General features: G+C 44.7%; 1 protein-coding gene across 1 annotated transcript; it reads left to right on the top strand.

The window, feature by feature from the left end:
- Positions 1–55,873: 55,873 nt before the first annotated feature.
- On the top strand, positions 55,874–115,645 carry LOC130367797 (neuronal growth regulator 1-like). The gene is made up of 8 exons (XM_056570590.1): positions 55,874–56,065; positions 65,154–65,241; positions 84,582–84,866; positions 86,958–87,191; positions 103,881–104,138; positions 106,971–107,231; positions 107,363–107,623; positions 115,324–115,645. Exons 2-8 carry the CDS (start codon positions 65,181–65,183, stop codon positions 115,404–115,406), a joined length of 1,443 nt encoding a protein of 480 aa, XP_056426565.1. The 5' UTR covers positions 55,874–56,065; positions 65,154–65,180; the 3' UTR covers positions 115,407–115,645.
- Positions 115,646–117,650: the final 2,005 nt, after the last annotated feature.

Raw genomic sequence — 117,650 nt, 5'->3', positions numbered from 1 at the left:
AACAATGGACCCCCAACACATGTGACCCCATTTTGGAAACTACACCCCTCATGTAATGTAATAAGGGGTACAGTGAGAATTTATGCCCCACAGGTGTCTGACAGATTTTTGGAACAGTGGTCCGTAAAAATGAAAAATGAAATTTTTCATTTGCACAGCCCGCTGTTCCAAAGATCTGTCAAACGCCAGTGGGGTGTAAATACTCGCTGCACCCCTTATTAAATTCTGTGAGGGGTGTAGTTTCCAAAATGGGGTCACATGTGGGGGTCCACTGTTCTGGCACCACGGGGGGCTTTGTAAGCGCACATGGCCCCTGACTACCATTCCAAACGAATTCTCTTTCCAAAAGCTCAATGGCGCTCCTCCTTCTTCTGAGCATTGTATTTCACCAGCAGAGCATTTTACGTCCTAACATGGGGTATTTTCATACTCAGAAGAAATGGAGTTACAAATTTTGTACCCCTTGTAAAAATGTAAAATTTAGGGGGAAAACTGCATTTTAGTAAGAATTTTTTTTTTTCATTTACACATCCAACTTTAACGAAAAGTCGTCAAACACCTGTGGGGTGTTAAGGCTCAGCGGACCCCTTGTTACGTTCCTTGAGGGGTTTAGTTTCCAAAATAGTATGCCATGTGGGCATATTTTGCTGTTCTGGCACCACAGGGGCTTCCTAAATCCGACATGCCCCCAAAAAACCATTTCAGCAAAAGTTGGTTTCAAAAAGCCAAATGTGACTCCTTCTCTTCTGAGCATTGTAGTTTGCCCGCAAAGCATTTTACGTCCTAACATGGGGTATTTCCATACTCAGAAGAGATGGGATTACAAATTTGGGGGGGGCCTTTTCTCCCATTACCCTTTGTAAAAATGGTAAATTTGGGGGGGAAACTGCACTTTAGTGTGAAATTTTTTTTTCCATTTACACATCCGATTTTAACGAAAAGTTGTCAAACACCTGTGTGGTGTTAAGGCTAACTGGACCCCTTGTTACGTGCCTTGAGGGGTGTAGTTTCCAAAATGGTATGCCGTGTGGGGTTTTCTGCTGTTCTGGCACCATAGGGGCTTTCTAAATGTGACATGCCCCCCAAAAACCATTTCAGAAAAATTCACTCTCCAAAATCCCATTGTCGCTCCTTCCCTTCTGATCCCTCTACTGCGCCCGCCGAACACTTGACAAGGTATTTCCTTACTCGAGAGAAATTGGGTTACAAATTTTGGGGGCTTTTTCTCCTATTACCACTTGTAAAAATTCAAAAACTGGGTCTACAAGAACATGCGAGTGTAAAAAATGAAGATTTTGAATTTTCTCCTTCACTTTGCTGCTATTCCTGTGAAACACCTAAAGGGTAAACACACTTACTGAATGTAATTTTGAATACTTTGAGGGGTGCAGTTTTTACAATGGGGTCATTTGTGGGGTATTCCTAATATGAAGGCCCTTCAAATCCACTTCAAAACTGAACTGGTCCCTGAAAAATTCCAATTTTGAAAATTTTGTGAAAAATTTGAAAATTGCTGCTGAACTTTGAAGCCCTCTGGTGTCTTCCAAAAGTAAAAACATGTCAACTTTATGATGCCAACATAAAGTAGACATATTGTATATGTGAATCAATATATAATTTATTTGGAATATCCATTTTCCTTATAAGCAGAGAGCTTCAAAGTAAAAAAAAAATGCAAAATTTTCAATTTTTTCATCAAATTTTGGAATTTTTCACCAAGAAATGATACAAGTATCGACAAAATTTTACCACTAACATAAAGAATATGTCACAAAAAAACAGTCTCGGAATCAGAATGAAAGGTAAAAGCATCCCAGAGTTATTAATGCTTGAAGTGACAGTGGTCAGATGTTCAAAAAATGGCCGGGTCCTTAAGGTATATTTGGGCTGGGTCCTTAAGGGGTTAAATTGATAATGGGTCCAGCATGTCACCCAGTCAGAGGCTATATGCCCAGCAGAGGTGAGTGAAATGAGTGTTAAGCTCATAATGTGTGTAAGGGTCCCATCTGAAATGAGAAAAGAGCAAAAGAAGGAAAGACCGACGGAAAGGCGCCTAGTGTGATACCGTTGATGACAGGTGGGAGGGGTTAGTCGAAGAGTAGATGATGGGTGCTCACCTTGAGCGAGCAAAAAACTCGCATGTAGACCCACAGTGGGGTTAGTGGTATGGATAATAGTCCACCGGATACAGCTGCTAAGCCCAAGGTACAGGACAGGACTAGCCAGTCCTGGATAGATATGCAGTGGTAAGGAAGAAAAAAACCTTTTTCAAAGGGCGCTGCTGTTGTCCTGGTGAGATGAAGATGAAAAGTCCGAGGCAGAAGTATTTTGCAAGATATAGCTTCTTTATTGGTGTAGAATCATAGCAAGCAGGAATACAGGCTAGATAACGCGTTTCGGGGGACAGCGCCCCCTTCTTCAGATCACTGATCTGAAGAAGGGGGCGCTGTCCCCCGAAACGCGTTATCTAGCCTGTATTCCTGCTTGCTATGATTCTACACCAATAAAGAAGCTATATCTTGCAAAATACTTCTGCCTCGGACTTTTCATCTTCATCTCACCAGGACAACAGCAGCGCCCTTTGAAAAAGGTTTTTTTCTTCCTTACCACTGCCCATCTGAAATGAGGCCACCTCCGCGTAGTGGATGGGAGGACATGTTTTGATCAAAGAGCCTCCATTTTTTGACCAAGTGTGCTACTGCAATCTTCTTTTTGTATACAGAGTTCTTATAGTGTCCAATTTACTCTACACCACCAGGGTATAAACTATCTTTAAGTGGCTCATTGGGTATTACACTTGCAATTAGGAATTCCAAAATCCTCCTGGGCGGGCAACACTTGCAGAATGGCGCGGTTACTTGCTGGAAGATTTACTTTAGGCTTCCATTAGATCCATCTCACACTCCTTCTGTCTCGTTACCACACTGCAGCTCACACTGAGCTCTGCACACAGCTCTTGGACCAGGCGAAGACTAGACTTAATAACTAGTGTTGCTCGCGAATATTCGCAATTCGAATATTATTCGCGAATATCGCATATTCGCGAATTCGCGAATTTCGCGAATATAGCGCTATATATTCGTAATTACGAATATTCGTTTTTTTTTTTTTTTTTTTTTTTTTCTTCACAGTACACATCACAGTGATCACCCCTCTCTGCTTCCAGCTTGTGTGGTGTAAAGAAGGCTCTAATACTACTGTGTGAGACTGGCGAGCGAACATTCGCATATGCGCAAATTAGCATATGCGAATTTTCGTATATGCGAATTTTACCTTATGCTAATTTTGTATATGCTAATTTTCACATCTGTAAATTTTCGCATACGTAAATATTCGCATATGCGAAAATAAAACGAGGATATGACGAATATGCGAATATTCGCGAATATATGACGAATATTCGTCCATATATTCGCGAATATTCGCGAATTCGAATATGGCCTATGCCGCTCAACACTATTAATAACTCCCACCTACACTATATAAGGCCTAGCTAGTGGGGCCTCCACTTAGGCAATCAGGGTCACATGGGTACTCTGCATGACACCTCCTCACAAATCTCCGGTACATTTCTTAAAGGTACAGTGCAAAACATTACAAATTAACATGCAAAGATTATGATGAATATTAAAGCACCTAGCGCAGACACCTGAAGCAATGTTTACCTGACAGGAAGCACTTCAGTACTGGGATACCACAAACTCCCCCTCTTAAAAACAGCCTCCGTTGGTGCCCAGTCCTGGAGGGTGAATATTGCTGAAGGTACAAAGATAAAAAACATCAGTGCAAACAGTCCCTGAAACATTATCTAGACACAGTCCTTCTCAGGGGCAAAACAAAGTTCTCAGATGTAGTGCAAATTTGAAGACTGTGCAAATAGTTCCTGGGGTAAGAAAGTACTAAAGTTCCTTCCTGAAGATATAACACTGTGTGGTTGGTGCATTTGATGTTGACCACTCGCTTGTTGTTGAAGTGCCACAGATTTAGATTTTTACCTGAGATTAGCATTTACTACTACAGTCCTAATAAACATACACTAAAGACATACCAACATAAGACGGACACACATGTTACCATTCTAACATAAACCCCTAACATAAACAGTATATATATGAGTCTGCATGTATGGACTATTAATCTTATAGACATACCAACTAGCAACAACAGTCCTAACCTGAGACAATTTTATAATATAGACGATTATACACCATATTAATAATTCACTAGACATTATACATTTCTGACTACTGTACCAGACTGACTAGGTTATACATTTTCTTACTACTAGGCAATACTGGCTTAAAGGGGTACTCCGGTGAAAACCTTTTTTCTTTTAAATCAACTGGTGGCAGAAAGTTAACATATTTGTAAATTACTTCTATTAAAAATTCTTAATCCTTCCAGTACTTATTAGCTGCTGAATGCTACAGAGAGAATTCCTTTCTTTTTGGAACACTGATGACATCACGAGCACAGTGCTCTCGGCTGACATCTCTGTCCCTTTTAGCAACCATGCATAGCAGATGTATGCTAAGGGCAGCATGGTGGCTCAGTGGTTAGCACTGCTGCCTTGCAGTTCTGGGGACTTGGGTTCAAATCCCACCAAGGACAACAATAAATAAAGCATTATTATTATTATAATAACGTCAGCAGAGAGATCTGTGGTCGTGATGTCATCAGAGAGCATTCCAAAAAGAAAAGAATTTCCTCTGTATATTCAGCAGCTAATAAGTACAGGAAGGATTAAAATTTCTTAATAGAAGTAATTTACAAATAAGTTTAACTTTCTGCCACCAGTTGATTTAAAAGAAAAAGGGTTTTCACCGGAGTACCCCTTTAAATCACATTACTGAAAATATTGTTACATTATTGACTGAATAACAAGACTATCTAGTTTACATTTCTTTCATCACTAGGAACATTTTTGTACTCCGGTGGAAAACCATTCTTTTTTTTAAAATGAACTGGTGCCAAAAAGTTAAACAGATTTGTAAATTAGAATAAATGTATATATATATATATATATATATATATATATATATATATATATATATATAGATATATATAGATATATAGATACTAGTCCTCAAGAGCACTGGGGATGTACAGAATAGTATAAAGAAAATAGAATATAAAGAGTAAAAGTAAAAATACTGGATCTCAAAAGGTTATTTATTGTTAATAGTATATAATATAGTATATAGATAACCAATCACTCTGCAGGGCCCTTGCAGGAATGTATTGGTAATTGATCAATAAATGCAGATAAAAAATTAAAAAATATATGAAAATGCACCAATAATTCTTACATTTGACTAGGCCTGATTGGGTGAGGGCATCACCTTTAACCTCGAACACTCGCTCCTCTTGTATCTTTAAGTGAGGTACACATCCTATCATTTATAGATTTGTAAATTACTTCTATTACAAAATCTTAATCCTTTTAGTACTTTTTAGCAGCTGTATGCTACAGAGAAAATTCTTTACTTTTTGAAATTTTTTTTTTTTGTCTTGTCCACAATGCTCTCTGCTGGCACCTCTGTCCGTGTCAGGAACTGTCCAGAGAAGCATAGGTTTGCTATAGGGATTTTCTCCTGCTCTGGACAGTTCCATATACGGGCATCAGGTGTCGGCAGAGAGCACTGTGGACAACACAAAAAAGAAATTCAAAAAAATAAAGATTTTCCTCTGTAGCAAACAGCTGCTAAAAAGTACTGAAAGGATTAAGATTTTTTAATAGAAGTCATTTACAAATTTTTTTAACTTTTTGGCACCAGTTGATTTAAAAAAAAAAAAAGTTTACCACCGGAGTACTCCTTTAGTGTCCTTCACAAGCTGGCTAGGGGTACACAAACCGGAAATGAAGCAAAAGGCTCATAAGCCAAAAACTGGAACAATAACTGTTGGCAGGCTTTATTATGGCCTACATAATTTTTTTTCGGGATGGCTTTTAGTAGGGTGGAGGCTGCGGATTCCACCTATGATGGTGGCCTCTCTCGCTAGGCTGAGCTAGGTGTCTCCGCGCTCTGGCTTGTGAACCACACCACATTTAGGATTCCATAACCAGCGGTCAAAAAGGGGTGGATGATACTTTGGATTGTCCTTCCCACCCACCTCAATGTTGTCCAATTAACCTGTTCTCTACTGATGAGGATCTGCACAGGTTGTCTTAGTGTGGTGCAATACTTATACAGTGGTCCCTCAAGTTACAATATTCATTGGTTCCGGGACGACCATTGTATGTTGAAACCATTGTATGTTGAGACCAGAACTCTATGGAAACCTGGTAATTGGTTCTAAAGGCACCAAAATGTCATCCAAAAATAGGAAAAAGTGAGGATTAAAGAAAAATAAGTAGATAACTAATAAATATATAGCAAGTCCGTACATATAAAAGTAAGAAAGAGCTACTGGGAGCTGTAAATCACTGTCTATGTCAGTGTTTCCCAAGCAGGGAGCCTCCAGCTGTTGCAAAACTACAACTCCCAGCATGCCCGGACAGCCAAAGGCTGTCCGGGCATGCTGGGAGTTGTAGTTTTGCAACAGCTGGGGGCACCCTGCTTGGGAAGCACTGGTCTATGTAGAGGACAGGAGCTTCTTCGGGTTCCTGTACAGTACACGCAATGGGGGACATGTATCAATAATGGTGTAGCAATGTGTGATTTTATGTATGTTTTTTTTTTTTTTGTGTCAAATGGAGCATATTTGCGCCAAAATTATCAATTGTCGTAGGCAATTTTGTAATTTTGGCACAAATTGTAGCCCTACAAAAGGCGCAGACCCCAGAATTCCAGGCAGTAAATGTGACTTTGGGACATTCTATTGTTGTAGCTATTTTCTCTGTCACTTTATTCATGGTGTAGATTTGCGCCTAAATGAAGGTATTTGCGCCTAAACTTGCGCCAAATCGAAAAGTCGCCATTCATGAATTCCAGACCAAAGAATGATTGCAACTGAAATCACGACTAACAAAAGTGAAATCAGTGATTTTGTTCTAAACCATTTGGCGCAATTGTTTGTCGCAAAAAAAATGACATAAAGGAAAAATTGCGACAAATCACAGACAAAAAAACAGGGTAAAAAGCTTCATACATACCCCCCCCCCCCCCCCCAATGTCCTTAAAAAGTAATATGGAGCCACCCTCACCTGGTGTCCAAAGGAGCCGCTAATCCTGGCCCAAAGAGTAGTACAGAACATGTAATACCTCCCTGTACTGTAGGGGGGTGCTACGAGACAACAGTCAGTGCATACACTTCAGTAATACAGGAGTTTTACCAGTGAATTCCCATTCTGATTGGTCAGTTCATTGACAGGTATCACAGATCTGGACTGTCCATATTGTATGTTGAGTCTGGTTTCAACTTACAATGGTCCAGAAAAGACCATTGTATGTTGAAACTATTGTATGTTGAGGCCATTGTAAGTTGAGGGATCACTGTACTTTCTTTACACGATGCCCGAAGGAAACTTTCGGTGACATCCAGCACTAACTTCGACTGTAGGTCACTGAAGAGATAAGTGTATGGAGAGGAACCTTTGTTTACATTATTAATTTTAACCCTTAAACTCTCGTTTTACCTCAGTTTATCCAATAATTTTAGTGCAATGCACATAAAAAGTCTCAAAGTCTTCCTTTAGTTTGCAGAAATATTTCTTACAGCCACACAACATCATCTTAGGGATGGAACACAGGTATTGGGACACTACAAATACAGAATCGGTAATATGACCCCAACTATGACATATTATTTATCCTGGGGACTTTATGTGAGGCAATATGACCTTTGGGCCCCCAAACTATCCAAATGCCCCCACACAGCAGAATTTTGTCTATTAGGTGGTTAGTTCTCAGCTTGACATTTCATGTATAGGACTGCTAAAGAGATTTAGGTGACTCAGTCCCTTTTTTTCTTTTTAGTGCCCAGATTAGCCACGCTGAATTTCCTAGGCGTGGCCGACCAAATAGCGGCTTCTGTAGCTCCTTATTATGGGAGTTTTGGAAAATGTGACAGAAACCTTTATACAATCTTCATTTAGTGACAGACTATAGAAAAGCTTAGGCTTAATACAGAACATGGCTGTCTATCTTTATATCTGTCTGACACTAAGCACGAGAGGGAAGTGTGTACCCCTGAAGAACACAGCAGTGATGTGGCTAGAACATCGCAAATCAGAGATTGTAATAGGGCTCCCCTTTAGGTCACAAGCGGTAATGTTGATTATACGGTATATCACTTAGGGGAAATGCTGTCGCCATGTTTAACACAGTAGTGACACAGTTAGCACATCACCCGCTGTAGTCAGGAGGGGCAGAACAAAGTAGAGGCCATTTTGGACCTACTGTGTGACAGGCCATATGGCAAGCATGTACCCCCCTACTCTAAATCCATGCTGCTCTGATAGCAGACTGAACATGGACAACACCTGGCACCCTCTAAGAGAAAAAGACCAGCTACAGGATTGGATTCAGTCCACGAGCCGGAGGAGAGTCTCTCTCATGCATTTGCCAGGCAGTGGTCCTAAGTAGTGTTGCTCGCGAATATTCGCAATGCAAATTTTATTCGCGAATATCGCATATTCGCGAATTCGCAAATATTCTCGAATATAGCACTATATATTCCTAATTACGAATATTCGTTTTTATTTTATTTTTCAGTACACATCACAGTGATCATCCCTCTCTGCTTCCAGCTTGTGTGGTGTAAAGAAGGCTGTAATACTACTGTGTGAGACTGGCGTGCGCATTTTCGCATATGCGAAAATTTGCATATGCTAATTTTCGGATATGCGAATTTTCGCACATGCTAATTTGTATATGGTAATTTTCGCATATGCGAAAATAAAACACGGATATTACGAATATGCGAATTTAGCGAATATATGACGAATATTCGTCTATATATTCGCAAATATTCGCGAATTCGAATATGACCTATGCCGCTCAACACTAGTCCTAAGCTAGGGATGGAACATTGCTATAGTTACCTTAGGTTTCCATAGAGTTAGGGTCTCTACATACAATGATTTCAACATATAATGGTCACCCTGGAACCAATTCATATTGTAACTTGGGGGACCACTTTATATATGTAATGTATATATTTAGTGCCAATGTAAATATTAGTGCTGTGATGTCCTGTTCCATATGCTATGCACAACAAGTTGTGGAAACAAGTTGGATAAATGGAGTCAGATTTATGTCCAAGCTTAACTGTGTAATGCCCACGGGTGTGGTCCCACTGTGCCAAAAGCGCCAGCCGGCCAGGCAGGCAGAATGGGGCAAAGTGACACTCAAAGATAGCGTTAGACACAGCAAAGCTGATTAAGGTGTTTATTAACAGGGCAGGTACACTAGACAGGCAGGGTACAGAGACCTAGCAGTGCAGGATGAACAACCAGAATGCAACCTTGCTGAGGCGTCAGGCAACAGGTGAGGGACGTTTATATAGGGAGTGCCAGGCAGGAATAGGAGGAGGATCCATTAGGGAGTGCAAGCTGGCTTTATAAAACACAGCCACTGCTCGTATGTAGCCCCTAGGGGTCAGAGCAGAAACTACAGCAACAGACACACCAGAGCAGGAAGACTAGAAAATACAGCAGAAACATGGCACAGTTGTCGGATGCTTTTAAGAACCAGAACACATGGTAGTGGTTGCCACGCTGGTGGTTGCCAACAAGCAGCATTACATTCAGCAGAGCAGCAGAGCACTGATAACACTGATCAATGCTATGCTATGGCATATCATTGAACAGTGTATGCAATCAAAATATTGCATGGTATAGCTGTGGTACCACAGGTGGTATAGGTAAATACCTTATCACTTTGTGACATCAGGTTATCCTATACATGGTCCGAGGTTGGAGACAGCTTCTCCTGGGCCAGACAGGGGGAGTAAAGGAACACACCGACATCAGGTTATGGATAAATGTCTTTACTGAGCAGGGTGCAGATGGTATTACACAGACAGTATGGTACAGAGTGGAGAGTATGCCCCTTGGGAGCCCTGTTGCCTTGCTGGGACTTGTGGTGCTTTCATCCAATAGATTAATACTGATTTGAGAGGCTTGAAGATTGATCCTGGTAAATAGGGTTCTGTCAAGATCTTGTAGCTTCCTCTACCAGGGCATGAACTTCCACCGTGTGGGGGATCCTTGCAGGATGACCGGATAAGGAGATTTTTTTGTACTCACCGTAAAATCTCTTTCTTGTAGCTTTCATTGGGGGACACAGATACTGTTGGGTATATGCTCTTGCCACTAGGAGATGCTGAAAAGTCGGCTCCTCCCTGGCAGGATATACCTGCCCACCTGCAGTGAGTTAATCAGCTTCGTCACAAAGCAGTAGGAGAAGCCAACAAAGAAATCTGTCCGAAGGACCCTAGAAAGGAATCCAGGGGAAAAAAAAACAATAACCAGAAAAGAGTATGAAGAAATGGGTGGGTGCTGTGTCCACCAATGAAAGCTACGAGAAAGAGATTTTACGGTGAGTCGCTCTTCATTGGGGGACACAGATACTGTTGGGACGTACAAAAGCAGTCCCCGGGGTGGGAAAGAACAACCACCAGAGGAAGGGAGTCAGTCCGGAAACTGAACCCACTCATCAGTAAGACCCACGGACGAGTTCCTGGGCCAAGAGGCAACCAAGGCCCGGAAGCCGAGCATCCGGAAGATCCCACCGTCCATGAAGACGGACAAAGACATCAAAGGAAGGAACCATCCACTGTAGAGACTCTGTACCAAAAGGCCTAAGACAAAAAAGATAATTTCGGAGGCCTAATGGCTCGTAACCATCCTGGAAAGAGGTAGGAAACCAATGCCACCGAACAGACAGAGGGCTAGCCAGGATGGGAAAAAAGGAAAAGTGAACAACAAAAGAACCCCATCCGGAGAACCAACCAATTCAAGAGAAAAATGTTGAGAAAATGGCAGGTAGAGCCTCGCACGCCTGAGCAGAAGGCAAGCACAGTCAAGGTGGAGACCAGAAGAGAGATGGATACCATCTCCTGGAGAGGCATGGTGCATACGACTGATGAACTGAAGTAAAAAATGACAGACTCCAAACTACTGTCCCAGGGGCACGTCGCGAGTACCCGGGAGGAAGAGAAGACTCGGAGAGAATGACACAAAGCCTGAGCAGCTGTACAGAACGTGACGTGGAAACCACGTCCACACACAAGCTGAAATTGGCCCGACTGGCGTAATCCGGCTGAGCGAAACGCTCTCCATCCCAGGAGTACATGGACCCTGAAGTAGAAGGAAAGTAAAAAAAACAGCCAAACAAGGAGCAGAATGCCCTGACAAGGAGTATCCTTGAATGAAAAGGAAAAAACAGCCTTGGAACCCGGCGGACCGAATGGACTAGAGTACTCCAAAACCACACCTCATCAGGACAGGAACGGAGAGGGAGACGAAGGGAACCCAACTGGGACTCCCAGGTTCTGGGCACAAGAAGTTCACCCAGAAGACTTTTGCGGCAGTGTAGCACACAAACATTGTCAATAAAAGGATGAGCACACATACCTCCAGGGAGACTGTGCCAAGGGAAGAGTAGAGCCATGGCAGGACCCAAACAGCAGATGGTGGACAGACCGGCTGACGCTGAGTCATACAGCATTGCATAAACTCTACCAGCAGTGGAAAGTGCCCTGGCTGCATGAGCAATAACTAACCAAGATACGGGGGAGTGTCCCTGCAAAAAGCTGGCAGTGAGCACAGACGCATAGCCAGCAAAGCACCTCTCCGAAAGCTCACAGAAAAAAAAGGACCCAGCCAAGTACCCCACCACGTAGGGAGGTAGACCTATTGGAGGGGGAGCAAAATAAGGGCCCAGCCAGGTACCCCACCATGTAGGGGAAGGGGGGGACCTATTGGAGGGGGAGAACAAGGGACAAACGAGGTAAAAAACTCAGGGACGGACCATGCCGAGGCCCCTGACAGCTGTACCCCCTGGAGAAGGGAGTTTGCAAGGTACACCGGGTACCTTAGAAGCATGGAAACACTGCCTTGCGACAATGGGATAAAAGACTGGGAGAACATAGCAATCCCAGGAGCCTGTGACTACGAATGCCCGGAATAAACACACGCATCAACATACCACTCAGGGTGGTGCACCCCATTGGGGCGAAAATCTGAACCCTTTGAAAAAGGGCCAGATGATGTGGCAATTGAACCATACTGGCCATTGTCTAAGGCCGTAGAGCAGACAACTGAGGCACCCTGAAAAGGAACCCAGGAAGGATACCTGGGGCGCTCAACCGCAGCAAACCTGTGAAAACAAAAATCACAGGAAGGCCCGAGGCCCAGGGAGGTGGGCCCTATACGTACAGAGTGTCCGTAGCATATGTAGGGAGACAGAGGTGGCCACGAAAGTAGAGGGGTACCCAGACCACCGCCCCGAAAACAAAAAAAGAAAACAAAAAACTGCAGACATAGTAAACGTCCAGCAGTAGGGAAAACCGGGGTAGCACCTAACAGGTGTGCCATAACCACAAAACCATGTCCTGAGCAGATCAACGCCCTTTGAAAGGGGAGAAAAGATTACTGCCGTTTCTGCCGAGGACTATTGAACCTGCAGGAAACACCGACACATCATCTTCCAAAGGTGCTACGCACCAGGCCTGCTGTCACAGAAACAAGAAAAGAAGGGTGTAAGTGGAGCAGTAACCATACCGACACAGCTCCACATACTGTATAAGGTCCAACGAACCACAAAGTCACTTTGGGAGCAAGTGGAGCTGAAACCCTGCAGACACAGCCCAACCTACGGGTATAAGGTCCAACGAACCACAAAGGCACATTTGGTGCAAGGGGAGCAGGAACCATGCAGACACAGCCCGACCTACTGGTATAAGGTCCAACGAACCACAAAGGCACATTGGGTGTAAGTGGAGCAGGAACCATGCAGACACTGTCAGACCTACTGGTATGAGGTCAAAGGAATCAGTGAGTCACTTTTGCAGGACCACTCAATGAAAGTGGGTCATCAGACTTTAGCCACGGGAGCAGAAGGTGACCTGGAGGATCAGAAAACCACGCAGACACCGTCTGGCTAAATGGCATAGGGACCATGGGACACACACTAAAAACGAGTTACCAGCCTACAGCCGTGAGAGCAGCCATCATGCGATGAGGCACCTGGTAGAGTAGGGAACCCTGCCAACCACCATGTGGCGCAATGTATACGGCCCATTGAAAACCTGGGGCCACTCACATGGAACCTTATCTTAGTGGAGCGTTACCTGAACTTCCGCCATGGAGCGGGAATGTATGGTAGGTGACACAATAGAGAAGTATACCACGTAGACAACCGTCTGGCTGACTGCTACAGAAAGTGGGACACCAAAGTGGGGACGACCTAAAGGGTGACCTGGTGGTGCAGGAGACCTGCAGACCAAAGTAAGGCTGACTGGCATACAGTCTCTCATACCTGCGGGGACACTCATCCCGATGCCGCACACTTGCAGCGAGGTACGGGAAACCCCATCCATGCACGCAGCAGTCATGTGATGGGAGACCAATGGCGACGGAAACCGCGCAGACAGCCTGGCTAATTGAGAGGTACACCTCTAGGCACTGGCCGATGGCAATAAGGGGACAACAGCACATATAGGTAATCACCGTGCCCCTTTGACGTATGTGGGAGGGCGGGGAGGCCTAAGAGCCGTGGCTAGTATCCCCGTCGTCCTGGGAGATCGGGGGGAGGCTGAGGAGCCGTGGATTGTATCCCCCGTCATATAGGGTCCACTGGACACAGCGGTCACTTCTGCAGACACCTCTCACTAGTAGTGGGGCACTGGAACTCCAGCCGTGGATGCGGCAGCCACATGATGAGACTGGTAGCGGAGTAACCATGCAGACTACTGTCTGACTCACTGGTATAGGGTCCATTGAACAAACTGGGTCACTCCATCGGTCACCTCGCATGAATAGTGGGGTACCGGAACCCCAGCTGCGGACATGGTAGACATGTTAGTGGCGGCCGTAAGCCGAGCGACAGCCTGGCACATTGTATAGAGGCCAAAGCATCCGTCGGAACACACCTCTGGAATCTCGCACCAGCTGTGGAATACTGGGAAATAGCCAACAGGCACGGCCATATGGATGTGTGACTGGAGTAAGAGGAACCAAGGTTTCCTTATACTGAAAGGGCACATGGCTGACCGCAAGGCACCGGCATGGCGCGGTCTCTCAGCCGTCACTAATGTACATAGGCACCAGCTAGGGCACTCCTCGGTGGTTTACTTCTGGGGGGAGGTATTGTCACAGAATGTATCCCCAGGACCCCATGTGGGATGTCCGAGCCCTGATTAAGGCCAAACGCCAATAAGCAGCGGGATGGCTCCAGATGTAATCAAAATCTGTCACTCTGCAAGGTGACGGAAGGCAACATCAAATTAACCCCTGAACCCCATCAGACAACCCCCTGGGTTGGTCAGGGGGCCGAGAGAAGAGGTGACTACATGGAGATGCAGGTTTAGGAAATTGCCACTAGATGGAGCTCACTGGTATGCCAAAAACCAGGAACCGGCAATAATAAATGTCTGAGCCATAGCCTTAGCTAAGGTTCAGAGGTAGGGGCTGAAATGGGGGGGAAAAAAGGGCACTTCTTATAATTATTTATATAAATGCCCACATAATGATGCCAGACTGGCCAGGTCACTTATAGGAGGAACATCAAAAGGGCAGGGGCTAAGGCCCCCTTTCTAGTCAACCTGTGGACGTCCATTTCCAAATACTCAATGACACATCTCCTGATGTCCAACCTATTGAAATCCTGTTCTTTCTGTTTGGAAGGATTATTGCAAAAGAAGATTTAAGAACATTACCAGAGTTGTCCCTAAGTCACCCCTGTGTGGTCTTAGCTTGGTGCTTAGGGTTATTGTTTTCTTTGAAGATTAACCTTTGGCCCAGTCTGAGGTCCAGTGATATTGATCTTCTGAAACTTTCTCCCATCTGCTTCCAGGATCTATGGAGCTGAGCCAGAGTAACCATTGAGTTTTTGGTTACTTCTCTTATCCAGACCCTTCTCCCCTGTTTACTTATTTTGGTGGGATGACAGCTCTAGGAATATTCCTGGTTGTTCAAAACTTCCATTTAAGAATTATGGAGGCCACTGTGCTCTTGGGAACTTTAAGAGCAGGAGACTTGTTTTCATTCCCTTCTTCAGATCACGTCGGGGGTTTGGAGCAGACTTGTGTGCCTGCGCGGTGCACGCCGGTTTCCACGCCGCTGGCCCTGGGCTGATTTTGTCTACCCATCTAGTGTCCAAATTATTGATTATCTGGCATTGGATCATAGTTGAAAATAGTCCCAATGGTAGAATAGCAGCTTGTTGGCCATTGATATCATCAACAACATTGTTTACCAGTGGGGGCTTCACCATGTACAAAAAATACAACCAGAAGGTGGTAGGAATGAAAGACTCATACAGGGGGAATGGATAGGGAACCATTATGGAAGGTATAGGTATAACTTACTGCCAACAGTTGATTAGAAAATATACTTTAACCTCTGGATGTCGCATTTAAATCCCATGTTAACAGCCAGTAGAATTGGTAGAATACTCTGACATTGACATTCAGACAGAGTTGTTGTGGTTTTTGTGCAAATTAAACTCTTGCAAGAAGTGAAACTAACAATTTCTGAGAAATAATGAACGTTAATGTGGGAATTTTTCTGTGAGGGTAAAAAATTTACTTAACCCCCTATCGTGTGGATAGGGGATAAGTAGCTGATCGGACAGGACCCCGGCGCTCTCAGTGAGGAGTGCGTGTCATCTACAGGTAGACGGCACGTGCTCCATTCAGCTCTATTATAGCGTTGATGATGCCTCAGTGCTGTACTCGATTGCAATACTCACTAGGTAGCACTGTATGCTAGAAAAGCCTTTGGATACAACAGTTTTTAGGTCAGTGTTGACTTTGCACCATTCTCAACAGCCAAATACAGGATGTGTTCACACATAGTATTTTGGTCCAGGGCTGCACAGTAGCTACTCAGTCATCATCCCCTGGGGCAATTTCCTACTGACTATGTCTTGGCCAATGGTGTTATGTGTGCAATGGAGACCAAGACACCTGCATGTGGGTCACGATACACATTGATGACGTATGCACAGAAAATACTGTGCATGCGCCAACAATGCCTATTGCAATGCATGTGTGGGAAGGCTGACAAAACTGCCAAAAAACTATTGACAAAACAATGACCCTTAAACTGCCAACACAGTCTAGCAGAGGGGTAATTCACATGACAAATGCACTTCATAGGGGTTGTCCCACCGTCCGGCTTTTTCCGCTCTGGCCTGTTTGCAGGAGACAGAGGTGGATGGGAAAGCCGGAAGCAGCAGAATCAGGGAAGTTATGTAATTTGTCTTAATCCCATTGGCTTTAATAAGGGTTGTGTAAATGGCGTAGTCCTGTGGGCTAGTCTGTTTTTTGTAACTTCTGAACTTATGTAAACAACATGGCTCGTGGGACTAAACCGCCTCCTTCATTAAACCACAAGACATCTGTCACGATTCGGCAGGCTGGAGGTGGATCCTCTGTGTCAGAGAGGGATTGGCGTGGACCGTGTCGGTGGACCGGTTCTAAGTTGCTACTGGTTTTCACCAGAGCCCGCCGCAAAGCAGGATGGTCTTGCAGCGGCGGTAGCAACCAGGTCGTATCCACCGGCAACGGCTCAACCTCTCTGACTGCTGAGATAGGCATGGTACAAGGGATAAGGCAAGAGCAAGGTCAGAAGGTCAGGGCAGGCAGCAAGGATCGTAGTCAGGGGCAACGGCAGGAGGTCTGGGACACAGGCTAGGAACACACAAGGAAACGCTTTCACTGGCACAAGGGCAACAAGATCCGGCAAGGAAGTGCAGGGGAAGTGAGGTATAAGTAGGGAGTGCACAGGTGAAGATACTGATTAGGCCTGCTGCGCCAATCAGTGGCGCAGTGGCCCTTTAAATCGCAGAGACCCGGCGCGCGTGCGCCCTAAGGAGCGGGGCCGTGCACGCCGGGACAACACAGACGGGGAACGGGTCAGGTACGGGAGCCGAGATGAGCATCGCGAGCGGGCGCGTCCCGCATCGCGAATCGCATCCCGGCTGGGAGCAATATCGCAGCGCACCCGGTCAGCAGGTCTGACCGGGGCGCTGTGAATAAGAGAACGTTGCGAGCGCTCCGGGGAGGAGCGGGGACCCGGAGCGCTCGGCGTAACAACATCTTGTACTGGGACACTGCAGTTCCTTCTCCATCATTACCAAGATGAAGCCACAGGACTACCATAACAGTGACAGCCGTATGTGACAGCAAAAATATCATGTGAACCTAATCTCATAAAGAAGGACTTTTCTTTCTTTCTTGCTGCACAACACAGTCCATATATTGGGTTAAAGTGTTGTTAAAGGTGTACCCCAGAATACGTCTTGTTTTATTTTATTTTTAACAAATTTACCATTTTGTCAGGTATAGAAAAAAAATAATTCTACTTACCTCCCAACGCTCCATCGGTGTTGTGGTCCCGCTGCAGTCCCCAATGCGCTCTTTTTCCGGGTTCCCTGTAGTCAATATGTATTGCTGTGGCTCAGCAATTGATGTCCCTCCTCGGTCAGTGATTGGTTGAGCAGCAATCTGACGTACTGTTTCCCGGCACCAGTAAGAAGACCAGAGCTGAAGCCTTATACGTCGGATTGCCGCCCAGCAGTCACTGGCCAAGGCGGGACATCACTGACGTGTGGATCACAGAGAACCCGGAAAAGGAGCGCACCAGGGACAGCAGCAGGACAACAGAGGGAGCGGCGGGAGGTAAGTTGATTTTTTATACCTGACAGAATGGTAAATTTGTTGAAAAAAATAAATAAAACTCCCGTCCCAGATTACTCCTTTAAGGGACAGTCAGGGAGTACTGTTAATAACAATCCCATACTCTACAGAAACAACAGTTCTTTAGAACAGTTCCCGATGCAGAAACTATAAGAGAATTGTCACACGGCTGTCTGTCCCCGTTTTTTTTATCCCCATTTCGGTTCGGTTCTTGCAGGCTGTAAACAGATTAAAACATTTTTTTTTAAATCCCATTCATGTCAATGGGATTTTTTACAATCCGTTTACATCTGTTTGTACCCGTCTGCACTCATTTCAGTTTTTTTGACAGCAGAAAAAACGGCACATGCAGCATTTTTTCTTCCGTCAGAAAAAACGGAAGAAAAAACAGATATAGTAAATTTAACATTGAAGTCTATGGAAAACGGATGAGCCTTTAATGTCATCCGTTGGCATCCGTCTTTTCAATCCGTATTTTTATCCGTTTTTATTCTTGAGCATGCTCAGAACAACAAAAAATTCTTGGTTTATTGACTGAACAATAATGGATACAAATGGATAACATCCGTTTGCATTCGTTATTGTCCATTTTTTTTTAAGTCCGCTTTTATTTTTGACGGGAGAAGAACGGGACGGATCTAGACGGAGTAACCATTTCTACCTTCTAAACTCACATGGATACAGAGTTTTAGGGAAATTAATTCACAGTTCCTCCTAAGAGCGAAGTGACTAGTAAACATTGTTTTATTTTTAATTTTATTTTTATTTTTTTAAGTTGCCACATAGTGTAGGGGACCTCTGTCAGCACTACAAGTCTCATCATTACCTGTCAGCACTACAAGTCTCATCATTACCTGTCAGCACTACAAGTCTCATCATTACCTGTCAGCACTACAAGTCTCATCATTACCTGTCAGCACTACAAGTCTCATCATTACCTGTCAGCACTACAAGTCTCATCATTACCTGTCAGCACTACAAGTATCATCATTACCTGTCAGCACTACAAGTCCCATCATTACCTGTCAGCACTACAAGTCTCATCATTACCTGTCAGCACTACAAGTCTCATCATTACCTGTCAGCACTACAAGTCTCATCATTACCTGTCAGCACTACAAGTCTCATCATTACCTGTCAGCACTACAAGTCTCATCATTACCTGTCAGCACTACAAGTCTCATCATTACCTGTCAGCACTACAAGTCCCATCATTACCTGTCAGCACTACAAGTCTCATCATTACCTGTCAGAACTACAAGTCTCATCATTACCTGTCAGCACTACAAGTCCCATCATTACCTGTCAGCACTACAAGTCTCATCATTACCTGTCAGCACTACAAGTCTCATCATTACCTGTCAGAACTACTAGTCTCATCATTACCTGTCAGCACTACAAGTCCCATCATTACCTGTCAGCACTACAAGTCTCATCATTACCTGTCAGAACTACAAGTCTCATCATTACCTGTCAGCACTACAAGTCTCATCATTACCTGTCAGCACTACAAGTCTCATCATTACCTGTCAGCACTACAAGTCTCATCATTACCTGTCAGAACTACTAGTCTCATCATTACCTGTCAGCACTACAAGTCCCATCATTACCTGTCAGCACTACAAGTCTCATCATTACCTGTCAGAACTACAAGTCTCATCATTACCTGTCAGCACTACAAGTCTCATCATTACCTGTCAGCACTACAAGTCTCATCATTACCTGTCAGAACTACTAGTCTCATCAATACCTGTCAGCACTACAAGTCTCATCAATACCTGTCAGCACTACAAGTCTCATCATTACCTGTCAGAACTACTAGTCTCATCATTACCTGTCAGCACTACTAGTCTCATCATTACCTGTCAGCACTACAAGTCTCATCATTACCTGTCAGCACTACAAGTCTCATCATTACCTGTCAGCACTACAAGTCTCACCATTACCTGTCAGAACTACAAGTCTCACCATTACCTGTCAGAACTACAAGTCTCATCAATACCTGTCAGCACTACAAGTCTCATCAATACCTGTCAGCACTACAAGTCTCATCAATACCTGTCAGCACTACAAGTCTCATCAATACCTGTCAGCACTACAAGTCTCATCAATACTTGTCAGCACTACAAGTCTCATCATTACCTGTCAGAACTACTAGTCTCATCATTACCTGTCAGCACTACAAGTCTCATCATTACCTGTCAGCACTACAAGTCTCATCATTACCTGTCAGCACTACAAGTCTCACCATTACCTGTCAGCACTACAAGTCTCATCATTACCTGTCAGAACTACAAGTCTCATTAATACCTGTCAGCACTACAAGTCTCATCATTACCTGTCAGCACTACAAGTCTCATCATTACCTGTCAGCACTACAAGTCTCATCATTACCTGTCAGCACTACAAGTCTCAGCATTACCAGTCAGTACTACAAGTCTCATCATTACCAGTCAGTACTACAAGTATCAGCATTACCTGTCAGCACTACAAGTCTCATCATTACCTGTCAGCACTACAAGTCTCATCATTACCTGTCAGCACTACAAGTCTCACCATTACCTGTCAGCACTACAAGTCTCACCATTACCTGTCAGCACTACAAGTCTCATCATTACCTGTCAGCACTACAAGTCTCATCATTACCTGTCAGCACTACAAGTCCCATCATTACCTGTCAGCACTACAAGTCTCATCATTACCTGTCAGCACTACAAGTCTCATCATTACCTGTCAGCACTACAAGTCTCATCATTACCTGTCAGCACTACAAGTCTCACCATTACCTGTCAGCACTACAAGTCTCATCATTACCTGTCAGCACTACAAGTCTCATCATTACCTGTCAGCACTACAAGTCTCATCATTACCTGTCAGCACTACAAGTCTCATCATTACCTGTCAGTACTACAAGTCTCATCATTACCTGTCAGCACTACAAGTCTCATCATTACCTGTCAGCACTACAAGTCTCATTATTACCTGTCAGTACTACAAGCCTCATCATTACCTGTCAGTACTACATGTCTCATCATTACCTGTCAGCACTACAAGTCTCATCATTACCTGTCAGAACTACAAGTCTCATCATTACCTGTCAGCACTACAAGTCTCATCATTATCTGTCAGCACTACAAGTCCCATCATTACCTGTCAGCACTACAAGTCTCACCATTACCTGTCAGCACTACATGTCTCATCATTACCTGTCAGCACTACAAGTCTCATCATTACCTGTCAGAACTACAAGTCTCATCATTACCTGTCAGCACTACAAGTCTCATCATTATCTGTCAGCACTACAAGTCTCATCATTACCTGTCAGCACTACAAGTCTCATCATTATCTGTCAGCACTACAAGTCTCATCATTACCTGTCAGCACTACAAGTCTCATCATTATCTATCAGCACTACAAGTATCAGCATTACCTGTCAATCAGTACTACAAGTCTCAGCATTCCCTGTCAGCCAGCACAACAAGTAAAATTAAGCAGATGACTAAAATACGACTAGAACTAAATATGAAGTTTTGTAAAAATGACTATGACTAAAACTAAAATGAAATTGTCCGACCAAAATGAACACTGCTGCTGTATGATGACCTTCACGGGTTAGTTCACAATGGTGTAAGGTGAAAATGTAGACATAAAGGGGTACTCCGTCCCTAGACATCTTATAGGGGATAAGATGTCTGATCGTGGAGGTCCCGCAGCTGGGATCCCCCCTCGATCTCTGTGCCGCATCCAGTGTTTGTTTAGAATGCTGGGTGCTGGCGGCGGGGGTCGTGACATCACAGCCATGCCCCCTCAATGCAAGTCTATGGGAGGGGGCGTGGCAGTCGCCACGCCCCCTCCCATAGACTTGCATTGAGGCGGCGTGGTCGTGACATCACAACCCCCGCTGCCCGCTACTAGCATTTGGAACAAAATGTTCCAAACGACGGTGCAGCGGAGTACACCTTTAACTTTACTCATACTTTGGGCGTTATCTAGGACACAACCCTTGAAAAGGCGCATCCATGGAAGTCCTTCTGACATGGCAGACAGGCAGCACAGACCCAAAATAGATCAGTGTAAGACAGAGAGGCTCTAGCTCAACTTCTTCTCTCTTGTAGAGATAACTTTCTCCCTCTTGGAGACTGAAAACGTAAGACAATACCCTCCGTGTGAACTTGAAAAAGGTACAGGAATAGAAAGTCTTTGCTGACTAGAGAGGTGACATATAATCTATATATTTAGTTCCAACAGATTTAGGTCCTCCCATTCTTCTAGAAAAGGAAGATTGGACTAGGGACTTGGTTGTTATTGGTTAGGAGATGAAATGTGACCAAATTACCATTCAGCCGTGTACATTAGATTACTTCACATATATCCAGTATTGTGAACCTCCCAATACATTTTCATATATTCAGGGGCAACACATTAAAGCTTTGTTGTGTAATATTATAAGATCACAATGTATCTAGATAACACTGGGCTTCACGCCATATACTCACAAATTCTAACAACTCTCCTTGAACTTATATTAACAAAGACTGACATACAATAAATCATAGCTGCAGGAAACTGGTGGGGTTCCTCTTGCAATATATGAGGGAAAAGTGACTCATTGTGTGATGGAATGTAGTATAACAGTATTTTAGGCAGCACCGTGAACTAACAAATAGGTTTTATATATACATATATATATATATATATATATATATATATATATATATATATATATATGTATATATTGTCAAAGTTTTTTGACCAATAGTGCTGCTGCAACCATTTAGTTGTAAACCTTCTACGAAATCAAATTGTCCAGCACTTGTGGTGCCTGTTAGTTAATGGATGATAACATGATAAAATCACAATGATCTTCTCTATATTAGTGGTTTCTAAACTTTTCCAGCCCAGGAATAAGACCTTATTGGGGAGCCAACACTTGTCCCATACACAGTACCAGCCAAAGGACTTTCATACAAGGGCCATTCACAGGACTCCCATATATGTTTCAGTCACAGGACTCCCATATATGTTTCAGTCACAGGACTCCCATAACAGTGTCAGCCCCTAAACTTCTATAACAGAGCCAACCACAGGGCTCCTATAACAGTGCCAGCAACAGGACTCCTGCTACTCTACCAGCCACAGGACTCCCATAATATTGCCAGCCAAGGGACTCCCATAATATTGTCAGCCACAGGTCTTCCGCTACTCTACCAGCCACAGGACTCCCATAATATTGCCAGCCAAGGGACTCCCATAATATTGTCAGCCACAGGTCTCCCGCTACTCTACCAGCCACAGGACTCCCATAATATTGCCAGCCAAGGGACTCCCATAATATTGTCAGCCACAGGTCTCCCGCTACTCTACCAGCCACAGGACTCCCATAATATTGCCAGCCAAGGGACTCCCATAATATTGTCAGCCACAGGTCTTCCGCTACTCTACCAGCCACAGGACTCCCATAATATTGCCAGCCAAGGGACTCCCATAATATTGTCAGCCACAGGTCTCCCGCTACTCTACCAGCCACAGGACTCCCATAATATTGCCAGCCAAGGGACTCCCATAATATTGTCAGCCACAGGTCTCCCGCTACTCTACCAGCCACAGGACTCCCATAATATTGCCAGCCAAGGGACTCCCATAATATTGTCAGCCACAGGTCTCCCGCTACTCTACCAGCCACAGGACTCCCATAATATTGCCAGCCAAGGGACTCCCATAATATTGTCAGCCACAGGTCTTCCGCTACTCTACCAGCCACAGGACTCCCATAATATTGCCAGCCAAGGGACTCCCATAATATTGCCAGCCACAGGTCTCCCATAACAGTGCAAAGCACAGGACTCCCATAACATTGTCAGCCAGAGGACCCCAATAACAGTTCCAGTCACAGAAGTCCCATAAGAGTGCCAGCCACAAGACTCCCATAACAGTATAAACCACAGAACTCCCATATCAGTGCTAGCCAAATGACCCCATATCAGTGTCAGCCAAATGACCCCATAACAGTGCTAGCCACAGGACTCCCAAAACCTTTGTCAGCCACAGAACCACCATAACATGTTTCCTTTAGAAAGAAAGTACTTAGGGGGAGATTTATCAAAACCTGTCCAGAGGAAAAGTTGCCCAGTTGCCCATAGCAACCAATCAGATCGCTTCTTTCCTTTTTAACAAGGCCTCTGCAAAATGAAAGAAGCGATCTGATTGGTTTCTATGGGCAACTGGGCAACTTTTCCTCTTGACAGGTTTTGATAAATCTCCCCCTTAGTCTTTAAAGGGGTATTCCAGGAAAAAAAAAATTTTATACATCAACTGGCTCCAGAAAGTTAAACAGATTTTTAATGACTTCTATTGAAAAATCTTAATCCTTCTAATAATTATCAGCTGCTGAAGTTGAGTTGTTCTTTTCTGTCTGACAACAGTGCTGTCTGCTGAAATCTCTGCTTGTCTCTGGAACTGCACATTGTAGAATAGGTTTGCTATGGGGATTTGCTTCTTCTCTGGACAGTTCCCGAGACAGGTGTCATCAGAGAGCACTTAGACAGAAAAGAACAACTCAACTTCAGCAGCTCATTAGTACTGAAAGGATTAAGATTATTTCATAGAAGTAATTTACTCATTTGTTTAACTTTCTGGAGCCAGTTGATATATATATATATATATATATATATATATATATATATATATATAAATGTTTTTTTCCTGGATAATCCTTTTAAGACAAAATGAGTATGAGAGATAAGTATATGCAGAGAATCCAAGAGCCCGTAAACACTTATCTTAAATATGTTGTCATGTCCTGGTATAAGTATGAACATAAGTCTACACTTAACCACAGGAAGCAGGTACTTATATAGTGAATCTGTATGCAGGAAATTACTTCGTATCTATAGGGCCAGTGTGTGTGCAGGTTACTATAAACACTGACAAAAGAGCAACTCTCCCGAGGGCCCCATTGGGTTGTAAATAACCTGCTGTACGTGCGTGGTCTGCACTGTGGTAAAGCTAAGACAGATCGGTAAGATAGAAAATTGGGTTTTGTACTTCTGTTAAAAATGTATTGTACAACTTACATACAATATTCAGATTATTCTTTTGTATTATGATTAGAGATGAGCGAACTTACAGTAAATTCGATTCGTCACGAACTTCTCGGCTCGGCAGTTGATGACTTTTCCTGCGTAAATTAGTTCAGCCTTCAGGTGCTCCGGTGGGCTGGAAAAGGTGGATACAGTCCTAGGAAAGAGTCTCCTAGGACTGTACCCACCTTTTCCAGCCCACCGGAGCACCTGAAGGCTGAACTAATTTATGCAGGAAAAGGCATCAACTGCCGAGCCGAGAAGTTCGTGACGAATCGAATTTACTGTAAGTTCGCTCATCTCTAATTATGATATAAAGGGGTTACTACATCAGCCCTGTAAAGGCATATTGAAATCAAAGGGGATGTCTATTAGAGGACCACCTTCAATTATCCAAAATATAAAGTCCTTGTAATGGGAAATATGTGATTATTACAAGGATCCCCCCGGATCAGGAAAGGCTTCTGATACTGATCCTGCAGAGATCAGCTCATCCCATGTGGGAATTTGTCACATAGAACATGGAGTCTGAATTGCTGGTATCATGTTCTAGAGGAAAAAAATCGGAGCAGATTGATATATAGGGCAAACGTGAAGGGGCATAGCCACTACCCCAGTAAGGGGCCAAAGCTCCCAGAGGGGTCCAGGCCCCCACTGCACCCACCTGCACCCGCCCAAGCATAAAAGCAGTAGATTGCAGCTCAAACAGTGGTCTCCTGTTTCTGTATGTACAGTGTACAAATAGTGGCCATCTGGGTTCATAACCACAAATAGCGAACTTACTGGGTTCATAACCTACATGGGGGTACTACCTACCTGGGGGGCAGTAACTACCACTAGGGGGTACAACCTGTCTGGGAGCACTACCTACCTTGTGCCACTTCCAACTGGGTGCATTATCTTTATGAGGGCACTAGCTACCTGGGGGGTACTACCTACCCGGGGGCATTGCCTACCTGGGTGCATTTCCTACTGGAAGCATCACCTACTACCTACCTAATGAGGGAACTACTTACTGTGGGCATTAGGATAAAAATAATGGGTAATTTTTACTGAAAAGTGTGTTGCATAGAAACGGAAGCCCCCAGAAGTTACAAAATAGTTTTTTGTGAATTTTTATTTTCGATTTCGCCCCACAAATAATTTTTCATTGTTAAAGGAGAACTCCGGAAAATAAAAATTGTCGCCCATAGTGCAGTAAAAAAATAAAGATGTACATACCTTCCTCCGCTCCCCCGGGGCCTTCAGTAACCGGCTCCAGCCTCCGCTGTGATCCACTTCCTGGTTGCTGGTGGTCGGAGAATCTTACTGCGCCTATCGCCAGCCGAGTCGAACTTCGCTGCGGCTGGTGATTGGCTGAGCGCAGTATGATTCATCCGAACACCGGCAACCAGGAAGTGGATCGCGGCGGAGACCGGAGGCCCCGGGGGAGCGGAGGAAGGTATGTACATCTTTATTTTTTTACTGCCAGCACTGTGGGCAAACATTTTTATATTCCGGAGTTCTCCTTTAATGTTTCACTTAGATTTAGTGGTAAAATGAGTGATGTCATTACAAAGTATAACAAAGTACAATTGGTGGTGGAAAGAAAAGCCCTAAAATGGGTCTTTAAGTGAAAAATTCAAAGTCTTATGTCTTTTAGAAGTGAAAAATCGCTGCGTCTTTAAAGGGGTACTCCGACCCTGAGACATCTTATCCCCTATCCAAAGGATAGGAGATAAGATGTCTCGCCGCGGGGGTCCCGCCGCTGGGGACCCCCGCAATCTTTTATTCACCACCCACCTGTTTGAGATGCACGCCGCAGTGCCAACTCACAAACAGCCGGGTGGCGACCACCGGGCCGGAGTATCGTGACGGCTCCCGTCCCCCCACCCCACCCCGTCCCCGCTATGCAAGTCTATGGGAAGGGATACTTAGCTGGCAAATTGTCAAGTTCGTGATGCCAGGAGGGTTGTGATTGAAGTGCATGATAGATGATGAGGGTTGTAGTGACACGCGGCAGGAGTGGCGCAACCCTTAGTTAGATGAATATTCCCACTAACCACTACTTCAAGAAATCTGAAATCCGTGTCAAGGCCCTGGGAAATGAATACCTCAAAAACCAGGATTTATGGGTACCAACTTGTTGTTTACTTGTGAGACAGATCCAATACAGAAGAAACACACTTGTACTCATATAGGCTTGGGATACCGTCCTTGACATACACTTTCAGAAGCTCAGAAATAACTGAGTAATTTAACCCCTTCAGGACCACGGGTTTTCTAATTTTTATCCTTTAGTTTTTTCCTCCTCACCTTCTAAAAATCATAGCATTTTCCGCATTTTCAATTTTCCACCAAAAGACCCATATGAGGGGTTGTTTTTTGCGCTACCAATTTTAATTTGTAATACCATCAATGATTTCCCTACAAAATCTACAGCGAAACCAGAAAAAAAATATTTGTGGGGCAAAATTGAAGAAAAAAAATACCATTTTGTAATTTTTGGGGGCTTCGATTCTACTCAGTGCACTTTTCGGTAAAAATGACACATTATCTTTATTCTGTAGGTCCATATGGTTACAAGGATACCTAATTTATGTAGGTTTTATTTTATTTTACTGCTTCAAAAAATATATAACTACATGCACCAAAATTTGTATCTTTAAAATTGTCATATTCTGACCCCTATAACTTTTTTATTTTTCCACAAATGGGGATGTATGAGAGCTAATTTTTTGCGCCGTGATTTGCAGTTTTTATAGGCACCTTTTTGTTTTCATGGGACTTTTTGATCTCTTTTTATAAATTTTTTGGGGGTATACAAAGTGACCAAAAATATGCAATATTATAGTTCGGACATTTACACACGCGGCAATACCACATATGTTTATGTTTATTTTTGTTTACATATATTTTTTATTTATTTTTATTGGGAAAAGGGGGGTGATACAAATTTTTATTAGGGAAGGGGTTAATTCACATCATTTTATAGTCCCCAGAGGAGACTATTACATGCAATCTTCTAATTGCATACATACATATTGGGAAAAGGGGGGTGATACAAATTTTTATTAGGGAAGGGGTTAATTCACATCATTTTATAGTCCCCAGAGGACAAGGCTGGAGCATCCTAGCAACAATCTGACGGTGAGGAGGCAGGTAGGGGTCCTCCCGCCATCCTCTCAGGTGATCTGGATATCACAATTTCCCCGCGGTGGTCCTGATCAGCTCCACTGAGCTGCCGGGATAAATTTTTTTCAATTTTAGATTGGTATTTAAGGGGTTAATGCCAGACATCACCGTGATCAGTGATGTCAGGTATTATCTCCCTATGACACGGGGTCAGCCCATGACCCTGCATCATAGAAGGGAAGCGGGACGAGGGCATGTATGCCCTTGGTCCTAGAGGGGTTAAGACTTGGTAGAATGGGACTTGTTCTCTATCCACTTAAAGGGGTATTCCGCCCCTAGACATTTTATCCCCTATCCAAAGGATAGGGGATAAGATGTCAGATCGCCGCGGTCCCTCTCTGAGTAATGACGGGCGATACAGGGGACGGAGCCGCGTGACGTCATGGCGCCGCCCCTCGTGACATCACGGCCCGTCCCCTTAATGCAAGTCTATGGGAGGGGGCGTGACGACAGCCACGCCCCCTCCCATAGACTTGTATTGAAAGGGGCGGGCCGTGATATCACGAGGGGCGGAGCCATGACGTAACGATGCTCCGGCCCCTGTACCGCCCATCATTACGTGCAGAGCGAACTCGCTCTGTGCTGTAATGATAGCGCGGTGCTGCAGCGGGGATCCCAGGGGTCCCCAGCAGCGGGACCGCAGCGATCTGACATCTTATCCCCTATGCTTTGGATAGGGGATAAAATGTCTAGGGGCGGAATACCCCTTTAAGAGGCTTACCACTGGGGCTAACTAGGAGTTACCTCTGTGGTGTAGCCTGGCTTCTTCTCCACTGCACTATAGGATGAGACTTGAGAAGGATTGAAGACTTGACTTGTGACTGAAGAATAGGGACTTTACTAGACTTGTGACTGAAGAATAGGGACTTTACTAGACTTGTGACTGAAGAATAGGGACTTTACTAGACTTGTGACTGTAGAACTGTACTAGACTCACATCCCCCTTGTAACACATGCTGACGCAGAGGCTTGCAGGGTTTCTGCTCTGGATTGTTTCTCACGGTACTCAGGGTACAATATACTTCTGCACTAGCTATTGTCCAATATATGGGGGATTTTCATGGGGGGGAGGCAGTGATACAATATAAAAAATATCACCTCCTTCATTCACATTTTCTTCGGAGACACCACTGTCTTTCAGGGTATCCAGAAGGCGGCTTTCATGTGTCTTTTATTACTCAGAAGAGGCTTCTTTCTGGCCACTCTTCCATAAATCCCAGATTGGTGGTATGCTGCATTGAGGGTTGACCTTCTGGAACTTTTTACCATCTGCACACAGCTTCTTTGTGCAGAGTAACCATGGGTATGGTGTCCATTTTAGGACATCGTCAGCCGTAACTCCGTCCCACATCAGTCAAAACAACGTCCCGCCTCCTCCCTCGGACCAATCTCAGTCAGGCGTCAGCCGCAACTCCCTCCTCCATCATCCAAAACTCCCTCATCCGAAACTTTGTCATCCCTCAGACGAAAAACCTTCCTGCCGTGTAGCAGAGCCGAGTCATTGTCAGCTCTCTGCTATACAGGTTCTGTTGTACATGCTATTCAGTGTTGGCTCTGCTATACAGGTTCTGTTGTACATGTAGTGTCTGTAGTACACGTGCAAGTTGCAAGTTCAGTTTTGACTCTGCTATACATGCTGTGCAGCGTCGGTTCTTCTATGCTGCAGGAAGTTGCCTCTGAGGGAGAATCATCTGAGGAATGACGGTGTTTGGGAGGAGGGAGTTGTGGCTGACGACTGACGGAGGACTGGCCCGAGGGAGGAGGCGGGATGCTGTTTCGCCTGATGGGGGACAGATGTGCGGCTGACGACTAACTATGTCCTAAAATGGAGGCCGTACATGAGGTCACTTGGCCTTGGTCACTTTCCTTACCAAGCCCATTCTCCGCCAATTACTAAGTTTGGTGAGCTGGCAGCTCTAGGAAGAGTCTTGGTTGTTCCAATTGTTCCAACCTTCTTCCTGTTAAGAATTCTGGTGGCCACTGGGCAACTTTCACTGCTGCAGAATTAATTTTTGTTCCCTTGTCCATATCTGTGCTTCCACACAATCCTCTCTCTGAGCTCTACAAGCAGTTATTTCTCTTGTGGTGTCCCGGTACAGAACAAGGTTCTGTACAGTCCTTAAGTGCCCTCAGGCAGAGTCCCCCAGGTCCACAGGGCTCTCCTGCAGGGTCCCCCTAAGTCATTATGTATAGTAATATACAATAATTATGGTATTATTATTGTATATTACTCATGTACCTGTGTTATAAGTATTGTACAATGAATGTAAACTGTATTTAAAGGTTATTAGTAGAGATGAGCGAATCGAACTTGACGAACCTGAATTCGTTACGAATTTCATGAAAAATTCGATTTGCAACGAATACGAATATCGCCGCGATTCTATCGCACGAATCGCTTCATTAAACTCTATTTTACAGAGTTCCAGGCTATTGTAGAGCTAAGATGGATGGATGGATCCACATGTGAGTACATGGGGCAGGGGATTGTGGGAGGGCGGGAAACAGCGGCGGGAATGAAGATAGGCGGGCTGACCCTGAACCACATGTGAGATGCAGCCTATCAGTGTTCACTGACCCCTGTGATGTCACAGCCCCTATATAATCGACGGCCATCTTGCCTCTCTTAATTTCATCTATGCAGTCAGATGGAGAGGACGGGACTGCGTGTGTGTGAATAGCTCATACCACAGCGTTACACTGCAACTGCTAGTCACATCAGCATTAGGGAAAGGCAGGAGTGCAGAGTGCTGTGCTGTTACACTGAGAAGGATCATTGATTGCTAAACCTCCTATTCACGTTATTGAGCATTGCAGCAGAGAGGGGCAGATAGCTGTCAGCTGCCTCATACAGATCTCCAAGCTGCCTGAACTTTCTGAAGCATCTTATCTCCTCATTTTTCAGCTCTATTGAGTTTTTTTTTTCTCCACAAATCTTCTGCTGCTCAGAATTGTGTGATAGAGTGCAATTTAGGGTTTAATCCCTGGATTTTTTTTTTTTGGTGGTGCTGCACTGTTGGGTCCTGCTGCTGTTCAGAGATAAGTCATATTAGTGTGGACTTTAGTGTCTTTTTACCATTTTTCACCTGTTACTCTGTCTCTGTGCTAAATTCAGTGTTATACCACACGTTATACACCTGCCGGTGTATTAAAGAAAAAAAAGGTTTTCCTGAGTAAAAATACGCTTAACAGTGGCCTTATCATTGCAAAGGGCCTAAATATAAGCAAATAGTGTACTACATACTACCTTTTTTCTGTCTCTGTGCTAAATTAAGTGTTATACCACACGTTATACACCTGCCGGTGTATTAAAGAAAAAAATAGTTTTTCCTGCGTACAAATACGCTTAACAGTGGCCTTATCATTGCAAAGGGCATACATACAACCAAGAAGTGTACTATTTAGTACCTGTATTTCTGTCTCGGTGCTAAATTCAGTGCTATTCCACACATTAGTATACACTGGCTGGTGTATACAACAAAAAAAGCATTTTTTCTGCGTAGAAATACGCATACCAGTGCGCTCATCATTGCAAAGGGCATACATACAACAAAGGAGTGTACTATTTAGTAACTGTTATTTTGTCTAGGTCATATATACTTTGAAAGGACAGCCGTAAGTAATCGCCTGCTGCTGTTCTATACCCTCATAAATGCACTAAGTATGTCAGGCAGGGAAGTGCCAGGACGTGCACAGAGAAGGGGCAGAGGCCTACATAAGTCAGGCAGAGTTGGCAGCAAACTTGGGGCGAGTGGCAGCAGGAGTTGCAGCAATAGGCCTGAGCTCCCGTTAACACCCAGCGGTCGTGTCGTTGACCCATCTCTCCTCGTCAATTGGTTTGCACACTCATCCCCATCATCACAAGCGACATCTGACAACCCCAGTCAAGAGTCGGTGGGTTCCTCAGACACAACCCTCAGTTGGCATGGCCCGGGAGCAGTCCCCGTAATCCCATTGCCTTTGTCCTATGCTGTTCCCTCTCCCAAAGAAGTATCTCATGCTTTGGGTTCAGCTCCACTATTTAGCGAGGACGATGTAATAGAGGTCAGTCAACATCTAATGGGCAGCCAAGAATGTGAGGAGACATGCGTCCCTTGCTCCGCAAGGCGGGCAAGTAGTGATGCGGAGAGTGACGTGGGAGGCAATGTTTCAATTGTTCAGGGTCCTGAGGCAGACACTGTTGTGGAACACGAGGAGGACATCAGTGACGTGCACACATCTTTTGATGATGATGAAGCCGATCGCAATTGGGAGCCGTGTGCAGAAGCCGGGGCTTCATCATCATCAGGAGAAGAGATTTGCTCTTTGTCTATGAGGCAGCAAGGCGGTAGCACGGTTGGCAATCAGTGTAGTGGTGGCAGTAGTGGAAATTCAGGAGCCAAACGTGCCAGGGGGAGACCACCTGCTTCGCAGCAAGCTACCATTCAGGGAGGTAGTGGAACATGGGTTCCTGGAGACGGCGCCAATAGCACTGAAATAGTGCGAACTGCGAGTGGGAAAATCAGCTACTCTGCGGTGTGGTTGTTCTTCATAAAGAATCCGGAGAACCTTAGCGTAGTCACATGCAAAATCTGTGGGCAGAAAGTGAAGCGTGGCCAGGGTTCCAATCTCGGCCCTGGTCAACACATGATTCGCCACCATAAAGCGGCCTGGGATAACCGTGGCTCCGAGGTAGTGGTCAAGCCTGCCGCATAACCCAGTGGCCATCCGCTCCCTCCGTCATCCAGCCAAGGCTCCACCACCTCAGCCGTAGGGAGCATTGTGTCAAACCCTCCTTCTTGCACTCCTGCTTCCTCCGCTCGTAGTCAGCCATTCCGCCAACAATCGATCGGCGAAGCCATGTCCAAGAGACAACAGTATGCGCCCACTCATCCAATGGCGCAGAAGTTGAATGTGCTCCTGTCCAAGTTGCTGGTGTTGCAGTCCCTTCCTTTCCAACTGGTGGACTCTGCAGCTTTCAGGGAATTGATGGCTTGTGCCGAGCCAAGGTGGAGAGTCCCAAGCCGTCATTTCTTTGCGAAGAAGGCAGTACCAGCCCTGCATAAGTTTGTACAAGAGAAGGTGGGCCAGTCCTTGAGCCTGTCGGTGTGTTCAAAAGTGCACGGCAGCGCTGACGTGTGGAGCTGTAACTACGGGCAGGGATAATACATGTCTTTTACGGCCCACTGGGTAAATGTTGTTCCTGCACAGCCACAACAGCAACTTGGACAGGTCACACCGCTTCCTCCTCCATGCTCTCGCTCCCCTGTGTCCTCGGCCTCCACTGCACATCCAAATCTCGGTGGCCCTTCATCGTACCACGTGTGTAGGGCACAGCGGTGTCAAGCCGTCCTTCACATGGTTTGCCTTGGCGAACGGAGTCACACAGGGGAGGAACTGCTGAAGTTCATTAGGGAAGAAATCCGAGTATGGCTTACTCCACAAAATCTGGAAACCGACAATGGGAAGAACATTGTGGCCGCGCTGCGACAAGGAAGTGTGAACCATTCGCCCTGCATGGCACACATGTTGAATCTGGTTGTCAAGAAGTTCATCAAGTCTTCACCCCATTTGCAAGACGTCTTGACAATGGCATGGAAACTGTGCATGCATTTCAGCCACTCGTACACCGCCAAGCACACTTTGCTTGAGCTGCAGCGTCAGAACGGTATCCCACAACATAGTCTCATTTATGACATTGCCACAGGTTGGAATTCCACCCTCCATATGTTGGACAGACTATACGAACAAAGAAAAGCCATCACGGATTTTTTCATGATACAAGCAGATAGGAGTACTCCCCTGTGTAACTTCAATGTGAACGAATGGCAGCTCATACGTGACACCTGCCGTTTGCTGAGGCCCTTTGAGGAAGCCACATTTTTTTTAGTCGCTCGGATTACGCCATGAATGACGTAATTCCACTCCTACATTTACTCCAAAAAACTATTGAAAACATTGCTGTTCACAGCAATGGAGATGTTGCGCCTACATCAGAAGGCTACATGAGTCCTGTGGGGGATGATCTCGAGGAGGATGACGAGGGCCAGAGCGGAGCACAGTTTACGGTGGATGAGATGGCCGGTGTTTCTGGTCATTGGACAGTAGAGGAGGAGCAGGAGCAGCCAGAGGAGCTGAAGGGTTATTACGAGGGAGGCGAGACAGAGGACCCAGACACACCGTGGCAGTATGCAGTGGAGATGGAGGCAGGTAGTCCCAGCGAGTCACTGTCACAAATGGCACGATGCATGCTGAGTTGCTTGCGTAGTGACCCCCGAATTGTCAAAATTCGTCAGCGCTTCTGGATCTCCACCTTATTAGACCCTTGCTACCGGCCCAGAATGGTGGCCTTTTTTACACCCACTGAGAGGGAGGACAAACTGACCTACTTCTGGGAGCTTCTACGTAGTCGGTTGGCCGATGCCTATCGGCCACATGGTCCATCCACTCGCAGGTCTGACTCGGGGGGCCCCTCTGCGCTCACCTTCCACTGCCACGGCTGCTGGGGAGGGGAGGGGTGGCAGGAGCAGTACCGGCTCAATCAGCAGCAGCCTGAGTCTACAGTCGGTGATGAGTAGCTTCCTTCAGCAGCATAGTAAAGCTACTCATCAGCAGCAGGTGGACATGGAGCAGGACCTGAACCAGCAGGTGATGGCTTACCTCGACATGACCCTGCCAACAACCGTTGAAGATCCGCTGGACTTCTGGGCAGCCAAACTCGATTTATGGCCACAACTAGCGGAGTTTGCCCTGGAAAAGCTGTCCTGCCCAGCCAGTAGTGTGCCATCAGAGCGGGTGTTTAGTGCGGCCGGGGCCATAGTCACCCCAAGGCGAACTCGTCTGTCCACTAAAAATGTGGAGAGACTGACGTTTGTCAAGATGAATCAGGGATGGATCAGCCAGGATTTCCAGCCACCAATGACAGATGGGTCTGAGTAGATTGACCATGCTCCTACAACAAAATTTTCTCCATTGTGGTTGGTTATGAAACCCTCTGGGGCAGACCTGTGGATTGTACGGCCCGCTTGACACATACGGCCCTTTGATTGGCTCTGACCGGCCAGCACTGATTGGGGGACAGCTATGCTGCCTAATCTGTGGGACATCTATGCTGCCTAATCTGGGGGACAAGTATGCTCCTAATCTGGGGGACATCTATGCTGCCTAATCTGGGTGACATCTATGCTGCCTACTCTGGGGGACAACTATGCTCCTAATCTGGGTGACATCTATGCTGCCTAATCTGGGGGACAAGTATGCTCCTAATCTGGGGGACATCTATGCTGCCTACTCTGGGGGACATCTATGCTGCCTAATCTGGGGGACATCTATGCTGCCTAATCTGGGGGACAACTATGCTCCTAATATGGGGAAAACTGAAGCTTTTGGCCTTGGGCCTATAATTTTTTGAAGTTTTGCAGTAGCTAAATACATGCTTAATGCAAATGTCAACATTGATCTTTAAATGTAAGGGGTTATGAAACCCTCTTGGGTACTGCGAATGACTGCTCCAGACTCATTATGTGTCTTTCACAAACTACTTGCCTCCCTAGTGCCTCAGGCCTTGGGCCTATAATTTTTTGAAGTTTAGCAGTAGCTAAATACATGCTTAATGCAAATGTAAACATTGATCTTTAAATGTAAGGGGTTATGAAAACCTCTTGGGTACTGCAAATGCATGCTCCAGGCTCATTCTGTGTCTTTCAGGAACTACTTGCCTCCCTGGTGCCTCTGGCCTTGGGCCTTACATTTTTGGATGTTTAGCAGTAGCTAAATTCATGCCTAATTCAAATTTCAACAATGATCGTTAAATTCTCTGCGCTCTGCCAGGGCCTTCTCCTACCCTGCCTGGGCCGATCCCAGGATTTCACTAACCAACTCACTAACTAATCCAATCGCTTATAGCGACGGGCGGTGTGTACAAAGGGCAGGGACTTAATAAATGCCAGCTTATGACCCTCACTTACTGGTAATTTCTCGTTTTAAGATTAAATAATTGCAATCACAGATCCCTATCACAAACTGGTTTCAGCGTGCAACACGCACCAGTCATTGAAAGATAGAGAGACGCTAATCCGTTCAGTGGAGCGCTAGTGCGGCCCAGGACATCTGAGGCCATAACACACCTGTTATTGCTCGATCTCACAATTGATCGGGCAAGGTAAGGGGTTATTAAAGCCTCTTGGGTACTGCTGAGGCCTACTCCTGACTGCTCCTGGTGCAATGTATGGGGTAATTAAACACTCTTGGGTAGTGTTATTGTTAAATTTACTGGTAATTTTATCAGTAATAAAATAGAATTTTGCAGAATGCTAACCGTTACAGAACGGAACGCTTGTTGCGTGTGATTTTTTAATGAAAAAAAAAATTAGATGGAGAGGGATTAACTCTGCTTAATCATTTTTGGCAAATAGAATCCTTTTGCCATCTGATTTTTTGGAGACAGATGCACTTACACACATGTAATCATTTTTTTACCAAATTTCAAACATTGTGTGGTTTATTACTTAATATCTTTGGGTGGTCCACCATCCTGCATTATAGAGTCTTCTGAACTGCTGTATATTAGCTTGTTTAAAAAAAAAAAAAAAAGGTATTTTGTCCGACAATTTCGATAAAATTTTGCGTTTTTTTGGGGTGGATTGTGAAGCCCGGGTGACGGGTGTGTAGTGTGTACTCGTGCATCAGTCAACTCCAGTCTGTGTCCGTTAAGCAATATATGGGTTACTGATGCAGCAGAGGTGGGGCCTTGGTCTTGGAATTTCAATTATTTAAAAAAATTTGAACATAATGTGTGGTTTATTATATTATAGTATTATAGAAGAATGTCTTTGGGTGGTCCACCGTCCTGCATTATAGAGTCTTCTGAACTGCTGTATATGCGCTTGTTTTAACAAAAAGGTATTTTGTCGGACAATTTCAAAAAAAAATTGCGGTTTTTTTGGGTGGATTGTGAAGCCCGGGTGACGGGTGTGTAGTGTGTACTCGTGCATCAGTCAACTCCAGTCTGTGTCCGTTAGGCAATATATGGGTTACTGATGCAGCAGAGGTGGGGCCTTGGTCTTGGAATTTCAATTATTGAAAAAAATTTGAACATATTGTGTGGTTTATTATATTATAGAAGGAGGTCTTTGGGTGGTCCACCGTCCTGCCTTATAGAGTGGATTGTGAAGCCCGGGTGTGTACTCGTGCATCAGCCAACTCCAGGCTGTCTTTCAGGCAATCTATGGGTTACAGATGCAGCTGAGGTGGGGCCTGGGTCTAGGAATTTCAATTATTTTTTTATAGTTCAACAATTGTGTGGTTCATTATTTTTGAGAAGAAAGTCTTTGGGTGGTCCACCGTCCTGCCTTATAGTCTTCTGAAATGTTGGATATGCGCTTGTGCTTACACAAAGTAGTAAATTAAAAAAAAAATGTATACAATTTTATTGATTTTGGGTCGGATTGTGAAGCCCTGTGTGTACCGGTGCATCAACCAACTCCAGGCTGTGTCCTTCAGGCAATAAATGGGTTCCTCATGCCGCAAAGGTGGGGCCTGGGTCAGGGAATTAAACATTTTTGGATTGCGGGTGCTACAAAAAAAGATGGACACACCCTAATCCGTTCAGTGGAGCGCGCCTGCGGCCCCGGACATCTGAGGGCATAACACACCTGTTATTGCTCGATCTCAGGAGAAGGGGGTTCATCATCGGGAGAAGAGAGTTGCAGGTTGCCCTTGAGTCAGCAAGGCGGTAGCACGGTTGGCAGTCAGCGTGGTGTGGCAGTAGTGGAAATTCTGGAGCCAAACGTGCTCGGGGGAGACCACCTACTTCGCGGCAGCTTACCTTTCCGGGAGTTAGCGGGTTACCAGCACCGGTCGATGAAAGAAAGAGACACGCTAATCCGTTCAGTGGAGCGCGCCTGCGGCCCGGGAAATCAGAGGGCATAACACATCTAGTATTGCTCGATCTCGCAATTCATCGTGCAAAGGTAGGGGGTTATTAAAGCATCTTGGGTACTGCTGAGGCCTACTCTTGACTGCTCCTGGTGCAATGTATGGGGTAATTAAACACTCTTGGGTAGTATTTATTTTTTTTTTTACTGATAATTTTATCAGTAATAAAATTGAATTTTCCAGAATGCTAATTATTACACAACGGAACGCTTGTTGCGTGTGATTTTTTAATGAAAATTAAAAAAAAATTAAAAAAAATACGGACAGGGATTAACTCTGCTTCATCATTTTGGGCGAAAAAAGTCCTTTGGTGATCTGATCTTTTGGAGACAGATGCGCTTACACACATATTGAATTAGTTTTTGTAAAAAAAAAATTCGAACATTGTGTGGTTTATTATTTTTGAGAAGAATGTCTTTGGGTGGTCCACCGTCCTGCATTATAGAGTCTTATGAACTGTTGGATATGCGCTTGTTCTTACACAAAGGTATTTCTTTAAAAAATTTCAAAAATGTTGTTGTTTTTTGGAGGGGATTGTGAAGCCCGGGTGTGTACTCTTGCATCAGTCAACTCCAGGCTGTGTCCTTCAGGCAATATATGGGTTCCTGATGTCGCAGAGGTGGGGCCTGGGTCTGGAAATTTCAAATTTTTGGATAGCGGGTGCTACCAATGAGAAATCTTGACAAAAATTTCATATATTGTGTTGTTTTTTTTGGGGGGGGGGGGATTGTGAAGCCCTGGTGTGTACTCTTGCATCAGCCAACTTCAGGCTGTGTCATGCAGGCAATATATGGGTTACTGATGCCGCAGGTGTGGGGCCTGGTTCTGGAAATTTCAAATTTTTGGATAGCGAGTGCTACCAATGAGAAATCTTTGACAAAAATTTCTCATTGTGTTGATTTTGGAGGGGGGATGGTGAAGCCTTGGTGTGTACTGGTGCATCAGCCAACTCCAGGCTGTGTCCTTCAGGCAATATATGGGTTACTGATGCGCCTGGGTCTGGAAATTTCAAATTTTTGGATAGCGGGTGTTACCAATGAGAAATCTTTGTCAAAAATGTCATATATTGTGTTGTTTTTTTGGAGGGGGATTGTGAAGCCCTGGTGTGTAGTGTACTAGTGCATCAGCCAACTCCACGCTGTGCCATTCAGCCACTAAATGGTCTCCTCTTGCTGCCAACATGTCCACGCTATGTCATTCAGTCACTATATTGTCTCCTGACACTGATGCCACCACCAGGCTCTGTCATTGTGCTGCTGTGCGGCAGTGATTCTAAGAGCGATGCCGGTAATCTGCATGCTATTCTGAATAACAGTATTATTTCACAACCTCAGCACACTCCATATGCGTTTTAGGACACAGCAAAGTGTTCTATACCCCTATAGAGGCTGTAGGTAGGCTAGAAATAGCCTTTTTTAACATTGATTCGCCGCAAATAAATTCGGATCGAAGCGAACTTTTCGGGAAAATTCGGCAAATCGGCCAAATCGAATTTTTGAAAAGTTCGCTCATCTCTAGTTATTAGGATATTTACCCTGTATAGGACCTTCCTAAGGTCATGTGATATGTCATATGATGTGTGATCACATGATATACCCAGAGTTCCATGGGCACAGGTAACCACAGGCAACCAACTACCAATGGGCTTTAGTCCAGCCCCCTGATATATATGGGGCTGTAGTCTCTATTCTCACTCTCTTGATTCCTGGACCTAAAAGCAAGCACAAGTCCTGTACAAGTCAAGTCCAGCATATCTAGGCCAAAGCCTATAAACCTGCAGCCACATCAAATCTGTGAGTAGAAGTCAAGTCTCTACTGTCCCTACCAAAGTGATAACAGTAGTACAGTGTCCTGCATCATTATTACTTCAACTACAAGTCCAAGCAAGCCTGAGAGGTTCCCTGTGTCCCGGTCACCTCTGTGGAAGTTGGCTAATCGTAAAGACTGATTTATTCCTTCTCCATCAGTAAAGTTCCAGTTGCATCAAAACCCTGCTTTGGACTCTCATTTACCATATGCCGTTTTTGGTGCATTACACCAAACAATCATATCCTGGCGTCACGAACAGGGGATAACAACATCTTGCCCCAGGTGTAACACCGCTACACCCCGTGGTCCCGCTATAACACAAGTGGCTCACCACATTAAACTTTGGCGTCCAAAAACAGGATACAGGTGTGTGCCTTTAACAATTCAACCACCAGGCCACCGGCAACAGGAAACGGGTGTATACCATTGCCACTAAAGGCCATTAGTCCTCCCCCTATTCAGAACTGTGATTATAGAATTGTCCGGAGCTGTTGCAAGCTGCGACAGGAATTGCGCCCACAAGTGTACGGGACATTGTTGTGAAATTGTGCTTTGCTAGGGCACTGCAAAAAGTAAGGGGGGAGGTGAAGAATACTTGCATTGCTGTTAACGAGGTACCTGCAAGGGTTAAATGTCAGCCTCGGGTCTTCCCGTGCGCGCGAGTGGTCGCAGCTCCGCCCTGCTGGTCCTCCACAGTCACGCCTCCTTGGCCATCTGGAAGGAACAAAAAGTTTCTCCTGTGTTGCGGTGGGGAAGGATTTCTTAGCTGGACCCAAACGGAAGTTCCCCGGGCACAGCCGGACGAAAAGTTCCAGCAGCTGCGCCAGCGTCACTACACCAGTTTACCGCTGCGCAGACTCTGCAGAAGTCAGCAGGAGGTTCCCGGAGAGAGCCCTAGCCGGATTATCGGGGTGGGCGGCAATATAAGCCCTACCCCGATAATAAGACCTAGACCAGTGGTCTCCAACCTGCGGACCTCCAGATGTTGCAAATGTTTGCAACATCTGGAGGTCCACAGGTTGAAGACCACTGACCTAGACAATGCCCGGGCTGCAAATATTAAAAAGCAATCTTTAACTTACCTTCGTCCTCCGTTCCCACGTTGCTAAGAAACCAGCCTCGCTGTCCGGCCAGCTTCTTACATGACAGTCGGCTCAGCCTATCATCGGCCGAGGCGGGACATCGCTGCGGCCGGTGATAGGCTGAAGGCTCTGAGATGTCACAACACCAGGAAGCAGCAAGAACAGCGGAGGGACCATGAGGCCGGTGCCTTAGCAATGGGGGAACGGAGGACGAAGGTAAGTTAAAGATTGCTTTTTAATATTTGCAGCCCGGCCACAGGAATAGATACAGCGCAACGGCTGATAATTATTTGGCAGGGGGGAGAGAAGCTGCGCTCGCGGGTGACAAATGATCAGTACCCCGATGTGGGGATTGTGGGGTGCAGCGCTGGGCTGATAAACCGGCAGGGGTGGGGGTGGTTAGGGACGTTGGGGGGCATTTACACCCCCCATTATGCGAGCTGCGCATATCACATGATGATAATGGGGGGGGGGTAAATATCGTGGAACCGCCATGTTGTTCAATGTGCATACCATAGATAAACAAGCCCTACCCTGAAAATTAGCCCTAGTGTGTTTTTTGGGGCTAAAATTTATATAAGACCCGGTCCTATTTTCGGAGAAACACGGTACCTCAGGGAACCCCAGAAATAGGTTACCCAAGCTGCTGCAGCACATCACCAGAGTTCTTAACCCCTTAAGGACCGGGGGTTTTTCCGTTTTTGCATTTTCGTTTTTTGCTCCTTGCCTTTAAAAAATCATAACTCTTTCAATTTTGCACCTAAAAATCCATATGATGGCTTATTTTTTGCGCCACCAATTCTAATTTGTAATGACGTCAGTCATTTTGCCCAAAAAATCGACGGTGAAACGGGAAAAAAAATCATTGTGCGACAAAATTGAAAAAAAAATGCAGTTTTGTAACTTTTGGGGACTTCCGTTTCTACGTAGTACATTTTTCGGTAAAAATGACACCTTATCTTTATTCTGTAGGTCCATACGATTAAAATGATACCCTACTTATATAGATTTGATTTTTTCGGACTTCTGGAAAAAATCATAACTACATGCAGGAAAATTAATACGTTTAAAATTGTCATTTTCTGACCCCTATAACTTTTTTATTTTTCCGTGTATGGGGCGGTATGAGGGCTCATTTTTTGCGCCGTGATCTGAAGTTTTTAAAGGTACAATTTTTGCATTGATAGGACTTATTGATCGCTTTTTATTCATTTTTAAATGATATAAAAAGTGACCAAAAATGCACTATTTTGGACTTTGGAATTTTTTTGCGCGCACGCCATTGACCGAGCGGTTTAATTAATGATATATTTTTATAATTCGGACATTTCCGCACGCGGTGATACCATATATGTTCATTTTTCTTTTTATTTACACTGTGTTTTTTTTTTATTGGAAAAGGGGGGTGATTCAAACTTTTAATAGGGGAGGAGTTAAATGATCTTTATTCACTTTTTTTTTTCACTTTTTTTTTGCAGTGTTATAGGTCCCATAGGGACCTATAACACTGCACACACTGATCTTCTATGTTGATCACTGGTTTCTCATAAGAAACCAGTGATCAACGATTCTGCCGCATGCCTGCTCAGGCCTGGATCTCAGGCACTGAGCAGTCATTCGGCGATCGGACAGCGAGGAGGCAGGTAGGGGCCCTCCCGCTGTCCTGTCAGCTGTTCGGGATGCCGCGATTAGCCGCGGCTATCCAGAACAGCCCGACTGAGCTAGCCGGCCACTTTCGGTTTCACTTTTAGCCGCGCGGCTCAGCTCTGAGCGCGCGGCTAAAGGGTTAATAGCGCGCGGTGCCGCGATCGGCACTGCGCGCTATTAGAGGTGGGTCCCGGCTTCACTATGACGCCGGGCCCGCCGTGATATGACGCGGGGTTACTGTGTAATCCCGCGTTATATCAGGAGAGCAGGTCCAAGGGCGTACCTGTACGCCCTTGGTCCTTAAGGGGTTAAAGGGCCAGTGTACCCTAATCACAGTGACAACACACTAAAACCAGTCTGCAGGTCAGCGCTCTCAAAATCTTTTAAAGGGCCAGCGCACCCCAAATTTCTTAAAGTGACAGCGCTCTTAATCAAGCCTGCAAGATGTCAGCACCCAGTTCTCCTGGACCACCGGACGAATGTGCTTCTGGGACTCCAGCAGTTTGGTCAACACCAGCTACCAGGAAGGTTTTACCCTCTCCACCTCCAGTTCAGCGCAACAGTTTAGGACCACCTGTAGCCGCACCAGTCTTCTTAGGAACCCCGTTCTTCCCACCTACAATGGGGATCCCTTCACGTTGCGAGATTTCAAAGAGAAGATACAGAGCATTTTTGTTTTCTATTCTTTTCCCCCTAATCTGCAGGTGCAGTTGCTTACTGGACAGCTACAAGGACCAGCACTCAAAGAAGTCAGCACCTGTCCTGCCTCCGAGAAGGCAACGGTAGAGCAGATCTTTGAGGGGCTGTATCAAATGTTCTCAAATCTCATACTCCATCAGAGGTACGCCTCCACCTATACGAGAGATGACAGAAACCAGGTGAGACCCTCCGAGCTTATGCTGTAGCCTTCCAAAATGCCCTAGAAACTGTCCAGAGACTAGATTGCATGACTCCCGAGCAGGGCAACAAGGTACTAATAGACAGATTTATCGATGGGGCTCACAACAAATGGGACAAAGCCCAGCTTAGAATGTTAGCAGTACAGAATCCTAGCTTGTCATTTCCTGCTTTTAAAAGGCTAGCCATCCAAGTTATTGAGTCTGGGGCCGAGGCCGAGGAAGTTGGCGCCTCCCTCTCCGAGACACTAGGAGCATCTGCTAGGTCAGTGCCAATATCACCACTGGCTCCTGTACCAGTATCACATGCCCACCAACCCATATGGCCTCAGAACTGCAAAGTGTTAGACAGGACATTGATCAATTGACCTAGGCCATCAAAAAACTCGCTAGCCGGACCAATCCGCCTAGCCGGGAAGAACCTCTACCTAGAAAACCTGCCCCTGCTCCCCGTCCTGTTAATTCACAAAATTTCCCCTCCAACAGACCTCCAGGGACTCTTCAGTAACCATTGTAATAAAAATGCACATTGGAGAACACTATGTTGGGCTTTAAATGGGAATCCCCTAAGGTCGAGGACCGGCCCTCAGGAGAATTGTCACCAGGTTCAGCATGTTCCAAGTCAGGACTTTCCTTTTACCTCACCCCATGCCCCTATGTAAAGGTTGTTGTAGAAGGGGTACAGTTAGAGGCCCTAATTGAAACAGGTTCTCAGGTGTCCACATACCTAAAGATGTCTTCTATAAATATTGGAGTGCTGATTTGTTATGGGACCCTGACGATGTCAACTTTAAAGTAATGGCAGGGAATGGGAAACCAGTATCCAGACATGGATACTGGGAGCCAACCATTCAAGTGGGAGAGTATGTACTCGGAGGACAGGGAGTAATTGTGACCAATGTAGGCGATAAGGGGGCGGCAGAGTTTATATTGGGCATCAACATTATGAGACACTGTTTTGACAAAATAGTAGGTTCTTTGCATGCTTGTCTCCCTTACATGTCACCTTCAGGCCGGCGGGCTGCACAATACACCTTCAAAATTCTTCAAGCAGAGCAAAAGTTTGTCAACCGTCAGAAAGAAATTTGCCGAGTAAGGATTCAGGACATCCGGTCAGTAGTCTTGCAGCCTCATACAGAAACCATCATCTAATGCCGTGCCCGACCTAGAATCAAGAACCAAGATTACCAAGCATTGCTGCAGCCGATATAGCTGGAAGATTATCCTTTAGTCCGGGCGGCAAGAAGTCTGGTCACTGTCTCCGATGGGAAAATCCCAGTCCGTTTAGTCAACCTATCTGACGCTGCCACCGTACTGCCGAAGTATACTCCAGTTGCTCAATAATATCAAATTGGGTCGAAGGACATCATCACCCGGACACAGGTGGCCCGGCAACGAACAGCCCAGGCAGCTCCCGGGTCTTGCACCAGTCATCCTGAACCTTGGTGGACCTAGCTCCAAGTTGGGGACGAAAGCACCTCAAGAGAACAGGTTAGTGGAGTCATTAAAGTGGCCAAACAGTTCCAGGAAGTCTTCAGCAAGCATCCCACTGACTTTGGCCAGACTACTATGATACAACACCGGATCTTAACAGGTGACAGTCCACCAATCAAGAAGAGACACTGCCCGGTAGCACCAGGTATGTACTAGACTGTCAAGAAAATGTTGACTGAAGTGAAGGATGCTGACATCATCCAAGAGAGTCAGAGTCCCTGGGCCGCTCCTCTGGTCTCTGTTAAGAAGGATGGGACTATGCGTTTCTGCGTGGACCATCGGAAGTTGAATAACGTGAGGCATAAAGATGCCTACCCTCTACCCCGGATCGAAGAGTCCTTAACTGTGTTAGGATCAGCCACATATTCCTCCACTTTTGATTTGACCAGTGGATTTTGGCAAGTGGAGATGGCTGAAGAGGACCTGGAGAAGATGGCTTTTGTGACTCTGATGGGGTTGTTTGAATTCAAGAGTATGCCTTTTGGGCTATGTAATGCCCCTGCTTCTTTCCAATGCTTGATGGAGCGATGCCTGGGACATCTCAACTTCCAAAGCGTCCTGTTATATCTGGATGACGTCATTGTATATTCCAAGACTTATCAGGAGCATCTTGACCACTTGACAGATGTATTTCAAGTCTTGATCCCTCATGGACTGAAGATAAAACCCTGTAAATGTCATCTGTTGAAACCTCAGGTCCACTACCTAAGTCATGTCATCAGCTCAGAAGGAGTGTTGTCAAAGATTGGCCTACCCCGTGCACGGTGAAGGACATTAGGAGCTTCCTGGGATTTGCTGGCTACTACCGCCGCTTCATTCCCCACTTCGCACAGATTGCTGGACCCCTTACAGCTTTCCTACAGGGTACTGCGAAGGAGAATTATAATGGAAGACCTATCAAGTGGGCCGAAGAGCAAGAAACAGCATTCCAAGCTCTTAAATATTTGTTGACCGAACCACCTATCCTGGCGTATCCCGATTATGGTCAACCCTTCTGACTATTTACCAATGCCAGTTTTGAGGGCCTGGGTGCTGTCCTGTCCCAGGTTCAAGAAGGTAAAGAGAGAGCGATAGCCTATGCCAGCAGACATCTGTGAGGGGCGGAGAAGAACGACTCCAATTAAAGTTTCTTCAAATTGGAGCTCCTCGTCTTGGTTTGGGCAGTGACCAAAAATTCAAGGACTATCTGGCAGTTAAGTCTTTTACCATCTACACGAACAACAATCCGTTGACCCATCTAAATACTGCCAAATTGGTAGACATTGAACAGCATTGGGCCTCAAGGGTTAGCCAACTATGACTTCAACATTAAATATCGAAGTGGCAAGTGCAATGTGAATGCAGATGTGCTGTCTCGAATGAACCTCCGCAAAGAACCACCTGTCGAGGACTCGTGGGAAGACATGGAGATGCCCCCATTTTACCAGAGGTTCGTGAGTCAGAGTGTCTTGACTACGCGAGATGACAGGAAACCCAGGTCCGACAGGGTTAAGGAAGACCTCTATATGTGGAAGACTCTGCAGGATGAAAGTCGAGTCACGGGGGATCTGTTGGACTACCTGTTAACTCCTTGTGGACGGAGGGTGTACCTATATGCCCTCAGCCCACTCCCTGTCTATAACGTGGGGCCACGCCGTGACCCTGCGTCATAGGAGATCGGGCCTGGCCTCTAATAACGGCTGGGACCTGTGGCTAATAGGGTGCAGCATTGATCGTGGTGCCGCGTGCTATTAACCCTTTAGATGCGGCATTCAAAGTTGAGCGCCGCATCTAAAGTGAAAGTAAAGGACTGCCGGTTAGCTCAGGGTGCTGTTCGGGAAGTCCGCGGTGAAATCTCGGCATCCCAAACAGCTGTAAAGACATCAGGAGGGTCCCTACCTTCCTCCATGCTGTCTGATCCCTGAATGACTGCTAAGTGCCTGAAATCCAGGCATGAGCAGTCAAGCGGCAGATCATGGCGCAAAAAATGAGCCCTCATACTGCCCCATACGCGGAAAAGTAAAAAAGTTATAGGGGACAGAAGATGACAATTTTAAACGTATACATTTTCCTGCATGTAGTTATGATTTTTTCCAGAATTACGACAAAATCAAACCTATATAAGTAGGGTATCATTTTAATTGTATGGACCTACAGAATAAAGATAAGGTGTTATTTTTACTGAAAATTGTACTGCGTAGAAATGGATGCCCCCAAAACTTACAAAATAGCATTTTTTCGAAAATTTTGTTGCAGAATGATTTTTTTTGCCGTTTCAACATAGATTTTTGGGTAAAATGAGAGATGTCATTACAAAGTAGAATTGGTGGTGCAAAAAATAAGCCATCATATGGATTTTTAGCTGCAAAATTGAAAGGGTTATGATTTTTTAAATGTAAGGAGGAAAAAACAAAAGTGTGGAAAACCCTCGGTCCCCAAGGGGTTAATGAAGAAGGTACAAACCTGTCTACGCCGGGCTCAGTGCTACTACGAGTTGAAGAGGTTGTGGTGACAGAGGATACAACAGTTCGTACACAAGGGACTGTTGTACAGGAATTCTTTGGATCCAGTCTCTGGTGAGCAACTTCATCAGATTCTGATTCCCCGAAGAGACGCCGCAATGGTGCTCAACGCCTACCATGATTAGTCAGGACACTTTAGAATCCACAAGACCAAGTCCACTGTCAGACAAAGGTTTTATTGGATTGGGATGCGGAGTGACATCAAAAAATTTCGATGTCAGTTCTGCGATAGTCATTCATAGTCAGACACATCATAGTACTAATCAAATGTCATAGTACTCATGAAGTGTGATGTCATAGTTATAATAGAATGTCAGATATTTTTGTTATATACATAGTCACTAATTGTGCATAGTCCATAGTCATACCTACTAAAAAGAAAAAAGGTTATGTCATCAGCATAAGTCATGTTGTTATAGTCATAGGTATATTCATAAGATAATGAATCCTTATCTCAGGCAAGTCCTAGAGTTATTCTGTTCTTCAGATTTGCAGAGCATGTATGGACATTATATACAGAGACTTTTATCATCAGTTTCTATATTCATTTCATCAGCCTGGAATTGGACATTGTATGTACAGTGGGGATCAAAAGTTTGGGCACCCCAGGTAAAAATTTGTATTAATGTGCATAAAGAATCCAAGGAAAGATGGAAAAAATCTCCAAAGGGCATCAAATTACAGTTTAGACATTCTTATAATATGTCAACAAAAGTTAGAGACCTGCCAGTGTCATGGATTGTTCTCAATCATCATCTGGGAAGACCAGGTGATGTCAATCTCAAAGGTTTTAAGTGCCCAGACTCAACAATCAGCACCATGGGTTCTTCTAAGCAGTTGTCTAGAAATCTGAAACTGAAAATAGTTGACGCTCACAAACCTTCAGAAGGCTATAAGAAGATAGCAAAACGTTTCCAGATGTCAACATCCTCTGTTCGGAATGTAATTAAGAAATGGAAGTCATCAGGAACAGTGGAAGTTAAAGCAAGATCTGGAATACCAAGAAAAATATCAGACAGAACAGCTCGCAGGATTGTGAGAAAAACAATTCAAAACCCACGTTTGACTGCACAATCCCTCCAGAAAGATCTGGCAGACACTGGAGTTGTGGTACACTATTCCACTATAAAGAGATACTTGTACAAATATGGTCTTCATGGAAGAGTCATCAGAAAATCAGCTTTGGGGTTATATTGCAGCCAATGGCACAGGGAACATTTCACGAGTAGAAGGGAAAATTGATTCAATAAAATTTCAGCAAATTTTGGATGCTAACTTGATGCCATCTGTGAAAAAACTGAAGTTAAAGAGAGGATGGCTTCTACAAATGGATAATGATCCTAAACACACCTCGAAATCCACAGGGGATTACATCAAGAGGCGTAAACTGAAGGTTTTGCCATGGCCTTCACAATCTCCTTGTTACGCCGAGCGCTCCGGTTCCCCGCTCCTCCCCGGAGCGCTCGCAACTTCCTCGCATTTGCAGCGCCCCGGTCAGACCTGCTGACCTGGTGCGCTGCAATGTCTCTCTCAGCCGGGATGCGATTCGCGATGCGGGAGGCGCCCGCTCGCGATGCGCATCCCGGCTCCCGTACCTGACTCGCTCCCCGTCGGTCTTGTCCCGGCGCGCGCGGCCCCGCTCCTTAGGGCGCGCGCTCGCCGGGTCTCTGCAATTTAAAGGGCCACTGCGCCACTGATTGGCGCAGCAGGCTTAATTAGTGTGTTCACCTGTGCACTCCCTATTTATACATCACTTCCCCTGCACTCCCTTGCCGGATCTTGTTGCCATTGTGCCAGTGAAAGCGTTTCCTTGTGTGTTCCTAGCCTGTGTTCCAGACCTCCTGCCGTTGCCCCTGACTACGATCCTTGCTGCCTGCCCTGACCTTCTGCTACGTCCGACCTTGCTCTTGTCTACTCCCTTGTACCGCGCCTATCTTCAGCAGTCAGAGAGGTTGAGCCGTTGCTGGTGGATACGACCTGGTTGCTACCGCCGCAGCAAGACCATCCTGCTTTGCGGCAGGCTCTGGTGAATACCAGTAGCAACTTAGAACCGGTCCACCAACACGGTCCACGCCAATCCCTCTCTGGCACAGAGGATCCACCTCCAGCCAGCCGAATCGTGACAGTAGATCCGGCCATGGATCCCGCTGAAGTCCCACTGCCAGTTGTCGCCGACCTCACCACGGTGGTCGCCCAGCAGTCGCAACAGATAGCGCAACAAGGCCACCAGCTGTCTCAACTGACCGTGATGCTACAGCAGCTATTACCACAACTCCAGCAACAATCTCCTCCGCCAGCTCCTGCACCTCCTCCGCAGCGAGTGGCCGCTTCCGGCCTACGATTATCCTTGCCGGATAAATTTGATGGGGACTCTAAGTTTTGCCGTGGCTTTCTTTCACAATGTTCCCTGCACTTGGAGATGATGTCGGACCAGTTTCCTACTGAAAGGTCTAAGGTGGCTTTCGTAGTCAGCCTTCTGTCTGGGAAAGCTCTGTCATGGGCCACACCGCTCTGGGACCGCAATGACCCTGTCACTGCCTCTGTACACTCCTTCTTCACGGAGATTCGAAGTGTCTTTGAGGAACCTGCCCGAGCCTCTTCTGCTGAGACTGCCCTGCTGAACCTTTGCCAACTGAGGCGCCATCCAATTCCGTACTCTTGCCTCCGAATTATCCTGGAATAATGAGGCCCTCTGCGCGACCTTTAAAAAAGGCCTATCCAGCAACATTAAAGACGTGCTGGCCGCACGAGAAATTCCTGCTAACCTGCATGAACTTATTCATCTGGCCACCCGCATTGACATGCGTTTTTCCGAAAGGCGTCAGGAGCTCCGCCAGGATATGGACTTTGTTCGCACGAGGCGGTTTCTCTCCCCGGCTCCTCTCTCCTCTGGTCCTCTGCAATCCGTTCCTGTGCCTCTCGCCGTGGAGGCTATGCAAGTTGACCGGTCTCGCTTGACACCTCAAGAGAGGACACGACGCCGCATGGAGGATCTGTGCCTGTACTGTGCCAGTACCGAACACTTCTTGAAGGATTGTCCTATCCGTCCTCCCCGCCTGGAAAGACGTACGCTGACTCCGCACAAAGGTGAGACAGTTTTTGATGTCAACTCTGCTTCTCCACGCCTTACTGTGCCTGTGCGGATATCTTCCTCTACCTTCTCCTTCTCTGCTATGGCCTTCTTGGATTCCGGATCTGCAGGAAATTTTATTTTGGCCTCTCTCATCAACATGTTCAACATCCCGGTGACCAGTCTCGCCAGACCCCTCTACATCAATTCTGTTAACAATGAAAGATTGGACTGTACCGTGCGTTACCGCACGGAACCTCTCCTAATGTGCATCGGACCTCATCACGAAAAAATTGAATTTTTGGTCCTCTCCAACTGCACTTCTGAAATTCTTCTTGGATTACCATGGCTTCAACGCCATTCCCCAACCCTTGATTGGTCCACAGGAGAAATCAAGAACTGGGGTACTTCTTGTCTCAAGGACTGTCTTAAACCGGTTCCCAGTACTCCCTGCCGTGACCCTGTGGTTCCCCCTGTATCCGGTCTTCCTAAGGCTTATATGGACTATGCTGACGTCTTTTGCAAGAAGCAAGCTGAGACTTTACCCCCTCACAGGCCTTATGACTGTCCTATTGACCTCCTCCCGGGTACTACTCCACCCCGGGGCAGAATCTATCCTCTGTCTGCTCCAGAGACTCTTGCCATGTCAGAGTACATCCAGGAAAATTTAAAAAAGGGGTTTATCCGCAAATCCTCCTCTCCTGCCGGAGCTGGATTTTTTTTTGTGTCCAAAAAAGATGGCTCCCTACGCCCTTGCATTGACTACCGCGGACTTAATAAAATCACGGTAAAAAAACGCTACCCCTTACCTCTTATCTCAGAACTCTTTGATCGCCTACAAGGTGCCCACATCTTTACCAAACTGGACTTAAGGGGGGCTTATAATCTCATCCGCATCAGGGAGGGGGACGAATGGAAGACTGCATTTAACACCAGAGATGGACACTTTGAGTATCTGGTCATGCCCTTTGGCCTGTGCAACGCCCCTGCCGTCTTCCAAGACTTTGTTAATGAAATATTTCGTGATCTCTTATATTCCTGTGTTGTGGTTTATCTGGACGATATTCTGATTTTTTCTGCCAACTTAGAAGAACACCGCCAGCATGTCCGCATGGTTCTTCAGAGACTTCGGGACAATCAACTTTATGCCAAAATGGAGAAATGTCTCTTTGAATGTCAATCTCTTCCTTTCCTAGGATACTTGGTCTCTGGCCAGGGACTACAAATGGACCCAGATAAACTCTCTGCCGTCTTAGATTGGCCACGCCCCTCCGGACTCCATGCTATCCAACGTTTTTTGGGGTTTGCCAATTATTACAGACAATTTATTCCACACTTTTCCACTATTGTGGCTCCTATCGTGGCTTTAACCAAGAAAAATGCCAATCCCAAGTCCTGGTCTCCACAAGCGGAAGACGCATTTAAACATCTCAAGTCTGCCTTTTCTTCTGCTCCCGTGCTCTCCAGACCTGACCCATCTAAACCCTTCCTATTGGAGGTAGATGCCTCCTCAGTGGGAGCTGGAGCTGTCCTTCTACAAAAAAATTCTTCCGGGCATGCTGTTACTTGTGGGTTTTTTTCTAGGACCTTCTCTCCAGCGGAGAGAAATTACTCCATTGGTGATCGAGAACTACTGGCCATTAAATTGGCGCTTGAGGAATGGAGGCATCTGCTGGAGGGATCAAAATTTCCAGTTATCATTTACACTGATCACAAGAATCTCTCCTATCTCCAGTCTGCCCAACGACTGAACCCTCGCCAGGCCAGGTGGTCGTTGTTCTTTGCCCGTTTTAACTTTGAAATTCATTTTCGCCCTGCTGACAAGAACATTAGGGCCGATGCCCTCTCTCTTTCTTCTGATGCCTCTGAAGTAGAGGTCTCTCCGCAACACATCATTCCTCCGGACTGTCTGATCTCCACTTCTCCAGCCTCCATCAGGCAAACTCCTCCAGGGAAGACCTTCGTTTCTCCACGCCAGCGTCTCGGGATTCTCAAATGGGGACACTCCTCCCATCTCGCAGGCCATGCGGGCATCAAAAAATCCTTGCAACTCATCTCTCGTTTTTATTGGTGGCCGACTCTGGAGACGGATGTTGTTGATTTTGTGCGGGCCTGTACTGTCTGTGCCCGGGATAAGACTCCTTGCCAGAAGCCTGCTGGCCTCCTTCATCCTCTGCCCGTTCCCGAACAGCCTTGGTCACAGATTGGTATGGACTTTATTACAGACTTGCCCTCATCCCGTGGCAACACAGTTGTTTGGGTGGTCGTTGATCGATTTTCCAAGATGGCACATTTTATTCCTCTTCCTGGTCTTCCTTCAGCGCCTCAGTTGGCAAAGCAATTTTTTGTACACATTTTTCGCCTTCATGGATTGCCCACGCATATCGTCTCGGATAGAGGCGTCCAATTCGTGTCTAAATTCTGGAGGGCCCTCTGTAAACAGCTCAAGATTAAATTAAACTTCTCTTCTTCTTATCATCCCCAATCCAATGGGCAAGTAGAAAGAATTAATCAGGTCCTGGGTGACTATTTACGGCATTTTGTTTCCTCCCGCCAGGATGACTGGGCAGATCTTCTACCATGGGCCGAATTCTCTTACAACTTCAGAGTCTCCGAATCTTCTGCTAAGTCCCCATTTTTCGTGGTGTACGGCCGTCACCCTCTTCCCCCCCTCCCTACTCCCTTGCCCTCTGGTTTGCCCGCTGTGGATGAAGTGACTCGTGATCTTTCCACCATATGGAAAGAGACCCAAAATTCTCTTTTACAGGCTTCATCCCGGATGAAAAGATTTGCCGATAAGAAAAGAAGAACTCCCCCCATTTTTGCTCCCGGAGACAAGGTATGGCTCTCTGCTAAATATGTCCCCTTTCGTGTCCCCAGTTACAAACTGGGACCACGCTATCTTGGTCCTTTCAAAGTCTTGTGCCAGATCAACCCTGTCTCTTACAAACTCCTTCTTCCTCCTTCTCTTCGTATTCCCAATGCCTTCCATGTCTCTCTCCTTAAACCACTCATCATTAACCGCTTCTCTCCCAAACTTGTTTCTCCCTCTCCTGTATCCGGTTCTTCTGACGTCTTCTCCGTGAAGGAGATTCTGGCCTCCAAGACAGTCAGAGGAAAAAAAATTTTTTGGGTAGATTGGGAAGGCTGTGATCCAGAAGAGAGATCCTGGGAACCTGAGGACAACATCCTAGACAAAAGTCTTATTCTCAGGTTCTCAGGCTCCAAGAAGAGGGGGAGACCCAAGGAGTACTGTTACGCCGAGCGCTCCGGGTCCCCGCTCCTCCCCGGAGCGCTCGCAACTTCCTCGCATTTGCAGCGCCCCGGTCAGACCTGCTGACCGGGTGCGCTGCAATGTCTCTCTCAGCCGGGATGCGATTCGCGATGCGGGAGGCGCCCGCTCGCGATGCGCATCCCGGCTCCCGTACCTGACTCGCTCCCCGTCGGTCTTGTCCCGGCGCGCGCGGCCCCGCTCCTTAGGGCGCGTGCGCGCCGGGTCTCTGCAATTTAAAGGGCCACTGCGCCACTGATTGGCGCAGCAGGCTTAATTAGTGTGTTCACCTGTGCACTCCCTATTTATACATCACTTCCCCTGCACTCCCTTGCCGGATCTTGTTGCCATTGTGCCAGTGAAAGCGTTTCCTTGTGTGTTCCTAGCCTGTGTTCCAGACCTCCTGCCGTTGCCCCTGACTACGATCCTTGCTGCCTGCCCTGACCTTCTGCTACGTCCGACCTTGCTCTTGTCTACTCCCTTGTACCGCGCCTATCTTCAGCAGTCAGAGAGGTTGAGCCGTTGCTGGTGGATACGACCTGGTTGCTACCGCCGCTGCAAGACCATCCTGCTTTGCGGCGGGCTCTGGTGAATACCAGTAGCAACTTAGAACCGGTCCACCAACACGGTCCATGGCAATCCCTCTCTGGCACAGAGGATCCACCTCCAGCCAGCCGAATCGTGACACTCCTGACCTCAACATAATTGAAAATCTATGGATAGACCTTAAAAGAGCAGTGCGTGACAGACAGCCAAGAAATCTCAAAGAACTGGAAGACTTTTGTAAAGAAGAATGGGCAAAGATACCTCAAACAAGAATTGAAAGACTCTGGGCTGACTACAAAAACCATTTACAAGTTGTGATACTTGCCAAAGGGGGCAGTACAATCTATTAAATCTGCAGGGTGCCCAAACTTTTGCAGATGCCATTTTATAGTTTTCTGTTATTTTGAAAGTGTAAATGATGGAAATAAAATCTAACTTTTGTTGACATATTATAAGAATGTCTAATCTGTAATTTGATGCCTTTTTGGAGATTTTTTCCATCTTTCCTTGGCTTCTTTATGCACATTCATACAAATTTTTACCTGGGGTGCCCAAACTTTTGATCCCCACTGTAATGCTTCAGGACAGCATACGGCCCAGTGGCCATTTCGCTCTTCTCCCTAAGGGGACAGACGTCAAGGGTGACTTATATTAGGTAAGGGGGTTTGTGGTGTCCCGTTACAGAACACGTTTCTATACAGTCCTTAAGTCTCCTCAGGCAGAGTCCCTCAGGTCCACAAGGCTCTCCTGCAGGGTCCCCCTAAGTCATTAAGGTATTATTAATGTATATTACTCATGTACCTGTGTTCAAAGTATTGTACAGTAAATGTAAACTGTATATAAAGGTTATTAGGATATTTACCCTGTATAAGACCTTCCTAAGGTCATGTGATATGTGATGTGATGTGTGATCACATGATATACCCAGAGTTCCATGGGCACAGGTATCCACAGGCAACCCCGGAAGAGAGCACTGTGGTCAGACTGGAAAGAACTACACAACTTCCTGTGGAGCATACAGGAGCGCTGATAAGTACTGATATGATTAATATATCTTTAGAAATAATTTACAAATCCCTTGGACTGTGGTAGTGGGCAAGAAAAACACTCTTTGCTCTCTGAACTTTCCGCATTGTTATCCTGTATTATTCACTTTTTTGATTCAATAAAGAGTTTAATACATCCATGTCTGTCTCTTGTCACCTGTCCATTTGTACCTTCCACCAATATTATCGTTCAGTGGGTGTCCTTGTGATAGCCTGGGGGAGTAGGGCATATGGGATGTAGCTGTGCGGTAACTAAAGGGTGCTTGTTTAACCCTTTCTATTCGTGATGCCAGGGTGGCGATGGCTGTCCGGGCGTGCTGGGAGTTGTAGTTTTACAACAGCTGGAGGCACCCTGGTTGGGAAACACTGGACAATAAAGTAATAACAGAGTCTTTGCAGGGAATAAATGGCTTCCTGTTTTTCGCATTTTTTGCTAATAAGCAGTTTAATGGAAACCACGAAGGCTGAGACCTTATATTGGGAAGAACTCCGGCGCCTCCTCTGCATAGAGTCTGATACGACTCTATGACCTGAAGAGTAGAGAGAGATGTCTGTAAATAAGAGGTTCTCATAGGGAGCGAAGGGATATTGAATAAATCCTGCTGGGAACTTGGCCGATGTTTATACTTTTCCCAGCATCCCAAGTATTCCCAACCTGATCTGCTGGGGAGGATTTCATAAGACGGAAGAAAACTACAGCATGAAGAAGATATTCTGGAACAAGGTAAAGGATTCTGTTCTATCGCTATACAACATACTATACACCTAACTATACACCTAACTATACACCTATAGCTATGCAGTACACCTAACTATACACCTAACTATACACCTAACTATACACCTAACTATACACCTAACTATACACCTAACTATACACCTAACTATACAACTATCGCTATACAACATACTATACACCTATAGCTATGCAGTACACCTAACTATACACCTAACTATACACCAAACTATACACCTAACTATACACCTATAGCTATACACCTAACTATACACCTAACTATACACCTAACTATACACCTAACTATACACCTAACTATACACCTAACTATACACCTAACTATACACCTATAGCTATACACCTAACTATACACCTAACTATACACCTAACTATACACCTAACTATACACCTAACTATACACCTATAGCTATACACCTAACTATACACCTAACTATACACCTATAGCTATACACCTAACTATACACCTAACTATACACCTATAGCTATACACCTAACTATACACCTAACTATACACCTAACTATACACCTAACTATACACCTAACTATACACCTAACTTTACACCTATAGCTATACACCTAACTATACACCTAACACTATACACCTAACACTATACACCTAACTATACCCCTAACTATACACCTATAGCTATACACCTAACTATACACCTAACTACACACCTATAACTATACACCTAACTATACACCTAACTATACACCTATAGCTATACACCTAACTATACACCTAACTATACACCTAACTATACACCTAACTATACACCTATAGCTATACACCTAACTATACACCTAACTATACACCTAACTATACACCTAACTATACACCTAACTTTACACCTATAGCTATACACCTAACTATACACCTAACACTATACACCTAACACTATACACCTAACTATACCCCTAACTATACACCTATAGCTATACACCTAACTATACACCTAACTACACACCTATAACTATACACCTAACTATACACCTAACTATACACCTATAGCTATACACCAAACTATACACCTATCACTATACACCTATAGCTATACACCTAACTATACACCAAACTATACACCTATAGCTATACACCTAACTATACACCAAACTATACACCTAACTATACACCTAACTATACACCTAACTATACACCTATAGCTATTCAGTACACCTAACTATACACCTAACTATACACCTAACTATACACCTAACTATACACCTAACTATACACCTAACTATACACCTAACTATACACCTAACTATACACCTATAGCTATACACCTAACTATACACCTAACTATACACCTAACTATACACCTAACTATACACCGAACTATACACCTAACTATACACCTAACACTATACACCTAACTATACACCTATAGCTATACACCTAACTATACACCTAACTATACATCTATAGCTATACACCAAACTATACACCTAAAGCTATACACCTAACTATACACCTAACTATACACCTAACTATACACCTAACTATACACCTAACTATACACCTATAGCTATTCAGTACATCTAACTATACACCTAACTATACACCTATAGCTATACACCTAACGATACACCTATAGCTATACACCTAACTATACACCTAACTATACACCCATAACTATACACCTAACTATACACCTATAGCTATACACCTAACTATAAACCTATAGCTATACACCTAACTCTACACCTAACTCTACACCTATCTATACACCTATAACTATACACCTATAGCTATACACCTAACTATACACCTAACTATACACCTATAACTATACACCTAACTATACACCTATAGCTATACACCTAACTATACACCAAACTATACACCTAACTATACACCTAACTATACACCTAACTATACACCTAACTATACACCTAACTATACACCTAACTATACACCTATAGCTATACACCTAACTATACACCTAACTATACACCTAACTATACACCTAACTATACACCGAACTATACACCTAACTATACACCTAACACTATACACCTAACTATACACCTATAGCTATACACCAAACTATACACCTAAAGCTATACACCTAACTATACACCTAACTATACACCTAACTATACACCTAACTATACACCTAACTATACACCTATAGCTATTCAGTACATCTAACTATACACCTAACTATACACCTAACTATACACCTAACTATACACCTAACTATACACCTAACTATACACCTAACTATACACCTAACTATACACCTATAGCTATACACCTAACTATACACCTAACTATACACCTAACTATACACCTAACTATACACCGAACTATACACCTAACTATACACCTAACACTATACACCTAACTATACACCTATAGCTATACACCAAACTATACACCTAAAGCTATACACCTAACTATACACCTAACTATACACCTAACTATACACCTAACTATACACCTAACTATACACCTATAGCTATTCAGTACATCTAACTATACACCTAACTATACACCTATAGCTATACACCTAACGATACACCTATAGCTATACACCTAACTATACACCTAACTATACACCCATAACTATACACCTAACTATACACCTATAGCTATACACCTAACTATAAACCTATAGCTATACACCTAACTCTACACCTAACTCTACACCTATCTATACACCTATAACTATACACCTATAGCTATACACCTAACTATACACCTAACTATACACCTATAACTATACACCTAACTATACACCTATAGCTATACACCTAACTATACACCTATCTATACACCTATAGCTATACACCTAACTATACACCTATCTATACACCTAACTATACACCTATCTATACACCTATAGCTATACACCTAACTATACACCTATAGCTATACACCTTACTATACACCTAACTATACACCTATAGCTATACACCTATAACTATACACCTAACTATACACCTAACTATACACCTAACTATACACCTATAACTATACACCTAACTATACACCTATAACTATACACCTAACTATACACCTAACTACACACCTATAACTATACACCTATCTATACACCTAACTATACACCTAACTATACACCTATAGCTATACACCTAACTATACACCTATAGCTATACACCTAACTATACACCTATAGCTATACACCTAACTATACACCTATAACTATACACCTAACTATACACCTAACTATACACCTATCTATACACCTATAGCTATACACCTAACTATACACCTATAGCTATACACCTAACTATACACCTATAGCTATACACCTTACTATACACCTAACTATACACCTATAGCTATACACCTAACGATACATCTATAACTATACACCTAACTATACACCTAACTATACACCTATAACTATACACCTAACTATACACCTAACTATACACCTATAACTATACACCTAACTATACACCTATAACTATACACCTAACTATACACCTAACTACACACCTATAACTATACACCTATCTATACACCTAACTATACACCTAACTATACACCTATAGCTATACACCTAACTATACACCTATAGCTATACACCTAACTATACACCTATAGCTATACACCTAACTATACACCTATAGCTATACACCTAACTATACACCTATAACTATACACCTAACTATACACCTATAACTACACACCTATAACTATACACCTAACTATACACCTATCTATACACCTAACTATACACCTAACTATACACCTATAAATATACATCTAACTATACACCTATAGATATACATCTAACTATACACCTATAACTATACACCTAACTATACACCTAACTATACACCTAACTATACACCTATATATACACCTAACTATACACCTAACTTTACACCTATAGCTATACACCTAACTATACACCTAACACTATACACCTAACACTATACACCTAACACTATACACCTAACTATACCCCTAACTATACACCTATAGCTATACACCTAACTATACACCTAACTACACACCTATAACTATACACCTAACTATACACCTAACTATACACCTATAGCTATGCAGTACACCTAACTATACACCTAACTATACACCTAACTATACACCTATAACTATACACCTAACTATACACCTATAGCTATACACCTAACTATACACCAAACTATACACCTATAGCTATACACCTAACTATACACCTAACTATACACCAAACTATACACCTAACTATACACCTATAGCTATTCAGTACACCTAACTATACACCTAACTATACACCTAACTATACACCTAACTATACACCGAACTATACACCGAACTATACACCTAACTATACACCTAACACTATACACCTAACTATACACCTATAGCTATACACCTAACTATACACCTAACTATACATCTATAGCTATACACCAAACTATACACCTATAGCTATACACCTAACTATACACCTAACTATACACCTAACTATACACCTAACTATACACCTAACTATACACCTATAGCTATACACCTAACTATACACCTATAGCTATTCAGTACATCTAACTATACACCTAACTATACACCTATAGCTATACACCTAACGATACACCTATAGCTATACACCTAACTATACACCTAACTATACACCCATAACTATACACCTAACTATACACCTATAGCTATACACCTAACTCTACACCTAACTCTACACCTATCTATACACCTATAGCTATACACCTATAGCTATACACCTAACTATACACCTAACTATACACCTATAACTATACACCTATAACTATACACCTAACTATACACCTATAGCTATACACCTAACTATACACCTAACTATACACCTATAACTATACACCTAACTATACACCTATAGCTATACACCTATCTATACACCTATCTATACACCTATAGCTATACACCTAACTATACACCTATCTATACACCTATAGCTATACACCTAACTATACACCTATAGCTATACACCTAACTATACACCTAACTATACACCTATAACTATACACCTAACTATACACCTAACTATACACCTATAGCTATACACCTAACTATACACCTAACTATACACCTATAGCTATATACCTAACTATACACCTATAGCTATACACCTATCTATACACCTATAGCTATACACCTAACTATACACCTAACTATACACCTATAGCTATACACCTAACTATACACCTATAACTATACACCTAACTATACACCTAACTATACACCTAACTACACACCTATAACTATACACCTATCTATACACCTAACTATACACCTAACTATACACCTATAGCTATACACCTATAGCTATACACCTAACTATACACCTATAGCTATACACCTAACTATACACCTATAACTATACACCTAACTATACACCTAACTACACACCTATAACTATACACCTAACTATACACCTATCTATACACCTATAACTATACACCTAACTATACACCTATAACTATACACCTAACTATACACCTAACTACACACCTATAACTATACACCTATCTATACACCAATAAATATACATCTAACTATACACCTATAGATATACATCTAACTATACACCTATAACTATACACCTAACTATACACCTAACTATACACCTAACTATACACCTATAACTATACACCTAACTATACACCTATAACTATACACCTAACTATACACCTAACTATACACCTATAACTATACACCTAACTATACACCTATAAATGTACATCTAACTATACACCTAACTATACACCTAACTATACACCTATAAATATACATCTAACTATACACCTAACTATACACCTAGCTACACACCTAACTATACACCTATAACTATACAACTAACTATACATCTATAGCTATACACCTACAGCTATACACCTAACTATACACCTACAGCTATACACCTATAAATATACATCTAACTATACACCTAACTATACACCTATAACTATACACCTAACTATACACCTATAAATATACATCTAACTATACACCTAACTATACACCTATAACTATACACCTAACTATACACCTATAACTATACACCTAACGATACATCTAACTATACACCTATAACTATACACCTATAACTATACAACTAACTTCCCATATATCTCCTCCTATTACTCCATATAACCTCTCCTATATCTCCTCCTATTACTCCATATAACCTCATTATATCTCCTCCTATTACTCCATATAACCTCTCCTATATCTCCTCCTATTACTCCATATAACCCCCCTATATCTCCTCTTATTACTCCATATAACCTCCCTATATCTCCTATTACTCCATGTAACCTCCCCTGTATCTCCTCCTATTACTCCATATAACCTCCCTATATCTCGTCCTATTACTCCATATAACCTCCCTATATCTCCTCTTATTACTCCATATAACCTCCCCTATATCTCCTATTACTCCATATAACCTCTCCCTATATCTCCTCCTATTACTCCATATAACCTCCCTATATCTCCTCCTATTACTCCATATAACCTCCCTATATCTCCTCCTATTACTCCATATAACCTCTCCTATATCTCCTCCTATTACTCCATATAACCTCCCTATATCTCGTCCTATTACTCCATATAACCTCCCTATATCTCCTCCTTTTATTCCATATAACCTCCCTATATCTCCTCCTATTACTCCATATAACCTCCCTATATCTCCTCCTATTACTCCATATAACCTCCCTATATCTCCTCCTACTACTCCATATAACCTCCCTATATCTCCTCCTATTACTCCATATAACCTCCCTATATCTCATCCTATTACTCCATATAACCTCCCTATATCTCCTCCTATTACTCCATATAACCTCCCTATATCTCCTCCTACTACTCTATATAACCTCCCTATATCTCCTCCTACTACTCCATATAACCTCCTATATCTCCTCCTATTACTCCATATAACCTCTCCTATATCTCGTCCTATTACTCCATATAACCTCTCCTATATCTCCTCCTATTACTCCATATAACCTCTCCTATATATCCTCCTATTACTCCATATAACCTCCCTATATCTCCTCCTATTACTCCATATAACCTCCCTATATCTCCTCCTATTACTCCATATAACCTCCCTATATCTCCTCCTATTACTCCATATAACCTTTCCTATATCTCCTCCAATTACTCCATATAACCTCCCCTATATCTCCTCCTATTACTCCATATAACCTCACTATATCTCCTCCTATTACTCCATATAACCTCCCTATATATCCTCCTATTCCTCCATATAACCTCCTTATATCTCCTCCTATTACTCCATATAACCTCCCTACATCTCCTCCTATTCCTCCATATAACCTCTCCTATATCTCCTCCCATTACTCCATATAACCTCTCCTATATCTCCTCCTATTACTCCATATAACCTCCCCTATATCTCCTCCTATTACTCCATATAACCTCCCTATATCTCCTCCTATTACTCCATATAACCTCCCTATATCTCCTCCTATTACTCCATATAACCTCTCCTATATCTCCTCCTATTACTGCATATAACCTCTACTATATCTCCTCCTATTACTCCATATAACCTCTCCTATATCTCCTCCTATTACTCCATATAACCTCCCTATATCTCCTCCTATTACTTTATATAACCTCCCTATATCTCCTCCTATTACTCCATATAACCTCCCTATATCTCCTCCTATTACTCCATATAACCTCCCTATATCTCCTCCTATTACTCCATATAACCCCCCTATATCTCCTCCTATTACTCCATATAACCTACCTATATCTCCTCCTATTACTCCATATAACCTACCTATATCTCCTCCTATTACTCCATATAACCTACCTATATCTTCTCCTATTACTCTGGCAATGGGATTCCGCTGCACAGTTCACACTGCAGAGTTTTCAAGGCGGACCTTCTGCCCGGAAAATCCCCTCATCAAATCTCTGCTCTGCAGACATTGCCGTCTATGGGGACGGCAATGTCTGCATGGTTCTAGCACCGATTGATTCAGTTGCCACTGGCCAGCGCTGCCCACACTTGGAATCTCCGGCCAGAGGTTTTGCCGTGTGAACCCTGCCTTATCCTTCACTCCTCTATTTCCTCTACTCCCTCTGCCCTTTCTTCTCACTGTCCCACAGACCATAGGGAATTAGAAAAGCTCGGAGGGGCATCCCTATCTGCATAGTTGCAGTATACGCAAAGACAAATTATTTTTCTAACCTCAAAAGACAATTGCAAAAATCCTTAAAGGGGAACTCCGCCCCTAGACATCTTATCCCCTATCCAAAGGATAGGGGATAAGATGTCTGATCGCGGGGGTCCCACCCCTGGGGAATCCCGCCATCTCAACTGCGGCACCCCAGACATTCGGTGCACAGAGCGAACTTCGCTCCGCGCAGGAGGACTGGCGATGCGGGGCGGAGGCTCGTGACGTCATGGCCACGCCCAGCTCATGACATCACGACCACGCCCCCTCAATGCATGTTTATGGGAGGGGGCGTGACTGTCGTCACGCCCCCTCCCATAGACTTGCATTGAGGGGGCGTGGCCGTGATGTCACGAGCCTCCGGTGCTCCGGCACTGCACTCAACACTAAACGAATGCCGGGTGCAGCAGGGAGATCTCGGGAGGGGGGGGGATAAGATGGGGATAAGATGTCTAGAGGCGGAGTACCCCTTTGATTTTCATGGCAGATAAACTACAGCAAGACAATTGTCACTGCAGAACTGTATACCCCCTTCAATTTCTCTTTTATATTCAGACTCCTGAATCCCCGTAACTATTAAGTTTCCATTTCTTAAGATTTCTAACCTGCAAGGTTTTGCTCTTCCTCTTATCATACCGAACCCTCCAACCCCCCCCCCAACCCCCCCCCCCCCCCCCATACGTCACATTTCTGTATATTAGTAGATGTTTATCACATTACGTTCAGCTATAAAACATTCTCAGGCAAAAAAACAAATCACACCAGTGCATCTCTCACCAGCCGACTTCCTTCCATCTATTGTTATGCCTCAGCTTGTGATAAGTTAGAACATTGCCGAAAATTCTCTTTCTAAACCCTTCAGCCGCAGTGAGTCTCACACCGCTCCCCAATGAAGCTCCATCTACTCTTCTCAGTCCTCATAGTGGTCTTCAATACCGAGAAAGGATCGGGTAAGTTTACCCTTTGGTACAACTTTGTTTTCGCAATATTTTGGCACTTTATGCATCACGTATGAATAAAAAAGTGAATTATGTGGGAGTCCACAATGCTGAGATATGGGGTGTTGTTTGATAGGGTGCTCGTGCTGGAAAGTTAGAGGGTACCTATGAGGTTTTTCTTATCTTTAGGCTTTATGATGTAGGGGAACCAGGAGCACATCAGCTGTACTGTGTGAACTCTATGACAAGCAACACTTGATATCTCAGCTTCCAGAACACTTGTGTGTGTGTCGTATAGATATTTCCAGGTAGTAAAGAGTTAACACTATTGTTAACGTCGAATTAAGGGATTCGGAATGTGTGGTGTCTGTGCTTCAGTTCTCAGATAATCTGAAGAGTAATCATTGAAATGAAACTTGTTCTATTCTTAGTTCATGTGTTGGTGTCTCCAGCTGTACGGGGCTTAAAGGGGGTTTCTGACCAAATACATTCATGGCATATCCATAATGCTGTTATGTCATTTGCAAGGGCCTTATGGGTACTGCCACTTATTTGCAGTATTTATAATAAAGAACCAGTGACTTCCATGCCCAGGCTGCATATTGGAGAGAAGGATGAAGAGATCCAACCTTGCTATGTAATGGCCTCTCAGTTGAAGTCTAAGTGACTTAAAGGGGTGCTTCGGTGCTCCAGTGTTCTGAACATTTTGTTCAGAATGCTCGGAGCTGGAGGCCGTGATCGTGATGTCACGGTTATGCCCCCTCGTGCCATCATGCCACTGCCCCCCTCCATTCATGTTTATGGGAGGAGCATGTTAACAGTCACACCCCCTCCCATAAACATTAACTGAGGGGGCGTGGTCGTGATGACATGAACACTGCCACAGGAACCCTGCATTTGTTTAGAACGCCGGGCAAGATGTCTAGCAGCGGAGTACTCCTTTAAATGGGTGTTTCTACCTCAGCTTGTTATCCCCTATGCGACCACTAGGGCTCCTGCATAGTGCTCCGTTAAAATTATGATCTTCTTGAAAGATTCAGACTTTTTCCTGCACCACTGTTTGAAAAAAAACTGTCTTCTAAAAAATGGCAGTAGGTTTTGAGTCCATCTTTAACCAGAAAAGGTCATTTTTTATACCAGACCATACCAGTACCCCCCCTCCACCTTGCTGGGTCAAAGTGGAGGTCTGTGCCCATTACTGATCCAGACACTGGCCCATCCATCTGGACTGTTAATAGTCACTCTCATCTCATCAGTCAATAAAACCTTCGAAAAATCTGTCTTCAGTTTGGACTTATGCGTCTTGTTCAGTAGTGGCCGGGTTTCAGCCTCCCTTACATTGGCCATGTCTCTTGTATATCTGGGCACTCCAGGTAGGTTGCAGTTTAGGAATCTGACAACATTGGAGGATAATGGGTTCCTGGTAGCTGCACATTTGATTCTTCTTAAATCTTTGGCATTTAATTTGTGTCTTTTTATGTTACTCAACATATTTCTTGACTATTTGCAACAAAATGTTTGATGGTCCTGTGATCACATCCCAATTTCTTAAGTGCTACGTCCTCCTTTAAGACGTTTCAGTTAAGTCTCTTTTTTGGAAAAGAAGATAACTAATATTAATGCACACCTTCATATAGGGCAATGGTTCCATAACTTTCTTTTCCTACGTACCCCTTGACAGCCCATACCCAAAAATTGTACCCCCATATTAGAAACAATTTTGTAATTAATATACAGGGTGGGCCATTTATATGGATACACCTTAATAAAATGGTTGGTGATAGTAACTTCCTGTTTGTGGCACATTAGTATATGTGAGGGGGGGGGGGGGAAACTTTTCAAGATGGGTGGCGACCATGGCGGCCATTTTGAAGTCGGCCATTTTGAATCCAACTTTTGTTTTTTCAATAGGAAGAGGGTCATGTGACAAATCAAACTTATTGGGAATTTCACAAGAAAAACAATGATGTGCTTGGTTTTAATGTAACTTTATTCTTTGATGAGTTATTTACAAGTTTCTGACCACTAATAAAATGTGTTCAATGTGCTGCCCATTGTGTTGGATTGTCAATGCAACCCTCTTCTCCCACTCTTCACACACTGATAGAAACACCGCAGGAGAAATGCTAGCACAGGCTTCCAGTATCCGTATACACTGCTATATACTACTATATACACTGCTATATAATACTATATACACTGCAGGAGAAATGCTAGCACAGGCTTCCAGTATCCGTAGTTTCAGGTGCAGCACATCTCGTATCTTCACAGCATAGACAATTGCCTTCAGATGACCCCAAAGATAAAAATCTAAGGGGGTCAGATCGGGAGACCTTGGGGGCCTGTTACGCCTAGCGCTCCGGGTCCCCGCTCCTCCCCGGAGCGCTCACGGCGTCTTTCTCCCTGCAGCGCCCCGGTCAGTCCCGCTGACCGGGAGCGCTGCACTGTCATGGCCGTCGGGGATGCGATTCGCACAGCGGGACGCGCCCGCTCGCGAATTGCATCCCAGGTCACTTACCCGTCCCGGTCCCCTGCTGTCTTGTGCTGGCGCGCGCGGCTCCGCTCTCCAGGGCGCGCGCGCGCCAGCTCTCTGAGACTTAAAGGGCCAGTGCACCAATGATTGGTGCCTGGCCCAATTAGCTTAATTGGCTTCCATCTGCTCCCTGGCTATATCTGATCTCCTCCCTTGCACTCCCTTGCCGGATCTTGTTGCCTTGTGCCAGTGAAAGCGTTTAGTGTGTCCAAAGCCTGTGTACCTGAACTTCTGCTATCCATCCTGACTACGAACCTTGCCGCCTGCCCCCGACCTTCTGCTACGTCTGACCTTGCCTCTGCCTAGTCCTTCTGTCCCACGCCTTCTCAGCAGTCAGCGAGGTTGAGCCGTTGCTAGTGGATACGACCTGGTTGCTACTGCCGCAGCAAGACCATCCCGCTTTGCGGCGGGCTCTGGTGAAAACCAGTAGCCTCTTAGAACCGGTCCACTAGCACGGTCCACGCCAATCCCTCGCTGACACAGCGGATCCACAACCCGTAAGCCGAATCGTGACAGTAGATCCGGCGATGGATCCCGCTGAGGTGCCGCTGCCAAGTCTCGCTGACCTTACCACGGTGGTCGCTCAGCAATCGCAGCAAATTGCCCAACAAGGACAGCAGCTGTCGCAGTTGACCGCCACGTTACAGCAACTTCTGCCTCTGCTACAGCAGCAACCATCTCCTCTGCCAGCTCCTGCACCTCCTCCGCAGCGAGTGGCCGCTCCTAGCCTCCGCTTGTCCCTGCCGGACAAATTTGATGGGGACTCTAAACTCTGCCGTGGATTTTTGTCTCAGTGTTCCCTGCATATGGAGATGTTGTCGGACTTGTTTCCTACAGAACGGTCTAAGGTGGCGTTTGTAGTAAGCCTTCTTTCAGGAAAGGCCTTGTCTTGGGCCACACCGCTCTGGGACCGCAATGATCCTGCCACAGCCTCAGTCCAGTCCTTTTTCGCTGAAGTCCGGAGTGTCTTCGAGGAGCCAGCCCGAGCTTCTTCTGCCGAGACTGCCCTGTTGAACCTGGTCCAGGGTAATTCTTCAGTGGGCGAGTACGCCATCCAATTTCGTACTCTTGCTTCCGAGTTATCATGGAATAACGAGTCTCTCTGCGCGACCTTTAAAAAAGGCCTATCCAGTCGCATCAAGGATGTGCTGGCCGCACGAGAGATTCCTGCCAACCTGCAAGAACTCATCCATTTGGCTACCCGCATTGACATGCGTTTTTCTGAGCGACACCAAGAGCTCCGCCAGGAAAAAGACTTAGATCTCTGGGCACCTCTCCCACAGTATCCGTTGCAATCTACGCCTGGGCCTCCCGCCGAGGAGGCCATGCAAGTGGATAGGTCTCGCCTGACCCAGGAAGAGAGGAATCGCCGTAGGGAAGAAAATCTCTGTCTTTACTGTGCCAGTACCGAGCATTTCTTGGTGGATTGCCCTATCCGTCCTCCACGTCTGGGAAACGCACGCACGCACCCAGCTCACGTCGGTGTGGCGTCTCTTGGTTCCAAGTCTGCTCCTCCACGTCTCACGGTGCCCGTGCGGATTTCTCCTTCAGCCAACTCCTCCCTCTCAGCCGTGGCCTGCTTGGACTCCGGTGCCTCTGGAAATTTTATTTTGGAGTCGTTTGTTAATAAATTCCGCATCCCGGTGACCCGTCTCGTCAAGCCGCTCTACATTTCCGCGGTCAATGGAGTCAGACTGGATTGCACCGTGCGTTACCGCACAGAACCCCTCCTGATGTGTATTGGACCCCACCACGAAAGGATTGAGCTCTTCGTTCTCCCCAACTGTACCTCTGAGGTCCTCCTCGGTCTGCCGTGGCTCCGGCTTCATTCTCCCACCCTTGATTGGACCACCGGGGAGATCAAGAACTGGGACTCTGCCTGCCTTAGGAAGTGCCTCTCCCCCCCTCCCAGTCCCGTCAGGCAAGCCTCTGTGCCTCCTCATGGCTCCCGTCCTTGTGTCACCCTGCCCCGTGCCAAGCTTCACCCTCCCCATTCCTACTCCTGCTGCACTGCCTGCCGTTGAGGAAACCCTCCATTCTTTCCCGGTGTCCTCATCCCAGGGGAGGCAGTTACCGGACAAAAAAAAGGGGAGACCTAAGGGGGGGGTACTGTTACGCCTAGCGCTCCGGGTCCCCGCTCCTCCCCGGAGCGCTCACGGCGTCTTTCTCCCTGCAGTGCCCCGGTCAGTCCCGCTGACCGGGAGCGCTGCACTGTCATGGCCGTCGGGGATGCGATTCGCACAGCGGGACGCGCCCGCTCGCGAATCGCATCCCAGGTCACTTACCCGTCCCGGTCCCCTGCTGTCTTGTGCTGGCGCGCGCGGCTCCGCTCTCTAGGGCGCGCGCGCGCCAGCTCTCTGAGACTTAAAGGGCCAGTGCACCAATGATTGGTGCCTGGCCCAATTAGCTTAATTGGCTTCCATCTGCTCCCTGGCTATATCTGATCTCCTCCCTTGCACTCCCTTGCCGGATCTTGTTGCCTTGTGCCAGTGAAAGCGTTTAGTGTGTCCAAAGCCTGTGTACCTGAACTTCTGCTATCCATCCTGACTACGAACCTTGCCGCCTGCCCCCGACCTTCTGCTACGTCTGATCTTGCCTCTGCCTAGTCCTTCTGTCCCACGCCTTCTCAGCAGTCAGCGAGGTTGAGCCGTTGCTAGTGGATACGACCTGGTTGCTACTGCCGCAGCAAGACCATCCCGCTTTGCGGCGGGCTCTGGTGAAAACCAGTAGCCTCTTAGAACCGGTCCACTAGCACGGTCCACGCCAATCCCTCGCTGACACAGCGGATCCACAACCCGTAAGCCGAATCGTGACAGGGCCATTCAACTGGATATGCGAAATTGCTACATGATGATGTGTTTCCCTCTTTATGCACTGAAGCTGGCACGTTCCCTGAGTTTTTCCAGCAAGATGGTGAAACCACCACATTATGGGTGTCAGGTCCGAGCATTCCTAGAGGAACAGTTTCCTGGAAAGTGGATTGGTCATCGTGGGCCAGTTGAATGGCCCCCAAGGTCTCACGATCTGACCAGTAGTGCATCACACAATAAAAGTGTCCTTACAGAGTAATAGTGCCGCTACACAGTAAACGTGTTGTGCCCCCTTACTGCCCATGGCCTTTCAGTGGGTGCAATTACATCAATTTGAATTGATTGTGCCAGCCTGCACAGAATCTCGTAGTCTACAGACTTAAAGGGGTGCTCCGCTGCTAGACATCTTATCCCCTATCCAAAGGATAGGAGATAATATGTCTGATCACGGGGGTACCGCTGCTCGGGCCCCCGCAATCTCATGCTGCACCCAGTGTTCTAAACAAACCCTGGGTTCCTGCGACAGTGGTCATGAAGTCACAGCCAGGCCCCTCATGAATTCATGCCATGTCCCCTCCATTCATGTCTATGGGAGGGCGCGTGTCAGCCAACACACTCCCACCCATGAATGGAGGGGGCGTGATGTGACATCACTAGGGGCGTGGCACCTACGGCTCTGAGCGTTCTGAAGGGTACCCATTTAAAGTGCCTATGGCCCATAAGAGTGTGTGGCCTCCAGTTGAAAGAGACGCAAGGGGGCGGTTGTACATTTTTACTGCCCCCCCCCCCCCCTACCTACACCCTTGGAAAAGACTGCTAATAGATTATTTTTGCATTGGTGGTATAATCGAATTATGAGGCCACGTTGTAATACCACACACAACCTGAGGACAGGCATGGTGCTGTTTTTGAAAGAAATTAGTTCTGGTTTTCTGTTCTTGTATGACATCTTTAACCTCTCACACAGCCAAGCCTTATATTTTTATGGTGACCCAGTACAGGAGTTGTACCCCTGTACCATTGCTGTCCTGTGTGGCGGACTCTATGGCAGTGTCCCCTGAGTCCCCCAATTAATCTGTGTATCATAAATGGCATGTTATGTATGAGAATGCCTTTATAATGTTATACATCTTTAAATGTTGTTACCAAGTCTTGTAACCAGGGAAGGTGTCAGTGACCAGATGACTTATGGGTGACCTATAGGACCCCTCCAAAGTCTCCCCCATATAAACCAAGGGAAGAGCTAGCCAGTGCAGAGCAGTTTAGAGCATGCTGAGGGACAGTCGAGACCTGAGAGTGTCTGGTGTCCTGAGGAGACCCAAGGCCGACCACGCAGCCACGCTTCTACCAACCAAGTGCCCCACAGGTGAACCTCAAAGCCTGGTAAGCTACACAAGGGGTGAAGTCTAGTCAGTCCTAGTCAAGTCAGTCAAATCTGTCTAAATTCAGCGTGGGTCTGCAGGATTCTATCCAAGTCCACTACGAGTCCCAGCAAGCCCGCAAGTCTCTAAAGTCAATGGTCACCTTCTTGGGCCTAAGTGAGCTGTAAAGACTATTCCATCTGTCTGCCTCAGTAAAGCTGCTGTTGTTCTGTAACTTGGCGTCGGAGTCATTATTTGCACTGTGCCTAGCCCAGTATCCAGTGGCCATACCTTCGGGTGGTGCAGAAGTTAACCACGCCCTGGCATCACGAATACAAGGGGTTAATGCCACCTGCCCCTAGGGTAATAACATCTGCCCTCATCACACCCTCAACACATTTTGCTCTTATTTCTGCCATTTAACCCTTTAGGTTCCATGATCAATAGTGTTGCTCGCGAATATTCGCAATTCGAATATTATTCGCGAATATCGCATATTCGCGAATTCGCGAATTTCGCGAATATAGCGCTGTATATTCGTAATTACGAATATTCGTTTTTTTTTTGTTTTTTTTTCTTCACAGTACACATCACAGTGATCACCCCTCTCTGCTTCCAGCTTGTGTGGTGTAAAGAAGGCTGTAATACTACTGTGTAAGACTGGCGTGCGAAAATTCGCATATGCGAAAATTAGCATATGCTAATTTTCGCATATGCGAAAAATCGCATATGTTAATTTTCGCATGCACGTATTTTCGCGCACGCGAAAATAAAATGAGAATATAACGAATATGCGAATATTCGCGAATATATGGCGAATATTCGTCCATATATTCGCGAATATTCGCGAATTCGAATATGGCCTATGCCGCTCAACACTAATGATCAATAGTGACCGTGATGCTGATCAAAGGGGCCCACATGGAACCTGACTGGGCAGAGGTGAAAATGTAGAAAGTAACTATCATTTTAGAAAACTTTTGCCATGTCATAGAGACATGTGAAATGTTTTCATTGGTGGGGGTCTGGGTGCTGAGACCTGTAGGGTCTCAGCACCCAAACCCCCACCAATGAAAACTTTTCACATGTCTCTATGACATGGCAAAAGTTTTCGGATAATACCTTGGCTCCTAAGCAAAATTTGTAAGAGGGGCCCCCGACTGTTATATAAATAGAAATAATTTTACATGAAACTAATGGTTAAATGTATTAACTTGCTCTCATGTACATACATCCGACCCGAATATTACTCAGGAAATGAAACAGATAGAATTAACATCTTAAAAGACCAAGCCTAGGATATTTTTTTTTCTTCTTTTTTTGTGTTTACTAATTTTGACAGCTATAATTTTTTTTTGCTGGTCATGGGCGATATGAGGGCTTGTTCTTTGCGGGACAAGGTATAGTTTCATTGGCCTTATTAAGAAGAGCCAATGACTTACCATGGGGCGAAAGAAGGAATCTATCCTTCCTTGCTAGTCAAGACCTGGGGGGGGGGGGGATGCCTCCCAATCCATGGACTTTTCTCCCATTTGTATCATGCCTGTCTGTGCTCCTGTATGTCTCCTGTCTTTTGTGCTATTATTTTACCTTGTGTGAATAACCAAGCCCTGTCTCATAGCCCAGAGATTCTTTATCATTCCTTCTGGGATTTCCCAATAATCTTTTTGGGGTAATTTGGCTGCAGGGCCGGCTCTGCCTATAGGCAAAATAGGCAGCTGTCTAGTGCACCCCCTTGATGGGGGTTAGACAACCATCATTCGAACCACTCGCTCAGCCAGAAGCATGAAAAGGAGGTTTGTTACAGTGTGTCACCCCAGTAGTACGCTAATTACATGAGGAGGAGGCTTGTTACAGTGTCACCCCCGTAGTAAGGTGGGGCGTGTCAAAGGGTGGGGCAATGGGCAGAGTCATGGGGGCGGCAAAATTTGCTTTTACCTAGGGTGGCAAAAATCCTTGTACCAGCCCTACTTGGTTGGGTAACCTTAGGACTGAAGGCACAGTATAAAATTACTCCTACTATCTTATAGGCCAATTGATTACCAAAATTGTAAAACAGTATGGGGGAAAGAAGCAATCTAATTGGTTGCTATGGGCAACTCAGCAACTTTTCCTCTGGACAGGTTTTGATAAATCTCCCCTTTCAGGGGAGATTTATCAAAACCTGTCCAGAGGAAAAGCTGCTGAGTTGCCCCTAGCAACCAATCAAATCGCATCTTTCCTTTTTCTGAGGCCTTTTGAAAAGTGAAAGAAGCGATGTGATTGGTTGCTATGGGCAACTCAGCTACTATTCCTCTGGACAGGTTTTGATAAATCTCTACTTTCTAATATTGGGGGAGATTAATCAAAACCTACCCAGAGGAACCAATCAAATCACTTCTTTCATTTTTCACAGGCCTCTTTCAAAATGAAAGAAGCGATCCGATTGGTTGCTATGGGCAACTCAGCAACTCTTCCTCTGGACAGGTTTAGGTAAATCTCCCCCATTGTGATTTATAATAAAATCATGGAGTCAATGGTCGTTTCTTGGTCCAAGTTTCCCTCTACGTCCTATATACCGTGTCCTCCAGACATTGACAGGAGTTGTAACTATTTCCCACAACTTTGCAAACAATTACCCAGCAACAATCCTCTAAAGAATAAGATCCATTACGTAGGGAAATTCCTTCCTGTCATAGAAAAGACAATCACATTTCTTTTGGAATCAACGCACAACCTGGATAAACATTTCTAGGATTGTCTTGAAGCAATAACATTATATTTGTCAGTACAGACATCCTGGGGAGGCTGCACCGGTGCCCCCGCCATCAATCAGCTCCGGCACCTCCTCAGAGCTGAGGCCGTCCAAGGAAAGGGATGAGGAGAAGTCTTGTTTCTTTGTTTTATTCTGTAGTTTAACGTTTTTTAAGACTAGAGACGTGCACTAGAGATCAGCGAACTTACAGTAAATTCGATTCGTCACGAACTTCTCGGCTTGGCAGTTGATGACTTATCCTGCGTAAATTAGTTCAGCTTTCAGGTGCTCCGGTGGGCTGGAAAAGGTGGATACATTCCTAGGAAAGAGTCTCCTAGGACTGTATCCACCTTTTCCAGCCCACCGGAGCACCTGAAAACTGAACTAATTTATGCAGGAAAAGGCATCAACTGCCGAGCCGAGAAGTTCGTGACGAATCGAATTTACTGTAAGTTCGCTCATCTCTAATGTGCACCAATATTCACTGTAAACTGGGGCATCGTGTTGTCACCATTTTAACCTCCAACACTGCCTGTAGCGTTATACCCCATAAAATCCCCAATAAACAGGTTCAGTCCATGACCTGCCACCTCTGATTATAGTCTCCCTGGGACTGGAAGTTTCCACCAGTCAGCAATTTTGGAGTAGTGGAACAAAGTCACCCCCACCATCACTGACAGGACTGCTTCCTCTCCCCCTTCCCCTCCTCCTACTCCTACAGTTTGGAAATGCAATATATGTTCTTTCTTTACTTGTATTAGTTCATAAAAACCAAGGCACTTATGTACCCATACTCTGAAATATCAAAAACATGACCCAAAAGGGAAAAATAAATGGGCTAAAGGCCTAATATAGCCAAAACTCACCAAACCACATAGGCCTAGGCCTGGAATAAAAAAAATAAAAAAAAATCCTATTAGAGAAGCCCACCCTATAATGTAACCTTTATTCCTAGCTATTAAAATATTTTGTGATCCAAAATGCTTGTGTATTAATATATACGATAAGTATGGTGTTCACGTGAGAATTCCCCTTTCCTCTTATCCAACAATACAATATGTCAGAGTTAGGGTTGCCACCTTTCCCTCAGAAAAATACCGGCCGTGGGTGTGGCTATGTGGGGGTGGAGCTATAAAAAAGGGGAGGGGCCGATTGCACAGAGGACGAGGGATCAGGGGTTAAAGAAATGGCATGGGGGATGGGGGGGTAAAGAAATGTCATGGGGGATGGGGGGGTAAAGAAATGTCATGGGGGATGGGGGGGTAAAGAAATGGCATGGGGGATGGGGGGGTAAAGAAATGGCATGGGGGATGGGGGGATAAAGAAATGGCAGAGGGGATGGGATGGATAAAATAAAAAAAAATTACATTTAGAGAATAAAACTTACAATTGTAAATAACATTTATTTAACAACAGGCAATAAATTTAAGGGGTTACCCAGAAAATATAAATATAATATAAATACATTTGACAACCTCACCAAATAGTGCAAATGCAAACATTTTAACAGCTCCTCTGTATACACACTACCAACAACAAAAAATAGGATGAAAAAATCATCAAAACCAAATTGATGCCAATAAAGCCCTCATATAGCTCTGTAGGTAGAAAACTGAAAATGTTGTACTGAATAAAACCACTATATACTATAAAGAATCTGTATACAATATAAGTGATTATATACAGGACCATATGGCAGTAGATAACAGCTGCACACAGGATCTGTATACCATATAAGTGACTATATACAGGACCATATGGCGGTAGATAACAGCTGTACACAGGATCTGTATACCATATAAGTGACTATATACAGGACCATATGGCGGTAGATAACAGCTGTACACAGGATGTGTATACCATATAAGTGATTACAGTTACATTTTGGGACTCACAATTACATCTTTTCTGATCAGCGGCGTCCTCTTTCCTTTTCTTCTCCGTCCGGATAAGACCTCCATGTGGATCTCTTAACATCTGCAGGAAAAACATGTCAGACTCTGCATATATTCAGTGCCCTCCCCTCCTCTACAATCTTTCCATCTATAGGCCCACAAAGTGTAATAATGCCCTCCTTGGTGTCCTGCACAGTAAAAGGGCAGGTAGGTAGGTAGCCAGGTAAATAGGTAACTAGGTAGGTAGATCAGGAAGCCAGATATGTAGGTAGGTGACAAGCCAGGTAGGTAGGGGGCTAAGTAGGTAGTTAGGCAGCCATGTATGAAGGCCAGGTACATAGTTAGATAGCCTGGTATGTAGGTAAGTAGTTAGGCATTTAGGTATAAAGTTAGGTAGCCCCCCAATAAGTATAGGTAGTTATACCCCCTTCCCCCCATTCCCTATAGGCAGAGTCACCCTCTCTCTTCCCCATAGGTATAGGCAGTTACCCCCTCCCTCTCTTCCCCATAGGTATAGGCAGTTACCCCCTCCCTCTCTTCCCCATAGGTATAGGCAGTTACCCCCCTCTCTTCCCCATAGGTATAGGCAGTTACCCCCCCCTCTCTTCTCCATAGTTATAGGCAGTTGCCCCCCCCCCTCTCTTCCCCATAGGTATAGGCAGTTACCCCCCCTCTCTTCCCCGTAGGTATAGGCAGTTACCCCCCCCCCCTCTCTTCCCCATAGGTATAGGCAGTTACCCCCCCCTCTCTTCCCCATAGGTGTAGGCAGTTACATCCCCTCTTCCCCATAGGTATAGGCAGTCCCCCCCCCTCTCTTCCCCATAGGTATAGGCAGTTACCCCCCCCCCCTTCCCCATAGGTGTAGGCAGTTACATCCCCTCTTCCCCATAGGTATAGGCAGTTCCCCCCCCTCTCTTCCCCATAGGTATAGGCAGTTACCCCCCCCCCCCTCTCTCTTCCCTATGGGTATAGGCAGTTACCCCCCCCCTCTTCCCCATAGGTATAGGCAGTTACCCCCCCCCTCTTCCCCATAGGTATAGGCAGTTACCCCCCTTAGGTAAAGGCAGTTACCCCCCTCTCTCTCCCCCCCCCCCTCAGGTGGTTATAGGAATAGGCAGTTACCCCCCACCCCCCTCTCTTCCCCATAGGTATAGGCAGTTACCCCCCCCCCCTCTCTTCCCCATAGGTATAGGCAGTTACCCCCCCCCCCCTCTTCCCCATAGGTATAGGCAGTTACCCCCCCCCCTCTCTTCCCCATAGGTATAGGCAGTTACCCCCCCCCCTCTCTTCCCCATAGGTATAGGCAGTTACCCCCCCCCCCTCTTCCCCATAGGTATAGGCAGTTACCCCTCCCCCTCTCTTCCCCATAGGTATAGGCAGTTACCCCCCCCCCCCTCTCTTCCCCATAGGTATAGGCAGTTACCCCCCCCCCCCCTCTTCCCCATAGGTATAGGCGGTTACCCCCCCCCCCTTTCCCCATAGGTATAGGCAGTTACCCCCCCCCCCTCTTCCCCATAGGTATAGGCAGTTACCCCCCCCCCCCTCTTCCCCATAGGTATAGGCAGTTACCCCCCCCCCCCCCTTCCCCATAGGTATAGGCAGTTAATTGGGGTGGGTGGGGTGGAATTCAGAGACACACACACACACTGGCTGACAGTGTCAGACACACAAACACTGACACACACACACACACACACTGGCCGACAAACACTGACTGACAGACACATAGTAACAGACACAGACACACTTACCTACTACCGCAGCACCTCTCCAGTCTCCTCTCAGTCTTGGCGAGTGACGTGACGTCCTGCGCGGGTCTGCGGAGTGACGTCACTTCCGCAACGTCCCTCCGCAGATCCGTCCGCACAGCATTGCACAGGTGAAGTTTTAGACTGGGGCTGGGAGACAGGGACAGCCTCAGAGTTAGTCAGACAGGGTGCTGTGCTGAGCGGCATGGTGCGGGCGTGCGGCCCGCACCCCCGCTCAGCGGTGCCAGCATCAAACAGAACAGGAGTTTGTTTATTTTTAGGTTAGTGTGACGACAGTGAATGAAAAATACCGTCCATTGCATGGCCGGTATTTTTCATCCAAACTTACCGGCACAGCCCGGAATCTGAATGGAAATACCGGCTGTGCCTGTAAAATACCGGCAGGGTGGCAACCCTAGTCAGGGTCTGCATTATGCTGATAGAGAACCACAATGGCCCTCATTTACTATTATCAGCCTGACTTGTTTTCTCGGGTTTTCTGTTTCTGCGCCTGTCGCAGACACATTGCGACTGTGTGGCCTGTTATTTTAGATCTACCCGAGTCTGCTTTTCAAAAACCCGAAAAAGGGGCGTTACCCGTAAGAAACTCCTTTTTACAAGGTATTTATGAAGAATCCTAACCCGATGTCATATGTTATGTTATCACATGATGTTACCCAGAGGGCACCAGTTTAACACATGACTCGCAGCTTGACCAATGGGCTTTGGCTCAGCTCCCCTCTATATAAGGAGGAGGCCCTTACTATTCTCTCTTTTGCTCTTATGCTCCCTGCTGAGGAACAGCCAACACCAGATGTCTCAGTGCTAGTGTCCAGCACCTGGAAGGCCTCAAATCTACAGTCATGCCAGTAAGTCAAGTCTATGTCTGCTGTCACTATCTACAGTCTAGTCAAGCCTCAAGTCAATTCTATTACAAGTATAATTGGTCCCAGCAAGCTGTGAAGTCCTTCTTTGTTCCTGGCCACATCTCTGGGATTCTGGCCCAGCTGTGAAGATAATAACACCTATCTGACCTCAGTAAAGCCTCCATTAAACCATAACCTGGTTGTGGACTCTCCTTTTCACTGCCTAGCTATTGGACTAGCGGAGATACCGTTTGGGTGGTTCCGGTACCCAATAACTACTCTGGCGTCACGAACATTAGGGGTTAATACCATTTTCACCGCTACACCCTGTGGTCCCGCCATCCCCGTGGGTCACCACAGAGGCATAACTGCATTTTAACTGTTAGGCAGTTGCTCATTATAATTCCCATAATGTGTTGCTTTTTTTCAACTCCTTATCATAGTCCTTCTACCCAGCCTACTCTCCTGCAACACCAGTCCTACCAGTTTACTGCTCAGAACATCTATATTTTAAGCAAACACCAAAAAACGTGGTCTCAAATGGCAGGAGGTGCTCAACCCAAATGCGGTTGTGAATTTTTTACTGGGGGAGCAGATCCTGCCCTTGTAGTCCGTTGCTAGGGGCGATCCCCAGTATAAAAATGCATACAATGGGGGATGCCTGCAGCGGACTACAAGTGCCACAATAGAATCCTACACCAGATAGATGGTGTGGATGTGTAACAATTAGAATACAATACAGGAATATGGGTGCACTACTGTGGTAGATGTAAACAATGACATTGGCTATCCCTCAACACTGATGTTAAAATTGAGACATTCGCCAGTGTATCCTTATATGAAGGACACACCAGAGCCCGCACACCAACGCCAAGGTTTCTCAAAATGGCGCGGTACCTACGCTAATCCTACCTGTGCTTGATAAGCAAAACAGGGGCAAGTGGGCAATTACGCAGCATTCGGTCAACTCACAACTTCCTCCCAGATACCCTCCAGCGTGACTGAGCACACATGCAATGGGAGGAGAGAGGCAAGTTACAAGCCCCACCTGAGTTGGCCAATATAGGTGCATAGCCTCACAGGTGCTACCTTAATGCTGCCTTGAAGATATTCAAGGTGCATTAATTTTGGAGTTTACACACCTCCAAGTATAAAATTTTAACAAACAACAAAAAACGTGGTCTCAAATGGCTGGAGGTGCTGAACCCCAAATGTGGTTGTGAATTTATGCTGTGGGAGCAGATCCTGCCCTTGTAGTCCGTTGCTAGGGGCGATCCCCAGCATAAAAATGCATACAATGGGGGATGCCTGCAGCGGACTACAAGTGCCACAATAGAATCCTACACCAGATATCCGGTGTGGATGTGTAACAATTAGAATAATACAATACAGGAATATGGGTGCACTACTGTGGTAGATGTATACAATGACATTGGCTATCCCTCAACACTGATGTTAAAATTGAGACATTCGCCAGTGGATCCTTATTTGAAGAACACACCAGAGCCCGCACACCAATGCCAAGGTTTCTCAAAATGGCACGGGACCTACGCTAATTCTACCTGTGCCTGATAGGCAAAACAGGGGCCAGTGGGCAATTACGCAGCATTCGGTCGACTCACAACCTCCTCCCTGTTTTGCCTATCACGCACAGGAACAATTAGCGTAGGTCCCGTGCCATTTTGAGAAACCTTGGCATTGATGTGCGGGCTCTGGTGTGTCCTTCAAATAAGGATCCACTGGCGAATGTCTCAATTTTAACATCAGTGTTGAGGGATAGCCAATGTCATTGTATACATCTACCACAGTAGTGCACCCATATTCCTGTATTGTAACATCTATATTTTAGCAGATTATCCCACAGAGAGGTTGCAGCACCTGCTGCATTCATTCCCTCTCTGCTTCTCTGCCTATTGTATTTTTGAGCACAAGGCAGCATGCTGTAAACACACCTAGTTCTTCCCTATATATTCGAAATACAAATATGTATGTGTTTATTGACAAGACAAAGAGAGGAATATGAGGAGGCACTCACGGTTTCACGGTGCAGCAGTTTTCTTTTTATTGTCGTTGCAAAATTGGAGCAATACAGCAACCGCAGGACGCCATGGCAGGAACACACGTGTAGTGACAATTGTTTCACGCCCCTTCTGGGCATTTCATCAGACTACCTTCACTCCCCTGTCACGTAGGTAAATACCATTCCCAGAGTGAGGCATGGTTTGGAGGGTGTGTCAACTAGTGAGATTAAAATATTACATTAAAATCAACACATACGGGGAACCCTATATGTTTTTTTATTTTTTTTATTTAAATAAATAAATATAAAACGCATAGGGTTCCCCGTATTTTCATTCTCAGCACAATACCAACCAAACAGCAACAGCCTGACGTTACCAGGGTGGGCGAGGACCATTGTTACTGGCCCTCCCCAGCCTAAATAACGCCAGCCTGTTACCGCCTAGGCCCAGGAGCGCCATTTTTTACGCTCCGGGCCTGTTGGTACCGGCTCTTCCCGGCAGCCCTGTGGTGGTGGGTACCGAGGTAATAATTGGGGGTTAGCGCTAGCTGTTTTTGGGGCTAGCGCTAAGCCCTGGCTTAGTAATGGATTCAGTCAATAAGACCAGCTTCCACTACTAAGCCTGAAAATTCAATTAAAAAAAACCACAACACATTGGAAAAATTATTTAATTTAAAAAAACACTCCCCCACAGCCCTCGTTAACCATTTTATTAAAAGAAAAAAAAATAATCCGCTGTAATCCATCGAATCCGCAGTAATCCTCTGCATACACGGATCTGAAACAAGAAGAAAAAAAACACAAAAAATTGGTTATGACATTTTTGGCGCTGTCCGCTGGGGAGAGCGCCCATGATACAATGTCTACCCAAACAGGGAGCCACCAATTGGTGCAAAACTACAACTCCCAGCATGCCCAGACACCCTTTGGCTGTCTGGGCATGCTGGGAGTTGTAATTTAGCAACAGCTGGAGTCTCCCTGTCTGGGTAGACACTGCCAGAAGGGTCTGTTCACATTATACAAAACGGACAATGTGAACAGAGCTTCAGATTAACTAGCCTTGTTCCCTTCTGTAGCTCCGCCCCTAATGACGTCATCACTAGGGGGCGGAGTTACACGGACCTGGCCAGTACTCGAGGGAAGTAAGCGGACTTCGTCTTCTGTATATACTATATACAGTTATCTATAGATAGCTGTATATAGTGTATACCACCCAAAGGGTTAACCTACACTGTCCAGCAGTATAAGTTAACTCTTCCCTTGCTGGGCTTGCGCATAGCGCACAGCTCAGCAAGGGGTTAAGTGAGCCAGCAATGTGTATACTGTATACACATTGCAGGCTCACTGTAAGTTCTTGCTGGGCAGTAGGTATACGATGTATACCTACTGCTCAGCGTCAGCTGTTCTCCCGACTCTGTAGCCCTGAGAACAGCTGATCCCGACATTCACATAAGGACAATCGCAGCGGGTGTCAGGAGGAGTGACATCCCTGGGATCTGTCCCTTACTGCAGGTACTAATACTCCCAACATGGAGCACACTCTGCTCCATGCTGGGAGCTGTAGTACCTGCATTAATAGAAGTATCGCAGCGAGTGTAAATTTTGACACCCGCTGCCATCTGTCTATTAATGCAGGTACTACAGCTTCCAGCATGGAGCAGAGTGTACTCCATGTTGGGAGTAGTAGTACTTGTAATAAAGGAAAGATCACTGCAGGTATTACTCCTGACACCCGCTGTGATGCTCCTGTATAATGTATGGATCCAGCGGCCTCTCTCCTATGGTCCCCTGCACGGCCGTATATATACACGTGTTCCTATTCCTCACAGAGAGCTGTGATTGGCTGGAACCATCTGGCTAATCCCAGCTCTGCGGGAAATATGAATATGTGTGTATATACGTGAGTGCAGGGGACCATAGAAGAGCAGCCGCCCATCTATACATTGTACAAGATGATCGCAAGGGACCCCTGCAATCTGTCAATTAGTACAGGTAACTACTACTCCCATCATGGAAGAGTGTGTTCCATGCTGGGAGTAGTAGTACTACCTAAAAAATTTACAAAATAATAAAAAAAATGTGAAAAACACGCACACAATACATTTTTATTTTTGTCGGCTACATTTTTAGTGCTTTACCCGCTCACATAAATTGATCCCTGTTTAAAAATTAATAAACATTTCATAATAAAAAAGATACATTTCCTTAGATACAATTTTTTCCATCACTACTGTATCTTCTTTATTATTATTTTTTTATGGTACCCTACAAAATTTTTATAAAAAAAAGGTATCTCCATAATTTTTTAGGATCGCTAAAGTCCAAAAAAAGAATAAAAAGATTTACCGAATGTACCCGAATACCGAATGTATCCTAAAAATCAAACTATCTGTATCCTTTTTATTATCTTTGTTATTAGAATGAATTCTTTACGTTCATTTACGGATAACGAATGCATTCGTTATTTACCGCATGCATTCGTTATTTTGCTATTACAGGAGAAGGCAGCGCTGTCTGTTGGGGATCTGGGACAAGTGTCCTTGATCCTCAGGAGCGGTGGTAGCGGCGAGCCCTCGGACAACGTCCGATCGGACCAGACAGTCAGTCCATCCCTGACTGGAGCTGTTAAGTGTGTACATGAAAAGCAGTACTATTTCTGGCCATTATATAACTTGTATATCGCATTTATCATCAGATAGACTTCAAGATGGCCCTAAGCCTGTATGCTAGCTCTCATACACTGCTCAATATAGAGAAGACGATCCTGCTTTTCTTTATCTCTATAGCGCACATTCAGAATCAGCATTGGCATAAAGCAGTACTCAGCAGTCTAACCTGTTACTCCAGCACTAGGGGAAGAAATAAGACTTACTATAAATTCCTCTAGTCTCTCTACAGTCTTGCTACCTGCTTTTGGCTCTCTTCAGCCATCCCCAATCCCTTTCCTTCTTCCCCCTGTCCTCTCCATAGAATTGTACTGGCAGCATGTAATCTGATCCCTAAGTGAACTGATAGCCCATCTTATCTTTCTAGACAAACCTGAGCTGCTTTTCAGAGTGAATGAGTTAGGGGGAAGGGAAGAAGCCTGATGAGAGAAGAAATAGCCATTTTCTCAGATACATTATACATTAGAGAGTAGTCTGTCTCGATAGCATGTACAGTATACCTTCATCAACCTTATTGATTCCCATGTAGCCAGTCTAAGGCTTTATTTGCATCAAAACCAACACTAAGTTTGTAGCATATGTCAGTTTGCTGACAAATACCGAAACTTAATGTCATTTAGATGTGACTATAACCTAATAAACCATGTATGTAACAGTATGATCTGAGATTTTTTTTTAACACTTTATTGTAAGTGATCTCTCTCTCTCTCTTATTCCAGGTATTCCTGTTCCCAAACTACATTTTCAGGATAAAATCTACGAGGATGAAGACACAGATATCACATGCACATTGCAAAACACGGCCTGCCTGGACGTCACCTTGGAGATAAAAGGCAATGCAACATTAACACATTGTAAGGAGACACCAGCAGACTGTTCCCAAAACAGGTATGATACCAGAAAAGTGTGTACAGTGGAGATCACCAAGGACATGGACAAGATGGAGTTCACATGTGAGGCTCATTTCAAAATCCAGAGTAAGCCAGAGAAGATGTATTTACAAAGTAAGTATGGGTGGCTGAAAAATCCTGCCCGAGCATCTTGGATGTGTAGAAACATATAATGGACAAATTAATGGGTGGCCCATTGGCAAGTCTATGGGCCACCCATTAATCTGATTTATCTCTTCATGGTCAACTTAGAATGGATTTTTTACTAGTTTTGACTATAACTCCATTCACAGAGTAAAGAGGGTTGTCACAACTGGAGCTCTTGTAGGGGGAGTGTGGGGTGTATGAAATCCATATGACTGGGGTATGATCAATATAGGGGACTGGTCTGGGCTATGGTCAATATAGGGTACTGGTCTGGGGTATGGTCAATATAGAGGACTGGTCTGGGGAATGATTAATATAGAGGACTGGTCTGGGGTATGGTCAATATAGAGGACTGGTCTGGGGTATGGTCAATATAGGGGACTGGTCTGGGGAATGATTAATATAGGGGACTGGTCTGGGGTATGATCAATAGAGGAGGCTGGTCTGGGGTATGATCAATATAGGGTACTGGTTTGGTCTACGATCAATATAGTGGACTGGTCTGGCGCATTGTCAATATAGGGGGACTGGTCTGGGGTATGATCAATATAGAAGACTGGTTTGGGGTATGCTCAATATAGGGTACTGGTCTGGGGTATGATCAACATAAGGGACTGGTCAGGGGTATGATCAATATAGGGGACTGGTCTGAGGTATGGTCAATATAGGGGATTAGTCTGGGGTATGATCAATATAGGAGACTCGTCTGGGGTATGATTGATTAATATAGGGGACTGGTCTGGGGTATTATCAATATAGGGGATTGGTCTGGGGTATGGTCAATATAGGGAATTGGTCTGGGGTATGATCAATATAGGGGATTGGTCTGGGGTATGATCAATATAGGGGATTAGTCTGGGGTATGATCAATATAGGGGATTGTCTGGGGTATGATCAGTATAGGGGATTGGTCTGGGGTATGATCAGTATAGGGGATTGGTCTGGGGTATGATCAGTATAGGGAATTGGTCTGGGGTATGATCAATATAGGGGATTGGTCTGGGGAATAATCAATATAGGGGATTGGTCTGGGGTATGATCAATATAGAGGACTGGTCTGGGACTTGGGTATGATCAATACAGGGGATTGGTCTGGGATATGATCGATATAGGAGGCTGGTCTGGGGTATGATCAATATAGGGTACTGGTTTGGGCTAAGATCAATATAGGGGACTGGTCTGGTGTATGATCAATATAGGGGATTGGTCTGGGGTATGATCAATATAGGGGATTGGTCTGGGGTATGATCAATATAGGGGATTGGTCTGGGGTATGATCAATATAGGGGATTGGTCTGGGGTATGGTCAATATAGGGGACCGGTCTGGGGTATGGTCAATATAGGGGACCGGTCTGGGGTATGGTCAATATAGGGGACTGGTCTGGATTATAATATCATTATAATGGGTTTCAATATCAAAATATTGAAGGGGTATTCTGGTGTTTATATAATGATGGCCTTGTTGTGAAAAGGAAAAAGACCCCATACCCACCCACCCAGTTTCTCCGTAGTTCCCGATGCAATCACTGGTTGAGGCAGGACAACTCCAAGGCCAGTGATTGGTTGAGCAGGCAGGTTCTGCTCCAACACGCCATCTCTGATTCAGCCAGAAGAGATGAGCTGTGGAGAACTGGAAGCAGTTGAATGAAGACTTACGGGGCAGCAGGATGGGTAAGAATGTCTTTTTCTTAAAATAAGGCTATCATTATTTAAAAAAATGAAAATAAAAAATGAATCCCAGAATACCCCTTTAATATAAGGTGCCTAAATATATTTACCTTTTTTATTTTACATAAGCCATTCCCCTAAACAAGACCACTCCCATTTTTGCAATTCCATACACTGTTTGGGTATCACCTTGTGAAGGACTCTCCTAGGTTGACAACCCTGGGATTGCATTAAGGAATTTTGGGTAATGAGGCTATGGGCTAGTATTGTGTATATAATAGAATTCTGGGTAATGTGACTGTAGGACAACATTCTAAGTATGGTGGAATTCTGGGTAATACGGTTCCTTCTGATAATAATTGTTTTGACATGTTCTCGCTTTCTTCCAGGGGAACCTACTATTACAGTCTGCCCTGATAAACTGGTTTGGAAAGAGGGAGAAGAAAACAGTTTCCAGTGTTTGTCAGATGGATACCCACAACCCAACGTTACTTGTCGGAAAGACAACTTAATATACCCAGTAGGAGAAAAATTCACAACATCGAGAAATATGACCGGCAATTTTTCCTGTATCGCAAGAAACTTTGATGAAGTATCCAAGCGAGTAGAAGTGTCCGTACAGTGTAAGTATCCATATATAGGGGAATGGGCAACTCTATCGGTGAACTCAGGAATTGTCTATGGAGTTTTCCTCCCCATAAAGCTAAAAATGAATGGGGTTCTCCACCATAAGGTGATTTTAGTATGTACCTGGCAGACAGAAATGGATTTGCTTAGGAAGGATCTGCACTTGTCTTGGGGCTAAATCGCTATGTTGTGAGATTACCATAACACTGTGGCTAGCTTTTTGTGAACTGGTATTTCCTGTTTGACTTTTCTTTTTTTCACTACAAATCCCACAATTCCATTTTCCTCCCTCCCACACATCAGCCACCCCACCCATTGAAACATAAATGAGCTGCAGACCTGTGGTTTTCAATCAGGGTGCTTACAGCTGTTGCATTAGTTACAGATTGACCCCTCCACCCATTGAAGCAGACAGGCTCCCTGTCATCAGCTGACTAGTGAGTCAGGTCCCGACCGCATTGCAAGCTGGGAAAAATCTGAGACAACAGTCATTTTGTATGCTGTTAAAAATAAATAGTGGGCTGAAAATCCCAGAAGAATTGTGAGAAAACCGTCACACACAAGTACAGACACTATATTATGAACTACACTAACTATACAGCCCCTGTGGCATAGTCAAATAAATAAAAAATCCTGGAATACTCCTTTAATGCTAAAAGGAAACAGAAGATAAACTTGTCCACTCTGAAGAATTTTCTTCTTTTTTTTGAAGACAAGAGATATAGGGTAAAATGTGGTTCTCTACACTGTGAAATGTGTCATGAGTAAGTTGGTCAATGTAATTAGTGTTGGGCGTGAATATTCGCATTTCAAATTTTTATTGCGAATATTGCAAATTTGCGAATTCACGAATTTTGAGAATATATTTGCTATATATTTGAAATTATGAATATTCACTTTTTCCCGCATATGCGCATATTCCTTCTTTTCACTTGTGGGCCTATTAGAATGATACAAATACACTTGTCAGAGGTTATCAACAAGATCCCCAGCAACCAATAGTAAAGTTTCCCGCCCCCTCACTGTTTTCTTCCTCGAATACGCAAATATGTGAACATAACTAATATACGAAATTCGCGAATATAGTACAAATATTCGGCTATATATTTGCGAAATATCACAAATTTGAATATGGCCAATGCCGCTCATCTCTAAATGTAATGACAGTCAATCATAAAAGAGAGAACATAACAAGGATCCATGGAGAGGCTCCTCTCTATACAAAAAATTAGGATATTATTAATCAAGAACATTTTTTTACTTGACTTAATTTAATAGATAGATCTGAAATATAGACATATGAGATAGATAGATGATGTGAGACCACCGAAACGTCGCTGCTGCACATTTGAGATGAATAAATAACTTCACCTTTTACACCATTTTGGAGTGCCACTGCCTTTTCCTTAGACTATCTGTATAGGATCCTGGACCGGTACCCTGGCTTGGAGGCACCCGCTCACAATATTAGGAGTGCGGCTTTCTTCCTTGATATAGATAAATAGATAGATAGATATGAGATAGATAGATATGAGATGAGATATATAGCTATGAGATAGATAGATAGATATGAGATAGATTGATATGAGATAGATAGATGTGAGATAGATAGATATGAGATAGATATGAGATAGATATGAGATAGATAGATATGAGATAGATAGATATGAGATAGAGAGATAGATAGATATGAGATAGATATGAGATAGATAGATATGAGATAGATAGATAGATATGAGATAGATAGATATGAGATAGATAGATAGATAGATATGAGATAGATAGATAGATAGATAGATAGATAGATATGAGATAGATAGATAGATAGATAGATAGATATGAGATAGATAGATAGATATGAGATAGATAGATATGAGATAGATAGCTATGAGATAGATCGATAGATAGATAGATAGATATGAGATAGATAGATTGATAGATATGATATAGATAGATAGATATGAGATAGATAGAGAAATAGATATATATGAGATAGATAGATAGATAGATATGAGATAGATAGATAGATAGATATGAGATAGATATGAGATAGATAGATAGATAGATATATAGATATGAGTGTTACGCCGAGCGCTCCGGGTCCCCGCTCCTCCCCGGAGCGCTCGCTTCACTCTCCCCGCGGCAGCGCTCCGGTCACGTCCTCTGACCCGGGGCGCTGCGATTCCGCTGCCAGCCGGGATGCGATTCGCGATGCGGGTAGCGCCCGCTCGCGATGCGCACCCCGGCTCCCCTACCTGACTCGCTCTCCGTCTGTTCTGTCCCGGCGCGCGCGGCCCCGCTCCCTAGGGCGCGCGCGCGCCGGGTCTCTGCGATTTAAAGGGCCACTGCGCCGCTGATTGGCGCAGTGGTTCCAATTAGTGTGTTCACCTGTGCACTTCCCTATATCACCTCACTTCCCCTGCACTCCCTTGCCGGATCTTGTTGCCTTAGTGCCAGTGAAAGCGTTCCTTGTGTGTTCCTTGCCTGTGTTTCCAGACCTTCTGCCGTTGCCCCTGACTACGATCCTTGCTGCCTGCCCCGACCTTCTGCTACGTCCGACCTTGCTTTTGCCTACTCCCTTGTACCGCGCCTAGCTTCAGCAGTCATCTCCTCCGCCAGCTCCTGCACCTCCTCCGCAGCGAGTGGCCGCTCCTGGGATACGCTTATCCTTGCCGGATAAATTTGATGGGGACTCTAAGTTTTGCCGTGGCTTTCTTTCCCAATGTTCCCTGCATCTGGAGATGATGTCGGACCTGTTTCCCACTGAAAGGTCTAAGGTGGCTTTCGTAGTCAGCCTTCTGTCCGGAAAAGCCCTGTCATGGGCCACACCGCTCTGGGACCGCAATGACCCCGTCACTGCCTCTGTACACTCCTTCTTCTCGGAAATCCGAAGTGTCTTTGAGGAACCTGCCCGAGCCTCTTCTGCTGAGACTGCCCTGTTGAACCTGGTCCAGGGTAATTCTTCCGTTGGCGAGTATGCCGTACAATTCCGTACTCTTGCTTCAGAATTGTCCTGGAATAATGAGGCCCTCTGCGCGACCTTCAAAAAAGGCCTATCCAGCAACATTAAAGATGTTCTGGCCGCACGAGAAATTCCTGCTAATCTACATGAACTTATTCACCTAGCCACTCGCATTGACATGCGTTTTTCCGAAAGGCGTCAGGAACTCCGCCAAGATATGGACTCTGTTCGCACGAGGCGTTTCTCCTCCTCGGCTCCTCTCTCCTCTGGTCCCCTGCAATCTGTTCCTGTGCCTCCCGCCGTGGAGGCTATGCAGGTCGACCGGTCTCGCCTGACACCTCAAGAGAGGACACGACGCCGTATGGAGAACCTCTGCCTGTACTGTGCTAGTACCGAACACTTCCTGAGAGATTGTCCTATCCGTCCTCCCCGCCTGGAAAGACGTACGCTGACTCCGCACAAAGGTGAGACAGTCCTTGATGTCTACTCTGCTTCTCCACGTCTTACTGTGCCTGTGCGGATGTCTGCCTCTGCCTTCTCCTTCTCTACAGTGGCCTTCTTGGACTCTGGATCTGCAGGAAATTTTATTTTGGCCTCTCTCGTCAACAGGTTCAACATCCCGGTGACCAGTCTCGCCAGACCCCTCTACATCAATTGTGTAAATAATGAAAGATTGGACTGTACCATACGTTTCCGCACGGAGCCCCTTCTTATGAGCATCGGATCTCATCATGAGAGGATTGAACTTTTGGTCCTCCCCAATTGCACCTCGGAAATTCTCCTTGGACTTCCCTGGCTTCAACTTCATTCCCCTACCCTGGATTGGTCCACTGGGGAGATCAAGAGTTGGGGGTCCTCTTGTTCCAAGAACTGTCTAAAACCGGTTCCCAGTAACCCTTGCCGTAACTCTGTGGTTCCTCCAGTAACCGGTCTCCCTAAGGCCTATATGGACTTCGCGGATGTTTTCTGCAAAAAACAAGCTGAGACTCTACCTCCTCACAGGCCTTATGATTGCCCTATCGACCTCCTCCCGGGCACTACTCCACCCCGGGGCAGAATTTATCCTCTCTCTGCCCCAGAGACTCTTGCCATGTCCGAATACGTCCAGGAGAATCTAAAAAAGGGCTTTATCCGTAAATCCTCCTCTCCTGCCGGAGCCGGATTTTTCTTTGTGTCCAAAAAAGATGGCTCCCTACGTCCTTGCATTGACTACCGCGGTCTTAATAAAATCACGGTTAAGAACCGCTACCCCTTACCCCTCATCTCTGAACTCTTTGATCGCCTCCAAGGTGCCCACATCTTCACTAAATTGGACTTAAGAGGCGCCTATAACCTCATCCGCATCAGAGAGGGGGACGAGTGGAAAACGGCATTTAACACCAGAGATGGACACTTTGAGTATCTGGTCATGCCCTTTGGACTGTGCAACGCCCCTGCCGTCTTCCAAGACTTTGTCAATGAAATTTTTCGTGATCTGTTATACTCCTGTGTTGTTGTATATCTGGACGATATCCTAATTTTTTCTGCCAATCTAGAAGAACACCGCCAGCATGTCCGTATGGTTCTTCAGAGACTTCGTGACAACCAACTCTATGCCAAAATTGAGAAATGTCTGTTTGAATGCCAATCTCTTCCTTTTCTAGGATATTTGGTCTCTGGCCAGGGACTACAGATGGATCCAGACAAACTCTCTGCCGTCTTAGATTGGCCACGCCCCTCCGGACTCCGTGCTATCCAACGCTTTTTGGGGTTCGCCAATTATTACAGGCAATTTATTCCACATTTTTCTACCATTGTGGCTCCTATCGTGGCTTTAACCAAAAAAAATGCTGATCCCAAGTCCTGGCCTCCTCAAGCAGAAGACGCCTTTAAACGACTCAAGTCTGCCTTTTCTTCGGCTCCCGTCCTCTCCAGACCTGACCCTTCCAAACCCTTCCTATTGGAGGTTGATGCCTCCTCAGTGGGAGCTGGAGCTGTTCTTCTACAAAAAAATTCTTCCGGGCATGCTGTCACTTGTGGTTTTTTCTCTAGGACCTTCTCTCCAGCGGAGAGGAACTACTCCATCGGGGATCGAGAGCTTCTAGCCATTAATTAGCACTTGAGGAATGGAGGCATCTGCTGGAGGGATCAAGTTCTCCTGTTATTATCTACACCGACCACAAGAACCTCTCCTACCTCCAGTCTGCCCAACGGCTGAATCCTCGCCAGGCCCGGTGGTCTCTGTTCTTTGCCCGATTTAATTTTGAGATTCACTTTCGTCCTGCCGATAAGAACATTAGGGCCGATGCTCTCTCTCGTTCCTCGGATGCCTCAGAAGTTGAACTCTCTCCGCAACACATCATTCCACCTGACTGCCTGATCTCCACTTCTCCTGCCTCCATCAGGCAGACTCCTCCAGGAAAGACCTTTGTTTCTCCTCGCCAACGCCTCGGAATCCTCAAATGGGGTCACTCCTCCCATCTCGCAGGTCATGCGGGTATCAAGAAATCTGTGCAACTCATCTCCCGCTTCTATTGGTGGCCGACTCTGGAGACGGATGTTGCGGACTTTGTGCGAGCCTGCACTATCTGTGCCCGGGATAAGACTCCTCGCCAGAAGCCCGCTGGTTTTCTTCATCCTCTGCCTGTCCCCGAACAGCCTTGGTCTCTGATTGGTATGGATTTTATTACTGATTTACCCCCTTCCCGTGGCAACACTGTTATTTGGGTGGTCGTTGATCGATTCTCCAAAATGGCACATTTCATCCCTCTTCCTGGTCTTCCTTCTGCGCCTCAGTTGGCTAAACAATTTTTTGTACACATTTTTCGTCTTCACGGGTTGCCTACGCAGATTGTCTCGGATAGAGGCGTCCAATTCGTGTCTAAATTCTGGAGGGCTCTCTGTAAACAACTCAAGATTAAATTAAATTTTTCTTCTGCATATCATCCCCAGTCCAATGGACAAGTAGAAAGGATTAACCAGATCTTGGGTGATTATTTGCGACATTTTGTTTCCTCCCGCCAGGATGACTGGGCAGATCTCCTCCCATGGGCCGAATTCTCGTATAACTTCAGGGTCTCTGAGTCTTCCTCCAAATCCCCATTTTTTGTGGTGTACGGCCGTCACCCTCTTCCCCCCCTCCCTACTCCTTTGCCCTCTGGTCTGCCCGCTGTGGATGAAATTTCTCGTGACCTTTCCATCATATGGAGAGAGACCCAAAATTCTCTCTTACAGGCTTCATCACGCATGAAGAAGTTCGCGGATAAGAAAAGAAGAGCTCCCCCCGTTTTTTCCCCTGGAGACAAGGTATGGCTCTCCGCTAAATATGTCCGCTTCCGTGTCCCTAGCTACAAGTTGGGACCACGCTATCTTGGTCCTTTCAAAATTTTGTGTCAAATTAATCCTGTCTCTTATAAACTTCTTCTTCCTCCCTCTCTTCGTATCCCTAATGCCTTTCACGTCTCTCTTCTCAAACCACTCATCCTCAACCGTTTTTCTCCCAAATCTGTTCCTCCCACTCCTGTTTCCGGCTCCTCGGACATCTTCTCGGTCAAAGAAATTTTAGCTGCCAAAAAGGTCAGAGGGAAAAATTTTTTTTTAGTGGACTGGGAGGGTTGTGGTCCTGAAGAGAGATCCTGGGAACCTGAGGACAACATCCTAGACAAAAGTCTGCTCCTCAGGTTCTCAGGCTCTAAGAAGAGGGGGAGACCCAAGGGGGGGGGTACTGTTACGCCGAGCGCTCCGGGTCCCCGCTCCTCCCCGGAGCGCTCGCTTCACTCTCCCCGCGGCAGCGCTCCGGTCACGTCCTCTGACCCGGGGCGCTGCGATTCCGCTGCCAGCCGGGATGCGATTCGCGATGCGGGTAGCGCCCGCTCGCGATGCGCACCCCGGCTCCCCTACCTGACTCGCTCTCCGTCTGTTCTGTCCCGGCGCGCGCGGCCCCGCTCCCTAGGGCGCGCGCGCGCCGGGTCTCTGCGATTTAAAGGGCCACTGTGCCGCTGATTGGCGCAGTGGTTCCAATTAGTGTGTTCACCTGTGCACTTCCCTATATCACCTCACTTCCCCTGCACTCCCTTGCCGGATCTTGTTGCCTTAGTGCCAGTGAAAGCGTTCCTTGTGTGTTCCTTGCCTGTGTTTCCAGACCTTCTGCCGTTGCCCCTGACTACGATCCTTGCTGCCTGCCCCGACCTTCTGCTACGTCCGACCTTGCTTTTGCCTACTCCCTTGTACCGCGCCTATCTTCAGCAGCCAGAGAGGTGAGCCGTTGCTAGTGGATACGACCTGGTCACTACCGCCGCAGCAAGACCATCCCGCTTTGCGGCGGGCTCTGGTGAAAACCAGTAGTGGCTTAGAACCGGTCCACTAGCACGGTCCACGCCAATCCCTCTCTGGCACAGAGGATCCACTACCTGCCAGCCGGCATCGTGACAATGAGATAGATAGATAGATAGATAGATAGATATGAGATAGATAGATTTTCTGATCTCGGTAGGACCAACCATCCCTATGGGCAACTCCCTAAATATAGGATTAGTTCCCCCCACAGAATGACCCCCTTATGAATGTTGTGTCTATCCTGCTATGGCGGGCGGTCATTACATCATTGTGACATCATGACTAGTGATGAGCGGCATTGCCCATATTCGAATTTGCGATATTTAGCGAAAATATAGACGAATATTCATCCTATATTCACAAATTTCGTGTATTCGAGGAAGAAAACAGTGATGGGGTGGGCAACTTTACTATTGGTTGCTAGGGATGTTAACCTCTGAAAAGTGTATTTGCATCATTCTAATTGGCCCACAAGAGAAAAGAAGGAATATGCGCATATGCGGGAAAAAGTGAACATTCGTAATTTCGAATATAGAGCGAATATATTTGTGAATTTGTGATATTCGCAATAAAAATTTGAAATGCAAATATTCGCGCCCAATACTAATCATGACCTACAGTCACCAGTAATTTAACCCCTTAAGGACCGGGGGGTTTTCCGTTTTTGCATTTTCGTTTTTTGCTCCTTGCCTTTAAAAAATCATAACTCTTTAAATTTTGCACCTAAAAATCCATATGATGGCTTATTTTTTGCGCCACCAATTCTACTTTGTAATGATGTCAGTCATTTTGCCCAAAAATCTACGGTGGAACAGAAAAAAAATCATTGTGCGACAAAATTGAAAAAAAAACCGCTGTTTTGTAAGTTTTGGGGGCTTCCGATTCTACGTAGTACATTTTTTGGAAAAATGACACCTTATATTTATTCTGTAGGTCCATACGATTAAAATGATGCCCTACTTATATAGGTTTGATTTTGTTGTACTTCTGGAAAAAATCATAACTACATGCAGGAAAATTAATACGTTTAAAATTGTCATCTTCTGACCCCTATAACTTTTTTATTTTTCCGTGTATGGGGCGGTATGAGGGCTCATTTTTTGTGCCGTGATCTGAAGTTTTTAACGGTACCATTTTTGCATTGATAGGACTTATTGATCGCTTTTTATTCATTTTTAAATGATATAAAAAGTGACCAAAAATGCACTATTTTGGACTTTGGAATTTTTTTGCACGTACGCCATTGACCGAGCGGTTTAATTAACGATATATTTTTATAATTCGGACATTTACGCACGCGGTGATACCACATATGTTTATTTTTATTTACACAGTGGTTTTTTTTTTTTTTTAGGAGAAAAGGGGGGTAATTCAAACTTTTAATAGGGGAGGGGTTAAATGATCTTTATTCACTTTTTTTTTCACTTTCTTTTTGCAGTGTTATAGCTCCCATAGGGACCTATAACACTGCACACACTGATCATTGTTATCCCATAGGGACCTATAACACTGCACACACTGATCTTTATCATTGATCACTGGTTTCTCATAGGAAACCAGTAATCGATGATTCTGTCGCTTGACTGCTCATGCCTGGATCTCAGGCACTGAGCAGTCATTTGGCGATCGGACAGCGAGGAGGCAGGTAGGGACCCTCCCGCTGTCCTGTAAGCTGTTCGGGATGCCGCGATTTCGCCGCGGCTATCCCGAACAGCCCACTGAGCTAACCGGCAGTTTTTACTTTCACTTTTAGCCGCGTGGCTCAGCTCTGAGCGCGCGGCTAAAGGGTTAATAGCGCACGGCTATGACGCTGGGCCCGCCGTGATATGATGCGGGGTTACCATGTAACCCCGCGTTGTATCACAGGAGCAAGACCAAGGACGTACCGGTACGTCCTTGGTCCTTAAGGGGTTAATATATGTGATCTTATGAATTGCTAAAATATCTATAATGCAATTCATATCTCTGGGCCTGACTATTTACCCAGAATATTAAAAAAGTTCATTGATTTACACTATGGCGGTATGTTTTGCTATATCATGAAATAACACACATGACTACAGAATGGGCATCCAACTGCATTGTGTGTCTGTGTGTGCCACACTAAGCATGGACAACAGAAAGAGGAGAAGAGAACTGTCTGAGGACTTGAGAACCAAAATTGTCTAAAAATATCAACAATCTCAAGGTTACAAGTCCATCTCCAGGGATCTAGATTTGCCTTTGTGCACAGTGCGCAACATTATCAAGAAGTTTGCAACCCATGGCACTGTTGCTAATCTCCCTGGGCATGGACGGAAGAGAAAAATTGATGAAAGGTGTCAATGCAGGATAGTCCGGATGGTGGATAAGCAGCCCCAAACAAGTTCCAAAGATATTCAAGCAGTCCTGCAGGCTCAGAGAGCATCAGTGTCAGTGCGAACTATGCGTTGACATTTAAAGGAAATTAAACGCTATGGCAGGAGACCCAGGAGGACCCCACTGCTGACACACAGACTTAAAAAAGCAAGACTACATTTTGCCAAAATGAACTTGAATAAGCCAAAATCCTTCTGGGAAAATGTCTTGTGGACAGATGAAACCAAGATAGAGCTTTTTGATAAAGCACATCATTCTACTGTTTACTGAAAATGGAATGAGACCTACAAAGAAAAGAACACAATACCTACAGTGAAATATGGTGGAGGTTCAATGATGTTTTGGGGTTGTTTTGCACTGGGTGCCTTGAATGTGTACAAGGCATCATGAAATCTGAGGATTACCAACGGATTTTGGGTCGCACTGTACAGCCCAGTGTCAGAAAGCTGGGTTTGCGTCCGAGATCTTGGGTCTTCCAGTAGGACAATGACCCCAAACATACGTCAAAAAGCACCCAGAAATGGATGGCAACAAAGCACTGGAGAGTTCTGAAGTGGCCAGCAATGAGTCCAGATCTAAATCCCATCGAACACCTGTGCAGAGATCTTAAAATTGCTGTTGGGAAAAGACGCCTTCCAATAAGGGCTACCTGGAGCAGTTTGTAAAGGAAGAGTGGTCCAACATTCCGACTGAGAGGTGTAAGAAGCTTATTGATGATTATAGGAAGCGACTGATTTCAGTTATTTATTCCAAAGGGTGTGCAACCAAGTTAAAGGTGGCAATAATTTTGTCCAGCCCATTTTTGGAGTTTGGTGTGACATTATGTCCAATTTGCTTTTTTCCTCCCTTTTATGGTTTAGTTCCAAAACACAAAGGGAATAAACATGTGAATAGCAAAACATGTGTTACTACAAACCTTTTCTGTGAGAAATATTTCATTTTCTTGAAAAATTTCAGGGGTGCCAACATTTACAGCCATGACTGTGTGTGTATACATATATATATATATATATATATATATATATATATATATATATATATATAACAGTAGTAAATTTTACAGGAATTCCGTGGATATATTTTTATTTATGACAAGTAAAGTAGCGAAGGATCGGCAACTATGCTTAATGTTGATGCATTGACATGCATAGGCCATGCACCCTTACTCTGCAGATGAAAGTTGGATGATTGCTATATACTAAACATACTACTATCTCTAAATAGAGATTTAATATATCTATTCGCTATCTCAATTGTCATAATGACATTCACGTCTTAACTCTGATTCTTACCATCTAAGAAGTTCACATGTTGTTACCAATTGCATGTCACAAAGTAGCTTTTGTATATAGAAACAAAGAAGAGAGGAAAAGACATAAAACTATGATATGGATACCGAGTATCTATCCATGACACAAAGCACCACCTGGGTCTCTCAGGGCCCTCATCTTGGCATGCGCCCCCCATTGGAGCAGGTGGAGATGGCTTATTACCTCATGCCATCTTCTGGTGTCCTCTGTTCCCATCAACCGCCCTTACTTCCTGTACCAAGGTGCTTTTATGATCTCTTGCTGTCAATCAAGTAACCCCGTGGTACGGACTTCTTAACCAATGGGAATAAATGGCCTCCCCAGGACAGAGGAAGACCCCCACCTTGACAGCACTGTGCAAATTCCCCTGCAGATGGCGCTATGCAGTACCCATCTACAGGAAAATTACCAGTGACCACACAGATATAATGAGACGTGTGACCTCCACCAGTATGTCAACAACAGTCATATATTTTGGCTTTCTCCAAATAGAAAAAGAGTTTTTGTGTAGACAATTATTCCAGCCCAGGTGTGGATATTCACCAACTCCACGATAGACTATTTATATAGGAAAGAGTGGGCCACATACTGGTACTTGATCAAATTCAGGCACTCACGATTAGATGAATCTTTCTTTTTCTGTTTATTCAAGATGTTCAGTAGTTTCTTTCCATACAGCTTGTAGATGGTATATAGGCAAACATCCATGCTAGCAGAGATCTTGACCTACTAGTTGGGAGCCATCAGGGTCTGATGTGACATTTCGGGGACCACCCTCTTACTCATGCGTCATGAGGGGGACCGCCCCCTTACTACACGCATGAGTAAGGGGGCGGTCCCCTGAAACGTTGCATCATACCCTGACTACGGAACATCTTGAATAAACGGAAAAAGAAAGATTCATCTAATCGTGAGTGCCTGAATTTTATCAAGTACCAGTATGTAGCCTACTCTTCCCTATATATATATATATATATATATATATATATATATATATATATTGGCTTTGTTAGACGATAGCGGCCACCTGGTCTCATTTATCGTGAGATTTGTCCGTAACCTTTTGATTCTTTTTGAACTTTCTCATTATCTGCCTTTTGTTATTGTAGAAATGGGAACATGCGGGAATTGACGTCAGTATATTTCAAGTAACTCCATTTACAGTGACCCCCCCCCCCCCCGACCTACGATGGCCCCGACATACGATAATTTTACCATACAATGGCCACGTGGACACACAAGAGGCATTGAGTCTATGAGCATGAGTGTATGGTCAAAACAGACCAACGGCACCATCTTAAAGATGGGCAATCGTAAGGGCACGATATAAGTAAAGAGTAATAACATATAAAAGACCACAAAACAATCTATGGTCATAGCTGTTCATATAATAGGGACCCGGGACCGCACATCTAGCATGGTCTTTTATATGTTATTACTCTTTACTTATATCTTGCCCTTACGATTGCCCATCTTTAAGACGGCGCCGTTGGTCTGTTTTGACCATACACGCATGCTCATAGACTCTATGCCTCTTGTGTGTCCACGTGACCTGCATGTGGCGCCCTCTCATTGGCCTACTTGGGATACCGGAAGTACGTGTTCATTACGCGTCCTGTATGTGACGCGATGCTGGTGATGATGTATGTGACGGACTGACTCCGCCAAAAGTGACTTCTCCTTCCGAATGACAAGCCCCAGCATATCACAGGCAATATCCCCAGGCAGAACTAGAGATTATTGCATCCTTGTACCCAAAGAACCAGGCAACACCAGTCTTCAGGTATAAAATCAGAACTCTTTATTGTGGAACAAGTGTCTTCTTTTATAGGAAGGACATCACAGGGGGAAGGGTCAGTAAAGACAATACAGGTGACAGTCAGTCTGGGATATAATCCAATAAAGTTGATTAGCTCTCCCTATACAGTGCCTTGAGTGCAAAAGGTGGAGGTGTGCAGAAGTTGGACTGTGTGCAAAAAGGAGAAGCATGTGTAGAATAAGTGTATTGTACAAAAGGGGAACCATGTGCAAAAGGTGTATTGTGTAAAGGAGGTGGACAGTGTGCAAAAAGGTGTATTGTGCACAGAAAGTGTATGAAAACAGTAAATAAAAGTATTTTATCTCTGAGCTTTATGTCACTGGACAACATCAACTGAGGGGTACAAATAGTGATGTCCTAAAGTCCATCCAAGTAGGTAGGGTGACTCTGGGATCCGTCACAATGTATTTGTGCCGCGCGGTTTCACGCGTGTGCAATGCGAGGACGCCAGAGTATACATGCTGCTTTATGATAATACTGGGTGAGTGCTATTGAATTCGTTTGACCCCTCCCTCTTGTATGTATTAATTAATCACCTTGCACATGTTGGACTTCCACCTAATTAATGTATTTTATGTATTTTATAATGTACTGTACATATTTGCACTTTATGTATGACGGCTATTGTTTACATATACAGATCATACCTTATATGATATGCACTTTACTTCTTTATATATTATATTATGGATGTTTTACGACTAATTATGTATAATTGATTTTGTAATTGATGTTACACATCTACTACCTTTTGATCACTGTTCACTTATGCTTGAGAAAGGCTACATGGGCGGCTGAAACGTAGCAAATTGGAATAAAGCCACCTTGAGTCACTACTTCTGTGTGCTGCAACCATATTTTCTTGTGGATTACTGTGGGCCCCGGACCTGGGCCTTTATTGTTGCCTGCACCGGACTGACTTTTCTATACTGAGGTGCTGCTCACCCTGGACTTTGTGTAGATAAATTGATAGATATGAGATAGATAAATAGATATGAGATATGAGATAAAAATCCAGGAGAGAAGCCAGTAAACTAATCGGCGTACGGGTGCAGGCTGTGGTCGGGCTCTGGTCCTGGGCCCCCACTAATGTATCAAACAAATGCGTGGCAGCACTCCAGTTGTGATTAAATGGTGGCTGTTTATTCAATCGCACAAATGAGTGAAGTTTTGATCTCATCTTGTAAACTTTGTCAAGATAGATATGAGATGGATAAATGAATAGACAGATAGATAGGAGGTACAAAATCAAAGCGTGAAACCGGAAAGTCAGGGTCAGGTTCAAATCAGCAGATGGTAGGCAAACAGGCAAAAAGTCAGAAATGGAGATTATACAGTACAATAGAGAATGCTTGCGAACGGTAGGTAGGGGCGGACTCACCGGCTGGTCCGATCGGACGTGGGTGAAGGGACCGCCACTGCCGCCGTTACTGAGGATCCAGAACGCTTGTCCCGGATCCCCAGGCAGACAGCACTGCCTTCTGCTGTACATGCAGTACACACATACAGGAGAAGGCGTCCCCTCTGTGCGCATCTGCAGCCTACACAGAGGAGACGTGACCTCCGCAACCACGCAGCACGCAGTGCAGGCGCAATGACATCACTTATGAGTGCCTGCACTGTAAGGAAGGAAGACTCGGACCCCTGTTGCGCTCCGGAAGAGAAGATTGCTGCGTGGGACATCAGGTGAGCATCATTTTTTTTTCTTTTCCACCTGGGAAGGGGGGGAGGGGGAAAAACTCTGCGGCCTACACCTACTGGGGGGGAGGGGGGAAAACACTGCTGTCTACACCTACTGGGGGGGACTCTAACTCTGCTGCCTACACCTACTAGAAAGGGAGAGGCTAATGGGAAAACTCTGCTGGCTGCACCTACTGGGGGGGGGCTAGGGGGAAAAACTCTGCTGCCTATACCTACTGGGGGGAACTTTGCTGCCTACACCCACTGTGGGGGGACCCAGCTGCCTACACCTACTGTGGGGGTGACCCTGCTGCCTACATCTATTGTGGGGGAACTCTGCTGCCTACACCCACTTTTGGAGAACTTTGCTGCCTACAACCACGATGGTAAAAAGAGAAAAAAAGGAACACAATAGCGCCCCTGGTGAAGTACGTTAGGCACAGGTAGGGAGATGCTGGTATTAACACTCACCCTGTGGTGTTGTGCTCAGAGCACAACATCTGATATCGCATATATCATAAAATGGGATCCTGCAGCTTGATTCCCCCGATCCCAGGCAGCGTCTGGTCCGGTATTGGTGTAGGCAGCAGAAGAAACAAAAACGGAACTTATTCCAAGCGCCAGATCCCTTGAGATAGTCAGTCATAGTTTGTATGTTAATAGCGGTGGATGGAGGATAACATTCTGTCCTGATGAAGGGCCCGTTTTGGGTCTGAAACGCGTTGATCTATGCTTGGCATAAATGTTATCTTTTATGGAAATTGGTCTACTTTGTTAGACTGACTATCTCAAGGGATCTGGCGCTTGGAATAAGTTCCGTTTTTGTTTCTTCTGCTGCCTACAACCACGATGGGGGAACTCTGATGCCTACACCCACTATGGGAGAACTTTGCTGCCTACACCTACTGTGGGGGAACTCTGCTTCCTACACCTAATGTAAGGGTCTATCTACTATGTTATTGCCTAGCTAATATGGGGACAAACTACCAAACTAATAGGAGGGCTACTTACTACCTGCATCGGGAGTTTTCATACAGTGGGTAGCTATCTGGGGGATTTACCTACAGGGGGCATGACTGCCTACTTGGGGGACATTAATTACCTGGAGGCAAGATCTATTAGGGGCCACTACCTCCTGGGGACATTACCTACCTGTAACTTCCGTACGCAATACCTTATTTTCTGTCTGCTAACACAAAATACTCTGATAGTGCCCCTCCCGAGACTAGACTCTGTATCCGCCACTGGCTGACTACCTACTTGACTAACTCCCTGGCTACCTATGTACATACCTGGCCTTCATACATGGCTGCCTAACTATCCAGCAGGCAACCTTCCTAAATATTTGGCTTCCTGATCTACCTACCCAGTTACCTATTTACCTGGCTACCTACCTACCTTCCCTTTTAGGGCATTATTACAGTTAGTGGGTCTACAGATGGGAAGATTGTGTAGACTATAGAGGAGGAGAGGGCACTGGAAAAATGCAGAGTCTACCATGTTTGTCCTGCAGATGTTAAGAGATGGACATAGCGGTCTGATCTGGACGGAGAAGAAAAGGAAATAGGATGCCGCCAATCAGAAAAAGACATAATTGTGAGTCCCTTGATGTAACTGTAATCACTTATATGGTATACACATCCTGTGTACAGCTGATATATACCACTATATGTTCCTGTATATAATTACTTATATAGTATACAGATCCTGTATAGTATACAGGTCTGTGTATAGTGATTTTATTCAGTACAGTATGGTGGGGTTATCCAGTTATTGTGTGGTGGTATATATTTACTCCTTTTACACTGGTATTATTGGTCATGGAAAATTATTTTACCTACCTTAAAGTGTTTCTTATATATAGAGTAAAAATGTGTTTACTTATGTGTGTAGGGCTGGTGGAGGGATTTGTGTGGAATATGGGCAAAAGTGTGACCAGTGACAAAGCATTGCAGGGGGCCCTTGCTTATTTTGGTCCAGGGACCCTGAGTTTAGTCATTCCGCCCCTGTTGGTAGGAACGGGTAGGAACCACCATGTGTACCTCATGAGCCCTATGTGTTAGGCACATTTATCCTATTTGTGGGTTGTGTGTGTGCAGCATGACTGCTATGTGTGAGGCATATGAGTGGTGCATGAGAAGGGACCACACGCTCAGCATAGGTGTCCTCTCCCAACACTCTATCCGATTGTTCTTCATCCAGTTCCCTTGTAATATCTACAAAATCAATTTTTTTTTTTCAGACAAGCCTAAAGTAGTAGCTGTAATAGTGAATCCCACTCTCCACAATGAAGGTGACGCAGTAACAATTACTTGTGAGGCGGACAGTAACCCTTCTCCAACTTACTCCTGGGAAACCCCATCGTCTGACATTCAATTTTCTCCAAACAACAAAACTGTTACAATCCACAAGGTGTCCCGTAGTCACTTGGGAACGTACCGGTGCACAGCAAGCAACATGCATGGGAGCCACAGTCTGCAGCAGGAGCTCACGCTAGCAGGTATTCACTAGTTAACAGTTCAGGGATATGCACTCGAATGAGGGGGCAAAACCTTTTTTGGCATCATTGTTTATCCATGTGGAGCTGGTAGTCATCTATCCCTTGTCTCATGGACATGCAATTGGTCAAACTGGAAGACATAAAAGCCTTTATTAGGTCCTTGGCTGTCATAAAAAAAAATGGCGATCCAGGGTGACAGAGGCAGGCTCTCTCTCTAGAACCAACTTGGACTTCTGGTCCTGCTGCTTATTGATTTTGGCTGCTTCCAAGTTGGGTAGTCATAGAAAAACCTGCCCTCTCGACCATCACTGGTCACAGCAGTGTCCTGTCTTGGCCAGTGAGTCGGCAGGTCCTTCTCCAACTCCCAGACTTAGATGCAAGCAAAAGCAGTGAACATCAGTGTACCAGGAGCCCATGGAAAAGGAATTGCAGGGGACCAGGACTGGTATGTATTTTTACATCATGGCCAGCTATGAAAACAAAAAATTACTTATCTGGAATACCCCTTTAAAGTTAGCAGAAAGAACTTTAATGGCAGACACTGCCCGTGGACAGGAGTGGTGTAGACCTTTTCATGACCCTGGACAACCCTGTTGAATGTACTGTCTGGTTGGTGAAAACTAGTAGGGGAAAGAGGCCCCTTGGCAATTTCCCATTTGGCCCTTCTGATAATACAATGCTGAAAAAAATAAAGGGAACACTTAAACAACACAATGTAACTCCAAGTCAATGACACTTCTGTGAAATCACACTGTCCACTCAGGAAGCAACACTGATTGACAATCAATTTCACGTGTTTTTGTGCAAATGGAACAGACAACATGTGGAAATGATAGGCAATTAGCAAGACACCCCCAATAAAGGAGTCGTTCTGCAGATGGTGACCACAGACCACTTCTCAGTTCCTATGCTTCCTGGCTGATGTATTGGTCACTTTTGAATGCTGGCGGTGATTTCACTCTAGTGGTAGCATGAGATGGAGTCTACAGCGCACACAAGTGGCTCAGGTAGTGCAGCTCATCCAGGATGGCACATCAATGCGAGCTGTGGCAAGAAGGTTTGGTTTGTCTGTCATTGTAGTGTCCAGCACATGGAGGCGCTACCAGGAGACAGGCCAGTACATCAGGAGATGTGGGGGAGGCTGTAGGAGAGCAACATCCCAGCAGCAGGACCGCTACCTCTGCCTTTGTGCAAGGAGGAACACTGCCAGAGCCCTGCAAAATGACCTCCAGCAGGCCACAAATGTGCATGTGTCCACTCAAACGGTCAGAAACAGACTCCATGAGGGTGGTATGAGGGCCTTATGTCCACAGGTGGGGGTTGTGCTTACAGCCCAACACCGTGATGGACATTTGGCATTTGCCAGAGAACACCAAGATTGGCAAATTCGCCACTGGCACCCTGTGCTCTTCACAGATGAAAACAGGTTCGCACTGAGCACATGTGACAGAAGTGACAGAGTCTGGAGACGCCGTGGAAAATGTTCTGCTGCCTGCAACATCCTCCAGCATGACTGGTTTGACGTTGGGTCAGTAATGGTGTGGGGTTGCATTTCTTTGGTGGGCCGCACAGCTCTCCATGTGCTTTCCAGAGGTAGCCTGACTGCCATTAGGTACCAAGATGAGATCCTCAGACCCCTTGTAAGACCATATGCTGGTGCGTTTGGCCCTGGGTTCCTCCTAATGCAAGACAATGCAAAACCTCATGTGTCTGGAGTGTGTCATCAGTTCCTGCAAGAGGAAGGCATTGATGCTATGGACTGGCCCGCCCGTTCCCCAGACCTGAATCCGATTGATCACATCTGGGACATAGTGTTTCACTCCATCCACCAACGCCACGTTACACCACAGACTGTCCAGGAGTTGGTGGATGCTTTATTCCAGGTCTGGGAGGACATTTCTCAGGAGACCATCCGCCACCTCATCAGGAGCATGCCCAGGCATTATAGGGAGGTCATACGGGAACATGGACTTGTTTTAAGGACATTACATAAAGTTTGATCAGCCTGTAGTGTGGTTTTTCCACTTTGATTTTGAGTGTGACTCCATATCTAGACCTCCATGGTTGATAAATTTGATTTCCATTGATAATTTTTGTGTGATTTTGTTGTCAGCACATTCAACTATGTAAAGACGAAAGTATTTAATAAGATTAGTTCTTCATTCAGATCTAGGATGTGTTATCTTAGTGTTCCCTTTATTTTTTGGAGCAGTGTACAACCTCCAATATTATGATATATTGTTTAAAGGGGTTATCCAACATAACGTGACTTTAGTACTTACCTGCCAGACAGTAATTGACATGCTTAGGAAGGATCCGTGCTTGTCTTGGGGCTAAATGGCTGTGTTGTGATTTCCTGTTGGAGTTCCCTCCCTCCAACTACAAGTCCCAGGATCCCTTGTCACTTTTCCCTCTTCCACACATCAGTCACCCCATCCATTGCAGCACAGCTGAGTTTTCTTCCATGTGTGCTGTGATTGAAATTACAATTCCCTCCAGCCCTGTAGAGGATGATCCCCCTCCCAACTACTGGTCACTTCACCCATTGAAGCACAGACAGGCTCCCTTTCAACACCTGACTTGTGATGTAATGTCTCAAGCCACTCTGCAACCTGGGAAAAGCCAGAGACAACACTAATTTTGTATGCTGCTAAAAATGAACATTGGGGCAAAGATCACATAAGAATTCCCAGACCATCCATCAAACACAGGTACAGACACTATATTATAACTACACTAACTTTACAGCCCCTGTAGCAAAGTCAAAAAAATTTAATCCCAGAATACCCCTTTAACCCTTCTATATTTGTTTTTCTCTTTTTTTCTTTAAAGCTCAGCCTAAAATATTAGCCATAGAGACGGAACCATCCACAGAGGTGCTTAAAGGTCAAAATTTAACTATGACCTGTATTGCCACTGGAATCCCTGCTCCCTCTTTGAGCTGGAAACATCCATCAGCTATGGTTGAAACATCTAAGGATCCGGACACTATCACTATATGGAACATGTCGATGGAACACGCAGGAAATTACACCTGTACTGCTCAGAATAAGTATGGGATAGCCACTCAGAGCCAGAAAATCACACTTGCAGGTATAATTAAATCTACCATGGTACTTCAAGTGATGACACCACCCAGTTATGCCCCTAAAGAAATATGTTATCTGGGCATTAGGCAATTTGTTGTCATTGCTAATATGCCATGGTTTATGTTTTATTTCCAGTCAAGCCTAAAGTAATAAATATTAACGTCAAGCCTTCAACGACCGTGTCGGAAAATGACAACTTGACCTTGACTTGTGTGGCTCAGGGTGCACCCCGTCCAACATACAGTTGGCACCCTCTGACACCTAATGTGATCCCCTCACCTGATAAGAGCAGCATTACTATCTTTGCTGCCCAGAAAGCCCATGCCGGAGATTATAGCTGCACCGCTGAAAATAAGCATGGGCGGGACACAATGACAAAGCATATAACAGTCACAGGTAATGGCATGCCTACTCTTATATTACAATGCATGGTATTAACTTATCCACACTGCTCTGTGACAAGAACCATGATCTATTTTTGTCTGACATCTTTTGAGTGCTTGTTTTTTGTGGTATAAGTTGTTGTCATTAATACCGTTTGGGATGAAAAAAATCATTGATTTATGTATAAAAATTAGATAGGGTTGATAGGAAAAGTTCAGTAAATCTTAACTATTTTTTTTTTTTTTACATGAACAATATGGTATCACTATTATGTGAACTTGTTAGTCGTTTTGGTTGTGGTGACACTAATTATTACGTATCAGTGGCATGGCCTATTGGGTAGATACTCAGATTCCTCCGATACCTCTGATATTGGCCATTCAGCATCCTGATGGTCATGGTCAATAGCAAGTTAAAAAGTATGTTGCAGTTTAGTCAGGCCTATGACTGCCACCAACCCACCTAACCACCTGTGCAATGCTATCCCAGGTTGCCAAACAGTTAACGGGAACCTTGGGCCTAGTGAACTAATGGGCCGGCATTTATCATTGTAGGTGTAAGTGAAGCATTTATCATTGTAGGTGTAAGTAAAGCATTTTTCAACACCTTTTTTTTTTTAGCGCTAGTGATGTGTAGGAGCACCAAATTTATTAAATGGTCACAGAGTATTTGATACATTTTCTGCAGGTCACATTTTCAGTATATTACTAGTGTGAGAAATTATCAAATGAAAAACAAAAATCGATCCTTTTGCATTATTTAGCCTAGAAAAATGCTATCTGAGGCAAAAAAAAACTAAAGCCAAGGCCAAAATTTATGTTTTTGGTCACTTCAACTCAAAAAAAAAAAGGATATCAAATCTACCCCAAGTGACATCAATAAAAACTAAACCTCACCCTCCAAAAAAAAAAAGAAAAAAACGAGCCCTCAAACAGCTCCATAGACATAATATTATAAGGGTAAGAATGTGGCTATGCAAAGCAAAATTTTTTTTTTTTTTTTAAGCGGTAAGACATCGAAAAAAACTCAAAGGGTACCTCTCATCAAATAAACTTTTGATATATTTTAGATTAATGAATGTTGAATAACTTTCCAATAGCATGTTAATGAAAAATATGCTTCTTTCCATTGTATTTTTTCCCGATCAGTCCTGTCAGCAAGCATTTCTGACTCATGCTGGAGTCCTAAACACTCAGAGCTGCCAGCCTGCTTTGTTCACAGCCAAACAGGCTGGCAGGTCCGAGTGTTCTCCTTTGTGAACAAAGCAGACTGGCAGCTCGTAGTGTTTAGGACTCCAGCATGAGTCTGAAATGCTTGCTGCCAGGACTGGTAGGGAGACCCCTAGTGGTCATTTCTTCAAAGTGGAAAATGAAATAGAAAGAAGCATATTTTTTTTATAACATTCAATTGTAAAGTTATTCTGCATACATTAATCTATAATATATCAAAAGTTTTTTTTGATGAGAGGTACCCTTTAACCCCCCTCACAAATTGGCAGAATTGCACTTTTTTCTAATTTGCATTATATATATATATATATATATATATATATATATATATATAATTTTTAGTTATTTACTTATTTTTTATCTCACAAAAAGAAGGGTTCACACAGCTCTGTGGATAGAAAAATCTAAAAGTTTTGGTTCTTGAAAGATAAGGAGATAAAAATGCAGTCACCACAAATCACTTTAATGAGAAAGGGGGTCAAAATAATTGTCCACTTTTGGCAAGTCCTAGTTAGAAGGGCTTTTGTAACCAGTGCGAAAGAAAGAGTAAAGGGGCACTCACAAATTTTCTCTTGTCCAAACTTTATTGGATGGTTAACAGCAGTGGGAACGCCAGGCAGATTTTAAACAGCATCGGACCAGCACTGAACAGGAGCCATGATGGTAATAGCTATTTCGCGGCGCTTCTCCAGAACATGCCTCTCTATTGACGTTGACCAGGTAAAATACCTGCTGGTCAGGTACGTCACTGGAGGCCTTCACCATAGTCCTGGGAAATGTAACTCTTACATATTCAGGTACGAACAACACATACATACTGGAAAGAAAATTCCTAATACAGCAGTAATTCTAGTTTGTCTAACACAGCGAGAAGTTAGAAGAAGGATTTACTATATGAAAGCACTCATGTCTAAACGGTCATTTAGACCGAAATTACCTTGTGCTTTCGTTTTAATAATCCATTTACCCTCTCGCTGTAATAGATCTTTTCTCCTGTCAATACCTCTTTTGAACTCGATTTTCTCGAGGCCCAGAAACATCATTTCTCTCACATTACCATTATGTTCTTTTTTTATATGTTCAATTAATCTCGGGGATCCTTTGCTTGTTCTTATCGAATTCACATGTTCCCTGAATCTTACATTAAAGGAGTACTCCAGCGCACACTTTTCTCATTTTATGCCGTCCGGGCTGCAAAATAAAAGAAAACAAACTTTCTCTTACCTGCCAACGAGCCCCCGGTGCTCCGGTACACTCCGGTACAGGTGTTCGGTCCCCGGGCTGTATTCTTCTTACGGAGCTTCAGCCTATCACCAGCCGAGGCGGGACATCGCTGCGGCCGGTGATAGGCTGAAGCTCCGTGTGACGTTCTGGGCTAACAGGAAGTAAGAAGAATACAGCACGGGGACCGAACACCAGTACCGGAGCACCGGGGGCTCGTTAGCAGGTAAGAGAAAGTTTGTTTTCTTTTATTTTGCATCCCGGACGGGATAAAATGAGAAAGTGTGCGCTGGAGTACTCGTTTAAGGGCTCTTATTGTGCATCCTATGTAGATTGTTTGCAATTACAAATTATAGCATAAACTACATAGTTGCTTTGACAACAAATATTGTCTTTAAAAGATACTACCTCTCCTTCTAGACTGACAGATTTGTCCGTGCAAAGGTAAGAGCACCAGTTGCAGGTTCCACACCTGTAATTTCCTGGGCCTAAGCTTTTTCCTAGCCATGTTTATTTTTAAGATTTTCTTTGAGTTTACTTGTCACTAATAAACCTTTAATGTTTTTACACTTTTTAAAAGTTATTAGGGCAGTATTATTTACAAGGTCTTTTAAATCCATATCGTTCTGTATCAAGAACCAATTTTTTCTTATAGATTCTATTATCTGTTCAGCCATAGAGCTGTATTTGAATGAAAAGCAAAAACGAGAGTTGGCTTATTTTTCTTTTTCATTAACGGGTTTTTGGGGCGACTGATTTTGGTGTTTTTCTCTTTTTTTGAATTTTTGTTTGTTTTTCTGCAGCAGTTCCATACGGTCAGTCCTTCCTGCTTTTCTCATTGCTTTTTTAGGACGTTTTCGATATCTCTGGGTTATCAAATCGTCTTTTTCTAGTATAACTAGAACGTCCAAAAATTCTAGGCTTTTTGGACCCACCTTCCGAGTAACCTAAAATTCATATTATTAATCCTATTAAGTTGAGCTACAAAATCAATAAAAGTTTCTTTAGTGCCAGACCACACTATAAAGATGTCGTCGACAAAACGCCGATAACAAGCAATATGCTTCAGAAACTGATTATCAGAGGTAAAAATAAACCTTTTATTATATATAGATATACGGTATATATATATATATATATATATATATATATATATATATACATAATTTTTATTTATTTACTTATTTTTTGTCTCACAAAAAGAAGGGTTCATACAGCTCTGTGGATAGAAAAATCTTAAAGTTTTGGTTCTTGAAAGACAAGGAGATAAAAATGCGGTCATCACAAATCACTGCAATGAGAAAGGGGGTCAAAATGATTGTCCACTTTTGACAAGTCCTAGTTAGAAGGGCCTATTCTCTATTAGCACAAGTATTTCCCTGCTGGGACCCCCCCCCCCCCCCCCCAGTGACCAGCTGTACTCTGTGGAGAAAACTGATAATGTATTACAATTTTTCTGCAGCGCCACCGCAGGAAGAACTATGTAAGTACATATTCAAATCAGTGAGCTGTCTATGTAATGCAGAACAAGACATAAGATGCTCCTTGTAGTCATTTTCTACTTTGGTCCCGAACAACGAAAATTATTCTCTAATATGATAGGATTTTCTAAACTAGATAATTCCTAAAAATAAAGGACCACATTGTTTTCTTGGTTCTTAGAAGGGTTCTCCACTGTTAGGGCCCATTCTCACTACACAATTTCAAGCAGAGAAATTCTGGTGCAGCAGTCTCCAATTGTTTTCAAAGGGATTCAGCTGCGCAGTGCACACTGCTGAGTATCCGCTGGAAATTCAAAAATTCTGCTGCGGAATTTCAAATTCCGGACTCTGCCGAAAGAATGAATGTGTTTATTCTTTCGGTTGGAATAACGTGCGGACTGCATTACCGTTCATGGGGGATGGCTAATTTCTGTGCAGTCCTAGCACTGATTGATTTCGGTGTTGTCTGTTGCGCGTGGAGTGTCCAACTCAAATTTCTCCATGTGGATATTCTGTAGTGTGAACAGGTCCTTAAAGGGGTCCATAAATAGGTCCTTAAAGGGGTACCCATGTGATCGGCACCCCAGACATCCGTTGCACTGAGCGAACTTCCCTCCTTGCCGGATGACTGGCAATGCGGACGGAGGCTCGAAATGTCATGGTCATGCCCCGCTCGTGACGTCACAAGCCTCTGAAGCTGCACACGTTAAGCAAACGCAGGGTGCAGCAGGGAGATTGCAGGGTTCCCCAGGACGGAACCCCCACGATCAGACATGTAATTCCCATAGGGGATAAGATGTCTAGGGGCAGAGTACCCCTTTAATGTAATTCAGAACATTCACAACATTGGGAGGCTCTAAAAGGATGATCTCGGTCGCACCATTACTCTCTGTGACTCGATTTACAGTTTTGAGTAAAATTTTTATTTACCAATACATCCATCAGGGGCCATGTTACAATATTTACTTCATATTTGCATGAAATTAATGGACTGAACCAATCTTGGTTAAGCCTGCATAAAGTGTTGTCTCTTCTAATGATTGTATCAGGGTTGTATTTACCACACAAGGGCATTCGACTTTTTCATTTCAAAGTATGTAGTGTGCATATCAAATATCAAATGACCTTCACGGGAACCCTATCTTGGAGATGGTAGGGGCCCCAGCGGTTGGACTTCCTCCCCCGGGCGATCAGAAATGTATCCCCTATCCTGTAAATAGGGAATACGTTGGTAAACTCCGGAGTACTCTTTTAAAACGTGTCTGTTATCTCACAGAAAAAATAATAATGCTTATATATGTTACTCACTAGGTCTGCAGATGATTTACATGTCTTTTTTATGTGTCTAGCTTCTGTATTTTAAACAAATAATAAACCTTAAATGCGCACTGTCACCAACTTTATTTTTTGATATGTTGTAGTACTTATGTACTACAACATATCTCTAACATACTTTTATTATAATTTTTTTCATTAAAAAGGTTTAATTTACATTTAAAAACCGGCCACTAGGGGTCTCCCTCCTAGTGGCCGGCTGCAGCCTGGCGTGATGTCATGCCTGAATAAGGACTGATTTTGGAGTGGCAATCAGTCCTTTTTCAGTAAGGCTGCACTCGCTCCCTGCCTGTCACGCCTCCCGCACATCGCCGCCGCTGTCCCTGCAGTAACTGCAAGTGTAATGAGAGAACGGGGTATGCGGGGCGGGGGGGGGGGAGGAAGGAACGGGCTAGCGCAGCAGCGCCGCTTGTAACTAACATAGTTTATCTACACAGGGTGCCTCCAGCTGTTTCAATACTACAACTCCCAGCATGCCCTGACAGCCAATAGATGTCAGGGCAAGCTGGGAGTTGTAGTGGTGAAACAGCTGGAGGCACCCTGTGTAGATGAACTAAGGGCGGAAGTCCCCCCCAGCAGGCATCAGTGACGTGGTGCCTGCTGGGGAAGTCTGCCTGGTAGTGAGCACACTGCCAGGCAGACAAAAGGCTTTTTTAATATAGTAAAAATTAAAATTAAAAGCAGGGAGGGTGTTAGGGATAGATTGGCAATAGGCAGGGACAGAAAGAAAAATAGGATGGTGGGAGCTACCCTTTAAGGGGTTAAAAAAAATCCTTCCTATATCATGCATCACTAAATTCTTAAAAAGGATATACATTTTATTAATAGAAATGACCAGGTGAGTATGAAGAAGAAGGATCTCTTGTCCCCTAAATATATGCAACACAATTCTACACTATAGAGTCTCAATCATGTCCAAACTAAATACATACAGTGGGGCAAAAAAGTATTTAGTCAGCCACCAGTTGTGCAAGTTCTCCCACTTAAAAAGACGAGAGGCTGTAATATTCATCATAGGTTATACATCAACTATGAGAGACATAATGAGGAAAAAAATTCCATAAAATCACAATGGCCCTCATTTACTAAGAAAATCGGGTTGTAAGTCTATGTTGCTTTCTTACCCGACTGCTTTTTTCCCCTGGTATTTATTATTATGTCGCATCCTGTTTGTCGCACGTGGGTTTTGTTGGTTTTGGTTTCCCACTCCTCAACAATTCAACAAATTCGGGTTGGAAACCTTTATAAATACGTGGGAGAGCTCAGAAATGTCGGGTTACGCCCCTTTTTCGGGTTTGGGAGAATCCACATCGGGTCCGTCGGGAAAAAATGTCGCATTGTGTCGCAGACTGGCGCACGATGTCTGCGACATGGCGCAGACAAAGATGCGACAAAAAACCCCGACAAAACAAGTCGGGTTTAGAATAGTAAATGAGGGCCAATGTCTGATTTTTAAAGAATTTATTTGCAAATGATGGTGGAAAATAAGTATTTGGTCAATAACAAAAGTTTATCTCAATACTTAACATACAAGTAGAAATTAAGGTACTGCTAGGTAAAAGCTACATCTGTCATACTCTGACATGTTTCGCCACATACGTTGTGGCTTTCTAATGGAGATAACTGAAAGCAATCAATATTGCTGTCAGTTTTCTCCTTGAGAAAGTCACAATGTATTCAAATAAGATCCCTAATAAGTGACATTAGGGTCACAGGCAGTGTCTACTGTCATTTAGCAGAGTTCAGCACTATTACCTAATTAATGTATTATTAGTATCCTAGATAGCGGTCATTGTTGTTGAGTATAGGATATAGTACTGTGTCACTTAGTGTGATATTGAATAATGGGCACATGCTACCCTTCAAGCTTCTGTATCTGGCTCACAAATCCCTCCGTTCTGCTGCTCACTCATTCTGACATCAACTGCTCAGGAAGGGCATGTCCAAGGCAAGCACTTACCCCGCCCCTGCATTCACTTCCTCCCTGAGTGTTCTGTGCTGTGCTGAGTCTCTTCATCCAATCACTGCAGGCTGCTCTGTAACCCCCTCCTCTCTGTTGAGCCCAGAGAAGTGATAGTCCTAGCCTGTGCTTCAGCTAGGACAAAGATGATTCTGCAGACAGACAGGATAATGTTCTGGATTGTATGGGGACTCCTAATAGAGAAAAATAAATTTAAAAAAATATAATTATATAACCAATAAAACTACTTAATGTCTTCTGCAGTGTTCCCAAATCAGGGTTACTCCAGTTGCTAAAAAAAAAAAAAAAAACTACAACTCCCGGCATGCCCAAGCAGCCAAAGGGGCATGTTGGGAGTTGTAGTTTTGCAACAGCTGGAGGCACCCTGGTTGGTAATCACTGGTCTACTGTCTAATCAATGCAAATATTCATTTCACTGATGCTATTATGTAAAATGACAATTTCTTGTCTCTCTTTTGTCAAAAGGAAACCGAGGAGACAGAAGCAAAATGAGTATCACCACCCTCACTATGCTGATCTTCACAAGCCTGATCTTCTATTTGCCCTAAGGAATTCCCTCTTCATCTACAGCAAATATATGTTTTTTCACATGGTTTATTGTTTTCCAAATCCAGGAACTGAATTCATTAAATTTCTTCTTTTTTATTTATTGTATCATGGTTTTTCACCGGTTTTGATAACACGATTTTCTAAAGTGATGTTTTTTGCTTTTTTTGCTGTAATATGTTTCAAGCAAACTATAATAAAGTTTTATGTCAAAGACGAAAGATGTAACCTGAGGCTATTCTGATTCCGAGCTGAATCCTATGAAATAATAATGCTCATAAATTCAGTTGCAGCAGAGCCCCATTTTTTTATGCGATTCTGCTGCACCTTGCACACGTCAGAATTTCTGGGACGGACACATCTGCCGCGGAAATTCCGATTCTAGTGTCTCTATAGAGACACTCCATTTCTGCACAGTCCCTACAACGGCTGTACGGGCATGCTGGGAGTTGTAGTTGTGCAACATCTGGAGGGCCACAGTTTGGAGATTACTGGTTTAGGTTACTGATATCTGGTTACTGTTCCAGCTACCATCCCTAAAGAAGTTATTGTGTGGATGCGAGAAAACTTTCTGCAAAATGTATAAATCTGTTTGGGATACTGTGAGTTTCCTGTAAAATGTATTTCTTTTTTATTTTTTTTTATTAATAGCATACACTGAAATAAAACAACAAGAGTGTAAGGGTTAAAATGTGCATAATGTTGTAGCGGTTGAATGATGCCTTGGTCGCGTGATGCTACCTAGCCTATATTTCTGCACAAACTTCTAGAAGGGCTTTGGAAAGAGTCCCTAGTCCAGCCTCATCTCCAAGGAGAGGGGTGGTGACCCAAAAACAAGTCTAGGTCTGGTTTTGGCCAGAGAAACATCTCCTAGCTCTGCTCCTACTAGGCCTATATACACTTAGGCCTAAAAAGTGAACCTGCTAGAAACAAGTCACTGTCCTTGTTCCTATTCCAATCCATGCTGTGAAAATAAAGTGATTCAATCTTCTGCCTGAGGAAGGAGAATACGGCTAAACATGGGTCCCTCTGCATAAACGTATCTTTTTAGCGCTGGGTGGCTATAATGTCATCAATATTTCCCAGCGTACGACCCTCCAGGTATTGGGCTGAGCTCGAGTAAAAGTAGAAATATTGCACTATGGTGAGCCAACCTGTGGAGATCCTCAACAGTAGAGACCAGGTTCATTGAACTGTATCCTGTCTGCACCATTACAGACTTTCTATTCAGTAAATCTGCTGCATAAGCAACCTTTAAAGGGACAGTGACCAAATACTCATTCATCTGCACCAAAGATTGTAACATTCCACAATATGCTGAAGCAACTGCATTGCATTAGATTTGAAAAGAAGTAAAGTGTTTGAGTTGCTTCATAGAATCCTTGTGTCCAGAGGTCTCATTCCTGCACTTTGGACTACGGGAGCAACTCTGTGGACCAAAGTGTTGTTGGATACACAGGGGAACATCAGGTCAGCCACACTTTCCTGTCACATGACATATCTGAAGAACTACTGCTCCCAGTTACCCTGCACTTCATCACTCCTCATCATTCCGGTGGGTACCACTTTATTTTAAAGGGATACAATTTCGGCTTAAAGGGGTACTCCTTTTGTTCCGAACGCTTGGATCGGACGGCGGGGGTCGGGAAATCACAGCCACACCCCTTGTGCCATCATGCCACGCCCCCTCAATGGAAGTGTATGTGAGGGGGCGTGGCGACTGCCACGCCCCCTCCCATAAAATTGCATTGAGGAGGCATGGCGTCATGAGAGGCGTGGGCGTGACATCAGGAACCCCGCTCCTGAAGTTCTAAAAGAACGCTGGGTGCTGCACAGAGATTGTGGGGTCTCAGCGGTGGGACCCCCACGATCAGACATCTTATCCCCTATCCTTTGAATAGGGGATAAGATGTCTAAGGGCGTAGTACCCCTTTAAAAGTACGTAAGGTGGCAGAATAAGCTAATAAATCCTCAAGTGCTGCTGACCCACTGTCAGTGCCATACGAATGGTGCTGGTCCTTGCTGTCAGTGCCGACCCGCCTGAGCCAGTGATTTCCTAGATGTCAGGACAGAAAAGAGGAAGCGTTGACAATGGGGATCGGCCTACTCCAAAGACAGTTATACACCACTAAATTATATATAAAACAAGTATATCTTTATTATATTTAATGTGTACTCAAGTAGAAAACAGACATGGTCGCACATCTACAATCTTGCACAATGATCCAATTGCTTCTCAGCATAAT

This window comes from Hyla sarda, chromosome 4 (genome assembly GCF_029499605.1).
Source record: "Hyla sarda isolate aHylSar1 chromosome 4, aHylSar1.hap1, whole genome shotgun sequence".
Taxonomy (NCBI): Eukaryota; Metazoa; Chordata; class Amphibia; order Anura; family Hylidae; genus Hyla; species Hyla sarda.
This window is presented reverse-complemented; position numbering and strand designations above follow the sequence as displayed.

Excerpts from the sequence above, each read along its gene's own strand:
- LOC130367797 (XM_056570590.1), top strand. The coding sequence starts at position 65,181 with ATGAAGCTCCATCTACTCTTCTCAGTCCTCATAGTGGTCTTCAATACC. Across the intron at positions 87,192-103,880 it reads AGTAGAAGTGTCCGTACAGT|ACAAGCCTAAAGTAGTAGCT; the intron begins GTAAGTATCCAT and ends TTTTTTTTTCAG. Across the intron at positions 107,624-115,323 it reads AAAGCATATAACAGTCACAG|GAAACCGAGGAGACAGAAGC; the intron begins GTAATGGCATGC and ends TTTTGTCAAAAG.